Genomic DNA, 139,641 nt, shown 5'->3' on the forward strand with positions numbered 1-139,641 from the left:
GTACTGTTCAGAGAAAAGAAGTTTCTCTCTGAAGAAAAGCTGATTCCCTCAAGCTTCCTTTTTGCAACAGTGTAATAAAATTTCGAGCAATATTTACAGAGCTCAGTGGAAACAGATTGTAACTCAAGTGGGACTCAAAAACTACATCTGGTCTAACATTCACAAACAAGGGTGAAAAATAAGGCATTTTTAAACATGCAATGAACTGAAAAGGTTTATCAGCCACCCATTCTCTAAAAAAATTATTTTTCCCAAGAGAAATAATAATCAAAATAAAGAACAAGAGAGAAGCTTTTCTATAGGATCTTGGGGTAGGGAAGGATTCCTTAAACATGATACCAAAAATTCTCACCTTAAAGGAAATCATTATAAATCATATTACTTAACAATAAAAGACTTTGGTTTATGAGATAATATCATTAAGAGAATAAAAAAACAATCCTTAGAGTGGGAGAAGTTACTTGCAAAAACCACATAATAGTCAAAGACTCAACTCCAGATTATGTAAAGAGTTCTTCAATACAAGAGGAAAAAGGCAAGAAACTTAAAGGAAAAATGGGCAGGGGACCTGAACAGTCACCTTACCACAGATAGGAATCCAAATGGCCAAGGAAATATGAAAAGTTGCTGAACCTATTAGTTATCCAATCTGTGCCAGGCAATTTTACAGGGAATACCAAAACACATCCACAGCATGGCTAAAACTGAAAAAGACGGGCAAAACCAAGTGTTGGTGGGGACGTAGCTCAGCCAAAGCTCATCTATTTTGATGGGAGGGGGATGCGGACAAGCCCCTCAGAAAGCTGTTTTTACATCATTGGCTACAACTTAACGGCAGGCAAACACCATGACTCAACAATTTCACGTGTTCAACAAAAATGTAAGGAGACTTCCCTGGTGGTTCAGTGTTTAAGACTCTGTGCTTCTACTGCAAGGAGCATGGGTTCAATCCCTGGTTGGGGAATTAAGATTCCACATGATGCAAAACTCAGCCAAAAAATAAATTAAAAAAAAAATTTGGTAATGTGTGTACCAAAATGAATGTGCTAGGATGTTTGTATCAGCAACATTTCCAATCGTCAAAAATTGGAAACAACTGAAGTGTCCATCAACAATAGAGTGGATAAATTAAAGGTGATACAGATGTGCATGGATCCCTACCACTTTCTCTTGTGTGTACTAGCTAATTCTCATTCTTTTTTTTAATTACCTCAAATATCTCTCCTCTTGAAAAATCAGTCCTTTAAATTTCTGTCTGCTCTGGTCTTGTGCATCTTCTTCCTCACGTGGCCATGCCCCTTGAAAGGCGATGCCTGGATTCAGTCTCCATTTTCTCATTCCCCCCACCTTTTTCTCTTTTTCTGGCCACGCTGCACATGACCTGTGGGGTCATGTTCCCCGACCACAGCAGTGAAAGCCCGGAATCATAACCACTAGGCCACCAGGGAACGGCCTCTTCATTGCCTTCCAATTCCTTGGTCCACATCCACTTGGCTTTACCACTGCACCATGATGCTCTCACCTTGGTTACTGACCAACCACCTCCTTATTATTAAATCAAACAGTACTCTTTGTTCCTTACCTTACAGAAACAGCAGCACTAGACAGGATTGATGGAGAAGGCAATGGCACCCCACTCCAGTACTCTTGCCTGGAAAATCCCATGGATGGAGGAGCATGGTGGGCTGCAGTCCATGGGGTCGCTAAGAGTCGGATACAACTGAGCGACTTCACTTTCACTTTTCACTTTCATGCATTGGAGAAGGAAATGGCAACCCACTCCAGTGTTCTTGCCTGGAGAATCCCAGGGATGGGGGAGCCTGGTGGGCTGCCGTCTATGGGGTCACACAGAGTCGGACACGACTGAAGTGACTTAGCAGACGGGATTGAAGATTCCCTCTTTCTCATACCCTGGAGCCTGGGATACTTCCTTCTTCCAGTCTTCTTTCTGGTTTCCTAGTCCCGCCCCTTTCTCCCCTCTGCCAATAGTGAACCGTGTTGGTGGTCCTCAGCATCCCCTTTTCTTATCACTCCACAGGTTGTGTAGGTCACGGCCATCCTCATGATTTCCGTGATCTTCTGAATGCTGGTATCTGCCACCTCTAAATCTATGTGCAAAGGACTCTGAGTTCCAGACCTCTCTAGTGAATGCTTTTGACTTGAGTGTCCTACAGGCAACAGGCACTCAGATTTCCAATTTTTCATATTAAGGTTACTCACTCTGGCCTTTTGCCTCTGTTAATGGAATTAACATACACTGGACATTCACCTGGGCTTCCCAGGTGGTGCTAGTGATAAATAACCCACCTGCCAATGCAGGAGACATAAGAGATAAAGATTCCATCCTGGGTGGGGAAGATCCCCTGGAAGAGGGCTTGGCAATCCACACCAGTATTCTTGCCTGGAGAACTCCAGAACAGAGGAGCCTAGTGGGTTACAGTCCATGGAGCCACAAAGAGTCAGACATTACTGAAGCAATTTAGCATGCCCGCACGTACATCCACCTCTCGCTCCTTTGCCATTCCCATCCCATGGTCAAGTCCCATACTTTCCATTCTATTAACGTGTTTCAAAACCACCTTAGTCTCTATTCCTACAGCTGTTTTTCTTAGTCAAGTCACCATCTACTTGGCTGGTTTATTAAAGAATCTTAAGTTACTACTTTCACTCCAACCCTTACCGTTACCTCATCGTTTCTTCTGTACTGAATACAGTATGTTGAATTCCCCTTGAAGTTCTTACATCTGTAGACTAAGGAGGGCACCAGTGATTTATCAAACTAATTCACAATTTACTGCGTGTATTTTAATAGCATATATGTAACTGTAGGCTCACTAATGTCCTCATTTGATTAGTGTGGGTGAGATGTACAGTGTGTGAGATCAGAAGCACTGCAGATAAGTGTGATCGCTGGTTCTGCCAGGTTGCAGATGTGTAACTTTAAGTGATTAACTCAGCCTTTGCAGACTCAGTTTCTTCATCTGTAAACTGGGGGTGATCGTAATACTACTGTTTCATGGTACCATTGCGGGGATTTGACAAAATAACAGCACAATGCCTGGTACATTGCACAGTCAAGAAAAAAGCTTTCATCTCTCTCTAAAATAAACATTTTATTTAAAAATATACATATATTTTTTTAAAAAGAACACATGCCAACTTTGGTATTTAGCCATTGCTTCTTTTCTCTTCCTGGTCACCCACATTTCTTCCTAGTTATGTATAGTTGAGTGAAGGAGCCAACGTGAAAGCTCCACCACACGGGGTCCCTGCAGAGAACATATGCTGGCTCTTTGGATTTCTTTGCAAAGTGCCTCTTTGTGTTTCCAGGAGGCAGGATTTCAAGCACCCAGCTGTGCACTGCCCTCTTTCCTCACTGCAGGCACGTTGGAGAGAACTCTGGGGAGCAGCGTGGGTTCCCTTCCTTTGGAAAACGTTACAGCAGCCTCCAGGATCGCCATCATTCTATGACCTTCTCCCAAAACCCCTCTGGAGCTGTTAAAGCACACACAAGGAGCTCACAAGGCTGAAGGTGATTAAAGTAAGCGCAAGAGACCACCATGAGTTTGTCTTAACCCATAGAATTCTAGAAACTTAGATTCCACCAACTCCTACCATCAAAAGAGAACTTCTTCATGTTACCAAACCCAATGAGTCTACAGCAATTTCCCTGGGAGGTAATAGAGAAATTTTTCTTGGATCTCTTGCGGTCTTAAAGTCATTTCCTAATGCATAGTCTCACCCTGGCCAGGGCTCCCCTGAAAATGTGGATTCCAGATTCAAACCCAGCTCCTCACCACGCTGAGCAGCTCTCTAGCTTATAGGACTGTCTTGTTGTATGTCTAGTAATATCACCTAATGCTAGTTGAGTTTCCACATCTCAATTGCCCTGCTGGTTTCTACTGGATTTGTAAGAAAACTTAAGACTCCAGACTCTTTCACTCTGAGTTTGCTTACAGCTGACAGCAAACTTGGTGCATCTGTGGACCACAGCCAAGCCCTGAAGGGGGGACAAGCTGCCCTCACAATCCTGAAGCTTTTTTTCCTAAAAGATAGAGGCTCTCCATGGACACCCTAGCCTGTAAGTGTCCCTTTTGTCCAGAGAGCTTGTTCTGAAGATCAAGATGAAGGCATGGGACAAAATAATAATAATGTTTCCTTTGTCCTTCTCTGATTTTCCAAATGTTTCTGTATCTGGCAATGAAGATAAACCCTAAAAGCTCAAACAGATGTTTTAAGTGGTAGAAAGACATCTATGTCCTATGTTGCTGCCATTTGATCACAGAAGAAAAAAATGTCAGCATGAGTGTAGGTTTTAGCTAAAAATCCCCTCTCCTTTGGGAAAACGAAGACACCGCCCCCTCCTTGTCATCATAGGTAAAGGGATTCTGGTTAGAAGACTTGGAAATTACCAGGCTTCTTGCAACCTCCCAGTCCCTCAAGATCGGAACCATCTGTGCAGAGTCTACGTGGTACTGGACATCTGGGACAGGGGATGTGCTCTGCACAGGCGAGACATCAAGTTATTATCTCCCGGATGGGTAAATCTGATGCAGGAGTTTTCAGCCAAACCAGCATTGGTTTCTAGAAAAGGTGATAGAAACCTCTTCAACAGGTCTTTAGAAAAGACTGTCTTAAATGCTTGGGGTAGGTTTTTGATCCGCCCCACCTCCTTTTTTTCAGATGGGAAATAAATGTTTCTGGATGGCAAAGGCCACCTGTTCACAGAACTGAAGACCCTCCTGCTTTCCTTATCTGTCAGGGCGATCACTTCATGGAGAGAATGGTTTCTCATCCCAAGCTTTTCGATTTCCTTTTCGTAATGTAATGTCTCAGCTGAACCAAGGGGCTGTGACCTGACCTTCCTGCCTTTCCTCCCTCTTTCCTTCCTTCCTTCTTTCCTTTCCCCCTTCCTCTCCCTTTCCTTATGGTAGAATGTGTGCCTTCTCAGTAACAGTGTTAGAAGCAGGGCTTCTACTGAGCACAGGCTTAATGTAGTATTTGCGCAAAGGAACTTCCTGAATCCATTGGATAAGGGTGAACCCACAGGACTGCACCAGAGTTGGGAGCACCTGCAAATGTCTGCAGGTCAGCTTAACCACAGGGTGCTCCTGGGGGTCTTGAGAGGACCACATGTGGTTAGTTTCAGGCTCTAAAAGCCTGAAGAAACTTGACCGTAGCCATCTTCTTAAGTCTCTGTACATCTTTTAGTCATGCCCAATTTGTCACCAGAGTAGAAGACACAATTAAGAATTTAAAAGAACTTAAAAAAAATCTCCCTTATAGGAAACATAAATTAACACAGATGATCAGGGAGCAACCAGCTTCATCAACCTTTTCCCAATTATCCTCAGTTTCATCTTTCAAATCTCACTTCGGATCTACAGGAAGAGAGCGTGAATATGGTGGGTGGGGGTTGTGGGTGGAGGTTGAAAGCAATGATCCAGGAGTCTGCTCTGGGTTGTGTGCTGGTTTGTAGCAGCAAATATCTTTCGTTAACTGTGAGGCGTATATGTCAGTGCCAGATAATAGCCTAAAAATATCCCAATGAAAATGCATAGCCTTACAAAGACAGAGGCCTCCTAGCCAAGTCTAGCCCTTCAGACAGAAATACCCAAAGGAAAAAAAAATAATTGACACTCAGACCAGAGTCTCAGAGATTGCTGTGAGGTTGTTTTCCAAAGGAAGGGGGATAAAAATAACATTAAAAAATTCACACAACTTGGCACATGAGAAATGGACTGACCAGCGAGCTTTGTCAAGATCCCCCCAAAATGTCAACGTCTGAGGAACACACAAAGGTGAGGAATGTGTCAGGAAGGTTTTCTTCCCCATAGCTTCATCATCAAAGAAGAGATGGCAATTTTCCCCTCAGAATCTTTGGTTTTGATGACAGACATCAAAGCAAAGTGGAAAATGTACCGTGTGGCTCTTTTAAAGCACAAGGCAGATGAAGGAATGTAAAACGACTGTCGTCTTCCACCGCTGCTCTCTGTGAGAGGAGGCAGTACCTTTCCAGTGACCACAGGTGAACGCTCCCTGTCTCTTCACATCACAGTCACTGTCGAGACGGGCTTGTTCATCCTGAGCAGGTGGCTGTGCGTCACTGGGTTGGAGCCATGAGTCATACATAGAAGCAACTTGTAGTCTGGGTGATGAATCGGGAACTCGCAGTGAGAAAGGCCAAGATCATTTCACAGCAGATGGAGGCTTAAAGGCTTTTGGTATAGAACTCTGTTGCACTGCCTTGAAGATACACACACATACACACATGTGTATGTATATGTACATATGGATGTGTATATATGGATACACATATCCACACATACCTATAGACACACATACATATACATATGTATATATCTATACACACATGCATATGTGTGTGTGTGTGTATATATATATATACACATATATAATATATATATATTCTCCTCCTGCTCTCCCCACCCCCTCAGTAAGATGCGGCAGCTTTCAGAGTAGTAATCACCAAAAACACTCTGTGTTCACACATGTTAACAGGTTAACAATGGAATGACTTCTAAATCTTTTTTTTTTTTTTCAAAAAGAGAACTTCTAAAATCACAACATGTTTGGTTATTTTCTCCATAAGTGCACAGTGAACGTGTTTTTTTTTTTACAAAAGAAGAAAACAGTGCCTTAGTGATTTAAATAAAAAATAAAAACAGCAAGAGCTACCTTCTACAGCATGCAACACTATGAATCCGTGTGTTAGAACCACAGTGAGCCTTAGAGACTATCCTGCAATTTAAGTTTTCAACTCCCAGCAAAAGCAGGGGAAGTGGTGAGGAATGCACAGGAGACCATCGTCTTTTTTCCCTTCCGTCCTTTTCGACATGCAATTGTGTTTTCTTTCAGAAACCCAGACCTAAAATACTCTTTCCTTGGAACTATACTATATATAGTATAGTTACTATATATACAACGTAACGATTTCCGGTTTTCCCCAGAGCAACCCAAATCAGTGATTGCCAACCAAATGAGGATAGGGAGAGCTTCACGAATGATGGACGGAATCATTGGTTTCTTTCCTTTGATTTCTTTCTTTTGACTTCCTTTTACAGCAAGTTACTATGCAGATGGAGAATCGGTTACCCGGGAGAACCTTGACTTTCAGCTTTTTAACATATGGTTTTATTAGCAGTAGGACAGCTGATAAATGGATGAAATCCTCTTCTCCAAACGTTGGGGCAGAGAAAGGGAGATCTTCAAAAGAAGGGAGAAAATGGATGGAGAATTTGAAAGAAAAGTAGAGTGGGAGAAAGATAATGGAGGTGAACCCCTCCTTCCAATAAGAAAATAAAAAGAGAAGCCGAACGTCCATAAATAATCACCCTGTTATATGAATAGTAACCCACTGTGTTTATTCCCATCATACGTGAAATGATGTTCTTTAGTGCTGTCTGCATTATTCCTGATAACAGTTTCTTGAGACCAGAGAGATACTCTGATTTGCTTACATGGTCATCTCTAGTCTTTGACACTAAAGGAGGTTGTGCTGGAGAATGGCAGGAGGTTTTGTCTCTCTTCTTGCTTTAGGGTTCTCTCCTGTTTCACAATGCTTAACACCATGGCGGGGATTCCCAGGTGGCTCAGTGGTAAAGAATCCACCTGCCAATGCAGGAGACCGGAATTTGATCCCTGGGTTGGGAAGATCCCCCGGAGGAGGACATGGCAACCCACTCCAGTATTCTTGCCTGGGAAACCATGGACAGAGGAGCCTGGCAGGCTACAGCCCAGGGGGTAGCAAAGAGTCGGACTCAACTGAGCAACTGAGCATACACATCACCATGGAGACAGTGACAGTGATCCGGCCACTGGTTAAGAAAGGGAAATTTCAGGTGTGCTTCTTTGGGCCAAAGGTAGGTCGGTTGTTATCAGTGACAACATGGAGTCCTGGGTACAGGGTTGGGGGTCACTGTAGCGGGGGTGGCTTTGTGGCCAAGGGATACTGAGTTCACTTCACTTCCCTGGGAATGGATTGGTCCTGTCCCTCTGTTCTGCCTTAAGAACCTGACACTGGGCCTGACCTCTGTTTTGAAAGGCGAGTGATGGAGACATGAGAAGCAGCCTTCAGGGGTACAACTTCCATCTACTTTGAAGGACTGGCTTCTGTGTGTTCCCCAGAGAGCTTACAACTTCTTTCCATGGTAAGAGTAACAAATTCATGAGAAAATCTTACAAAGTGAGATTATACCCCAACAGTGCCTGAAAAAAATACAAGCTAGAAAAAAAGATTAGTGTTTGAAAGGCATTGGAAGAAAAAAAAATTTTTTTTGCATTCTTGATCTGAAAAAACATAATTTTGAAACCATTGCTGAAATCAATAATAGTCACTGAACGTTGGCAAATATTACACTATCCATCTATTAAAAAAAAGACTCCTGTTTGTTCTTGCTGGTTGTCACAGAAGTCTCCATGCTTGTTTTTCATTCTCTCCAGCTCCTCCTCCCCTTCTTCCTCCTCCTTCTTCTTCCTCTCCTTCTCCTCTTCCAGCTCCTTCTTCTTTGGGAGAATGTAAATATTTGTGGTCATGTGCTTTCCCCGATGGGATTCCTCTTGGCCTTCCTTAGCACTTCATCAGGTGTTTACCACTGCTGTAAGTGGAGGTCCATGGGGGAATTCAGATTGAGATCCGTGACATCCAGGAAATCAATGTTGAAGATGCTGGGGCCCCCGGTAGACAGGGAGCTGAAGCTTGGGGTGGAGCTGGGTGGCGTGAGGTCCAGCCATTCCATGCTTTCCCAAGGAGATTCTGTGAAGCTTAAGGGCAGCCCACTGCTGTCCACAGAGGAGGGTGAAAACTGGGTCTGCATAGGGGACAGGGGGCCCGGCAGGATCTCGTGTGCGTTGAAGAGGTCTTCTGCAGCCTTCCCTGAGAATCCATCCATCATCCCATCGAAAGGAGGCTCCTCACTCCCGATTTTCAGAAGGGTGGTGTCATTCACCTTCCCCAAGGGACTCTGAGAATTTAATAAGACTTCCAGGTGCTCGTCGCTCTCAGCACCGAAGTGATCAAAGGAGAGCTGGCCTCCTGCGGACGCTGGTTCAAAGGCTGCTGAGGACTTGGGGAGGGCACCAGTGGGGCTTCGAGAAGACCCGGGTATCTTTGGGACTCTGTGAAGACATGAATGATCCTCTCTGGCGTCAGCGGGCATTTCTGTTGGTAAAACACAACGGGAATTGTTCAATCACTTCCGATCGATTGTGATCATTCAAAGACTGATCACTCAAAGATTAATTCATTCACTTGAATGAATCTTTGGAATGAATGAATGACTTCCAAGAAGGAGATGGCCATGCTTCTTGGGTCATGGCTCTTCACCCGGTCTCACCCCTAAACCACTCTGTATATTGCAAGTTCTTCCCTTGGGTCTCTTCCCAAACCCTCTCTTGCTGGAAATTCCACTCTGCGATTATCAGACGCTCAAAGCAGGTGCTTTTACCTGCTCCTTCACTGACACCTGGCTGCCCCTGAAGACACTGCATCCTCACCATCCCCTCACTGGGGGCTCTTTGCTACCCAACCAGAAGATAAGTCATCAGGTCCTTTCCTGCCACCACTGTCTGATCGTTACTCCTCCTCCTTATTATAACTCCTCAGTGGTTTTGAAGGTCATCCTGCTCTCAAAGTCCACCCCCTGCCCTCCGTCTCCTGGTCCTTCTTCCTCATCCACAAAAAACTACTCCCTGTTCACTGCCTTTCTTCCACTTCAACTCTCGTCATTCTCCGTGACTTCAGCATCCCGGAAGTGACTTGTTGTCCAGGGGGCCTCTCCGTTCCCTGACACCCCATCCCCCTCAGTGCAAGTGATGCTGCCATTGCCACTCTGCTGGACACACCCCGGACCTTGTGGCCCCAAACATTGCACCCTCTCAAAGTTCCGTTTCAATCACCATTTCCAACTCCCTGTCCATTGCCTCCCATTCCTCAAGTTCACTTCATAAGGACCCTCTGATGACAAATTCTCAGTCATTTTGAGTCACCCCAGTCTAGTGACTCCACGATTTTCTCATCATCCATCAGCTTCTTCTGGTTTTTATTTATTTTGGCCATTACATGCGGCATGCAGCATCTTAGTTCCCTGAACCAGAGATCAAACCTGCCTTCCCTGTAGTGGAAGCATGGCATCACAAGCACTGGACCACCAGGCAATTTCCTGGCTTTTACTCCTTTTCTTGTGCAGTCTGTACTCTTGATCCACCACTCTAATTACTCTTACATATATCCTCAATGCCCCTGCCCTTTCCTTCCATCACCGTACTCCCTTGGCAAAACCTCACACCTGGATGAATCTAACCGTCTGCTTTCTCCGAATCCTTCCAGGATTGGTTGGACTTTTAAGGAAAAAATTGCACAATGAAGTTGCCCAGTTCATTTTTAAATTCATGATGTTAAGTCGGCACTTAATACTGCCCAGTAGGGGGCTTCCCAGGTGGCGCTAATGGTAAAGAACCTGCTAGTGGTGAAGAACCGGCCATCTCCATTGTAAGATGTGAAAGACGCAGGAGACGTAACAGACGCAGGTTGAATCCCTAGGTTGGGAAGGTCCACTGGAGGAGCCTGGCGGGCTACAGTCCATAGGGTTGCAGAGTCAGACACGACTGAAGTGACTTAGCATGCATGCACTCAGGCACGGAGAGAGGGTGATCCTGCTGTTGTTTCTTGTGATCGATTCATCACTGTTCTTCTTTCCTGGAATTTCCCAGGCTCCACTCCCACACCCTGTTTGCAGACCTTGCCACATACTTCATTAAAAACATAAGGGTATCTTCACCGCTATATTTAAACTGGATAATCAACAAGGACCTACTGAATAGCACAGGGAACTCTGATCAGTGTTATCATGTGGCAGCCAGGATGGGAGGGGAGTTTGGGGGAGAATGGATACGTGTCTATCCATGGCTGAGTCCCTTTGCTGTTCACCTGAAACTTTCACAATGTTGTTAATTGGCTATACCCCAATACAAAATAAAAAGTTTAAATACAAAATATAATGGTGTCTGATAGGAACCTGCTCATCTTTCCATCATGAAACTTAACAACGATACAGACATCTGTGCCCATGTTTTTCTTCTTCCCTCTTGTTACAAGGGAGGAACTGCCTGTTTCCTTGCATGATGCCCATCTCTCTTGCCAGACAGCAAACCCCCTAAAGGTGGAGGCTTTGCCTGGTTCAGCGATGGACCTAGTCTGATGCCTGGCCACTTTCTCTCTGAAACTTTCAATGCTGTCACTTAAGTGCTCAGCACTGAAGAATTGATGCTTTCAAACTATGGTGTTGGAGAAAACTCTTGAGAGTCCCCTGAACAGCAAGGAGAGCAAACCAATCCTAAAGGAAATCAACCCTGAATCCTCATTGGAAGGACTGATGCCGAAGCTCTAGTACTTCAGTCACCTGATGCAAAGAGCTGACTCATTGGAAAAGACCTTGATGCTGTGAAAGACTGAAGGTAGGAAGAGAAGGGAATGATAGAGGATGAGATGATTGGATGGCATCACTGACTCTATGGTCATGAGTTTGAGCAAACTCAGGGAGATTGTGAAGGACAAGGAAGCCTGGCATGCAGTAGTCCATGGGGTGGCAAAGAGTTGGACTTAGGGACTGAAAAACAGCAACAACTTGAGGGCTCCAATATGGGGTCTTTTCTTTTTATCCACACATTCTCCTTACATGGTCATAGTCACTTGTGTGCTTTCAAATTTTAGGCACAACTATGCAACTGTTTAAAAAGAAATAAACGGATGACTTACAAGGAGGCAAAAAAGAACACAGTGATCACTGTCACTGCTTGAATGACGTGTGAACATGAAGGGCCCATCGGTGGGAGATTCATTTTGAGCAGACTTGCTTTACCTGCTTCCTTCTTCTCATAATAAGAAGAGAGGGACGTTGGGATTAGAACAGTAGGGGAAAATGGTTTAGCAGGAAAAACATTTAGGAAAACAAGGACCAAGCTGAAAGACGAAAACTGTTAAAACGATTGCTGAAAAGTTTTCTGAGGAAAATGGGACAAAGGTGATGAGGGGTCACACTCTAGGACTTCTTTTATCTGCTGCAAACATGGACAGGAGGCTCAGAGGCAGGCACGCTCCACCCCGACATGGCTCTTTAGTCCAACTCACAGTGAGCATCTGACCTTGGCCCTAAGACTCCACACCCTAGAGTGCACACAGGGGCAGAGCATCCTGATATCTTACCTCCACTTTCAATGAGGACATCCAGGAGTTCGTCCATCTGCTGGCTCCGGGTCATTTGCTGTTGCCAATTAACCAAAGGAGAACAGAGAAATTAAAACGTAGCGACTGCTTCTGTAGGAAATCATCAGAAGCAGTATGACAGGTTCTTGAATTAGGTTTGCTTAGTAGTGTTGTTTTTTTTTTAAATTGTGGTAAACTATAAACAACATAAAAATTTACCATCTTAACCATTTCAGAGTACAGTGTGCATATCCACTAGGGTCATTCACGTGGTTGTCCAACTGGCACCACCGTTCAGCTCTGGAGCTTTTTCATCTTGCAAAACTGCAACTCTGACCCCACTGAACACTAACTCCCCACCCCCTCCTCCCTACAGCTCCTGGACACCACTGTTCTGTTCTCTGCTGCTGTGGATTTGATGACTCTAGGTATCGCATATAAGTGGACTGATACAGTATCTTTGGGGCTTTCCTAATAGCTCAGTTGGTAAAGAATCTGCCTGCAATGCAGGACAGCCCGGTTTGATTCCTGGGTAGGGAAGATCCGCTGGAGAAGGGATAGGCTACCCACTCTAGTATTCTGATCTGGAAAATTCCATGGACTGTATAGACCATGATGGGCTCACAAAGCAGACACAACTGAGCCACTTTCACAGTGTCTTTCCCTTTGTGGCTGGCTTATTTAGCTTAGTATAACTCCAGTACTTTGGCCACCTCATGCGAAGAGTTGACTCATTGGAAAAGACTCTGATGCTGGGAGGGATTGGGGGCAGTAGGAGTAGGGGACGACAGAGGATGAGATGGCTGGATGGCATCACCGACTCAATGGACGTGAGTTTGAGTGAACTCCGGGAGTTGGGATGGACAGGGAGGCCTGACGTGCTGCCATTCGTGGGGTCGCAAAGAGTCGGACACGACTGAGCAACTGAACTGAACTGAACTGAACTGAATGTCTTCAAGGTTTTGCAGCAGGGGTCAGAATCTCCTTCCTTATTAACTCTGAGTAATATTCATTGTGGGGCTTCCCAGGTGGCCCTAGTGATAAAGAACACCTGGCAATGCAGAAGACTATAAGAGACTTGGGTTCAGTCCCCGGATGGGGAAGATCCCCTGGAGGAGGGCATGGCAACCCACTCTAGTGTTCTTGCCTGGAGAATCCCATGGACAGAGGAGGCTGGCGGGGTATAGTCTATGAGGTTGCACAGAGTCAGATGTGACTGAAGCAACTTAGCATGCAGGCATAATATTCATTGTATAAAATATGTATTTCATTTATCCATTCATCCTTCAATGAACACTTGGGTTGGTTCCACCTTTGGCCTTCATGAATACGGACGTTAACTGGCTAAAGGTTTTGGTAGCATGCGGTTTTGGACAGGAAAACTACTAAATAAGACAATCTGACACAACAAGAGAAGAGGGGAAAGGAGGCAGAATGATCTCTAGCCCAGAGTCGTTCAGAGTAAATTCAGTTGTTTGAGAAGTTTCCATTCTAGGAGATGGGCACCTTAATATATAAATAGTATGGCCATTTTTATCACTTTGAAGTGACTTGGCTAGGACACAAAATATGCCTCAACAATCAAGCATCTTTTCTGATCACAATGTCATGAAACTAGAAATTAATCAGAGAAAAAACAATGGAAAAAAATGCTTATTTGGAGGCTAAACAACATGCTACTAAAACATGAATTGGTCAGTGATGAAATCAAAGAGGAAATTAAAAGATACCTAGAGACAAAGAAAAGTTGGACTTAGTCTAAAAGTTGGATTATAAAGAAAGCTGAGCACTGAAGAATTGATGCTTTTGAACTGTGGTGTTGGAGAAGACTCTTGAGAGTCCCTTGGACAGCAAGGAGATCCAACCAGTCCATCCTAAAGGAAATCAGTCCTGAATATTCATTGGAAGGACTGATGCTGAAGATTAAACTCTAATACTTTGGCCACCTGATGAAAAGACCTAACTCATTGGAAAAGACCCTGATGCTGGGAAAGATTGAAGGCGGAAGGAAAAGAGGGCAACACAGGGTGACATGGTTGGATGGCATCACCGACTTGATGACATGAGTTTGAGCAAGCTCTGAGAGTTGATGATGGACAGGGAAGCCTGGCGTGTTGCAGTCTGTGGGGTCGAAAAGAGTCAGATGCGACTGAGAGACTGAACTGAACTGAGAGACAAACGTCAATAAAAACACAAGCATGCAAAATCTATGGGATGCAGCGAAAACAGTTCTTAAGAGGTAGTTCATAGGGATACCGAAATTCCTTAATAAAATAAGAAGAATCTCAAATGAACAACCTAACCTACCATCTAAAACAGTTAGAGGGACTTCCCTGGTGGTCCAGTGGTTAAGACTCTGCACTCCCAATACAGAGGGTGTGGGTCCTATCTCTGGTTGGGGAATCAGATCTCTCATGCCGTGCAGCGTGGCCAATACAAAAAAAAAAGCAACTAAGGAAGGGGGCTGGGAAAAAAAAATTAGAAAACGAGCAAACAAAACCTACAGCAGAAGGAAGGACATTAAAGATCAGAGAGGAATTACATAAGATAGAGATGAAATAAGAATAGAAAAAAAAAATCAATAAATCCAAGACCTGGTTCTCTCAAACAGCGAACAAAATAGACAAACCTTAGGCTCACCAAGAAGGATGGACCCAAATAAAAAAACTAAGAAGTGAAGTGACTTGGATCTGCCTCCCGTCTGGGTGCTGGGGATGTGGCTCCCGTTTCTCTGGCTCCCCACTGCACTTAGAGTGAACACACCTTCCCCTCTGGCTCATCTGAGTTAAGTAAGCTCTGTCTGTGGAAGTCCACTTTGTCTGGCCCTCTTTTCTTTTGAAACCACAAAGGATCCATTTGATGTTTACAGATACCAGGGGATGGGAATGAGGAGGACAAAGGCATACATGGATCTCAGTCCCTGGGATCACTGAGTTTGGAAGCTAGGAAGAACCTTAGAAAACAGTTGCCCCAGCAATTACTCTCATGTGTTAATATTTGAGTATGTATCTTGTGTCAGGACAATGCAATCAATGCTATGTCATCTAGCACCCTTATCCAGTAGATATCGTCTTCATTTCACAGAAGAGAAGTTGAATTCTTGACCAGTGTTTGTGGCAGTGGCAGCTGGCACCAAGTCTGGACATTTGGGTGCTAAGTCAGCCTCTTCTCTCTCTGCCTCACACAGCATGTCTACACACACCACGCTTCTTCACAGTGAGCATCTGGACAGTCTGCTTGTTCCGGCGGGGGAGGCCACAGAATCTACACGCATGAAGCCACATCATATAAAACAACATGCACTGAGTCAGCCTGTTCTTCCATGAAGATCAAATCGTGCGCTTACCTGCTTCACTGCATCTTCGTAGGATGGCGGCTGGGTTATTTCTGAAACTGCGGAAGTGGACTTGGAAAAAGATGGGGATGGAATTGGAAACTTTGGCCCTGCCTTATCAGAAGAGTGCAGACCCGCCATCTGCGTGAGTAAAATTCAAAGAAAGACGATCAATCCATGCATCGACATTGTATATAGCTCCTGTTTTAGAAACTATAGACTGAACTGTAGAAAAAATTGATTAAAGGGGAAAAAGATCTGGGGCTTAAATATATATCACAGATATGTAACAGATGTATATGAACAACAGGACACATCACTGTGGATGCGATGCTGGAGGCATCTCAGGATGGGAACCTCAGAAATTCATTCCCCTCCTCTAAGGGGCACCCTGTCTGTTGGGAGAAAGCGAGATGAGAAAGAAGCAAAGTGTCTGTCCAGTCCAACACAAAGAGCTCCATCAACCCAGGCATTTCCAGAGTAATTTATCTCTCAGCCTGTGTTGTTCCTAAGTGAAAGTATTAGTTGTGCAATCATATCCAACTCTTTGCACCCCATGGACGGTTGCCCTCCAGGCTCTTCCGTCCATGAGATTTCCCAGGCAAGAATACTGGAGTGGGTAGCCATTCCCTTCTCCAGGGGATCTTGCTAAACTAGGGGTTGAACCCAGGTCTCTCGGATTGACAGCAGATTCTTTACCATCTGAGCCACCAGGGAAGCCCGTTTCATTCCTAAGTGAGTGTATATGCAGGTATTGCTGGAGTGTCTCTTCATAAGCCAGCCCCGTGTGCTGTAAGTGAGTTCTGTGGGGGTACCCAGGACATTACAGAGTCTCCATCCCCAAATGATGCCCTGCCCTGTGGCATGCAGCGCTTTTGTGTCATGGTCAACTCATGTCTGCCACCTTTTTTTTTTTTTTTTTAAGACTAATTTTATATATTTTTTTGAACTTTTAATTTTGTATTGGGGTATTATAGCTCATTAACGGACAATGCTGTGATAGTTTCAGGTGAAGAGTGAAGGAACTCAGCCATACATATACACGCATCCATTCTCTCCCAAGCCCCCTTCCCATCCAGGCTGCTACATAAAAGTCTGCCTCCTTTTTGACTACCTTCCCACTGCTCCTTGCATTCCCCATATCCTGCATCTTTTACCTCTCTGATTCTCCCGCCTGCTGACATGTGTCATCTCCTCCCTTTTACATGGAGACTCCAACTTCTGGCACCTCTCCATTCATTTCCGAGGATCCACTATTTCTCTCATTCTCCACATTTTCTTCCCCCATGCTCCCTGACTCCTATCTTCAACTTCACTGAACTTGGTCTGTTCGCCACACTCTTTTGCAAACCTGCCAAGGCCATTTTACTTGTCATATTTTCTGGGATGAACCCAGGAAATGATGCCTTGGAATACTCTGACCTATATCCATATATCCATTTCTGTCCTTTTCAAGTAAACTTGTTTCTATCCAAAATGTCATTTCTTTCTGTTTGAACCTCAACACGGGGAGGAGAGGGGCCACAGAGAGAGATGAGGTCAAGTTGGCTCCCAGCTTAAACCTTTCTCCAGGTGCCTACCTTTTGCTGCACACCTGGGCTTTTGGGAGAAGGTCTGCCCCCGGCAGCATGACTGCTGTCTGCTGCAGCTCCAGAGAAAGGGGGGTGAAGGCTGGGAGGCTGGGAAGAGAAGCTTGGAGGGTGGCCCTCGTGTGCCCCTGAGTTCTGTGGAGAGGAAGAAGGACAAATGAAATGGCTGATCCCTGCCCTGGTGTCTTATCTTTCCAAACCTCCCTAAATTCCATCACCAAGGCCTCAAATCCAGCTTTGGACATTTCACCTTCTGCTCACAAACTCTCCATGGTTTCCACACATCTACAATGGAGGGTCTCCACATCTAACCAGGGTGAGTCTTCAAAATGCTCCATGGTCAAGCATTATTCATTTCCCTCTGTGAGATTGCGTGTGGGTATGTTCAGTTGCTTTGCCACGTCTCATTCTTTATGACCCCATGGACTGTGGCCCACCAGACTCCTCTGTGCGTGGGATTCTCCAGGCAAGAATACTAGAGTGGGTTGCCATGGCCTTCTCCAGGGGATCTTTCCAACCCAAGGATCAAACCCATGTCTCCTGTATTATAGGTGGATTCTCTACCACTGGGCCACCAGGGAAGCCCTCTGAGAGCTTAAATTCTGCTAATTCAGCCACAACTTGTACATTTTGCTTATGCTTTTTTCACATGGAATGACCTTTTCCCGATTCTCCTCTTCCAACTCCTCAAGTCCAATCCCTTTGCAAGTCCTCCCACTCTGCTAGCCCTTCATGGTTGACACCCACTCCCCTAAGGCTCTGTGTAGCATTTAACATCATGCTGCTCAGTGATGTTATCCTATATTGCTCTTTGTCTTTTTATTTATTCATTTTTTATCATGGAATCATTCATGTCTTCAAAGAGTGCTTTGTAAGCCATCAATTACTGTGCAAGTGGTGGTTCTTCTTGATAGCATCCATATCATTCACTTCAGCATCTTCTGGTCCAGAGGTATTTCAAGAGCTACTTGTACTTTTGATTCCGAGAACACCACATTGACATCTGTTGTCAACGAGGATGAGAATCCATGTTAAATTTCAGCTCCTCCCAGAGTGCTGACTCAGGAGTGAGCATCCTTCATGTGAATGTGTTGCTCTAGTGGGTTCATAAAAATGTATCTGCATTACCCCACCTCATACTCCCAGGGTAGAGAATATTCAACGTGAAAGAGGCATACATTTTATTAATAGTATCAGATAATCCTTGGTTCCATGACCCTGGGCAACTGGCTTCACCTCCCTGGGCCTTATTTTCCTCAATAGTGAAGAATAACAAATTGTAATTCGTAAGGCTGTTTTGGAATCCGTAAGGACTTCCCTGGTGGTAAGCCTCGGTAAAGCGTCTGCCCACAATGTGGGAGACCCGGGTTTGATCCCTGGGTCAGGAAGATCCTCTGGAGAAGGAAATGGCAACCCACTCCAGTACTCTTGCCTGGAGAATCCCATGGATGGAAGAACGTGATAGGCTACAGTCCATGGGGTTGCAAGGAGTCAAGACACGACTGAGCGACTTCATTCACTCACTCACTCAAGGCTGTTTTGACAATTAATGAGTTGCTCACATACATATCTCTTTTGAAAAAAAAAAACAATGTGATTTTTTTTTAAAGATCATCTTATTGTTATTTTTTGACTTATTGATAGACTGATTTTGTTGCTCTGGGTCTTAGTTTCAGCACATGAGATCTTCAACGTTCGTTGTGGCATAGGGGATTTGTAGCTGCCACTCGTGGGATCTAGTTCGCTGACCAGGGATCAAACCCAGGCCCCCTGCATCGGCAGCATGGAGTCTTAGCCCCTGGACCACAAGGGAAGTCCTGTACATTGCCCCTTAATACCTGGCACATGGCAGGGATCCAATTAACTTTTTTTCCTATTCCCTTCCTAATAACATAGATCTCAGAACCTTTGTAATTTTCTTTCTCAAAGAGACTTAGACTTTTCTAATAATTCTTCGGTTTCATGGACAGAGGAAGTCTTGGATGCTCCCCTTGGTCTAGTCTTTGAACCGGATGTTCTTCTGAGCCATCCCTATGACACCCTTCATTCTGCTCCCGTCCACACTTCTTTCTGGTCCTGGACTATCCCACCCAGGCTCCTGGAACAAGGCCCTTGCACTTGCTGTTCCTCCTTTGCTTATAATGCCTTCACCCTAAACACTTACAAGGTTTTCTCTTTTATCCCCTTCAGATGTTCCTGGCCCTTCCATTTATTTATTTATTTATTTTTTGGCCCTTCCATTTAAACTTTCAAACTTCTCATCTCCCTTGTCTGCTTTTTCTCTGTAAGATGTTTCATCTTCTAATATATTAAATACTTTACTTAGACCTTTTGCTCACTGTCTGTCTCTCCATGAGAATAGGAATTTTGGTCTGGCTAGCTCAACACTAATCCCCAGATACTAGAACAGAGCCTGGCACACAGTAGGTAAATATTTGCACTTTACAGACCATTACTCAGAGAGAACAGTAAGGTCTGATAACTTTCCCTTTGGCCCTCTTGATGGGTTAGTTTGGCCTACAATGAAGTTTGACACCAAGGGGTCCTGGGAACAGCCCCATGAGCCAAATCCAGACCCCAGCTTGTTTTGTAAATAAAGTTTTATTGGAATGGCCATGTGCATTCATTTACCATGTTGTCTATGGCTGCTTTGGGGTTCCAGAGGTAGAGCTGAGTGGCTGTGACAAAGACTGTACATTCCACAAAGAAAAAACATTTATCATCTAGCTCTTTACAGAATAAGTTTGCCATCCTTGTCTCGTAAGTGAGTTTGTCTGACTGTAAAGGTTTGTGGATCGTGGTGCCCGGGAGTTACTATCAGACTTTTAGCAAACCCTCCCCATGCAAAGTTCCAAGGTCAGCTCCTTAGCAGTTGTAAATTCACATCACACTTTCAGGAAGAGCACGGGGCCAGTTCTTACCTGTGCAGTGCACACCTGGCTGCTGACAGGTGAGGAGACCCTGTGTTCTTCTCCTTGGGCGCCTGATGATGGGGGAAGGAAGTAATGATTGTTTGGCGATGGGGGCAAACTGATGTGCTGTGGGCTTTTCACAGCCCCGAGGGGCGAATGCTGCGGTGAGCACTGCGGGCTGAGGAATGTGGAAGACAGTACGTTGGTCTGACCCGAGGGCTCTGCACAGTGAGTGCTCCCCAGGGGCAGGAGCTGAGCGTCTTCGCGAGGCGGTGGCGGCTGGCCCTCCGAGCCGGTGCTCTGTCTTTTCACGGCTGTTTGCCGGGATGAGAAAGGACAGCTGGACACGGCATCTTCCTGCTTGATGGGGGCGGCTGGGAAGAGGGGCGGCTTCTTGTCGGGACAGCCGCTCCTCTTGTGCTTCTGCAGCTGCAGCCTCAGCTCCTCCACCTGCCTCTGTTCTTGCTGCAGCTTCCAGGTGAGCTCGTTGATCACCTTCTGCTTCTCCACCAGCATCTTGTCCTTCTCCGAGTCCAGCCCGTCCAGCTCCGGAAGCATGGAGCCGCCATTCAGACTGCCCATGAGGGTTTCCTCGGCGCACGTGGGGACCGGGGAGGGATGCAGGCCAAAGGATGGGGAGGCGTCGTTGAAGGTGTCCGGCAGGGACCCCGCCACAGACAGGTCAGACGAGGCGGGTGAGATTGGGGGGCTGGAGCTAGTGCTGCCGAAGTGGTAGAAGCCATTGGACAGGGCGCCGGTGGAGGGGGAGGACTGGTAACTGGGCAGCGCATTGCTGGGTGTCACCGGAAAGGTGACAGTCGTGATGTCACCGAAGTTGGGCACAGGGTTCCCAGAGCAGTCCTGGAAGGGCCGGAGTCGGTCCATGAGGGCCGTCTTGGTACCGGACACAGGCAAACCTCGTATTCGAAGCTGTTGTCTTAACTCAGAGACCTGAAGGAACCAGGCTGGTGTTAATGCTGCTTAGTGACAAACTTTTTTTTTTTTAAGTATTGTTACGGCAGCTTTAAGATGTCACAAATGGAATCTAACATGTCCTCTTATTTGTTAACGATTTTGATATCATCTTGCATATTTTTAATGATTTGTAAAAAAAAAAATCATACACCATGTTTTCATGGTCTCACATTATAGAAATGTCCAGCTTAGATGAACCACGGGGGTTATCTGGTCTATTGCCTTGCAATCCCCATCCTGGTCCTTGCCCCCACTTAACAGGTGAGAAAGCTGGTACCTGCCTGGGTTTAGACATCAACCCTTAATCAGCAACACAGGGCAGCCTGACATGCTAAGACCTCTGTGCCCTTGGTGAACATCCTGCTCACCCCATTTTCCCCACACCTGGCAAGAGCATTAGAGCAGAGCCATGCCCGACATGGGGTTCCTGATTCAGCAGGTCTGGGTTGGGCACTGAGAAGCCGGGTCTCAAACAAGTTCCTGGAGGATGCTGTTGGTGCCAGGACCAAGTTTTGAGCATCACGGTTCTGCATTGCCATGAATGTCCTAATTTTAGTGACTGCCTGGATAACAGTCATATACTGAGAGAAGTGTGTGCAGAGATGAGACCATCAGTTCAAATCCTGGCCCTGCCTCCTCCCAACTCAGTGATCGCTCTGTGAAATTGGGTGACAGTACCTCTCTTACACAGTTTTGTGGGAATGAAAATGGCTTAGGATTTGCAAAGGGCTTGGAGTAGTGCCTCACAATTGTTGGTGCAAGGTTCTTGCTTTATTGTTATGTGGACTCACAAGGAATTATTTTAACCCCACATTTATATCCATAAATGTCTGTTGCTGTTGTGTTAGCCACCTCAGTCGTGTCCGATTCTTTTCGACCCCATGGACTGTAGCCCACCAGGCTCCTCTGTCCATGGGATTTCCCAGGCAAGAATACTGGAGTGGGTTGCCATTTCCTTCTCCAGGGGATCCTCCTATCCCAGGGATCAAACCCATGTTTCATGCATTGGCAGGTGGATTCTTTACCACGGGAAGCCTATAAATACATGTACGTGTATATATATCTAAACCTCTGCTTGCAGATGAAAATGTCTGGATAAAAATAGGCTAAAATTCTAACAACAGTTCTCTTTGTCTGCATTTCTAAAATAGCCCTCATCAGCATATTACTTTTGTAATCAAAATGGAAAATGTATCAAATACCTAAGTATCAATAATTCAATATAAAAGCCAGAAATCAATAGGGAGATATTCTTGTGATGTTTTGTACAAAAAGGTCTTTTTGAACCTCAAAGCTAAGAGACTAATAATAAAAATACTGGCCACAAAACTGAAAACTATAGGTCAAAAATACTGGGAGAAAATACAAATAGCCATCTTATTAAAAAAAAAAAAAAGAAAAAAAAGCAGGGAAAATAATAGTAAGCTCAGCATATCCACAGGAAAATATTGACACCCAAACTAAAACTGGGTAATGGACATGATCTAACCCTTCACAAACAAAAGATAAAATTAAAAGAAAAATGGGGACTTCCCTAGCAATACATTGGTTAAAACTTCGCCTTCCAATGCAAGTTTGATCCCTGGTTGGGGAGCTAAGATTCCACATGCCTCGTGGCCAAAACACCAAAAGATAAAACAGAAGCAATATTGTAACAAATCCAATAAAGACCTGAAAAATGGTCTACATCAAAAAAAAATTATTTTTTAAGAAAATTAAAAGAAAAATGACCTATAACATCTGAGTACCAGCTAATATTCCAAGAAATAAATATGTACATAGCTTTGCGTTTACCAGATGGACAAAGAAATAAATAATAGCACTTAGTGTCAGTGAAGTAGCAGCAAAAATAATTGTATAAAAATGTTGCTGCTGCTGCTGCTAAGTCGCTTCAGTCGTGTCCAACTCTGTGTGACCCCATAGACAGCAGCCCACCAGGCTACCCTGTCCCTGGGATACTCCAGGCAAGAACACAGGAGTGGGTTGCCATTTCCTTCTCCAATGCATGAAAGTGAAAAGTGAAAGTGAAGTTGCTCAGTCATGTCCGACTCTCAGCGACCCCATGGACTGCAGCCTACCAGGCCCCTCCGTCCGTGGGATTTTCCAGGCAAGAGTACTGGAGTGGGGTGCCATTGCCTTCTCCGATAAAAATGTTAAGGAAAAAAAAAAGCTTTTTAAACCTTGCTATTCTGAGTGTGACCATGGGCCCAGCAGCATCAGACAGCATCCGGGAGCTTATGATAGAAATGCAGACTCTCAGGGCCCTCCCCACACCTATCGAATCAGAATCTGCATTTGACCGCGAGCCCCAGGTGGACTACTGGGCACGTGCCGGCTTGAGGGGTGTTGCCCTAACACACTCCTTCTGGGAACAGATTGGCACAGACATTCAGGACAGGAATGTGACAACACGGACAAAGAGCTTTCAAAAACAGTCATGCGTTTAGGTTCAGGAGTTCCACTCCTGTGTATTCAGCCTGGGGAGATAACTAGAGAAATTAAATGTGTATGTGAATTATACATTTCATAGCAAAAATTTGGAAGCAAAAGTCCAATAGACGGAGGTCAATGAGGTGGAGAAATGATATGCCAGTACTAAAAAGAAAAACCTTACTGAAATATTAAAAGTTATGAAAAAGTCCATGATAAATAAAATAGAAAAGCATGCCAGAAGTATATACTCAGTAATTATTTTAAAACCAAACATATTCACAAATATTTTAAGTCTAAAAGGAAATACTATAGAATCTGTGAGTCAATTGTCTTTTAAAATACTTTTTTTATACACTATCATATTTCAGTAGTGAATATATATTACCTTAAGAGTTACTTAAAAAATTATCTTCAAAAAGATTGCAATTACTGACTATATCACAAGCAATAAGATATGCTCTCAGCCCCCTAGCCTGGCTAGCCTTGTCTTGCCATTTTCTTCTATATTCACTGGTTTGAAAAAGTGAAAAATGGCAACTCGTTATTGTTTTAATTTAGAATTACTTAAAATTAATGAGTTCTATATTCATTTTTAGAATCTGCTCTGGCACTGAATAATTTAAACTACATTATTAAATAATGCAGCTCATATTCTAAAATAAAATGAATACTTGTTCAGTCCAGTTTACTTTAAATTTCAGACTGTTATGCTGTGTAGGCTTGCTTGGCACAAAGATTTGTATTCACCTCTTTTATACATTCACTGGTGTTTTAATTGTTGATGAATTTTTAAGTCAAATCAGCCAATCCTAAAGGAAATCAACTCTGAATATTCACTGGAAGGACTGACGCTGAAGATGAAACTCTAACCCTTTTGGCCACCTGATGTGAAGAGCCAACTTATTGGAAAAGACCCTGATGCTGGGAAAGGTTGAGGGCAGGAGAAGGGGGCAGCAGAGGATGAGATGGTTGGATGGCATCACTGACTGGATAGGCATGAGTTTGGGCAAACTCTGGGAGCTGGTGAAGGACAGGGAACCCTGGAGTGCTACAGTTCATGGGGTCACAAAGGGTCACACACAACTGAGCGACTGAACACCAGGGCCTTCTCTGGTGGCCCAGTGGCTAAGACTGTGCTCCCAATGCAGGGGACCTGGGCTCCATCCCTGGTCAGGGAACTAGATCCCACACTCTGCAACTGAAGATTCTGCATGCCGCAACCAAGACCCAGCACCGCCAAATTAATACATAAATAATTTAAAAATATTTGTTTTAAAAAAACAAAATAATGCCAAACCCTATACCTTCAGATCATCTAGGTTGGATGGGAGTGGGCCTGGCTTGAGAGAGGAGACACCAGTTTGTCCAGAAAAGCTGTTTTTGGCAGGAGACAAAGGGGTATTGCTCAATGGTGCTGAAGAAGCATTTGGATTTCTGGCCATCTGCTCATTTGGTTCCCTGTAAAACAAACACAGAAGAGGTACTGAAAATACAGTCAGATTTATGTACGGGGATATGACATTGTGATTTATAATAGGAAATGTATATATTTGGTCTTCATCCTGGTTTCTGGCACAGCTCCTAAAACCCTGGGGGTTTCCTAAGTCTTGAAAACAAAAGCTGTCTTTTGTTATCCTAATGAGGTGACTTTAGGAAGCCACTTAAGCTTGGAGGCTGGTGGCCTGGAGACTGAATCATGTGATTAGAGAGTTGGAGTTTTCAGTCCCACCCCTGACCTCTAGGGGAGAGAAATAGCTGGAGGTTGAATTGATTCACAAAGGCCAATGATCTACTCAATAACATAATGAAGCCTCTATAAAAACCCCAAAGAATGGGATTTGGAGAGCTTCCGGGTTGTGTAGCAGGTGGAGATTTGGGGAGAGTGCTGTATCTGGAGGGACATGGATGCTCTGCCTGACTCCCATGTACCCTGCCCCAGGCCTCTCTTCCATCTGGCTGCTCCCATGAGGACCTACATGCTTTTACAACAGACTGGTAGTCTAATAAGTAAAATGTTTCTCTGAGTTCTGTGAGCAACTCTAGGAAATTAATTGGAACCCAAAGAAGAGGTTATTGGAAAGTCCAGTCAATAGCTGGTCTGTCAGAAGGACAGGTGACAACTTGGACTTGTGACTGGTGTCTGGAGGGCGAGGGGCCAGTCCTGGGGGACTAAGCCCTCAAGCTGTGAGACTGAGATCCAACACCATCTCTGGGTAGAGGGCATCAGAACTGAGTTGAACTGCGGGACCCGCCCCCCGACCCAGCTGGTGTCTGGTGGTGCGGGGAAGACTGGGCGACCCTACCACAGGACGTGGTGCGGTGTGGGACTTGCTGGGTCCTCTGATGGAGAAGCCACAGTCAGCCTCCATCCCCAGGTGCCCCCACCCCCGCCCCGGGCTTGGCTGACTTACTTGGGTGGAGCTGCATGCAGCCCGGGGTAGCTGAAGCGGTGCTGCTGCTGCTGGCTGAGGATCTGCAGCTGCAGGAAGAGCTGCTGCTGCTGGAGCAGCCGGGCGTAGGCAGAGTCCATGGGCGGAGGGGACTTCTCCGCCTTCTGGTCCGGGGGGATATACTGGTGGTACTTGAGCTTCTTCACCTTTGGCTTGGGGTCCTTGGGCTTTTTGTGGCGGTTCTTGCTGTCACTCAAGGACTTGGACTGCAAAGCGGATGGAGAGACGGCATGTGCTTTTAGATGGTGGATGGGAACAGCTTGGCATCAGGAATATTACCTCTAGATTTTATCTGATGGGTGTCCTTGAACCCCGACACACAATATAGCAAAGACAGGAGGCACAATGAGATCCTGGAAGTTAAGGTACCTAACAAACAAATCTATGCAAATACATCGCAAAGGATGGACACTCCTTAGGCAGGAAGTCTTGAGTCTTAAAAGTGGCTTCGGGGAACTTCCTTCCCAGAACAGAGGTAAGTCTATGTTTCACTGAGGCCAGCTTCCTAACCTAAAACCTAAACTTGACGACTAATGAAGACGACATTCTGTTCTTGGGTTAGGTTCATAAGAAGGTTCTTTTTTTTTGGAAAAAAAAAAAAAGTTCACTGTGGACCATTTTTAAAGCCTTTATTGAATCTGTTGCACTGCTGTTTCTGTTTTGGTTTTTTGGTCGTGAGACATGTGGGATCTTTGCTGCCTGACCAGGGATTGAACCCACACTCCCCGCATTGAAAGGGCAAGTCCTAACCGTTGCACCGCCAGGGCGGTCCCAAGAAGGTTCTTTCGTCTGTATACGTGACATCATCTTTAGTGAAGCTCCTCGTGAGCTGACTTATTAACAACATAAAAGGAGATAAAATTAAGGCTGTCTCTAAAAACCCAAAAGGTAGATTCTTATTGCTTCTAAATCAATTCCCCTTCCCACCAAATACTGATATAAGATCAGGAAGTGACACCCTCTGAACTAAAGATTCTTCGCTGACTACAGGAAGGACAAGTCACCCACTGAGACCTTTCCAGAAGTTACCAATCATGGTGTACGGTTTGGATCCTTGAAAAAAGTTAAGGACAGAGGCCTGGAACTGAAGACACATTTTTGAACGTGGTATAGTTATCCAACTTTACCATATCTCAATGACCCCGACCTGCAAGTTGGGTAAAATATTCTCTACTTTTGATTTCAGTAACCAATGGCAGGATGGTAAAATATATTGTTGAAACAATAAGATTTCAAAGGACAGTGTGATTATATTTATAACCTGTCCCTGAAATCCAAAGACCTCCAGAGACTGAGAAACAATAGGTCTGTACTTCATTCAGTTAAAAAAAAAATACATTTCCAATCCCTGACTGTATTACAGAAGATTGAAATGAACAGGGATGTGATGATGGAAGGGTCTTAATCTGAGAACAAGCCGGCAGGGGAAGGTGTGGTACCAGCAGTGTCCAGAAGAGGGAGCTCCTGAATAGCCAGCAGGCAGGTTGTCACAGGGAAGCTTTCCCATTTTAACCACGAAACACACATCTGAAGGTGACCTATTGGATTTGCTTTTCTCTGATTCAGCGTGCCCGTCCACCAAAGCCTTTTTTTGTGTGTGTGTTCTCAGGAAGGCTTCTTGTACACTTAGCTCAAGGATTCCTATGGGCCAGGGGCCCTCCTCCCTGCTCAGTCATCAATGGGTTAGTGCTCCAGGTAATGAGTCAGCCTTCTGTTCTTGGGAGAGTTTCCCCCAGCTCCTGCAGTCAGCTCTGCCCTGCTCCCACTCCTCCTAGGACCTGCTTGTCTGGGGAAGCTGCAGCCTTGCGTCTAAAGCAACTAAATCAGGGGCTCAGCCATCTTCTCTATTTGTTGCCTTATTATCACAGAGACTCTGAGCATTCAGAAGGTATTGTAAATCAAACCGTTTCCTCCAGATAGTGAGCACAGACCACGGAACCCATGGAACTCTGAATCACTGGAACTTTATGTGTGCTGCTCTCATTTGCTCCGTCATGTCTGACTCCATACAACCCCGTGGGCTGGAGCCTGCCAGGCTTTCTGTCCATGGGATTCTCCAGGCAAGAATACTGGAGTGGCTTGCCATGCCCTCTTCCAGGGGATCTTCCCAACCCAGGAATCAAATCCGCATCCCTTATGTCTCCTTCATTGGCAGGCGGTTTTTTTTTGTTTTTTGTTTTTTTTTTTACCACTAGCGTCACATGGGAAGCACACCTGGAACTGTATAGCTGCATATTTTTGACATGACTCTTCATTGAAATTGATTGTCCTTTCTCAGGACAATTACTACACTTTCTTAGTACGAAGAGGCTGAAGGCTCTGCTCATTTGCATTCAGTTCAGTTCAGTTGCTCAGTTGACTCTTTGCAACCCCATGGACTACAGCACGCCAGGCTTCCCTGTCCGTCACCAACTCCCGGAGCTTGCTCAAACTCATGTCTATGGAGTCGGTGATGCCATCCAACTATCTCATCCTCTTTGTCCGCTTCTCCTCCTGCCTTCAATCTTTCCCAACTTCAGGGTCTTTTCCAACTCTTTTGCATTAGGCAAAATTTAAACACTTCAGTAGAAATATTAATACAATTTCTCTTTGCTCCCAATGGTGGAAATCACTGAATCATATTAATATTAAAATATAAATATTCTCCCAAGTCAATATGTCTCTTCCCTCTACCTGTAATGAACAAAATTCACCAGTAGCCACATAATTTCAAAGCTGTTGAGCTGAGTGGATTGTGAAGTGAAAGTCGTTCTTTGCAACTCCATGGACAAGTCCATGAAATTCTCCAGGTCAGAATACTGGAGTGGGTTCCCTTCTGCAGGGGATCTTCCCAACCCAGGGATCGAACTTAGATTTCCTGTGTCTCCTGCATTGGCAGGTGGATTCTTTACCAGCTGAGCCACCAGGGAAGAGTGGATTGTAGGCTGGGTTTAAGCCACTGCAGTCTGGAGAGCTTTCCTGGGAATCAGAAATGCCTGTCATCCATTCAGAACATGAAAACTAGTTTTGTGGGCTTCCCTGGTGGCTCCGTGGTAAATAATCTGCCTGCCAGTGCAGGAAACACGGGTTCGATCCCTGATCCAGGAAGATCCCACAGCAACTAAGCCCAAGGGCCACAACTGCTGAGCCCATGTGCTGCACCTGCTGCAGCCCGAGCACCCTAGAGCCTGTGCTCTGCAACAGGAGAAGCCACCGCAAGGAGAAGCCCGAGCACCCTAGAGTCTGTGCTCTGCAACAGGAGAAGCCACCGCAAGGAGAAGCCCGAGCACCGCAACTAGAGAGCAGTTCCCACTCTCCGCAACTAGAGAAAAGCCCATGCAGCAGTGATGACCAGCACAGATAAAGAAACAAACAGAACTAAAAAAGAGAAGACCACTTTAGTGTATATGCAGTGGAGGGGGTGGCAGGGCCATTACTTTAACACTGATTCTTACTCAGCTTACAAGCTTTTAAGAGTATTTCTTAAGAATCATCTCAGCATTAAGTGCCAGCTTTAGAGCTGAGAAAATATTAATATGCCCCCAAGTCAATGAGAAGTTATTTGGGATAAAATATTATGAAAAAAGTCAAATGACTACCAGTTAACTGAGGAGAAAGTACCCTGTGAATTGTTAGATATAGTGCTGAGAAAATTAAACCCAAGCTACGCGATCCTGCTTATTCTGTGCCTCCTGCGAATGTGAGGCCTCTGTTCAGGCTGGCCTCCCTTGTGGAAAAGCCACTGCCCTATCTATACCTGTGTTACTGCGCGTGCAAATCCTGTGTGCACTGCAGTCAGTGTCTGTCTCTAGGCTAAGCTACCAAAGGTATTCAAGTCAGGAACGTGCTGGCTGAACTGTGAGCCCAAAGAAAGGAGCCACAGACGCTTCTCTTCTGTGGGGAAGACCCCTGATGGGCAAGAGCGTCTTGGTCCACGTACATTGATAGCCCACTTCTCCACCCCTGTCTAGCGATGCTCCCAGTGGACTGAATCCATCCGTTGGTCCACATGACTCTCCCCGTTGCCAGACCTAACTCAGCACACTCTGCCCCGCAATGGCCCTGTGAGCTGCATGCTCGGGCAGGCGTGGAGGCTGGCCCATCCTACCTTTACGGCTGTGTGCGCAGTGATGGGGGTACCCAGGGAGCCAAGGCCCTGCTTGCCCGGGTCTGGCTGGTTGCCGGGGTGTGGGGCTGGGTCACTCCTCTCATCTTCTGGATCCTGAAAATCCAAATTTGAGCCTGATTAGGATGCAGGAGCAGAAACTGTGACATGGGGATGCTGCAGTGGAGGCGCCCACCCTTGTCCCCCAGCTCTGCTGCATCAATCCCAGCTTCTTATCTGAGGAGAACCTCAGACTATGTCCCCAGGGGTGGAGAGTCAAGTACATGATCTGTCAACCAACTGAGGACTCTTTTTAAGAGAGAAAGCAGGCATGGTAAATAATCATTCCATCCAACAGGTGTAGAACTGGCTTGGGCTAGGCGAACTGGGACATCTGGTCACCCTGTGGGCGGGATCCACCTACTTGCAGTGAGGTCTACATGTTGGAATTGACAGTGGGATTGAAAAAGAGAAGAAGCGAGAGGAATGAGTGGAGGGACTTTGGGGGAAAGTTAGGACAATGAAAAAGTTAGATGAGAAGGGGGTTGGCAGATGGAAGGAAAGTGTGTAGGTATGTGTGTGTATGTGTGTATCTGTGTCTGCATATATGTCTCTGTGTATGCCTCTGTAATGTATGTGTGCATATGTGTATGTATATACATTCCTTTGCATGTGTGTCTGTGTGTGCATACCTGTGTGTCTGTGTGTATGTCTGTGTATATAAATATGTGTGTGTAGGGGTGCAGCATCAGGAAAACCTTAATGAGAGGCACGTTCCTACACACAGAGGATGCAGAAATGAATGCAGCATCCTCTTCTTGCCCCACAGTCCTATGCCACGACTTTGAGAAAAGGCCCCTGAGCTGCCCAATCTTTGCCTGAGCACGTGTCAAAGGTCTGTAGCATCCTTTTCTCTCAGAGCCCATGCCCTCCTCTCTCACTTGAGGCTGCTGGATTAACTGATGCAAAATGATTTTTGCATTTTGCCTGACATTGCTCAGTGCTCATTCCCTTCTTCCCCACTTCAAGGGTGAAAAAGAAAAGCGTGTGTCTTCTGCCCAAACCATCTTTAAATCAGAAGCTGAGGAATTTACTATCAGAGCAATAAGAATACAAATGGCCTGATGTACTGTTTGATGTTATCAAAGACGCTGGGCTGCAAAGAAGCTCAGGATGCAGGGAAGAAAGAATGCTTTGATTATAAACTCTTGCACAACAAACATGCAGCTCTTTTGGCTCTGCTTTTTCTGTCTTCTGTCTCCCTCTTGTTCCACATTTCCTCCTGGCAGCCTTGAATTTGCTCTGATGGAGTGAAGAAGGGCCTGACGATGACCGGTAACAGTACAGCTTCAGGAAAGAGGGTCATGGTAAGTAACTCCTGAAACTGTCTGTGATCCCTGCATGCTTTACAGTATAAAAATGTTTTCAACTAATATGGGTTTAAAAAGTACAAACATCCAGCTATACAATAAATTGGGCTTCCTTGGTGGCTCAGCAGTAAAGAATCTGTCTGCAATGTAGGAGACCCAGGTTCAATCTCTGGGTAGGGAACACCGTCTGGAAAAGGAAATGGCAACTCACTCCAGTATTCTTGCCTGGAGCATTCCATGGACTGAGGAGCCTGGCAGGCTACAGTCCATGGGGTTACAAAGAGTTGGACAGATTGAGCTACTAACACACACACACATCCAATAAATAAATCCTGGGGGTGTTGTGTTCAGCATGGTGACCATAGTTAACAAGACTGCATGGTCTCTTTGAAAGTTCCTAAGAGAGTAGATCTTAAAGACTCTCATCACTAGAAAGAAAATTTGTGACTATATATGAAGATGGATGCTAACTAGAATTATCCTGGTGATCATTTCACAATATACATGATGATATATTGTATCTATCATATATATTGTGAAATACACACATAATTCACACATGTATCACATGTATATGTTACATCAGATGTAACATATACACACACACATCACATGTATGTTATATTTCACAATATATACAGTAGATATAATATCCAACAATTATGTCCTACAGTTGATATTGTATATACTGTATATATTTGCATTTTGCCTGACATTGCTCAGTGTATTTCATGACATATACGGTATCAAACAGTTGTGGTGAACACCTGAAATTAATACAGTGTTATATGTCAATTATATACCTCAATTTAAAAATTAAAAGTGCACACAGATATAAAATATCTATATATAATAAAAATAAGATATAAGATATCTATATATAATTAAAATATATAAAATAACGTATGCTCAGTTGTTAAGCTGTGTCTGACTCTTTTTCAACCTCATGGACTGTAGCCCACCAGGCTCCTCTGTCCATGATATTTCCCAGCCAAGAATACTGGAATGGGTTACTATTTCCTTCTCCAGGGGATTTTCCTGACCCAGGGATTAGACCCATATCACTTATGTCTTCTACATTGGCAGGCAGGTTCTTTACCACTGAGCTACCAGGGAAGGCCCATGTAAAATAATATAAAAAGTGATAAAAATAGTCAATATGTGTGTGTGTGTGTGTGTGTGTATATATATATATATAGTATCTGATTTCAAGTCATTGAACAATTCCTGTGAGGCCAAGAGGAGTGAGGTCTTCCTGAAAGGAAGGGGCTGAGGGTGGAGGGTTCTCTCCAGAGTCGGAATGTGGTGGAAGATTCACATCTTGCTGTCACACGAGTGTGACCCCTCCTCTCCCTCCTCCTGTGCGGACGCTCACACTCATCTTCTCTGGGGGCTCCAGGAATACCATCCTGCCAGGCAGAGGGGAGTGCCATCAAGGCTGGATGTGGCTTCTAGAGGGGATGCTCCAGAGTTGGGGGAGTGGTCTGTGGTGCTCCCAGGGCCACACAGCTACCCAGCCTCACCAACTCATTTCCTTCTCTGTAACATCTGATAGAAAACTCCCACAAGGTGCCTAGCACTGGTCCTGGTACGCAGCTGGTGCTTAATCATGGCAGTAGCTGTTGACAGCTATCATCCTGCTCTTTATAAATGTGCTTTTAATAGTATTTGCAACATATATTTATCATGTCTGGACAGTCTGTAGATTTGTCCAGAAAGAGGGGAGTGCTATGTTTGGGCTGGGGCTGGAGGCAGCCCTTGCAGAATTTGGCGTGTGGACAACTGCTAAAGGCAGGAGCAGCTTGGGCTCCTGCTTTTTAGCCAATCAGTTTTTCCAGTAGTGAAGTACGGATGTGAGACTTGGACCATAAAGAAGACTGAGCACCAAAGAATCAATGCTTTCCCATTGTGGTGCTAGAGAAGACTCTTAAGAGTCCCTTGGACAGCAAGGAGGTCAAACCAGTCAATCGTAAAGGAAATCAACCCTGAATATTACTGGAAGGACTGATGCTAAAGATGAAGCTCTAATACTTGGTCACCTGATGTGAAGAGCCAACTCATTGGAAAAGATTCCAATGGGAAAGATTGAGGGCAGGAGGACAAGTAGGCAGCAGAGGATGAGATGAATTAAATAGTGTCACTGACTCAATGGACATGAATTTGAGCAAACTCCTGGAGATAGTGAAGGACAGAGGAGTCTGGTGTGCTGCAGTCCTTGGGGTCGCAAAGAGTTGGACATGACTTAGTGACTGAACAACAACCACCAGCACCTCCAGCTCCTGCTCCCCAGATCCTACAGTGGCAACTCAATCACAGGAAGGACCGTGAGCTTTGAAACCAGTCCTGCAGTGGCCCTTTCTTTCCAGGAGACTGTCGACTGACTGTCAAATCTTCGGGAGCCTCATTTCTACCTTGTCTGCAAAAACGGAGATAAAAGAGATCTACTTGGCTGAGCAGATACTGAAAATTTAAGTCAAAGGACATATTTCTGGGGACTCTCTCTCTTGGTGTTTTCTGGAAGCTCCTGCCCTCACACACAGAACCCTGAACTGAACACTGTGAGAGTTAGCAACAGGACGATGTGTTGTGAAGAGACATCTCTCAGGTCTCTATGCTAAACCCGCTGCGGCAGCCGTGATTTCAGGACTGAAGAGATGAGCAGGCTGGAAGGGGGTTTGTTTACCTGGACTGTCCCACGAGGACCAGCCAAAGGGGTCTCCGTAGCTTTCGTGTCCAGGGGGGATCCTGCTGAGCCCTGGAGGTCTTCCCCTCGAGTCTGATCTGGAGAAAGCCCATCACTGCTGCTGTCCTCCTCAAAGGCGAACGCATCCGCCGACTTGGAGAAAGTCACCTGGTTCCCTGAGGGAGGGGAAGCCAAGAACTGGGTCAGCAGACAAGCTTCCAGATGTCGCCCCCATTCGGAGCACTACCTGCTGCTTCAGAGTTCCCAGTTCAAGGAACCCAGCTTCCCTGCACTGCAGGTAGATTCTTTACTGTCCGAGCCACCAGGGAAGCCCAAGGTAAGAGTGAAGGTAGATTTAAAATGATTTGGTCTCTCCTCTATTTACTCCGTAGAGGGGGACTTGCATTTATAAAAGTGGCATGTTTGGCAGGGAGGAATGAGTGACATACTAGAGGTCTATCATCACCTGTCAACCTTTACTTAGTGTTGATCCATTCCTGCACATTTTGTTATGTGAACCCCTATCTTTCTGGAGCTAAATCAGGGAAGATGAAGGAAAGAATGTGGGCCACTGGGGGAGAAGGCCCCCTGTCTCCCTCGGGCTTTACAAGAGGTGAAGTTGATGTGACGGCGTGCCATTTGCATCGTGTTCACATACAAAGCAGGCACCCAGCACGAAATGTTTTGCAAACTTTGCTATTAAGGATAAGCCAGGGGAGCTCCTAAATTTAAATTTCTAAATGTCAGAAGAGGCCTAATGTCACCAGAGTGTTCTGAAGCCCCATTCAACAAACGCATATCTGTTTATAAAAAGCCATAAATGTGTCTCAGAAACTGGAGCGTGATCTTTATTATTTTTTTTTAATTCTTTGGATTTTGTTGTTATTCCTCTTATCTTTGTGTCTATTTTGGAAATCCCCAGCGACTCGCACATGTTCAAATTCTTCCCCAGCAGCCTGCATGGTTTTGGGAGGGGAACCCAGGCCTGGGCTTGGGAAGTGGGGTTACCAGACCAGGTGGGACTGTGGTCACATCCTTGAATGTCCCTCCCATTTCTTAGTTACCAGATCTCCTCTCTTATTATCCAAGTGCAGAGTACAAAATGTACCGAGGCCACAGAGTCCTCCTGACCCGCTTGCAGGCACAGCTCTTGGAAAGGAATTTATGTATTATCAGCAAGTTTTCCAGCCCGGTGTTCCGCAATCACACTGACAAGAACTTTTGACTCAAGCTCTGGGCAGATAAGAGAGAGGAGCTCTCACCGGGGAGATTGGAAAGGAGCTGGAAGTAATGGAACAAACGTGGTTGGGGCTTGTCACCGCCACCGCTGCTGGCATGTGTCCCGGACCCCCACTCAGACACGCAAGCGTCAAGTCAGGAGGGAGGCCGGGCAAGCACAGAGCCGCTGAGAACTCCAGTCGCTGGGCAGCCTGCTAATCTGGAAAGGCTAGGGGACCGGCCCTGCTGCTTCTCGGCTTCCAGGATTCCTTATAAAACTCAATGTCACTTTTCTATGATTATAAAAGTAATTTTTACTTATAAAAATTCATTTGCACCATATGAAATGAACATAACAAGGTATATAATAATCCCACTTGCATTAATGATTTATTTCTTCTTCCGGATTTAATTCTATCCATATAGCAAGACACACACGGATTTAAAAAGCATTTCATTCAGTTAGGACTGGGTGAAATAGACCATTCTGAAACTTGCTTTAAAAAAAAATTTTTTTTTTTTAACTCCACAGTGCTTCTTGGAGATCTTTGCATGTGAACACATAGAGATGGGCCTCAATTTTTTGGTAACAGCTACACCGTATTCGACTGTCTTAATAGGAACTTTTAGTTTTCAACTTTTATTTCCCAAAGGGCCCTTATTTGTATCTATAAAAATTTGAAATAATAGAAAAGTGCAGAGAAGAATATAAAACATCTGTTCATGTATCATCTGAAATAAATACATGCCAGTATTTTTTATGTGTGTGTCAGAAACCGATTCATTTTCTAACAGAGGGTTATTTGACAAATGTCTGCTTTTTCTTTGCAATTATGGGTCACTTTTCTCTCCCATCTGGTCTCAGACCACTGCACCCCTGCCCCCACCCTCTATTTTAAGGGTCCAGAGTTAGCTCACTCTCTTCCTTCTTTTCTCATGGCAAACCCTGGACTCTGCAAAGAAGCTCAATTTGTTGTTTTCACACAACGTGAAGGAATTTTTATACTGTTTTCCCTTTCTCCAGGGGATTGTGTGATCTTCCCCGGCAGGTCCTTCTGGAAGCCTCTATGAATATGCTTCCATTGTAACTCAACCTGTTAATTTCTTTACTTAAGAAAACACGTTTTCACTGGCATTTCAACTCCTACTTCTGTTTGTGGAATTAAATAAAGGCTTTGTCCCGGGACTTCCCTTGTGGTCCCATATGGCTAAGACTCTGCACTCCCGATGCAGGGGAACTGGGTTCGATCCCTGGTTTAGGAACTAGATCCCATGTGCCACAGCTAAAAAACCTGCAACAAAGATGGAAGATCTCATGTCCCACAACCAAGACCTGACACAGCCAAGGAAGTAAATAGATACATACATCATTGTTAAAGAAGGCTTTGTCCCTGTTTAAAAGATGACATGTGTTATTCAGGGCCAGCTGGGCATAGGAATTGGGGTTGAGTGGGTATTAAGTCTTCCTCACTGGCTTAAAACTCAACATTCAAAAAACGAAGATCATGGTATCTGGTCCCATCACTTCATGGCAAATAGATGAATAAACAAAGGAAACAGGGACAGACTTTATTTTTTTGGGCTCCAAAATCACTGCAGATGGTGACTGCAGCCATAAAATTAAAAGATGCTTGCTCCTTGGAAGAAAAGCTATGACCAACCTAGATAGTGAATTAAAAAGCAGAGACGTTATTTTGCAACAAAGGTCCATCTATTCAAAACTATGGTCTTTTCAGTAGTCATGTACAGATGTGAGTTGGACCATAAAGAAGGCTGAGTGCTGAAGAATTGATACTTTGAACAGTTGGAGAAGACTCTTGAGAGTCCCTTGGACAGCAAGGAAATCAAACCAGTCAATCCTAAAGGAAATAAGTCCTGAATATTCATTGGAAGAGCTGATGCTGAAGTTGAAGCTCCAATACTTTGGCTACCTGATGTGAAGAACTGACTCATTAGAAAAGACCCTGATACTGGGAAAGATTGAAGGCAGGAGGAGAAGGGGACAACAGAGGATGAGATGGTTGGATGGCATCATCAACTTGATGGATATGAGTTTGAGCAAGCTCTGGCAGTTGGTGATAGACCGGGGAGCCTAGTGTGCTGCAGTCCACGGGGTCACAAACAGCTGGACATGACTGAGCGACTGAACTGAACTGATCCCCAGAAATTGCAGCATTTTGTTGGGATTTACTTGGTACAGGGCCTGAGCGCACACCGACTCAGAGAGCCCAGCACTGACCGTGCCAGCCCCCAGCGGCTGTCAGCCTCCTCTGCCCAACAGAACCCTTGGTGGCCGAGCTTTAGCATCTTATATTCCCTCCCCACTTCCTTCAGTCTGAACAGGTATGGATCTTCTCTGTGTGATCTGACCCTTCATGTGACAAAGAATTCACCCCCTGCCTCCCTGCCCCCCAACCCCCACTCCCCACTCCATACAAGAGTATTACATCTGAAACTCATACAAATGAGAGTGAATTAATTAAACCACAAAGTTGTCCAAGGGTTCTAACTCATGTAGAAATATCATAAGAAGGGTGGGGATGGAAAAAGAGAGAAAATTTCTCTTACTCCCTGACTACTCCCCTTCAATGATTTTAAGTGGAAAGATAACGAATGATGAAAACAGTAGTTTGTGTGACTTCCCTGGGTGGGCCAGTGGCTAAGACTCCATGCTCCCAGTGCGGGGGGCCTGGGCTTGATCCCTGGTCAGGGAACTAGATCTCACATGTCACAACAAAAAAGATCCCTTGTGCCGCAACGAAGATCAAAGATCCTGTGTGCAACTAAGGCCCAGTGCAGCCAAATAAATAAACAAACACTAAAAAACAAACAACTCCCCCCACCCCAGCCCCACACACACAAAAGATAGTAGTTCAAATCAGCAGTCCATTTAGCAGTAGCAGCAGTAACAGAAACAGTCAACTTATGTTTGGCTTCAGAATGGCCCAGGAAGTCAGAGTAAGGACTGCAATCTCTCATCCCTGTTTTGTAGAGGAGGTCATCACAAGGTCCAGGCTGGTCCCAGTTCTCTAGAGATTGAGCTAAGACTGAAGGTCCAGCCTTCAGATGCTCAGAGTCCCAGCAGAGGGGGTGGCAAAATGGATTTTCCTCCAGCGAGGTTGTCAGATGTGTGTTGTTTCGGGAACATGTTAAGACCTGCTGGGCTGGTGGGTGAGGTGGGGCTGATGACATAGAAATCAGCCATGTCCCTTTTTCTGCACATGTGTGCTAAGGACAGATCCATCCTTCACGACATCTTTTACTTGAGTTTTTGAGATCTGAGGGAATGAACGTGACACCCTGACCGTGAGAATAAAGGAGGCAGGGGATCACGACAGTCTTGTTGCCGTTGTCTCAGAGAAGGCGTGGGAGGACCGTGGAGCCCTGCTGTCGCGGTCATAAATCAGCATGTCCTTTCCACTCTGACACTGTAAGTGCATGCTCACTCAGTCATGTCTGACTCTTCGTGACCCCATAGACTGTAGCTCGCCAGGCTCTTCTGTCCATGGGATTCTCCAGGCAAGAATACTGGAGTGGGTTGCCAAGCCCTCCTCCAGGGGACCTTCCCGACCCAGGGATCGAACACGTCTGTTACGTCTCCTGCGTTGCAGGCAAATTCTTTACCACTAGTGCCACCTGGGAAGCCCAGCACACAACAACTAATATGCAGGGCAGCCAAATTAATAAATAGGTATTTAAAAAAAATCAATGAGATAGCTTTCTTAAAATAAAAAAGCATTGAGGTTGACATATGTTATATGTTATTCACAAGGTTCCTGACACACAAGCGTCCAATCATTTCTAGCTGTTGTTGTTATTATTGGTTTTGGTAGGAGTGTCTGCTTGTCTCAAGTTCACCATGATCAAAAATTTTAAAAAAGACCACCCAAGAGGCAGTTGATCCTGTGGTTAGCTGTGCAAAAGTCAGCACAACTCTGGAGCCAGAAACACCAAGAGGTTCATTCTGGGAAAGTGAAGCAGACCTTCCCCAGAGCACAAGGGACATCGCAGGAAAGGCTGTGCACTCCCCCTTCTCCTGCCTGGTTCAGGCCAGGCTCGGTGAAGAGGGACAGAGGTCACCTTATCTGGCTGCCGCAGGAACAAGCAGAGTCTATCGGCTCTGTGTTGTGACCCAGGGCCCCTGCTCCAATCTCCCAGGGCTCGCTGGGAGCTGCTGGAGTGTAGGGCGCTGGCTATTGTCCTTGGAGACACGTCGGGCCATGTGATGACAAGGACCCGCTTCGGGAAGTCCTGACATCACCCCGCAGCTATGCCCACAGGGCTGACTCCGGGCCTGGCCTCTTGGGGATCTCAGTCTGGCCCCTTGGCGTACCCCCACTCCTCTTTCTCTCTCTCTCGGAAGTGATTAGATGAATGAGTCAGTTGGACTTTCCTCTGTATAAACATTTAAAATTCCGAGATTACAGTAAGATAGCCAGGGTCCTGGTTACCTTGCCTCTGGATCCACACCACGGGCTGGAATGCAGGGGGTGGAACACGAGAACGAACTTCACTCGCTTATCTGTATGCAAGCCTGAGCGGGGCACATATGACGGCTATTTTAATTCTCGGTCAGCCCTTCTCCTAACATCCTCCTGGAAGAGGCGGAAGCCAAATCCACTTCCTGAGGGAGGAGGTGGTCGGGTGCCAGGAGCTAGTTTAAATGCAGCTCCCGCCTAAAGAGGTTCCTATACACTGAGGATACTACAGTCTGGAGGAGACTGAATGAACTGTCCAACAAAGGCTGTGGAGCCCACGGCTCTTGAAGGGGATCAGATGGCTTCAGGAAGAGAATAGGTGGACATGGGACTTTGGAGAAATAAGCATTCCTTTACCTCAAATTCCTGGCACTTTAGAAATTGACTTTATTAGGGGAGAATATATATACATGAAAATAAAAGTGTTAGTTGCTCAGTTGTGTCTGACTCCTTGTGACCCCATGGACTGTAGTCCATCAGGCTGCTCTATCCATGGGATTCTTCAGGCAAGAATACTGGAGTGCGTTGCCATGCCCTTCTCTAGGGAATCTTCCTGGCCCAGGGACTTCTCTGGTGACCCAGATGGTAAAGAATCTGCCTGCAATGTGGGCGAGTCAGGTTCCATCCCTACATCAGGAAGATTCTTGCCTAGGAAAACCCATGGAGAGAGGACCCTGGCAGCCGACAGTGCATGGGGTTGCAAGGAGTAGGATGAGGCTGAGCGACTAACACCGTCCTTTCTATGTGCTGTGCTGTGCCTAGTCACTCAGTTGTGTCTGACTGTTTACGTATATACATATTACAGTGTACATATTCATTCATTTATATGTATTGCTGAATCCCTTTGCTGTCTACCTGAAACTATTATAACATTGTTAATTGGCTATATTCCAATACAAAATAAAAAGTTTAAAAAGAAAAAAAAAGGAAACTGACTTTAAGTCTCTAGACAGACCCTGATGCTAAGGACTACAGGAGTTGGGAAAAACAGTTAAGCTGCATCAGCGCTTGTCCTGTATTGACCATTGAAACCAATTCTCCAGGAACAAAGAATATTGTTAGGTGGGTAAAGATACATTAGCGTCATCTTAGAGCACCTGAACTTTCCTCCTTGACATTCCCGACCCCCAAAGCTACTGGCTTCCTGGTTCTCTTTTCCCACCACCTTTTCTAGAATCTTCCTCAGAAAAGTATTTATTACATGTTTCTTTCCCTCAAGGATCATTTGCACTTTGGAAATCCTTTCTCATTATGGAATGATAGATTCTGGTCATGAGAAAGTTATGCCAAAGCAAATGACCCCGCCATCTGGTTTAAGGGCCATGGTTGGTGTCTATTTGCCTTCAAAATGGACGATTAGAGAGTGTTGAGACTTCTAGAGAGGCTGAAGGATGGCTGGATTCCTAGTAAACAAGAATTTTTGTTTTGTTTTAGTATAAAGTCTTAGCCTTGGGGTTATAAGTGAGCTAAGACTATCGTAGGGTCTTTTAGAAAAATGTACATGACACTTGTAAGTGGATGGTTTCTGGGCCATCCCCCAGGGACAGAAATGTTGCTTCCTGTGTTGAAAGGTTACAGTGATAGAAAGAATGACTTCATCTTTGAAAACGGGGCTGTATATTCTGAATCAGGCTTCACTGGTGGCTCCAATCAGGAAAGAATCCACCTGCAATACAGGAGACCCAGGTTCAATCCCTGGGTCAGGAAAATCCCCTGGAGAAAAGAATGGCTACCCACTCCAGTATTCGTGCCTGGAGAATCCCATGGACAGAGGAGCCTGGGGGGCTACAGTCCATGCATGGGGTCGCAAAGAGTCAGGCACAACTGCCTGAGTGACTTTCACTTTCTTTTCATTCTGAATTGTGGGTTCACTTTTTTTAAAAGGAGCTGAAAAAACAAATTCAGGCATTCAGGTAGGAAGCCTGGCTCAATCCGAGGAAAAGAGAAGGACACTTTAGGGTGCAGGAGCTTGCCCCCTGGAGCAGGACACCAGGACCCTTTTATTGTCTAAATAGCTGGGAAAGCCAGCCGGGGTTCTCCTTTCCTCAAGCAGAAGCCAGGCCTCTGGACAATAACAGCTTCCTTGGTAGCTAAGGGATGCTCCTGGCAGTGAAGGAGATACTCGGATGACCAAAGAGAGGATTAACCAGCTCGGAGGAGAGCTCTCCAAACTGAGAGTGTGAAGTGCCGATGACCACACACAAGCAGAACAAAGCCAGGCTCAACTCCAATGCACAGCTTCTGGTCTCGCACGGTATCCCTCTCTCATGGCATTTGTTACATTCAGTGTTCTGGCCTGAGAGAGAGAGAGGCTGTTGGTGGTTTTCTAAGTAGGAGAAACAGGAAAACAGGTGTAGGCTGTGAGATGTAGCCACAAGGCACCCCCGAGTCAGTAAAACCAGAAAACCTGGTATTTACCATAGCTAGGACATGGAAGCAGCCTAGATGTCCATCAACAGATGAATGGATAAAGAAGCTGTAGTGCATATATACAATGGAATATTACTGCACCATACAAAAGGAACACATTTGAGTCAGTTCTAATGAGGTAGATGAACCTAGAACCAATTGCATACAGTGAAGTAAGTCAGAAAGAGAAAAACAAATATTGTATACTAATGCATATATGTGGATCTAGAAGGATGGTACTGATGAACTTATCTGCAGGGCAGCAAAGGAGACATAGACATAGAAAACAGACTTGTGGACACAGTGGGGGAAGGAGAGGGAGGGACGAATTGAGAGAGCAGCACGGAAACATACACATTACCATATGTAAAATAGACAGCCAGTGGGAATTTGCTGTGTGATGCAGGGAGCCCAAAGCTGGTGCTCTGTGACAACCTAGAGGGGTGGGATAGGGAAGGAGGTGGGAGGAGGGTTCAAGGATCGGGGGACATAGGTGTACCTTTGGCTGATTCACATTGATGCATGGCAGACAACAATACAGTATTGTAAAGCAATTATCCTCCAACTAAAAATAAATGAAAACCAAAACAAAAAAGAACCTAAAAAACAAGCCCCCTTTTCTTTCACATCATATCACTGTAGCCCACACAAGCCTAAGTTTCCTCCAGCTGGAATCTGTAAACTTCTACCTGACTCAGAGAATAAACCTGCAGGCTGGAAGAGTGAAGGTTGGCTGGCACCCCGAAGGAGAGGCAGGTGTGGGGGAAAGATTTGCTACAGTCACTCAGCTGAGGGTAAGGGTGGGGACATCTGCCAAGGAGAAGAAAAACCCCGCAGTGGGGGCTGGTTCTCTGTCAACAGCCTCCTTGCGAGATGTTCTAGTTTATTTCATCTTCGTGTTGAAGAAAAATTGGTCTTGAATAAAACCTGGGCGGGGGGACGGGGAGGAAGACAGTGAGAGTTTCGCTCTGGGATTGGCAGAAACACAGACGCACAGCTGCGGAGGGTGCTGGAAAATGTAAACACATCTGGAACGGCGCGTGGACCAAGGAGGGAATATACACAGAGGCCAGGAGAACAATACACAGAAAACCACCACCCTGAGTTGCTGCTTTGCTGAGGGTGGAAGATGAGATCCAGAGAAGTGACAGCCAGGAGAGGGGTGGGGATCACCAGTGCCATTGGAAGGGTTACTCAGAGGGCTATTTCTACAGCTGGTCTCTGAGAAGCTTCCTCTGTCTCTATGACATGTCATAAGATAGATGACATGTCATAAGATGCCACTCATTTGAAAAGACCCTGATGCTGGGAAAGATTGAAGGTGGGAGGAGAAGGGGATGACAGAGGATGAGATGGTTGGATGGCGTCACCAACTCAATGGACATGAGTTTGAGTAAGCTCCGGGAGTTGGTGATGGATAGGGAAGCCTGGCATGCTGCAGTCCATGGGGTTGCAAAGAGTTGGACGTGACTGAGAGACTGAACTGAAGATGCCACTACCTTGCTGGTAGAAATTCACGCACGTTGAAAGATTGCTGCTAAACAGGCTGACGCATGGGGGTTCCCTGGATGAGGTCAACCTCCGCCAACCTTTTCTCTAGCTTTTCCTTCTCTTTATTCTTCACAGATCCCTACCTCTGTTTATACATTATTCTCTTTGCTTTTTATACTTCCTTCCATCCCCCCAACCACCCTCTACTGGGCACTCTGTACCCTGCACAACTTCTATTTTCACACCATTTATCACTTTTTATTAGGATATATAATCATTCACGGGTTTTGCTGATCATCTGTGTCTCCTGTGCTAGAATATAAGCTCTGCTAGAGCAGACATTTTTGTAGGTTTTGTTCATTGATATGTCACAGATGCTTGAACAGTGCCTGCCACACAGAAGATGCTCCATAAACATTAAATGAAGAAATGAATATGTGAAAGGGATCTCTTAGCAAGTCCATCGGTTTAAGTTTCCATAGTCTTCTAAGTCTGTAGCTCTAGACCAAGACTTTCTTCTGCAGTCTAGTTTGGTTGAAAGCCCTGCTTACTGAACCCCTGCCTCTGGAGTTCCTGTGGACCCCTCAGCTCTAACATGAAACAGGAATTCATCATCTCTCCCCTGATCTGCCCCTCTGCTCACAGTCCACATCTTGATACATGGCTGCCATTTAACTAGCTGACCAGCAGGGGAACCAAGGTTGGTCATCTGTGACTCTTCCTTTTATCCACACTGACACATTCTACCACTATCTAATAATGCATATCAAGTACTTCTCAGATGCTCTTTTTTTCTGTGCCCACAGCATGGCTCTTGTTCAGGCTCTTGACCAAAAGCTAGTCATTAAAATTTATACCCCCCTCCCTCTTCCACAGTATAGAGATATTCCTGTGAAATTGCTGTTCCTTCCTTTCCTCTTCCCTGGCTAGATTTTGGAGGATGATAAGGCTGCAGGGCACAGGTTGGCAAATTTATAGCTGGTGAGCCTGCTGTCTGTTTTTGTAAATAAAGTTTTATTGGAACACAGCCATGCCCATTTGTTTCTGTATCGCCTGTGGCTCCTCTTCCACGATGATGGCTGAGCTGAGTCGTTGTGACAGCTTGGAGAGCTTGCTTACTCTCTAGCTCTTTAAGTTTGCCGCCTTTGTGCTAGGGGATGATGGAGCAGCAAGACCAAAGGAGTCTGTGTGCCTGAAACGTTTGCCATAGAATAAAACCCTCTCTGGACCATTTATAAATAAGAAATAAATGTCTGTTAAGCAGCTGAAATTTTGTGGTTTGGTTAGCAGCTTCTGTTATCCCAACTAATAACAAAAGAGATGTAAAATTCTCAAAATTTCTAGGGGGGAAATATCCATGTAGGATTTATTTCCAGAAATACAAGGATGATTAAGAAAGACAGTAGTACCACATTCCTAGGAGACAGAAAGAAACTCAAATGGTCATCTTTTCATGAACGTGGAAAGCATTTTAAAAACTAAGCATCCATCTTGCAAGCTACTCTTAATAATGGAATAGAACAAACACTTCCTTAGAATACCTGTTTATAGCAAAAGGCAGTATCATATTTAGAGGTGAATGACTAGAGAAATTCCCAAGGAAGACTGAATCAAACAAAATTGTTATCACCAACATCACAAATAAAACTGGACTAACTTTTTGGCCAGTCCAATATATAACATTATAATACTGTTTTTGAACCACCGGCAATATAGCAATAATAATAATTTTCTTCTATGTAATATATCAATAGTTATTAAATTATATAATAAAGCCACATAATGTAAATATATAAATTATATGTGCTTTATATAATTCATACATATAATTTTATAGGTTAGATACACACCTGTATATTTTATGTATAATAAAATATATATATTATTAGACTTGTATAATATAGTCTATTGTTATCATTTATATATAATTTACAAATACAAACAGGTAATTTATAAATAAAATACACAAAATTACATATAATTTGTGCTATGAATATACTGCATGTAACTTAAAATGATATTTTGCAATTTACTAATAATTCCATGATGTTTCTTTTCAACAACCAGCCAGTGTTTCCAGACAGAAAGGAGAAACAAACCAGAAGGCACATCTTCATTATTTGCAGATGATGTGATTATATATCCAAACAATTTAAGATAAAAATGAGAAACTACTGGAACTATTAAGAAAATCTTCAAAGTGCCCCAGTTACAGAATAAATGTGCAAAATTAATAGGTTTCCCATACGCAAGCAATAACTGATATGAATTTATTTTTGAAAACCTTACCAAGGGAAATTTTTAAAAGAGGCTTGTGTAGGTGAAAAAAGATACTTTTTGCCACAGAAGAATTCATATAATTTAAACATATGAATTCACCATAACTTAACCCATAAATTCACTGCAATCCCGAACAACATTCTAACAGGATCGAAGTTGGCATGTAACAAACTGATCCTAAATTTCACCAACCAGAAACTAACAGAATAGCCAAGAAACATGAGAAAAATCAGGCCAATGTAAAAAACCTTGTGAAGACAGAGATCAAGACACATTATAAAACAAACCACTAAAATTGTGGAAAAAAGAAAACTAAACCTTGTCTCTTAAACCATGCACTCTCATATATAAAAGTGTAATTACTTTTATATTTCAGCATAAAGACTGAAATATAAAAATGAAGTATAAACATGTTAGAAAACAGAATAGGTGAATAACTCCATTCTTGAGGTAAGAAGTGTTTTCAGTAAGCAGTAACATCCAAAAACTCAAAGAAAAAGATTAAGAGATTGAACTATACAGAAATTAAAAAGTGCTACAGGTAAAATACACTACACAGAAAATCAAAAGACAAAGGACAGAAACAAAACAAACAAAAAGGTAAAGGACATGTTGTTGACAAAAGGATGTGTAATATTTGTGACAGAGGATCAGCTTTTTAAAGATATATTTTGTGTATATATATATATATATATTTTGGTGGTGGTGGGGGGCTTCCCTGGTAGCACAGACAGTAAAGAATCTGTTTGCAATGTAGGAGACCTGGGTTTGATCTGTGGGTTGGGAAGATTCCCCTGGAGAAGGAAATGGCTATCCACTCCAGTATTCTTGTCTGGACAATTCTCTAGACAGAGGAGCCTGGCGGGCTACAGTCCATGGGCCCGCAAAGAGTCAGACACAACTGAGTGACTAACACTTTTCAACCCACAGAGCCCAAACTGGGCTTAGCGCCCAGTTCTTCCCACTCAGGTCCAGTGCTCTTTCAGTTCTGCCAGTCTGCACCCCTTTAAAAGAGGGAACCAAGGAGCACCATGACTCCGGAGTGATGGATCCCCACGGGAGAGATGTTCTGACCCGCTTGACCAGAACCACCCTGGTCTATGTCAACCTGACGTTGGAGGCGGGTGGCTGGGAATTTCTTCCTTGTTCCTGGGATTTCTGGGAACATTTTGGGACAGTAACCCCTGGATAGACTCTTGTTTAGTGAGATGCCTTCACCCCCAGGACCCCAGCACTTCAGAGCCACGGCTGCCTTCAGATCCCAGCATGGAGGAAGCCTGCCATTGGAGCTAATTACCTTTAATGGCCTCTTTCACAGCAGAGTCCACAGGGAGTATGTTCTTCTCCACCAGCTCCAGCGGCCCCGGCCGGAGAGCAATCTTTTCGTTGAGGTCATCTGCGAGACGGGCTCTTTTCAGCTTCATCTGGGCAGTTGGAACCGATCTCTCTGCAGTGGAAGCTGAGGGGTTAAAATCAAGAAGATTGGCTCTAGAATTTAATATCATTTTTGTGGTTTTATTTTTATTCTGTTTCTTGCTTCTGTAACCCAAACACTCTGACACATTGTACGCAGCCATCCTAATAATTTTTCGATGCAATCATCCTCCTTTCACATGGATTAGCAGCAAAGACTAGACAGTTCCAAATAAAGGCAAATTGAAGAGCATAGAAGCGTTAGACAAACTGGCTTTGTGAGGATTTCGGGAGAAATATGTGTGATTTGTCGATTCTGTAAGCAAACAGTCCACAGGGCCTGCCTCGTTTACTGACTTTAAATGACAGCATTTGCATGCCCATCCAGTCTGTATGCGCTTCCCTGGTGGCTCAGCTGGTAAAGAATCTGCCTGAAATGCTGGAGACCTGGGTACTACCTGGCCCATGATGAGCTGGCAGTAAATATTATCTATTGTTATAATTGGGGCTTCCCTGTGGCTCAGCGGTAAAAAATTTGCCTGCAATATAGGAGATGCAGGAGACGCAGGTTTGATCCCTGGGTCGGGAAGCCCCTGGAGAAGGAAATGGCAACCCATTCCAGTATTCTTGCCTGGGAAATCCCATGGATAGACAGCCTGGCGGGCTACAGTCCTTGGGGTTGCAAAAGAGTCAGACACAACTGAAGGGACCTAACAATCCGATTCAATTGTAATAATTGTGATAGCATGACTTCTTAAGGGTTTCAGACCTGTTGAGGTTGTGATACTAACTGATTCAAATGTCCTGATCTGGTTGTAAAAGAGAAACAATTTTGGAGGGAAATGGTTATTTAATTAAACAGGGATTTAAAAAAAGAATATATCCAACAGGCAGCTCAGCTTCTCACCACTGGGAGGGTGAGAACGGTTACTGACAAGCTCTAAATCACTCTTTATTCCTCTCTGGGCGAGGCCCTGACTTATTTCTGTGCAAGAACATGGAAGAGAGTCTTGAAAGCCAGTTGTTGCAATAAGGCAGAACCGGAAGTTAGGGTTCCATGAGAGTTTGCCGCTTTCTGCTCAACTCTGAAAATTTAGAAGGTGAGATCTTTCCAGACCTCATAGTACCACTGTTCTATTCATGTGTGTGTGTGTGCTCGGTTGCTCAGTTGCGTCTGATTCTCGGGGTTTACAGCCTGATATTTTAATTCAAGATGGTAATGATGTAACAGATAACATTCCTTTTTTGATTATGTATTCTTATACATATATATTGCTGTAAGTGTAGAAAATGTTAAAAAAATTATGCAAAAGAAATGAAAGCATTGGGAAACCTCCTCCACTTAGAATCTACTGTTTTTAATAATTGGGTGTATTTCTTAATTACTTACACAGTATTTATTGTTAGGTCTTTGTCTTTTCATCATAGAATCTGACTATAAATACAATTTATGTATATACTTTGCTTTCCTGAATTCAACTGTGAATATAGTTTTGTTTTCTGGTCTCCTCAGTAAACATCATTTTGTAAGCCTTGCATGCTCAGTTGCTTCAGTTGTGTCCAACTCTTTTGTGACCCCGTGGACTGTAGCCTGCCAGACTCCTCTATCCATGGGATTCTCCAAGCACGAATACTGGAGTGGGTTGCCATGCCCTCCTCCAGGGGATCTTCCCAACCCAGGGATCGAACCTGAGACTCCTGCTTTGCAGGCAGATTCTTTACTGCTGAGCCACCAGGGAAACCCTTTCGAAACTAAACATTTATTACTGGTATGAAGGATGGACATTTTAAAGGAAGTTGATATATGTTGGACATGCCCTGTGTGCTCAGAGAAAGCTGAGCAGTGGTGCAGCTCAGATTGGACCCCAAGTGTGGTACCTTCTGGGCCACCATATGGCTTCTCGATTTGACCATCAACATGGCCTCAGATGACTAGGTGACAGCTCAAAAACCACTTGGGAATGGAAGTGGCTCCTTTCTAAGTGGACTCAGCCACTGTGCAGAGACAAAGAACCTTGATGGTTCTTTGGAGTGATGGTCCGTGTTCCCTCTCACTGACGGTACTGCTTTAATGATCTCGAGCAGCCTTACCTTGGAGTATGTGCATTTTCACCACGGCTGCACGGTCGGACCTGCTTCTTGCCTTGCGCTTCAGGGTGTCTTCAGCCTGTTGGACACAAACATGGAATCAATTCCACTCTCAGTATCATACAGCTGAATCATCTAATTTTAACTTTAAAAGAAATCCCTTTTCTCTCAAAAGGAAAAAAGCATTACTTTCTTACAAATGAAACATGCAAATATCCCTGTTCTACATTCTGATGAAGGAGGACTCATCTAGTAAAACCTCTCTAGTAATTTCAGGATGGAGAAATAAGATAAAGAGGTCAAAAGCTTTGGTCCATCTCAGCGCTCCAAACTTAAAGGGCAGACAGGTACCTATTCATAAAATACTAATAAAACTGATATCATCATGCTGCTTATATAATAGCCGATCTTATTTTGTAAAGGAGTCACAAATTAACTAGAGTCAGGGATGAAATGTAACCTCATTCCATCCAGGATAACATGACAACACATGCCCTCCTCCTGTTTTTCCCTTGAGTTTTCTCTCAGGATGTGAAAATGAGAATCCTGCAGATTGAGACCCACATCAACGCTGCAAGGACACTTACAGACGTAGTATTTATTGAGTCTTAAAGGCAAAGGCACCCCACTCCAGTACTCTTGCCTGGAGAATCCCATGGACGCAGGAGCCTGGTAGGCTGCAGTCCATGGGGTCGCTAAGAGTCGGACATGACTGAGTGATTTCACTTTCACTCTTCACTTTCATGCATTGGAGAAAGAAATGGCAACCCACTTCAGTGTTCTTGCCTGGAGAATCCCAGGGACGGGGAAACCTGGTTGGGCTGCTGTCTGTGGGGTCGCACAGAGTCGGACACGACTGAAGCGACTTCGCAGCAGCAGCAAAGTTTTTTTGATGGTGGAGTTGTCTGCAGAGACGGTGTGGGCTGTGGAAGAGCCATAACCGAACTTCAGGGCCCTCATTTCTGGGTTCTGATCTCAGTGTATTGGCCCCCTGAAGAGGGGTCTGGGGCTCACTCCAGTTCTGATGAAAGGCAGTTATTCTCCAGGCAGCAGGAAGCACAGCCTCCCATGAGCAGCCCTAGGGAGTCCTGGAGCTCCGCCCCTCTTCCCTGCTCCCCTACCCTCTCGCTAGCGGCTAGGATTCTCTAGCAGTGGCCTCCCAGGAGAAGGAACTTGCTGGCCTTCCTTCTAGGTGCGCTGCTGATGCTCCCTAATTAGCACTTACGGTATTGATAAATTCAATTGCAGAGGCTTGCTCTGAAGGTAGAGAATACATGCTAATTTCCCCCCTCAAATGCTAAAAGAAAGAGAAATAAACAGAATTCCTTCAGCCTTCCATTTTTGTTTAGTCACTCAGTCGTGTCCAACTTATTCGACCCCACGGACTGTAGCCCGCCAGGCTCCTCTGACCATGGGATTCTCCAGGCAAGAATGCTGGAGTGGGTTGCCATTTCCTTCTCCAGGGGATCTTCCCAACCCAAGGATTGAGCCTGCATCTCCTGCATTGGCAGGCGGATTCTTTGTTACTGAGCCACCAGGGAAACCTCTTCACCTTTAAATAGCATTAAATAAGCCACGTATCTGCAGGTCTTACCCTACCACTGAATTGGATTTAAAATCATCTGTTCATCACTGAGAAACGCCTGTCATGAAAGAGAGGCCAGCTTGCCAACCCACCTTATCTACCTCATTTCATGTCTCTGAAAACTCCTTGTAGGGATGCCTCTACTGACATCAGAAAGACTGGGGACAACTTTTTTTTTAAAGCTCACCAATAGCAGTTTCAAATCCAACATCATTGATCCTATTTCCACAGTTTTCAGAGCCTAGGAGGAAGATGCCACACAGTGTGGGGGGAGGGGACCAGCCAATTGTAGGAGAAATTTGCCCAAACTTAGCACCTGGAGCGGAGAAGGCAATGGCACCCCACTCCAGTACTCTTGCCTGGAAAATCCCATGGACGGAGGAGCCTGGTAGGCTGCAGTCCATGGGATCGCTAAGAGTCGGACAGGACCGAGCGACTTCACTTTCACTTTTCACTTTCATGCATTGGAGAAGGAAATGGCAACCCACTCCAGTGTTCTTGCCTGGAGAATCCCAGGGATGGGGGAGCCTGGTGGGCCACCGTCTATGGGGTCGCACAGAGTTGGACACGACTGAAGTGACTTAGCAGCAGCAGCAGCAGCAGCACCTGGAGATCCATAGCCTGGAGTCTGAGATCAGAAAGATGGGAGGTTTGCAGAAAGTTACCTTGTCACTATCCAAACGTTTTCTTTGTTCATGGAATTCAGGTGGGCTTTTCAGGGCTGAAACAGAAAGATACAGACGTGAGCAGGGGACCTTGGGGCCTGGAGCAGCGCGGCGGCGTTTGCCGGTGTGCTTGCTGAGCTGTGCACGGGGGCGGAGGGGAGGTGATCGCCTTCTTCAGGCCACAAGCAGTTGAAGAAGGAAGGCCTGGAGGTCACCAGCTTCCCCGAGGCCGGAGGACACAGAGAAAGGTGGACGTCAGCCTCAAACAGGAGGAGCAGCGGGGGCAGAATACGCGATAGGAAAAGGAGTGGCAGAGACGGGGCATTCCAAGATTCCGAAGAGGGGCAGGCCCAGGGGCGGGGACAGGCGATGCTCTAGTTTTAGGGAGATGGGGAGACTGGGGTGACCACCACTCTCTTTGACTTTGCCCTGCCCTTGAGTGCAGAAGTCTGGGTGGAGGTCAAGGTCAGTGGAAGGGCTGTGATCCATGTTGTGGGAGGCGACTTGTCGTTTTGGGTCAGGGAGGTGGCTGGTCGGGCAAGAACATGCAACCAAAGGGTGTTGAGAGAGAAGCACGGAATGAGACTTTGAGGGCTGGAAGGGACCTTGGAGATGGTAAAATAATGGGGAAACTTAAGGCCCCTGGAATGGGATTGACTTGCCCAGGGTCACACTGGTAGGGCTAGGAGCCGAGGTCCTCTGACCATCTAACTTCTCTTCAGCTGTGATGCTCAAAACACTGAGGCCCAGGAGACACGGGCACTGGGCCATCACAGTCCACAGCAGCCAGGAACGACCTGGACCGGACGCCAGCCTCCTTCTCTCCACGACCCCACGGCTTCTCCTCCTACCAATTCCCAGCAATGCCTCACGGGGATGAACTTTTGGCTTTGCTTTTGCAAAAATCTGCCTTTTCATTGCCTTTCCTGATCCCCTGGAACAATCACAACCCAGAGCCATAAACAGTAACTTTTCATCAGAAGTGATGAGGTTGATCAGCGGTTGCAGAATTGCATCAAATATCCTCCTGGACTGGAGGTCTGAACAAGTGGGTGGATCACGTGATCCAGAATTCTAATATTACTTCAACAGATGTCAACTTACAAGCTGCAGTCAAGGAAACAGTCCTCCAAACTGACTGGCATAAACAACAACAACAACAAAATTGGATATCTAACCAGATGGGCACTTGTGTGTGAATGTGTGAGCACGTGCATGCGTGTGAGTGTGTGTGTCTCATTCAGCCTCAAATCCATGCCTCATGTGAGCCCAGCTCTTGGACGGGCTTGTTGGAGAGAAGGGAGACTCCACTCTGGGTCCTGGCAGCTGGTCAAGCCCATTATCCTTGGATATTGCTTGGGGAGCTTGAGGAGCTACTGAGGCATCTCTCTCTAGACTTTCCTGTCTCACCCAAACTACTGCAGAGTTGACCAAAGGAACAGGCAGACTGGTCCCAGCTGGCTGCCTTGTGCCAAGGAGACTGGACAAGTCCTTTTCTCCTCAATTTGACCAGAGACTAAGGGGCTTCCTTTTTATAGGAGAAAAAAAAATAAATTGTTGCTTGACCACCACATCTCCCATCAATCTAACACCTCCAGTTTCTCTTTGCTGCTTTTCACTCTTAAAAGGAACCTCTCTGCCAACTCTGCCCTTTTCAATGGCCTCTTTCCCCTCCCCTGTCCCCTGACTCAGTGGCTCTGGAAAAATGTGCCAGTCTGCTGCATTGCTCATAGTTTCTCTGACTTGGGTCTGACCCCCATCCTGAGTCAGGAGGCTTGTCTTTATTTGCCTTTGATCACAGCTGCAATTTACACTGGTGGAGTTCCAAAACCATCTGCTATTTCCCCAGGCAACCAGATCCTACAAATCTGCTTGAGGGCCACTGGGTCCTGGTGAGTCTGTACCATCTGAACCCATGGGGCTTCACCTCTGTCCAACAGTCTGGTGGTCACCTAGGTATTATATACTGATGTGGCTTAATCCCTTCCATAATCCAGAAAAGGAATTGATTTTAGTGTGGCCTTCCTTACTAAGTCATTAAAAAGAGTGACATAACTTTTTCCTTAAGAAGCAACCCTAAGGGGACAGCATGAATCTATCTTGAGATGGCTCTTACATTCCAAACTCAATTGGTTTTAATTGGGCTTAGGGTTTAGGGGGAATTTATCTGCTTCTCTTATCCCTGAGGCTTTTCAATTCTTATTAGTGGAGCTTATTAACTCTTCCACAAAATGCTGTATTTCCTGTATCTTAGCCTGCAGAGTTACAATTCATCACTCTTTGGAGGTAACAATTCCCCTGTGAAATGACTGAATAGTCCAGTTCTCTGATGCCAGGCCCACAGTGGTCTTCTGGAACCTTCTGCCACAGGGTGGGAGAGGCTATGACCATTCAGCAAGGACTTGGGAAGGAAGCTAAAAAGATTCACACACTGGGTTGTACCCCACGCTCTTCTTTCCAGGACTTAAAGGATGTTACATGGGGCACTGGGTTGGCCTGCCATGGCCTCTGTGACATGTATCTTTTCTGGGATTCCAGAGAAAAGAGGGTTTCAGCCCCTCCCCCCAAGGGCCAAAGAAAGTGAAACTGCATTCCTGCGTACCACATTGACTTTTTGGAAAATCCACGAAGGACCCCCTCTGCTGACAGCCCTGGGAGTATCAAATGGCAACATTTTGTATTTAAGGGACATTGACATTTAGGATTGAAAAAGGAATTTGGATTGCTAAATAAAAAAAAAAAATAAGTCAATGTGATTCCAAATTAAAATACGGTTGTAAATTCAGTCAGCCACACGTCTCGCTCATCCCCTGGGAAGAAGATGAATCGCTTCTCACAGGGGAATTCATGTTCTCGATGAGGAGTTTAGTCAGGGGCTATTCCTATTTCTGTCTGTGCAGCTCCAGCTAATTTGGGTCAGCTGTGTGTATAAACATTTGCTTACTTAGAGCTCAGGAAAAGATCCCAAGATAAGAACAGACCTCCTGCGGTGGCCCCCTGCTTCTAACCTCCTGCCTCCAACAGGGACCCAGAAAAAAGAGAAAACACTCTGGAGGGCCGTTGTCAATCTGTTAGGGAAAGAAGCCTGGGGCTGGTGGCAGTTCTGATGGTGGAGGCGGAGCCTGCCTTCTCCCCTCCCGCTTGGAGGGGAGAACACAGCTCCTCCTCTGGTGTACAGGTCAGGACCAAGAGGCTGCATCCAAGAGCCGGTGTTCTGGGGCAGCAGCTGGGACAGTGGTTCCCAAAGTGTGGCCCTGGACCAGCATCTTTGGCATCATCTGGAAACCTGCCAACAGTACCAATTTTCAGGCCCCACCCAGACATACAGAATCCAAAGCTTGGGTGAGAGGCGGAGGGACAGAGGGTCTGTGTTTGGACAAGCCCCCAGGGGGATTCTGGTTCTCTGGCATTTCCATGGCAAGTAGGTCCTGATCTGTAGATGGGAATCAGAGGTACTTGGGAATCAGAGACTTCAAAAAGGGGTGCCTGATGTCTATGACTGATTTCTCAGTATTTCAAAGAGCTGAAGAAACAGGGTGTGTTTGTCCAGAGAAAGGCTGCTTAGTTTCATGAAACTGCCACTTTTCATAGTTGCTGCCTAGAAGCAGAACAACTTGGTTTAGAACTGTTTGTTCTCATCAAAAAGCACTGGCTGGTAAGTTTATATGCCATTAATTAATCAAAGACAGATATATGGATAATAATTCATATATATAGGGGTTTGGGGGGAGGAAGACACAGCTGATTTAAATACAAGCTCTACAATAGTCATGGGTATAATTAAAGAAGTCTTGGATGACTAAAGTTTTGGGAACCATCCCTCTGGGTTCTGTCCTTGCTTTGCCATCTACTTCTGGTGCAGCCTTGAACAAGTCTGAGAGTCTTCCCATGTTCTCAGTTTCCCACTTACAAACAGGTTTAGCAATGCTTGTCCTCTTGACTTTGCTTTTTTTTTTTTTGGTCATGCTGTATGGCATGGGGGATCTTAGCTCACCAACCAGGGATCGAACCTGCACCCTCCTGCATTGGAAGTGCAGAGTCTTAACCACTGGACCACCAGGGAAGTCCACTGGCTTTGCTTTTAAAGACAAATTGGACCAGGAGTATTTTTCTTCCAAACAAATGGGATCCATGGTATGCATGTGTGGTTAATACTTTGGAAACTGTCTCATCTCTTTAGGGTGGCAACAAATGGCCCATTCAGGACCCAAAGGATAGTCTCAGGGGGCCTGAAAAGATTGCCTTTTCCCAATGGACCTTTATAATATTACAGCCTGGCTTGCATGCTCAGGGAATTCAATGCCTTCTACACGAATACTCCGGAATTTCTCAGAAGGGTCCACAGATACATTCACATGATGCCTGCATTGCTAGATCACTAATTTCTAAGGAGCAAGGAACTAGAGATGAAGGAAAGAGTTGGGGGAAATAGAGAAGTCAGGATTTTGGACCCAAATGGGCTTGGTATGAAAACCGAGGAGGCTTTTTTCTCACTCCACATTTGAGATGTTAGGAGGGAGCGAAGGGGGACAGATGAAACCCTTGTGCGTGTTCTGCTCAAACAGCCAACAGTGGGGGGGGGGGGGGGGGCGTGGTGCTGTGGGGAGAAGCCAAGTCAGATGAAGGCATTGAAGACAGGAAGGAAGGCTCTGCCCCGCCAGCTTCTCAAAACTATCAAGACGCTGCGTGTGCTGTGGGTGCAGGGACCGGCCCGTGACGCCTCTCGCTATTCAGGAGGAGGACCAGAGAATCCAGGGATTTACCAAGGCTTTGCCATAAGTATGCGGCTGCGGAGGCCTGGATTAGTCTGCAAAACAAATAAAGGCAGCACCATTCACACACAGCTCATTGTATCTTTCCATTCATCGACATCCATCAGACCACGGAACCAAGCTGCCCAGACGCTTCTTTCTGGCCAGCGGGGCTTTCTTTGAGTCTTGGCGGAGAAGTCGCAGCCTCTTGGGCGCCCCCTGGGCTTCTGTAATCGACTTCAGTTCTCTAATGCCGTTTTCTGGATTCCAGGAGAATCAACTCAATGTTCCTGCTTCTCTCCCCTGGATTCATAGAGATCAGCCCCAGTGTACTAGCAGAAGGAGAGAGAAAGTCATTTCTTTCCTTCAGGTCTCCCAGAAATCTACTCCATGTAGTGGTGAGATGTTGTCCAATATTATTAACAGGCATAACTAAGCAGGAGAATTGGGAGAACATTCTAGACGGTAAGCTCTTTGAAACAGAATTCATGTCTAATTCCTCTGTGTTCCATGGGGCTTTTCTCCCAACAGACGGTCAAAATATCTACTGAACTGCTCTATGACTTTTTTGTTTCATCGAAAACTCAGAGCTGAATCTCTTTCTGCACTAAGAATTCTGAAGGGGTTGGAATAAAATAGTATTTAAGATTCAACTCAGGAGATATGTGTTAGTCACTCAGTCATGTCTAACTCTTTTGTGACCCCATGGACTGTAGCCCGCCATGCTCCTCTGTCCATGGGATTCTCCAGGCAAGAATACTGGAGTGGGTTGCCATTTCCTTCTCCAGGGAATCTTTCCCACCCAGGGATCGAACCCACGACTCCTGCTTTGCAGGCAGATTCTTTACCATCTGAGCCACAGCATTTACCCTCCAACCCAGGAGACTGGTGCCCAAAGAGAAGAATGTAGTGGAGAAAACCTGCATGAGAAATGATGACCAGACCTGAGCCTGCCCACAGGAGGTTGGGCTGTGTCCCAAAATAAGAAAAAATAAGAGAACCCTGATGTCCTCTTGCAGCCTTGAGCCTGATGGGGACGGTGGCAGAGCCATGCTTCTGAATTCCAGTTGATGGTGACAAGTAGGCAATTTGAAACTTTCCTCTTGAGATTCAGAGGTGGGATTCTGGAAGGGAGTCTGAACCATAAATTCTTAAAGTAATATTTCTACACTAATGTTGAAAGGCTAGTTCATCAGCTTTCCCAACTCTTTTGAAAATGTGAACTCCACCATTGATACTATAAATGTGAAAGCAGTCTTAGAAGCCAGCCTGGGGGTGTACTTCTGGCTGAGAGCACTTTCGTACTGTTTAAAGGGGCTCTGTGATGGCTGCTACTCCAGGATCAAGAGATGCAGGTTTTGGCCTCAGCTGCTGCAACAGGAGGGGACTGCAATTTCTTCTTTTTGCAATGGGCAATGGCCTTGGGTCAAAATAATGCACAACTCAAGACTAATTCTGTCCAAGGAGAGCAGGTGTTTCTGTGAACAAACTAAACCAGCAGGGCTACCTGGTAGTAATGGAAGGACAATGAACAATTCACCTGGCCAGCAGCTCTCCACTTGAGCAATTTATAACAAGTTTGAAAACTCAGGGGGAGGACTGCAGTTATTTCCGGTGTTATGGACAAGGTGAGGCTGTGTTATCATTTTACTGTGCGTGCATTTAAAGTCTTGCGGTTCCAGTTTGTAAATAGGACCGCTCTGGGCTCTGGCTTTGGGATGTTTGATGCATGTCTGAGGCCTCTCCAATCTCAGCTTCAAGAAAGGTTAAAGACAGTGAGACGGGGACTAGGGCAGGGTTTTCAAACTCTGTTTGAAGAGGACCCTGGGGAAGAGAAATAGGGTTATCTAAGAGGGGTGAGGGGGGCCGAGTGAGTGGGGCAGAGGCCCCTGACCCTGTTGCAGCCAGTATGTGTGTGTGTGTATATATATATACACACATAACACACAACATATTTAACTATTAAAAAACACCCCAAATCATCAAATTAGGTGATCTCCAATGACTACCGGCTTTGTTCCCTCTGTTCTACTCACTTTCTTCCTCCTTTCCTCTTTTCTTCTGCTTCAGAAAATTCAAATGATAGAAGGAAGACATAAAAAGCCCTCTTGGGAAATATAACTGGTCCCACTTTCTGTGTTTCTTTTCACCTTTTCCCCTAAAATCTTGAGCCTCTACAAAGTACAGTTGTGCTCACGGTGGTCCCCACAGCGCCCAGCATACCACCGTGCACAGAGTCTGGATCATCATGAAATATGTTGAATCTGATTGAGTAGAAAAGACCCAGAGACTGTGAGTTCCTGCTTCCTTCTGTGGAGCAACTGCCTTTACACACGTATGCCTGGTGGTGGTGGGATGGCTGAGTAAAGAGACTAGTGTTTAAGCTCTGGGTCAGTGGGGCTACCATCTGGGCTCCCCATCTCAGCAGGTGCAGAGGCTTGTCTGGGTCTGGCTTCCCCAGAAGTGCTAAGTCCCCGAGATCCAGGGGCCGGGCCTGCACTGGGCTGGGTGCACCTGCTGTAGCTTTGACAATTTTCTACAGCAGAAGTGACACCCTTGGAGAGGAGGTGGCTGAAGACGATGGGAAACTGATGCTGCTCAATCTACCTTTCTCATTTTGCTGAATTAAAAAGGAAATATCACTGCATGACTCATAGGACTTTCCCCAGCAACTGTCTTCAAAACACAATGGGCTATGCGTGCAAAATTTCTGTTAAGCAGTGTTTCATTAATATATACACTATCTGATTCTGGAAATCCTGGAGAAAAGTGAAAAAAAGTGAAAGTGTTAGTCACTTAGTCATGTCCAACTCTTTGCAATCCCATGGACTGTAGCCCATCAAGCTGCTCTGTCCATGGAGATTCTCCAGGCAAGAATACTGAAGTGAGTTGCCATTCCCTTCTCCAGGGGATCTTCCTGACCCAGGGATTGAACCTGTGTCCCCTGATCTGCAGGTAGATTCTTTACCATTTGAACCACTGGGGAAGCCCCACACTATCTGATTCTGGAAATCCTGGATAACAAAAGATTCTATTTCCTTTGGACCCTACTCTGCAAATGGACATTTAATTTGCATACCTTACATAGGGGTGTTATGTAAAAATGTGCCATTGGATTCATTCCTGTTTTTATTAGGTATCTTATTTCTGAAATTTAACTCCAGAAACTTCAAAAAAAATTTTTATTCTCCTCCAAATGGCAGCTGCAAGACCCAGGTTTGGATTATTTAAACATGTAGGTTAAACTTTAAATCAGTTGTGAACAGCTTGAGCAGATGTAAAGATACTGGGTCTCTCTACTTCAATTTCCTTTCCAGAATTAAGGAAAGAAATGCCCATGAAGGATTGCTGTTGTTATTGTTTAGTTGCCAAGTTGTGTCCAACTCTGTGGGACCCTGTGGACTATAGCCAGCCAGGCTTCTCTGTCCTTGGGGTCTCCTAGGCAAGAACACTGGAGAGGCTTGCCATTTCCTTTCCAGAGGATCTTCCTGACCTGGGAATTGAACCCAAGTCTCCTGCATTGGTAGGTGTGTTCTTTACCTGTAAGCCACCAGGGAAGCCCCCACGAAAGAACTGAGTATTTTAATCCCACTGAAACTGACGTATTCATCTTATATTTGAGGGCATGTGGTAGAGACTGTGATCTGCTGAGAGGATCCTGGTGGATCTACACTCGTCTACACTTCACTGTTAGTGAATCGTTCAGTTCTAGATGGTGGTTAAACAAATTCAATTCTACACATATGCAACAGGGTTCAGAAATGACTGGCCTGCTCGGCTTTGAGCGCCAATGTATTTATCTGACATGAAGCCTGTAGACTGTGGGTCTCTCCTGTGTTTTAACACCTGCCTTTCTGGGCTGGCTAAGATGAAACAGGCCACACAGCCTTGTGCCTTTGGTTTCTCATTCTAACTGTACGTTTGATCAAAGCAACCTTTCAGTTGCAGGGTGAGATCTTTCTTTTGCGCTTAGCAAATCGCTAAAAAAGTTGTTCTGCCATAGGTCACCTGCTGTTTATTCTTTGCAGGGCTGAGCCATGAACAAAGAACTTCATCTGAACTCCCAAAGGAAAGAGCTTGAAATATTCTTAGTTCTTTTCTGGTTCTGAAGCACCGACTATACTTAAAATGTTTAGACTTTGGATCACAGGGCACCAAGGTTACTAACTGTAGGACATTCAATCAAGGGCAAATGCTTGCTTGTTGCATGCTTAACTATGAAGTCACAGTCTGGACAAGGACCTGGATTTCTGCAGGAGTCATTATGGATTTTTACTTTTAAAATTTTAATTAAAAAATTAAAAATTTTAACTTCTGTGGGAAGAAGTAAAAAAGTGTAACCTAAAGGAGCTTACATGGTGATTCCATTTATTTGGTACTTTTCCTGTTTTTATAGCTCACCAGAAGGTAGCTTCAACTGCTAAACTTGAAGTTTTCAAGTTTCAAGGTAGGAAATTTCAAATATACCTTCCAAAAGATAGGATAATCCTTCTTTGACCCAAATGATGGGCAGTAATTCAATGTTATACCATTTATACTAGAATGGTATTGCTGCTCATTATTCCAGAAAGGAAGTAATTGACAATATTCAATTAACTGGGGACTCAAGTACTCAAATAGAAGTGAAACCAAGGAGGTGAGAGAAAGATGATACAATTGATGCTTCCAGGAAGAACAGTGATTATGCCCAATTCTAAAAATAGAGGGGGATGGAGGCCCATAGAATTGTGTTTGTCTTGTAATCAAATCCACTACATTAGAATTTTAGGTACAACCTCTATGAGTAAAGGGAAGCCCTGGCAGGTGAGTAGCATTTGGGACAAAGCCTCTAAGGTCTGGGATTTCTGCTGACCCAGAGTCCGTGAGGATCTGGGGAGACTGATCCATGAAATTGGATTATGACCTCGGAGGTGCTTTCCAGCTCCCAAATTGCACGCCCCCCTGCCACCCCCATATAGACCAGTCCATAAGAAACAGAGCTACTCACGTGGTACGATGCCTTGGTTAGCCAGTTGTTCTTGGGTCCTTCTCTGTTGGAGTCGTAACTGTAAAACTTAGAAAAGGAAGTGTTAGTATGTGAGCTAGGCTAAGACTGATTGCGATCACTTCTATTTGCCCCATATCTTTTTTTGCCTGATCACTCTTCTCATATTATTTCTAGAACAGTTCTGAAAGTCTGAAGTGTGAGAAGGACACTTGCATTTTTTTGTAGACATGGACAAGAAAGGATGAGAGAAGCTGAGGGGTTGCAGGGTTTTCCAGCAAGTGAGTGACCACCGGAGACTAGAAGTCCAGTCTCCTCTTTGAAGTGAACATTATTTTCAGTGTCACACTCTGTCTCCCCCTGCTATGCTACCTGGGAGATGAATACCATCAAATGCTGCCACGAGTTCAAAACAGGAGACAGAATAAAGAAAGTTTGGTCTCAGAAGTGTCACCTGGGTTCAAATCCCACCTGGGATTGCCCTTCCTGGGTGGATAACTCTGGGCAAGCTGTTCAACCTCTTTGACCCTCAGCTTTTTCATTTGTAAATGGGAACCATGCCCTGTGGGATTGCTATACTTTGATTAAAACATGTATGCAGGTTGCTTAGCAGAGTGCCTGGTACCATAAGTCATCAATAAGTGGTAGTATTGGGACTTCCCTGGAAGCCCAGTGGCTAAGACTCCATACTTCCAATGCGGGTGGCCCAGGTTTGATCCCTGCTCAGGGAACTAGATCCCTCAGGCTGCAACTAAGAGTTCATATGCCACAACAAAGCTGGAAGATCCTGTGTGCCACAACTAAGACCTGGCACAGCCAAATAAATGAATGAAATAAATATTAAAATAATAATGGTACTATCATGAGCGTCTGGAATTCACCTGGAAATTCAGAGAAGGGCCAATGGAGTCATGCTTTGGTTAGAAAATGCAAAACACTATAAATTGTACAAACTGTAAATTATGGAACTTTCTGTTACTATCTGTAGCACAAGTAGATTACATATATATCACATATATTTATATATGTAAGTAAGTTACATATATGATATATACTATGAGTGTAATATTTATGATTTCCTTCTCACTTAACCCCCTAAAAGAATCTATCTTTGGACGTATACATTTTCTCAGGGAGATTCAGAGTTTGCGCTCTTGATTCCTGGGTTTAAGCTGCTCAGGATGAGAATAGAAAGAGCAGAAATTTTCGAAGAGAGGAACTGGTTTGATCACCTTATAATGAAAAGAGAGAACAAGCATTGCTTTTATGAAGAGAAAATTAGAATGGAGAGAAGAAAAATGAAAGGGCTATACAGCTGTCTTTCAAGTTCATTTACTATTCCACAGTGAGGCTTCAGAGCAAATGCAGTCATAAGATATACTGAGACGAGCTTCTCTGGTGGCTCAGTGGTAAAGAACCCACCTGCCAATGCAGGAGACACGGGTTCGATCTCTGATCTGCTAAGATCCCATATGCTATGGAGCAACTAAGCCTGGGCCACAGTTATTGAACCTGTGCTGTAGAGCCTGGGAGTTGCAGCTACTGAGCCCTAGAGCCCGTGCTCCACAACAAGAGAAGCCACTGCGATTAGGAACCTGCACACCACAAGGAATAGTAGTCCCTGCTTGCCACAACCAGAGAAAAAGCCCATGTGATAAGGAAGACCCAGCACAAAAATATATAAATAAATAAACATAAAAAAACCCAAGATATTCTGAAAGAGTAATGAAGACGAGTAATTTTTAAAGATGTTGCTATGGGTTTTGAACTGGCTTCTCGCCAACCTTCATGGGAGAGACCAATGTTGCTGAATTGCTATCAATTCTTTTTGGAGGCTAGACTGTGCTTCGCTAAACAGTCTCATGTGACTCCATCTTAGGACTGAACACACAAAACAGAATCAAATGGAAATATAAGATTTATAGTAGAATATCTGAAGTAAAAAAATTCACCAAAAGGCCTAAAAAAAGAATGAGTATCAAGTCAGTACACTTGAACACAGAGCAAACTGAAGAAGAGAGATAAAATGATTAAAAAAGTGGTCAGACCCTCAGGTTCCTGCGCCCCAGTATCAAAAAGTCTGTTAACAACATCAGCTCATTCAGTTTAGTTCAGTTCAGTTCAGTTGCTCAGTTGTGTCCGACTCTCTGAGACCAAATGGACTGCAGCATGCCAGGGTTCCCTGTCCATCATCAACTGCCAGAGCTTGCTCAAACTCACATCCTTTGAGTCAGTGATGCCATGCAACCATCTCATCTTCTGTCATCTCCTTCTTCTCCTGCTTTCAATCTTTCCCAGCATCAGGGTCTTTTCTAATGAGTCAGCTCCTTACATCAGGTGGCAAAGTACTGGAGCTTCAGCTTCAGCATCAGTCCTTCTGATGAATATTCAGGATTGATTTCCTTTAAGATTGACTGATTTGATCTCCTTGCAGTCCAAGGGACTCTCAAGAGTCTTCTCCAACACCACAGTTCAAAGGCATCAATTAGATCATTAGATCTACCTGATGTATGTATAATAATCGGCTCACTAGAGCCCCAGAAAGAGAGCAGAAAAATAAATAATTGCCACAACTCCCCAAATTTGGTGAAAAACAGAAATTTACAGATTCAGAAAGTCCAACAAGCCCCAAACCAGATATAGTCACAGAAAAACCACACTTAGATTCATCATAATCCAATGGCTGAAAACCAAAGAGAAGGAGAAAATCTTGAAAGTAGCCAGGAAAAACAAAACATTACATAAAGGAAAACATTGATTTAAATAACCACAGACTTCTCAGCAGAAATCACAGTTCAGAAAATAAAACAAAATGAAAACCAAACAAAAACTATCAACCCAGAACACAGAATATCCTCTAGGAATGAAGGTGAAATAAAGATAATTCAGGTAAAGGAGAAAATCAGATAATTTGTTTGCTAGCAGACTTGACTACAATAAATACTTAGGGAAATCCTTCAGGTTGAACGGAAATGGTATCAGAAGGAAATCAGGGTATTCAAGAATGACTAGAGTATATCAGAAATGGTAAATCTCTGGGTAAACTGTAAAGATTGTGTTCTTCTCACTAGCTAAGTGAAGCATGGTTGGTTGCCCAGCGCCCTTGGCGTTGCCCCTCTTGTCACCTGGGAGTTTCTGTAGTCCTTCTCTCCAGGGAAGGACTGGTGGGCAGGCTGTCAGTTCAGCGCTCCAAGCCTAGAGGGAAAAGCCAGACAGCCAAGGGCAGGATGATCCTGGCAGTGGCATTTGTCCCTGGGAGGCTTCTTCTCCAGGTCTGGCAAAGCTCTAAGGCTAGAGGTGGAGATTGAATGACCACATCCCTTTCTACGCCTGCCTCCTGCTGCACCTGGGAGAGTCCTGACACTGGGCCAAAACCGTACCACCAGTGGCCTGCACCTTTGGACGCAGCCGTCCTTAGCTACTGCCTGGCCTCCATCCCCGATGGTCTCTTTGTGCTTTACTGCCCTCCCCGCTTTCAGCTTGCTGTGGTCATCTGTGTCCCCAGAGCCCTTGGCAACACTCCACTGCTCCACTGTAGCTAAAAATACTCTGAGCAGAGGGTTGCTTTCCAGTCCAAGCCTAACGCCTGCTTCCAGGTCCAACCAGCTACACACTACAGGTGTCCATGAAGCTCTCTCTTCACTTCATTTGAGGCCATATGGTTTTCTTTGGGAGGTGAAAGGGAGGGAGTTCTTGATATCTTTTCCACATCATCCCAACGTATTCTCGTATGGTTCTGGCATTCAGGTGTCAATCTGTTTTAGCTTTCAGAAACAAAACAATTTTTTTTCTCTACTTTTACATTCTTCTAGTCATCGCTATCAGAATTGAGAGTCCTGTGTTTATACTCAAGTTGCTTCTTTTTTTTTTTAAAGTAAGTTTCTTTATTAAAAAAATTAAAATCACTACAATGTTATATTTAAGGACAAAATGAGATAATAAAAAACAATGTGATATGTCCCCTGAATGTTAAAATAAAGCATGGTGATTACTGTGACCAAGTTGAGTTAGGCAATATTTATGTCATTCTAGAAATTTCCATAAATTGCCTAGGAACCAATAAGTAGATCTGAGAAGATATTAAGTTTAGAACAAGAAGGAATCCTCAGTACATGTTGTTCTTTTCTACACAATACTGAGATTAGTGATTTTTATCTAATCATAAAAATATCAGCTCTACTATATTAAATTCTCTTCAAGACTCATATTAGCCCAACTTAGTTTTCTTGGTGGAGAAGGAAATGGCAACCCACTCCGGTTTTCTTGCCTAGAGAATCCCGTGGACAGACGAGCCTGGTGGGCTGCTGTCTGTGGGGTCGCACAGAGTCAGACACGACTGAAGCAACTTAGCAGCAGCAGCAGAAGTTTTCTTGGTACAAACACAGATGTTTGTACTAATCAAGTTGCTTCTTTATTCAGAAGTTCTGGGATCTCAATTCTGATTTTCTCATCTGTCTGCCTTTTCCTGTCCCAGTTCTACACTATTTGAATTATTCTAGACTTAAGCATAGATGTTCATGCCTGGTAGTGAGGATCTTATACCAACCTTCTTTTATAAACATGTCTTGACTACTCTAGCCTGCTTTCCCACCCGCCCCCTCAAATGAATTTTAGGATGTGAGTAGCAAGTTCTGCCACCACCTCAAGAACCTACCTCTCTGGAAGCAAATGGGATACATCCCTGTAATATTCTATAAGTGTGAACCCTAACCAGCCAGGGAAGCATTATCCTGTTTAAGATTATTAAAGAATATACAGAAACTTCAGGGTCAAGGATTGTGCAAGACCAGGAATAGGTTCTCTGAATGCAGCTGGGACTGAGACTGGGTTCCCAACTCAAGAATGGGAGCTAGAAGTACTATTCACAGTAGCCAAGATATGAAGATAACCTAAATGACCATCTACAGATAAATGGATAAATAAATCTGTGTTATACACACACAACGGAATATTACTAAGCCATGAAAAAGAACCAAAGACTGCTATTTGCAGCAACATGGGTGGACCTAGAGATTATCACACTAAGAGAAGTAAGTCAGATAAAGGCAAATAGCATATGATATCACTTATATGTGGAATCTAAAATACAACACAAATGAGCACATCTATGTGTTGGGGAAACATGTAGGACTCCCAAACACAGAGGACAGTTGCCAAAGGGTGATGAGGAAAGGGATGGATTGGGAGTTTAGGCTTAGTAGATGCAAAGTAGTATATAAAGAATGGATAAACAACAAGGTCCTGCTGTAGAGCACAGGGAACTATATTCAACATCCTGTGATAAACCATTGTGGGAAACTATGAAAAAGAAGATTAGATATATCTATATCTGAGTCTACTTTGCTGGAGAGCAGAAATCAACACATTATAAATCAACTATACCTCAATAAAATACATTTTTTAAAGATGGTAGCTAGAGATGTCTACACACCACTGGCTTGCTACCAGAACACGACAGTGGCCTGTGCCCAGCAGAGCAGAGCCAGCCAGGATGGGAAGGACCAGGTCTAGCTGGGCACGTCTCTCAAGAGTTTCAGGTAGAAGAGGAAGGGAATATAGGAATTGATGGATATAGTGACATTCCTCTTGTCGCATAGACTTTGGACTCTAAAGTTTAGCCTCATGGGTACAAATTTCAAATGAAACAATTTGGATGATAAAATGGTAACTTCTGCCACACTAAACCCTATGTTTTAATGTATTTCTTCCATTGGAAGGTATCCTTTCAAATGAAGAATCAGAAGCCACTAAAACAGGAAGCATGTTTCATTTTCACTGCTTCCTTGGTAACTAAGCACAAGGGACCTTCAGCTCAGTATCACTGTCCGTAGTGTTTCCATAGCAACAGTCATGTAGGGTACCATTCTCACCAACACAGGTGAATGGCTCAGCCGTGTCTCTGGTTAGGATGAGGCTCCTGAATGATCCCAGGCTCTGACGGCATCACACAGAGTTGTTGCCATGGTTTTGGTGAGAAGTATTGCTTTTCTGAGGATTACAAAACACTTTATGTTCCAACTCCATGCTGGCTCATTCCTGACAGAGTGGAAAATGCGTCTCCTTGGCTGAAATGTTCCTCTTGAGTCCAGCCCAAAGATGACATTTTTAGGAAAGTTTGAGAAGAATCCTGGGGCTGTTACTGAGTCACGATAGAGTAGAAATGGATCTTTTCTATTTAAAGAGTTTTGTGCTACTGTTTGAAAATGTCACATTGCTAGGGAACAGTGGAAATGGAAAACTTTCCATTTGCCATCAACAAAGGAAGATCGTTACTGAATGTGAAGCAGAGGAGCTGAAGAGAAGTTCTGTTACCTGTCTGACCAAAATAGAAGGAGGCTGATGGGAATTTGATTTAATAATATTGGTCTGAACAAGCTTGAAGCTCTAAAACGGGATCACTCATCTGGAATGTAGCACACATAATTTTAACTCCCACCCCCATCCCCCACTCCTATGAAGCTGTAGTTTAGACTGGTTCCAGAATCTCTCTGGATTGCAGTTTAATACAAAGCAAAAGAAGAGATTAGCTTAGCTTAGATCAAGGATTTCCCCAATTTATCTTATACCAAGAGTCACCTGGGACCTGGGGGAAAAAAAAAACTATCTCTTTGGTACCTTTCCTGGAGACTATGGTCCAATAGTCCTGTGGTATATTGGAAATATATTTTAACAAACACTCCAGGAAATTCTGAGGAAAAAAAGTAGGTTTGAGAAATAGAAATAAGCAAATATACTATGTGAAAAAATGAGACCACGTTTTTACACTGTTTTGTGACTTTTCTTTTTCATTGGTAATATACTGTCATTTTTTGGGGTCAGGGGTATATATGTACACCATCATTTTTAATGACTGCACAGTATCTGGTCATGCACCAATAACTGTTAAACAAATCTCATTTTATTTTACATTTAATTTTTCTTCCTGCATAAGTGATGTATTTGTACTCCTACTGGGACTATTGGAGGGTTTCCCTTTCACTACACCCTTATTATCAATGCTATTAAAGAAGAAAAAAGCCCTACTAATTTGATTGGTATCCATTATACTTTCTAATAAGTCAGACACATTTTCATAGATTTGTTGATTATTAGTATCTTTTCTTTTGTGAATGACTTGATAACAGTCTTTGCAAAGTTTTCCATTGGCATTACATTTTCCTATAGGTTTTGGGAGAGCTATTTTTATCTGAAGCACATTAAACATAGTCATATGTTGTGAATTCCCCCTGGGTTTTAGTTTCCACTCAGTTTTGAGTGCAACGGTTTTTGGCATTTAACATTTCTATATGCAATCCTTTTAAAAGCTCTTTTATGATTTCTATCTTTGGTGTATACTTTGGAAAATCCTTTTCATGTCCAGATTATATATTCATTTAAATGTTCTTATATCTTTAAGATTTGGGGTTTTGTATCTGACTTTGGAATGCATCTGGAGTTATATTTGGTATATAGTATTTAAAAAGGTTTTCATTATTTTTACAAATTGTTAACTAATTATTCTAACATGATTTCTAATCAAATGGATTTTAGATGTTAATTTTGTTATATACTACATATATAACCCTTGAATCTGTTTCTACTCTTTACATTCTGACCTCAATATTTTGTTTTGTTTGCTTACAGGCTGGATTTATTCCTGACTTAAATATACATTTTGTATGGCATGGGAGTCTGATTTGGGAAACCCTCAGCTCTCCAGTTGCATAATATTTGTGTAGATGACCCAGTCCAAGCCTTTAGAATGATTCCTAAGTAATTACAAGGGTCCAGAGTTCCAAACAATAAAATTATCTTCTAAAAGTATACATTTTCTAGACTTTTAGCAGTAATAATAGATGCCAAAATACATGGAACTGTATCAAAGTTTTGCATGAACATAAATTAGAATCTAGCATTCTGACCATACTAAATCAAACAAGTGGAATCAGAATGTTATAAATATTTTAGCTAGACAAAAATTCATAAAATTTCTATATATATACACACAAAAGCTTCTCTTCACAGGGCTTTTCAGGTCTATTATATTCTTCTGGGCTTCCCACGTGGTGTTAGTGGTAAAGAATCCACCTGCCAATGCAGGAGATGTCAGAAATGTGAGTTCGATCCCTGGGTTGGGAAGATTCCCCTGGAGGAAGGCATGGCAACCCACGCCAGTGTTCTTGCCTGGACAATCCCATGGACAGAGGAGCCTGGCAGGCTACAGTGCATGGGGTCACAAAGAGCTGGACAGTACTATGCAAGCATCTGCATGCATATCCTTCCACTTCTCTGTATATTCATTCTATTAATTTTTGAGAGCTTGATATTGAAATTCCACCTGAAAATCTCATTTTGTCTACTTATAAATAATTGTAATATATAGTAAAACTATATATAACCTTGTTCTGTATTTTCTAAGTCTCCTGTAAATGTGTCCTCATGCTTTCATAGTTAAAAAAAATTGAAAAATAAAACAGTAGCTTCTATCAGCAGCAGAGGTGACGCATCAAGTCAGGACAGTGCCGTGTGTCCACAAGCATGTTTACATATGGCAGGTGTGTGTGTGTGTGTGAAGTCACTCAGTCGTGTCCGACTCTTTGTGACCCCATGGACTGCAGCCTACCAGGTTCCGCCATCCACGGGATTTTCCCAGCAAGAATACTGGAGTGGGGTGCAATTTCCTTCTCCAGGAGATCTTCCCGACCCAGGGATTGAACCCCGGTCTCCCGCATTGTAGGCAGACGCTTTACCGTCTCAGCCATGGCAGGTAGGGAAAGCTTAATCTAGTGAAGTCTGAGTCTGAATCAATCCTGAACTACTCATTCTATCAGAAAAGGGAGAAGACAAAAGAAGAGAAAGCAAAGATGGGCTAAAGGTAGAAAGAGGAAGTAAAGAAGAAAGAGAGTAGGACAGAGGGTTAATTTTTTATTGTAAGAAGAGTGTTTGTGTTTGTGTGAGTACTCAAGTGATGGCTGTCAGTTCATATGTATCTAACAGAATGTAAAAGATGGGTCAGATTAGGGGCATATGAGGTCCTGCTCCAGAAAGGAAGCAGGAGATGGGCCCAGTGTCTTAGTGTTTCCCAGCTCTTTGGCAATTGTGAATTCTTGTTTATTACTTTCCGTCTAGAATGTGACATGGGCCCATGCAGTTGTATCACACAAAGAATCCCAAAGAAATTGCTGGGATCTGTGCATTAAAGTTTTATTTGGTCCATCTAAAAAAATTATTACAAAGAGCATCATCTTTATCCTTACCCACCACTTCCTCCCATGCTGCCATGGAAACAATGGCTTCCTAAGACTATCATATTATTGGTATTTGATTGATTTTCTGTTCCATCCTTCTGCCACTCAACTTTTTTTTCTTTCCCTACCAAATTCTCCATTTTTCTTAAGTGAATCTTTCTTAGCCTCGTCTCACCCATGGTCTCTGTGCAGCTAACTTGCCATCACCTCTACAGCCTCTAAGAATGGTCATATTTTCTAAAAGAACACCAGAATGCATGGACTAACAAGATTTTTTCCCCAATTTTTAAATTAATTTGTATTTAAACATAACAAACATCATAACCTAACTTTTATTTATTTTGCATTTAGTAAGTCATTTTTGGGTGGGAGGAGAAATAAATTAAAAAAAAAAAACCTCAAAGAAGGTGAATGATAAACAGAAGACATGTACTCACTAAACCAATCATATACTCATCATCTATATGAATATATATATTCATATGGATATATATGAATATATATATGATGAATCATATATTCATCATCATCATCTTTCTTCTAATGTTCCACAAAATCCAGCCCAACAATGGCACTGCCATGATTACCAGAGAAGGTGAAAGCAATTCCCTAATTTTGATGAGTGAACCCAAGAGTCTTCTTCCAACAACATTTCAAAATAATAACACAAAGAGGTCCTCTCTGGACCCCAGTCTCCCTTCCCATGAAGGACAGGACAGACAAAGTCAGCAATAGGTGTTCTCAAACTTAAAAAAAATGACTGAAAACCTTTTTTTTTTCCCCAAGCTGAAATCCTACATGGAAGGAAAAGCAAAAACAAAACAATACCCAGGACCAGGGTGCACAATAAAAGCAGAATCTCTTGTGAAATGTCAGAGTTCTATGAATCAGAGTTTGAAAAATTATTGGATTGGATCGTCTCTAAATCTCTTCCAACTTAAATATGTTACTTTCGTGATTTTGATCTGAAAAAGTCTCAACCCGCCAAGGAGACATTGCTCAGGAACAGATGGATTGATTTTATCCACGGAGTGAGGGCTGAGGGGTGGATTACGATGCCACCTTCGCCTCAGCAGAACCCTGTTTCTCCAGCCCTTCTCCGTCCTTTGAATGTCCTTATGTGCTCAGTAGCTTCAGTCGTGTCTGACCCTTTGCGACCCCATGGACTGTAGCCCACCAGGCTCCTCTGTCCATGGGATTCTCCAGGCAAGAATACTGGAGTGGGTTGCCATTTCCTTCTCCATTGAACCTCCTTGCAGGGGTATAAAGCCTCACGAGATGCAGGAAAGCTTCAGATTCAGAGGACCACACCCAGGTTCCTTAGCAACAGCAGCAGAGGGAAGCCTTTCTCACCAGCAGATGGTGGTGGGCTGTTGCTCTGTTTCTGCATCACCTTCTTACAGTGGGCTCTTGGCTCCCAGTAGAATCCTCTGAACCCTACTTAGCAATCAGCATCCCTTGGTAACCCTGAGAGCCATCTTTCCATCAGACCTATAGCGCTGCTTTTACTCTCGTTGCTCTATACTTTCTTCAAGTCCTGCATATGCAACATGCCCTCTGTCTAAATACAATTTCTTTTAATCATTTGAATATTGGATAATGGAGGTCAAAGTCCAGAATCCCAGAGAAAACCAAAGTGAACTGCATTCAAAAATTAACCTGCATCTATACAGAATTCCTACTTTGCACACAGGCAAAATACTTATGAGTTGCAGTTAGAAGATCACCAGAACTCTGTCTGCTGAAATATATCAGTGGATGTCCTCTGCAAGTCAGACGAGAGTTCAGGGGACCAGGCCCTGCTCTTCCCATGAAATAGCTGTGTGACCTTGGTCAAAGATACGTCACCTCTCCACAACTCAGCTCTCTCCTACTAAAACAAGAAAGATGAGCTGGTGATCCCGGAGGTCCCTTGGAGTGTTAATATTTCATGACCCTTGGCTTCATCTTTGACCAGGGTCTTTCTTTGTATGTCTCCAAATTCAAGCTGCTGAGATGTTTCTTAATCTCAAGAGTTTTCCCCATGAGATGATGCGACATGTCTTGGAATAGTTCTAAGCATTACGTTCAAACTGCAGGAAAAAGGCTGCAAGATAGAAAGCCGTCCCTCACCGATGGTTCTAAGAAGTCAGATGTGAAATGCTGGGTCTTGAAATGAGCCTCCAGAAGGAAACGTGACCCCAAATACTATCACTTTTACAAAGACTCCAGAAATCTTTAGGGACCCCAGGCCAATTTGATGATCACGCAATTTTGCATGAATCTACCAACTCAGTCTCTCAAAAAGGATTCAGTCGTTCCTTGCTATAGGCTGAGGCATCTCCAGACACTGACCATGATATACAGTAATTTAAGGTGTGAATAATCTAGTGAGGAAGAAAAGACACCCGCACATGAGTCAGAGAAATAAAGTGTTAGGCAACACATGATTAAAGCATCCATATTCATAGGAGGCTACCAAGGATAAAAGAACAGAACCTTTACTTTTTCAAGGGAGAATCTTATTAGAAAGAGGGCTGATAAAGGGAATTGCTGATCAAGGGAAGAAGCACTCATTAAAAACTAGAATATGGAATCAACATGGCACCTCCTGTCCAGTGCCAGCTTTGTGAGCGTATCACCTGCCACCAGCACCCTACCAAGGGCCCCGTGCTTAGTCTAACGCTGTGTTGTCAGCACCTGAAACTGTAACCATTTACAGGGCCTCACATTATAATCCTGCATCGGGCCCCAACCACTATGGAGTGTGCCCCAGAATATCACCTTGTTCCAGGAGAGGGATCCTACTGTAGGGTGGGAAGAGATGGGACTGGAAAAGGAAGTGGGGTTCATGGACAGAGGGCCTTGAATTCTAGGCTGTACTGCTCAGACATTATCCTGTAGAAAGGTAGGAGGTTATTTTTTCAAATTTTTAACTTTTTTAAGAGTTTAAATTTTAAACTTTTTTGTATTAGGGCACAGCCGATCAACAATGGTGTGGTAGTTCCAGGTGAACAGCTAAGGGTCTCAGCCATGTCTGTACACGTATCCATTCTTCCCCAAACCCTCCTCCCATCCAGGCTAACATAACACTAAGTAAAGTCCCATGTGCTATACAGTAGCACTTTGTTGATTTTTCATTTTAAATGGAGCAGTGTATACATGACCTTTCCAAACCCCCTAGCTATTCCTTCCCCTCCCCACCTAGGCAACCGTAAGTCTGTGAGTCTCTTTCTGTTTTGTAAGTTAAGTTCATTTGTATCATTTCTTTTTAGATTCTACCTATGAGGGATGTCATATCATACTTCTAGAAGGTATTTTTTTGAGCAGCAGAGTTATATGGTAACATTGAGATTTTAGGACAAATAATCTTGTGATAACATGAATGGGGGAGACAGGGCTGGTGTGAAGACCCTTATCAGGATCCATTAGCAAAGTAAGAAAGTTCACTTGGACGTGGTGAGAGCAGAGAGAAGAGGTGAAATTTGAGAAACAAATGGAAAAGAGGAATCACTGTGTCTTGATAATAAATCAAAGACGGAGAGACAGAGACAGTTGAATCAAATTTACATGACAATTTCTTTCCCCAGTCTTTTGCAAAAAAAAGATAAAAATAAAATGACCCACACTAAAGCACGGTGACTGTAATTATTGGTGGCAAAATTGGTAAGTCTGTCAGGGGCCTCTGAGGCAAGGCTTTCATTGGCAGTAAGGTGAGAGGGTTAACATTGTTCAATCTTTCATTTTATCCACTCAGTATTTACTGATCTCTTCCTAAACATCTAAATACCACTTTAGATATTAAAGATCTGGCTGCAAATAAAGCAGTCACAGGCTCTGCCTATGAAAATTTTACAGCCTAGGAGGGAAAAGATGTTAAGCAATTACAATTGTGGGTATATGGCGAACGGGAAGCAGCACATCATTTTGAATCAGAGAGACTTTTCTGGTCTTTTCTCCCAGGAAATTTAAACAAATAAATAAATGGAGTTGTTAAGCCCATGACACTTAATTTGCTACCTTTCCATTTCACTAAACTACAGCCTACTTTGTGTGTGTGTGTGTGTGTGTCTCTGTGTGTGTGTGTCTGTGTGTGTGTCTGTGTCTGTGTGTGTGGGTGTGTGTGTGTCTGCATGTGAGCAAGGGTAATTTCCGTTTCCAAAAGACTTGGCTTCCCTGATGAGAAGGGGAGATTTTGACAGAGTAAAAGATAAAAGAGAAAATGAGAAGCAAGTGATACTTGCCTTCTGTTCCCTTCTGAATGGTTTTTCACTGAATTACCAGGCAATGCTCTTTTGACCTACTACAGAGGTGGGTTTTGTGTAGCCAAGATGTTCCCACTGGATGGCCTCTCACCCAGCCAGGCTGGGATTTTCCCTAGAAATTTTGGAAATAGGACTGGGAGACAGATGTCTATTTTGGAGCTGTGAGGAGTGGCCATTTTCAACCACATGAACTGGACAGATGGTGAACCTGGCTGACAGGGATGCAAAGAGCCAGTGAGAGTGTGGCTGGAGGGTGTTCCAGTCCCCAATTCCAGCCCATCCTCCTCTATGGATCAATCACGTTCCTGTTGCTGAGTTCCATGAGACATCCCCGTATGCTTATAAGCTTTTCTGTTTAAGCTCGTTCAAGAATTCTATTTAATTCTCTACTGTTTGCAAACCAAGATGCTCCCTACTGATTAGCATTGAACAGGGACAGCCGGTGGTGGTGGAAAGTTACCAGGACAAGCAAGCAAAGCTCTGAGACCTATTTTTAAATCCTGGTTCACTAATCAAAATCCCTAAGGTATGGACCCAGGGTTTGTAAAGGTGGCCAAAACATATACTGCAAAGTGTGACATTGGCAGAGCCTGGAAGCTGGGATAGGCATGTTGCAGGAAACGTCTCTGAGTGGTTGTTAACGCTGCATCTTCCCTCTGTGGGGCCAGGTAAGCACCACAAGCCCTAGACAGAGCAGAGCATCAGCCAGCTGAAGGTTCTCCCCTCAGAAGGGGCAGTCATATCTGTCCATAACGTAGGCCTTGAACTTCTTTTGTTGACCTCCATCCTGGGTTTTGGGCTTCCTGGGTGGCTCAGCAGTAAAGAATTCACCCACAATGCATGGGACATGAGTTCGATCCCTGGGTCAGGAAGATCTGCTGGAGGGGAAATGGCTTCCCACTCCAGTATTCTTGCCTGGGAAATCCCATGGACAGAGGAGCCTGGGGGGCTACAGTCCATGGGGTTGAAACGAGTCAGACATGACTCAGCAAGTAAAAAACAACCCCACCCTGGGTTTAGCTGAATCGACCTTCAGGTACAACCCCTGACTTTGACATCACTGTCTTCAAGGACACAGGCCAGTGGAGGGTTTTGTGAAAGGTAACAAGCAAGGGACTTCTCTGGTGGTCCAGTGGCTAAGATTCCAGGCTCCCAATGCAGGGAGCCCAGGTTTGATCCCTGGGCAGGGAACTAGATACCACATGCCTCAATTAAGAATTAGCATACTGCAACTAAAGATTCCCACATACTACAACTAAGACCTGGCTCAGTCAAATAAATAAATATTTAATTTAAAAAATAAGATGTTTAAAAAAAGGAAAGAAAGTAACAAGCAGGACCACCCCTGGAAGTTTCAGTGATGTTCAGGGCTGGAAGCTGATACTGTTGGACACAGACTGTTGAAATAACTGCTCTCTTCTTGTCCAACGGGTGGCCTGCCACAGAATCCTTTCCTCTACCTGCCACTCCATGGCAAATAGATGGGAAAACAATGGAAACAGTGACAAAAAAATTTTTTTTGAGCTGAAAAACCACTGCAGATGGTGACTGCAGCCATAAAATTAAGAGACGCTTGCTCCTTGGAAGAAAAGTTATGACCAACCTAGACAGCATATTAAAAAGCAGAGACATTATTTTGCCAACAAAGGTCTGTCTAGTCAAGGCTATGGTTTTACAGTAATCATGTATGGATGTGACAGTTGGACTGTAAAGAAAGCTGAGCACCGAAGACTTGATGCTTTTGAACTGTCATGTTGGAGAAGACTCTTGAGAGTCCCTTGGACTGCAAGGAGATCCAACCAGTCCATCCTAAAGGTAATCAGTCCTGAATATTTATTGGAAGGACTAATGCTGAAGTTGAAGCTCTAATACTTTGGCCACCTGATGCGAAGAGCTGACTCATTGGAAAAGACCCTGATGCTAGGAAAGATTGAAGGCAGGAGGACAGGGGGACAACAGAGGACGAGATGGTTGGATGACATCACTGACTCGACCAACATGAGTTTGAGTAAGCTCTGGCAGTTGGTGATGGACAGGAAAGCCTGGCGTGCTGCAGTTCATGGGGCTGCAAAGAGTTGGACACCAGTGAGCGACTGAACTGACTGACCTGGTATTTTCCAACTCTGGGACAAACCGCCCTCCCAGGAGCAGCCTGCATCACTCGTGGGTCTGATGTTGTCTCAGTTTGGGTACACAGGCATCAGCCCACCTGGTACAGAGGACACAAGCCGATGAGAGCTGAGAGAAGGTGGCTTTTTAGGCCAGGTTGTCTAGACTGCTCTTGCCCCAATCCTGGCTGTGTTTTTCAAAGAAGGCTGAAAGCCATGGATTATTTTCGTGTGTCCTGTTGACATCTGAGCATACCCTGCTCCTCACCTTCAGAGTCCAGGTACCAACAATAACTGTTCCCTTGGCCACTGTTACCCTGTGCACTGACATGCAGCCAAGGGGTCACAGTGACCAAGAAGGACAGAAGTGGACCGTCCACCCACCCATGTCTGGGGACACCCAGAAAGAGGAGGAGAAAATGACCATTGGGTGACGGAAGTAACCCTTTGTGGTCAGACGGAGAAGGGGAGCCTGGGGGCTGCTGGACTGGCCTGAGTGGTCCTCATGGATGAGCATGGGAAAGAGGCTGGGGCCAGGCACCACAGTTCTTTCTTCACTTCACAAGACGTCCTGACTCTACTTCCTTCGAGACACACGAAGGAGACACACGAATTCAGGTCAGCTTCCAGCGCTGGACACATGTCGGGCAGAAAACCATGGGCATGTTCACATGCCAAGAGCCCCAGCTCGGGCTGACCATGCGGTTGTTTCAATGATTAAGCCTCACGCACAGAGTCGAGTTGTTTGAGAACGACGTCTGCTCACACAAACACTGCAAAGCGACCCTTTCCCTAAGCACCATGCTCTCAGTTTGTCAAAACATTTGAAGAAGACTAATTCAGGCCTCAAAAGGAATTCTCTCTCATGCAGCCAGCTGCCAGGTCTGTGAGCCGAAGGCTTTATGTTACAATATTTCAAGACACTAGAGACAGGAGGAACGCGGGCCTCGAGTGGACGTCCCGTGGGGCTGACGACGTCAACAAGGGGACAGAAGGCGCTCTTCACCTGCTCTCTGGCAGAGGGGATGGGATGAGGAAGCCAGCTCTGGCCAGTCTAGATGCCTGTGAAGAGCAGTACAGGGCAGGAGTCACAGACGTGGGCTCTGAAGCCAGGGGTGGGTGCATTCAAGTCCCAGCTTTTCCATTTACTACTCGTGGAGTTTTATGAGATGTCCTTTGGGGCTGGGTGCTCCAATTTCTCCATCCGTGAATGTGGGGGAACAGACAGGGGGCCAACATACCACCCCCTAGGACTGTTGTGAGGAGTCAGTTAGTATAACATATATGCTATATGATGTGCTAATAGCCGTACCCAGTAAGCAGTGAGCACGCGATCATTCTTGAGGTGCTCTAATGGACTGTGGTGCGTGTCCCCAAAGTCCTCCCTGTGTGGGGAGGACCAGCCAGCCTCGGGCCACACTGTCATCAGAACTGCCCACTGAGCCCTGCCCGCTCAGCCGTGGGGAAATTTTTTCCTCCATCGCAAACAGGTCCCTGGAGCGCAGAACAGCAACTCAGCAACTGACATAAACAATTTCAAACAATCATTTCAGAAGACAAATGGCTCCATTTGGGCATCAAGATTCCTCCCAGAGGCTTTCCCTGCCTGTTTATGTGTTCCGTGGCCTCCAGCCACAAGTGAATTAGGCGGACCGCGCGCTCACACCCGGGGAGGCGGGAGGGGCCTGTGCGGACCAGCACCTGCTGTTTGACCTGCTTTCCTTGAAAGCTGATGCTGGGGGTGGGGGGATTCTGGAGGAAAGAAACTCCCATTTCCGCCTGCCAGTGCCCACCTGTCATGGGACACATTGTGAGATACAGGGAAAATAGAAAGTGTAGGTATATTACAATTTTTTTACACGTTAGAAAATAATCTTGGCCCTGCTTTTTTTTTTTAACAAGGTTTTGAAACAATCAAAAATAATATTTCAGGACTTCCCTGGTGGCTGCTACTGCTAAGTCGCTTCAGTTGTGTCCGACTCTGTGTGACCCCAGAGATGGCAGCCCACCAGGCTCCCCCATCCCTGGGATTCTCCAGGCAAGAACACTGGAGTGGGTTGCCATTTCCTTCCTTGGTGGCACAAGTGGTTAAAGAAGATGCCTGCCAATGCAGGAGATGTAAGAGAGGCAGGTTCGATCCCTGGATTGGGAAGATACCCTGGGGGAGGAAATGGCAACCCACTCCAGTATTCTAGCTGGAACATTTCCTGTCTCTGGGACGTTCCATGGTGCTGGGTTCTAGTCTATGTGCTAAGACCAGAAATTTCTGCAGAGGGTGGTGCTTTACCGAAGCCAAAGGCTCCTTTGGCTTCCTATTCAGGAACTCCTGAACTCCTATTCAGTTCTCTCAGTAGAACTTGCTGAATTCCACCTCTCCTAATTCAGTCCTTTCTGTCTTGAAGCCAGAGGAGATGGCTGCTTCGTGCTAAAACAGCTCTAAGCAGAAGGACCATTTATTTTGTTGAGAGTGACTGGCTTTGAAAAAGCCAGGCGTCCACCCATCTCTGCACCATCCCCGTGGTTTCCCCGTGGCTGTGTGGTCCTCAGAGGATCACGTGGCCAACTTGGTTCTGGGAGCCCAGAGCCCAGGCTCTGCTTCTAAATCTACTAAGTGACCTTGGGCAAATTTCTTAACATCCCTGACCCTCAGGTCTCCTCATCCGCACGACCAATTTTGCAATCTCACAGAGTTGTTAGGAAAATATAGGCGCAACGACTTGAGAGTTTAATTCACCATAAAAATAAAAGATGTTATAATTTAGCAGACTGCTGTCTGAACCCCAGGCACTGCTCCCTGTAGTCAGAGCTCTCCACCTTGGTTTCAGCTTTAGATGGAATGACATTTTCAGTTGTCAAGGTGGAGGATCTGGGATATCAGGGGAGCTGGAAGAACAGTCATGAGCCATGCTCATCCTTAGAGCTGACTGGTAACCTTGCAAGATCCGGCTCTCACTGGAAAGACCTGAGCTGAACAACCACCACCTCTGTCTGGAGAATGAAAATGATAACAATATCTTCCTCAAAAAGTTTTTTTTGAAAGAGAGGGAAAGTGATAGTATGTATATAAAACATTTATAGAATATATTGTAAATGCTGCAGTGATAATGATTATCTGTATTACTTGCAAACACCACCTGGGGTTGAAAAGAAATGAGGGACTTCCTTGGTCGTCCAGTGGTTAAGACTTCATTTTCCAATGCAGAGGGTGCAGGTTAGATTCCCAGCTGGGGTGCATGACTCAGGGCCAAAAAACCAAAACATAAGACAGAAACAATATTGTAACAAATTCAGTAAAGATATTAAAATGGTCCAAGGACTTTCTTGTTGATCCAGTGGCTAAAAGTCCACACTCCCAATATGGGGGCCTGGGTTCGATCCCTGGTCAGGGAACTAGATCCCACATGCTGTAACTAAGATGCGGCACAGACAAATAAATAAACAAATAAAAATAAATATTTTAAAAATGGTCCACATTAAAAGATATCTTAAAAAAGAAAGCAATGAGGAGAGTTAGCAGCAAATCTTATGACATAATCATCAGAGGCTAGTGGTTGGTAATTTACAAACAATATGATATTTTATAATAATATTAAAGGTATTTAAAAATACTGTACAACAGCCTATAGTATATGGATGTAGGTAAGGAGAAGGCAATGGCAACCCACTCCAGTACTCTTGCCTGGAAAATCCCATGGACGGAGGAGCCTGGAAGGCTGCAGTCCATGGGGTCACTAAGAGTCGGCACGACTGAGCAGCTTCACTTTCACTTTTCACTTTCATGCATTGGAGAAGGCAATGGCAACCCACTCCAGTGTTCTTGCCTGGAGAATCCCAGGGATGGGGGAGCCTGGTGGGCTGCCGTCTATGGGGTCGCACAGAGTCGGACATGACTGAAGCGACTTAGCAGCAGCAGCAGCAGCAGCAGCAGCAAGGATAAAATCATGAATACTAATCTGTGAATAAAAGTGCTAGCTTTGTTGAAGTCTATAGACACATGAAGGCAAAAGGAGAAGGGGGCAGCAGAAGAAGGGATGGTTGAATGGCATCACTGATTCAATGGACATGAGTTTGACAAACTCTGGGAGAGAGTGAAGGGTAGGGGAGCCTGGAGTGCTGCAGTCCGTGGGGTCACATTCATGGACACAACTTAGCAACTGAACAACAGCAAGCACATCCCTGTACTAGATCAAGTACTTTTTATTTGCCTTTTCACTACAGCCACACAAAATTTCCACGGAGCAGGCAGTTTTTGGTCCCATGTTCTCAGATGGATAAGAGGAGAACTTGAAGAACATGCTCAAGTTCACACGATCAGGAATGGAGGAGCCACAATCTGAACCCAGGTCAGCGAGACAGCAGGGTCTGTATCACAACATACATATTGGAATTTTCCGACATAAATTAACCAGAGGGATTGTCAGTGCTCAGTCTCAGCTGGGGACCAGGTTTTCTCTGTTGTAGTTTGAATGTGAACATGCTCTTGGATTAGTGGGAATTTATAACAACTTCAACCTCCCAGGTATTCAGCCAACTTGGCTCAGCAGCTCTTCCCATCAGGAATCTTTATCTCCTGTGACTCCATGGCTTAAACATAAACATGCAAGCAAAGCCCACTGCTAATTTATGAATTACCCAAGTTATTCTTGATGACTTCAAAAGATGCAGGAGACACTGAATAGATCTTTGAAATAAGGAATATAGGAATATAAGAAAGAATATAAGAAAAATTAAAAATTACTTATTGTCTAGATACCCGGAGATCATCACTGAGAATGGGTCTTTTTAGACTTTGTTCTATGCTTGAACACTTCTGGTAGTTTCTGGTATGTTTTGATCCCTAATTTGCTGAGTTTAAAATATTTCAACTTTCAAAGTAGTTTCTGTTTAAAGGGAACCCTCATGCACTATTGGTGGGAATATAAATTGATGCCTCCACTGTGGAAAATAGTATGGAAGTTCTTCAAAACACTAGAAATACAACAACCAAATGATTCAGCAATTCCACTCCTGGGTATACATTAAAGAAAAAAAAAAACAAAATGTTAATTTGAAAAGATACACACACCCCAACATTCACAATATTATTATCTATAAATGCCAAGATACAGAAATAACCAGAGTGTCCATCAACACCTGGATAAAGATAAATAGATGAAGAAGACATGGTATTTACACACAGTGGAATATTACTTAACCATAAAGAAGAATGAAAATTTGTCACTTGCAGCAACATGGATGGACTTGGGCATTATGTTAAGTGAAATAAGACATATAAAAAAAGATAAATATTGTATGATACCAGTGATATGTGAGATTTTAAAAATACAACAAGCTAGAATACATAAATTATAACAATGAAAGAAGCAGACTCACATAAATAGAGAACAAATTGGTGGTTTCCAGTGGAGAAGCGGGAGAGGACCAGTATAGGTGTAGGGGATTAAGAGGTACAAACTGCTGGGTATAAAATAGGCTCAAGGATGTGTTATACAACATGAGGAATATAGTCAACATTTTGTGATAACTATAAATGGAAAGTAACTTAAACATTGTATAAAAATTTTAAAAATACAAAAAATAAAAGAATGCTTTTTAATTGCCATTTGATCAAGAAATGAGATAATATATAACATTTACTGACATTTCTCTGTGTGTTTGGGGAGGGCACTAAATTTAAAACTGTCTTCTAGGGAGGTGGGAAGAAGGTTGAAGAGAGAGGGGACATAATATACCTGTGGCTGATTCATGTTGATGTTTGGCAGAAACCAACATGATTCTATAAATTCAATTAAAAATAAATAAATTTTTTTGCAAAAAAAAATAAAAATAAAAATAAATAAATTTAAAGAAAATAGTCTTCTAACATTTTATGTCTCATCAGTTACTCTCTGTAAAACTGAGTATCAAAAAGTTCCATGTGGAACTTTACCTCGGATAAGAAGCCAGACCAACCAGTCGTGAGGACAACAAAATTGAACGACTTCCTGAAAGGAGAGTTCCTGGAAATAGGAAAGTGAAAAGCTGCTTATGGGGTATTTTCCAGTCATTATCTGTGGAATAGGGACATTCCTGGGGGCTACTGGACTATATTTAATGAGAAAGACCTGATGCCTTTGTACCATTTAAGAGTCTAAGGGGAAAGAGACGCAGATTGAGGGCTGGATAATGTACTTGAGAGGCAGTTCAGATGGAGATGTTAGGCAAGACATACTGCGAATTTGAGAGGCTGTAATCACTGACCATTGCTACACATACCCAGTGATGACTGAGGTTCTAGATGGGGGACCCAATAAATACGTTTTACAATGTTACAGTGGCTTAATCCACTGCTTCTACTGCTCGAATCCTATTGCTTTCTCTAATGATCTAAGGTATCTGAATACAGCAAACATCAACTGGAGTGGCTGAAATGTAAGAGAAGTATTCTAGTAGTATCTATAGGGGAATAGAAGAATTGATCTTCCTTCAACCAACAGGAGAAAAGAAAGAAATGATTCTTTCTTCAGTGGTTCCAGGGAGCACTTTGCTATACTCTGTAAAAATTAAAGTCGGGAATCAGCTTTATTTATTCTAAATTTCTGGGAATAAATGATACATCTTATTGTAACAAAATTTGGAGATCCTTGTTTTTTACCTAAAAATATTAATTCAGAGAATTCTCTGGTGGTCCAGCAGTCAGGATTCTGCACTCTCACTGAAGGAGGTGTGGGCTCAATTCCTGGTCAAGGAACGAAGATCCCACAAGCCATGCAGTATGACAGAAAAAAAAATTTTTTTTAAGCAGTTCAAATCTAGTTAAGTAAAGCTTGACTTACCAGCTATTCTGGATGATGTCAGGATGGAAATGGCTGCAAATCACTGATTTAAACAAATGATCTCTGCTCAATAAAGCTGAAAATCTGAGTACTTAAATCATAAGACTGCAAAAATTTGTTATTTGGCTAATGGTTGTGCTGATGTCTTAAAAATCATATTTAGGACTTCTCTGGTGGTTCAGTGGTAAGAATCCACCTGCTAATGCTGGGGACATGGGTTCAATCCCTGGTCCAGGAAGATTCCACATGCCATGGCGTAGCTAAGACCATGCACCGCAACTACTGAGCCTCGCTCTAGAGCCTGTGCTCCACAACAAGAGAAGCCCCCACAAAGAGAAGCCCATCCCCACAACTTGAGAGTAGCCTCCATTCGCTGCAACGAGAGAAAGCCTGTGCATAGCAACAAAGACCCAGTGCAGCCCAAAATTAACTAATTAAAAAAAATCTTATGTATGTCTATCGAACTCACCATTCCATGCCTCTCTCTTGTGCAATTCACAAGCCACCAGATCAAGTAATCCCTTCTCACATGGGGAATGCAGAGAAAGCCTCAGTAATTCTACGAAGGTCTTTCCCTCACAAATGGTAGGAACCATTTTGCCAGCATGGAAACAGGTACCCAGTGAGCTGAGCTGACTTTCCCAAGATTGTGAGTCAGAGAGTGGGTGTGTGGGCTCCTGCATAGGTCTAAGTTCTACCCACTGGAGAGTGGGCATGAGACTTCAAAGGCTGGTACCTGGGAAACACACTTGCTGACTTCACCTTTCTGATCTAGGCAGAGATGCAAGACAGCTAGTCACTATCCGATAGAGGACCAGTGAGCTCGTGCTACATGAGAATGAAGCAGATGAAAGACCACGTTATGCTCCAACACCTCCTATTCAGGTTCGGCTTTTCTGAGGTACATGAAACCCTATCCCTCCAGTTGAGCACTTGGACATCTGCCATGCAATTCTATTAATTGTCCAGTTCAACTCAATTAGATCAGAAGCCATTAAATTTGGTTCAGTCCAATTTGACAAAATCTTACTGTGTCTATCGTGCAGTGTAGCAGATTAAAGAGGAAGGCCACTCTTTATGGTCTTAAAAAACTCACATTTTCATTTTTCCAAAGATCCCAGGTACATTAAATTGGATTCATTATTATCCTTAGTACAGGTCACATTGTCATCACTGACCCATGAATGTTGTTGTTCAGCCACAAAGTTGTGTTTGATTCTTTTCGACTCCATGGACTGCAGCATGCCAGGCTCCTCTGTCCTTCACTGTCTCCTGGAGTTTGCTCGGATTTATGTCCACTGAGTCAGTGATGCTATCTTACCATCTCATCCTCTGCAGTCCTCTTCTCCTTTGCCTCCAGTCCTTCCCAGCATCAGGGTCTTTTCCAGTGAGTTGGCTCTTCGCATCAGGTGGCCAAAGTATGGAGCTTCAGCTTTAGCATCAGTCCTTCCAATGAATATTCAAGGTTGAGGTCCTTTACTATTGACTGGTTTGATCTCCTTGCAGTCCAAGGGACTCTCAAGAGTCTTTTCCAGCACCACAATTTGAAAGCATCAATTCTTCAGCACTCAGCCTTCTTTATGGACTAATTCTCACATCTGTACATGACTACTGGAAAAACCATAGCTTTGACTATATGGACATGTGTTGGCAAAGTGATGTCTCTGCTTTTTAATATGCTGTCTAGGTTTATCATAGCTTTTCTTTCAAGAAGCAAGCATCTTTCAATTTAATTCATTTCCTTAATAATCAGCGTGCATGTCACCACCAATCAAGCTAAAACCAGCATCACGATAACCTTTCTCTTCCCTTGGACCACATGCGTATCTACTCTCCCCGTGTCTCCCACTCCAGAGGCAACTACTTTTCAGAATTCTGTATTTATATCCACTCATTCTTTTTTTTGTTGTTCTAGTTTTAAGCCCCTACCCTTGACACCAATATGCCTAAAAATATATAAAAACATACCCTGTTTACTTTTATTGTTTCTGAATAGTCTTTGGTAGGAAAATAAAATGTACTCATTCAAGGCATTTTTAACAGTGCCTAATCTATGCCCATCACCATTTTCGGTGCCAGGGAAGAAAGCAGTGAAAATGAAGGAACAAACAAAAATTCCTGCCCTCGTGGACAAATAAACAAATAACCAAGTAAAAAGTTTAGTGTCTGCTGTAGCGGTTAGAGCTATGGATAATAAAAAGGATGGTTAGGTGTGGAGGGGAATTTGGGAGTGTTGCCATGGTAATGAAGATGCTAGGGAAGCCAACCGCCCCTGAGTATATGAGGTGAAAGTAATGGTCTCAGGCAGGTGGCCTGACTGAATATTCCTCTAGCTTTTTAAAAAAATTTATTTATTTACTTATTTTTGGCTGTGTTGCACCAGCTTCACTCTGGTTGTGGTGCCCTGCAGCATGTGGGATCTTAGTTCCCTGACTTGGGATTGAACCTACGTCCCCCTGCACTGGAAGGCGAATTCTTAAACACTGGACTATCAGGGAAGTCCTCCCCCTCTAGTTTTATAAAAGATTTTAAATTCCTATTTAGGACTTGAAATACACTTGTCTTCTAGGATCCAGTTAATTGTGTTGTCACATGGGCTTTTAGACAGCACAGCTTAAAGGAATCACACACAGAGAATTAGAGGGTTGGCTCTAACATCCCATGTGAGGACATGGGCTAGGTCTTTTTTGCTCCCCAAACAGACCCCCAGCTTCTAACACAGCCTCCAGTATAAGGGCAACAGGAAAGAGGTATTCATGCATGTCTGTTGAATGAATGCATAAATATGTAACTCTCATATAGCATTTTTCAGCACTTTCCAGGTGGCCTGTAGCTCCTAGGGGACAGGGATTATATATAAGCCTCTGATGGATAGTCCTAGGATGGGGCACTGGTGACAATAAATAACCGAGGTTTGAGGAGTGAGGTGGGGGAAGGAAAAGCATCAGAGTTTACACCTGGCTGGTGCGGAGGGCCTGTCAGCGACCTATGTGTAGAGATTAACCCCGTTAGAGAAATCACGCTCGGAAACTGTGAGGCTCTCTGTCCAGAAAAAATTTTCCATGATGTGTCTGTCCAGCTAAACTTGCCCTCCGAGGTGCTGTGTGAATAAAGGTGAAACATGCCTGGGAATCACTGCCTTTTAGAAGCTCATAACTGACATTAGAAATAGTAAAGTCTTCAGAAATTCTGCAATTAAAAATCCAATTTAATTTTTCACTATACTCTGTTCCCTCTTTCCATTTTTTGGTTTTGATGTGAGCTATTTTTTTTTAGAAGCCTTTATTGAGTTTGTTACCATATTGCTTCTGTCTCATGTTTTTTTTTTTTTTCCCTGAGAGGCACGTGGGATCATAGTTCCCCAACCAGGGATCGAATCCGAACCCCCTGCATTAGAAGGTGAAGTCTTAATGCCTGGACCACCAAGGAAGTCCTTGCATCCCTCAAATTTCCTGCTGAACAACTTTAACATACTATGAAATGAGTCTTCTGGGGACTACCCTGTGGACAACAATGGGATTAAGGCTGGATAATCCATATGCAGGGAAAAGGGCTGAAGAACAGTCTGTAGGACACAGGCATGTGGAGGGGTTACAGTGAGGAATGGCATAGTGGCCGCTACTGTCATAAGGCAGAATAATGTTTCCTTCCCCAAAGATGTCCATATCCTAACCCCTGGGGCCTATGAGTATGTGACCTTAGCTGTTCTTATGGACTGAACTGTGCCCCCCATCCACCCACCACATACCAAATTCACATGCTGAAGCCCTAACCTCCGTATGTGATAGTATTTTTTTTTTTTTTTTTACAGACTTGGTTTATTTATTTTACTTATTTGGCTGGCTGGGTTTCAGTTGCAGCATGCAGGATCCAGTTTCCTGACCAGGGATCAAACCAGAATCCTCTGCATTGGGAGACTGGAGTCTTAACCCCTGGACCATCAGGGATGTCCTTGGAGATGAAGCCTTTGGGAATAATTAGGTTTAGACGAGGACTCGATAGTGGGGCCCTTGTGATGAGATCAGGGTCCTTGTGAGAAGAGATCAGAGCGCTTGCTGTCTATCCGCCTATCTTTCCCTCTGCCATGTGAGGACACAGTGAGAAAGCGACCGTCTGCAAGCCAGGGAGAGAACTCCGACCAGAAAATTACCATGATGGTGATGTTGGATTTCCAGCCCCCAGAGAAAATAAATGTCTGTTGTTTTGCTACCCAGGCTATGGTGTTTTGTTCTCGCAAAATACCAAATTATGAAAAGAACACTGAATATATGAAGCAATTGAAAAGACTGCCTTCAGAATAATCTTAGAATAATAATGGGCTAATCATAAAGTCAGGGCTTCCCTGGTGGCTCAGTGGTAAAGAACCCGCCTGCCAAAGCAGGAGACGTGGGTTCTATCCCTGAGTTGGGAAGATCCCCTGGAGAAGGAAATAGCAACCTACTCCAGTATTCTTGCCTGGGAAATCCCATAGACAGGGGAGCCTGGCGGGCTACGGCCCGTGGGGTCACAAAAGAGTCAGACACGATTTAGTGACTGAACGAAACCAGCAAATTATAAAGATGGCAGGTGTGAATTATTCATCAATCCACGCAAGAAAAACTTACTGAACATCTACCCTATGTCTGGTTCCCCAAGGATATGACAGTTAAAAAATGACATAGTGATGCTTTTATGAAGATTATAGTCACCAAAACTTTACAAAAGTACTCAGGCTATTCATTCGGGAAATTTTAAAAACTAACTGCAAAGATGAACCACTCAAATCCTCTATTTTGTAGATTAAAAAAAAAGAGAGAGATCTGAAGAGACCAATTAAATTTGGTGATATACATAGTTTTATAGCCCAGCTACCACAGAAAATGCAGAATGTCTAGTGTAGGTGAAAGTATGCTCCTAATATTGCAACAGGCTAAAAAATTAATCACTGCTTATCTCAAATTCAACTAGGCATCTTGCATTTTGATTTGCTAAATCTTGACAACCCTAAATTTCTGGGGGATAGAGTCAAGGTCATGGCAGAAACCAGAGTCCACCTTGGTATGAGCTGTTTGGGAAGAAGAGAAAAAGAGAACAAAGCAAAAGAAACACAATAGTTCTTTAAAAGGGAAACCCACGAATGGACCTCTCTCTCCTTTTAATCCTTTGTGCATGGTGTGTGTGTGTGTGTGTGTGTGTATGCATGTGTGCACACATATGGGTCCTTGTGTCTTACTGGCAGAGGATTATGGTAATGAGGAAAATTATCAACAGTGATACCGACTACAGATATCGACATAACTAGAAGATGGAATACAATAAAATGTGGTTAATTCAAAAACACTAAAATGACTGCACGTAAGTAAACTGCCTATGATGTATGCCCAACTGACACACAGCCCAATCACAGTTTTACTTATTCCAAATCTTCGCATTTTCACAGAACCATAAAATGTTTCTCAAGGGTGGGAGAAATCACCGAGCCTAGCCTAGACATTTACAGATGAAGCAACCAAGAGTCACAGGGAAGAAATGTCAAACCAAGGACCACCCTGTAAATGAATATGAATAATAGAACAGTATTTTTTTGTGTGGGCTTACTAAGTGCCAGGCATTTTTTTTTTAATGCTCTACTTGTATTACCACATTTGTCACAACAATCTTATGATTCTTCTCATTATTCAAATAAAACAAATTGAGACAGAGAAAATTATGTAATTTATCTAAGGTTTCAGGTTACACAACTGATAAGAACAGGTACCTGCTAAAAACCCAGGGAGTCTGGCATTCCAGTAGGATGAATTTAGATCACTAAACATGTTTGTCCATGTAAACTTTCATGCGTATTGCTCCGGTAGCAGACTTTGTAGTTCAATAACAAGGTCACTCAAATACAGTTTATAGAAAGTCAGTTGGAAACGGTTACCATAATGTTAGTTTCAGAGTGGAAACAGTTATCTGCTCCCTTATAAACCAGTCCTACCAGCTTACTATGATCAGAGAACAATTTTGTTTCCTGCTTTTTGAAACATTTTAAATGAAATACACCAGAATCTACTATCAAAGCAAACATTAGCAGTGAGATAGAGTTTTATGAGTTTACATTTTGAGCAGTTTGTGAAAGAAAAGGAGAAGGAAAAAAAAAAAGAAAACAAGAGAGAAAGAGAGAGAAATCAAAACAGAGAAGAGGCTTCTTGATCCATTGTTAGCCATAAAGTAAACCGAGGACTCTTGAAGAGGCCCTTGTGCTCTCAAGCTGCCAGCCAGACTTCTGTGTTCCTGCAGCTCAGCAGTAATGATCTCCAGGAAGAATAATCACATAAGAAAAATGATGTCTACTTAGTTTTACATTCAGTTTGTCTTCGTCTCTATCTTTCAAGACATCATCAACTCCTAACATCTCAGATGACCAAACCACTTTGTCCATTTTCAGACCCTCTGTTTCTGTTTATCGAAAGTAGAAGATTAAGCCTGCCTTTGTCTGCTTTGATAGCACGTTTTCCCAAAGCAACACTTTCTGTGACACAAAAGCATGTCCAAGTTAAAACAAACAAACAAACCAAGAACGACAAAAGTGAGGCTGCCATTGGAGTTCTCAGAAGCTCCAGGGTCCAGGTCTGCAAGATCTGCCTGGGAGACACAGGACTCTACCAACCCACTAAGGCAGGAATTGGGAGAACCGTCTGCCTCTCCTCTGCACTGCAGCTGAAGGAAGCATCGCTTGACAAGCCTGTTTCAAAATTCCACTATCAAGTACATCCCCAAATCCATCCAGAGACAAACCAGGCCCTCCCCCGGCCCTACAGGGAACTGGTGAGGGCGCGACGGAAATGTGTGGAGCTTCTCACAGAACAAACTCACATCCTCTGTTCTTCAGAAAGGTGGCAGTGTTGCCCTGCGGTCCCGACCAAATTGCGAAGTGGTGGCCGTGTCTCTGTGTCTCTAGTGGATTAACGGACCAAGCACCTCACCTCACCACGGAAAGGATGGATTACTTCGCTGCAGAACCTAGTGCCTCGCAGACTCGCCCCGGATCTTCAGGGCGCTGAGTCTTGTTTCAGGGCGCTTTGTCTTGAGCCCAAGTTCTCAAGTTTTTATCTCGCTTTGACAGTACAGAGCCACAGAAAATCTCCATGGGATCCCACAGACATCTAAAAGCCAGGCGCACCTAAGGAGGTCCCAGAGGGCCCTACTTTACAGCATCCACTCTTCTCCTTTTTTGTAACCTCCTTCCAAGTGACATGCTGAGTGGTCCCATGTAGAAAGGCTATGGAAAACTTAGCGAACTATGCCAGCATCCTTATAACACCTGTTATGGGAAATGTTCACATCACAGTTTAAAGTAACTCACAGCATCTTCTGGGCTTCCCAGGTGGCAGTAGTGGTAAAGAACCCGGGCCTCCCAATGCAGGAGGTGTGGGGGTCCATCCCTGGGTCAGGAAGATTCCCTGGGAGGAGGGCATGGCAACCCTCTCCAGTATTCTTGCCTGGAGAATCACATGGACAGAGGAGCCTGGCGCGATACAGTCCACAGGGTTGCAAACAGTCAGTCACGACTGCAGCGACTGAGCATGCAGACATGGCATCTTCTAGGTAGAAGCTGTACCATTTATTGAGCGGTTTGTCAGCACTTTTCTAAAACCAATATTCTACACAGAGCTGCTGAGAAAGAACTGAAGAACTGTCCCTGTCTCGGTGTACAGACCCGCACACCAATATCTTCCAGGGGCGAGTACACGCAGCGGCCTGTTTGTGGGGCGGTTAAAGGCCCCGTCTCCTCCCCCACTCACCTTCCCTTAGTGTCCGTGGAGAAGTTTCTCTATCGGGACAGAAATTTTGGGGGAAAGTCTCCATTTATAAATATCAGATGGTTTGGGAAAAAATATTTGTGGCACTAGACTTTTTTTTTTCCCTACAGTGATGTCATTTTGAATACTTGGTGCGCTCCAAATTTGCTATTTTTACTTTCCCCAAGTGACTTTTTTTGGGAAATACATTTGTTTGGATTAGCTACATTTGAAGTGGCTCCTGTATGTAATGTCCAGCGCCAGGTTCATCTTCTCACAGTTCTCAGCTCTCAAACCTGAAATCCCCATGAGCTCATTTTCAAGGTTATTCCTTTTTGGATGCACCCTCCCCCCCCCCCCCCCCCCCCAACTAATTTTTTTTTTTTTTCTAGACACAGATACAGAGACAAAAATAAAAGGATTGGCCTTCTCACAAACCAAACCACGCTCTGCGGCTCAAAGCATTGACAACAGAAGACATGAAAGCCACCCCCCTGCCCCACCACCCAGGCTCATAAAATATTTGACTTCCCAAATGTGCTTCTGGGGGACAGAGGTGCAGGAGCCAAGGCGGGCTCTGAAACGTGCACTGGAAAGCAGTGTGCAGCTGAGACGTAGAAGAGGAGGAAGAGCTGAAGAAGGAACGCTCAGTGTCTTCGCCCTACCTGATCTGAACTTGGTCCTAATCAGCAAAGAGTGCTCAGACCCCAGGAGTGTCATGTTGAGTTGATTCTCAGAGAGCCGCTGGTCCCTTAGCCAGACGCCCCCTGATGTCCACCAGGAACGGGCTCCCGGGAGCTCAGCTGACCGCAGTGAACAACCCAGAATTCATCCAACTCTCCTCGAGCTCCCCTGGGTAGGAGTACAGCGGCAGCCAGGGACCGAAACCCGTGTCCCCGGAAAGCGGCGGCCTCCCCCCTCGCCGCAGCGGGGCTACTGCGCTCTCGGCCGGCAGGACCCTGCGCCTCCTCGGGGTCTGGCCGGGCGCCGCGGGCATCCCAGGCGTGCGCGGCTGATGTCATAGGCTGCCCGCTCCTCGAGCATCCCCACCACGCCTTTATGAAGGTCCCCAGTTTGCTATCTGATCCTTTTTTACTACTGACAGGAGCTCAACCAATCAGGAGGAGCGAGCGGCGCCCGGGACTCTCAGCCGCCGGAATCCCGGGAGCCGGTCTGGACTCGGGCTGCGCGGGGGTGGGAGGCCGGGATGCGGGGGCGCGGGCGGGGGGCGGAGCCGGGGAGGAGGGGAGCGGAGGGGCGCGGCGCCCGGCGCGTAGGTGGGCGGGCCAGGTGGGAGGGTGGGGACCCCCGGAGAGGGGGCTTTCCTTGCCCGCATCCTGGGAGACGGCGGCGGGGCGGGGGTGGGGGGGGTGCTGTAGGCGGTGTGTGTGTCCCACCCCAGGGGGACACTTGCGCTCCCGCGCTCCCGGGACGCACGGAGCTCTGACAAATAACCTAGGATCCCAGCGTTCCCAGGGTCCTCACGTTCTCTCCCCGTCTGCAGAGGCAGAGACCAAACAAACATCCCGCAGTTCCCGTATCAAACCTGGACACACGTCCACGGAGAAAACGAAACGCCTTTCATTTTTCTAGGAGTCAGAATGACTGCAGATCCAGCCGGGGCTCAATGCTCTCCCTCCAGGGGGAGAGGCAAGAGTTGGAAGCCCTTTGAAGAGCTTCCTTCCCTTGGGCGGGGCTCAAGGAGGGAGAGTCTCAGGAGCAGAGGGATGTCGGACCTGGGTTTGGGTTCAGGTTGGAAAGACTGACTTTTCCCAGGAGGGAGTCCCTCCTTCCTGAGGGGCAAATCCATCTCGAATCCGACCCCGAGGGATTGCGCATCCAGAATGTGCCAGGTGTGCTAGGCGCCTCTGTAAATGAAACCTGCTCTCAAGACCTGAAGAAGTTTGCTTAATTGTTAGCAGCACAGAAAATAAAAACTAAACTATATACACATACAGCGTTGGGTTAAATTTATCTGCAACGTTCTATGCATGTGGGCCTCGAAGTAAGCATCTGTTACTTATATACATGCCTGCTTATTGTCTTAGAGCGCAAAACCCTTTCAAGATAAGTGGGTGACAGATGAAGACCTGATGCGACCATACCTCCTGGGACAACCTGTAATGTTCTGAGTTTGGGCCTTGCCCATATGCTCGGGTCCTTGGGATCCAACCAGCAGTTTGCATAACTGAGATCTTCTGGAATAAACCATCTGACTCCTGACACATCAGAGAGGCAGAGCAGTCGGGTCCTTGTTCCTCTTGGAAATAGGGTCCTGTCCCTGGAGGCCTGTTTTCCAAGGATGAGCTCACGAGCAGCTCAGGTTCTGTGCCACATGCCCCTGCAGAAGACCTCAGTCTCCTAGTCTTGCTAGAATAAATTACCCCTTGAGTAATTTAATGTAACACAGATTTATTATCTTGCAGTTCTGGTGGTGACAAGTCCACAGTGGGTGTCACCCGGCTGACCTTCCAGTCTTATCAGGACCACCTTCCCTTGTGGAAGATTTAGGGGAGAACTGTTTCCTTGCCCTTTCCAGCTTCTAGAGGGCGCCCATGTTTTATGTCTCGTGGCTTCTTCAGGTTCAAAGTCATCTTGATGGGCCCAGTTATTCTCACGTGAGATGGCTCTGCCCTCTCCCCTTTGTCCCCCTCGTCCACGTTTCAGGTCCTTGTGATTATACTGGGCCCACCTTGGATAAACCCTGTGGTAAGGTCAGCTGATTATCAATCTTAATTCCACCTGCATCTTTTTATTATATAATATTAAAAAATATTTTTAGGTTATCGTAGTGCACTGGATTTGAGCTTTCTGCATCATATAGTACATTTCCACTGGCTATCTAATTTTACCTAGAGGGTTGGGATGGGGTGGGAGGTGTCAGGCAGGTTTAGGAAGGAGGGGATATATGTATACCTATGGCTGATTCATGTTGATGTATGTTGGAAGCCAACATAATATTGTAAAGCAATCATCCTTCAATTAAAAATATTTTTTTGAAAAAAGAAAAAATAGGTAAAGAGCATGCAAATATAATTCATTTTAAAAGGAAATAAATATGGAAGCAAACAAAAAATTTATTTTTCATTTTTCTGCCATGCCATGTGGCATGTGGGAACTTAGTTCCCCAAGCAGGGATCAAACCCACACCCCCTGCATTGGAAGCACAGAGTCAACCACTGGACCGCAAGGGAGGTCCCCACATGCATTCTTTAACTCTTCTTCGCTATGTGATGGAAAATAGATTCCTGGGGTTAAGATGTGAACATAGGGGGTAGTGGCATTATGTTATTTGTGACACAAAGTGACCACTTTCCCTACCAGCATGTTCTTGTCCTTGGTTGAACCCCAGGCTCCTGATCTTCAATGAAAAGAGGTCAAGGGGAGGGAGATTTGGGAATAGAGATGCCCTGGGGCCTGGAAGAACCCTGGCCAGCTTTGAGATGCCTGTGACAGGGAGGTACTCGACAGGGGAGAGATTGGTGGAAGAAGGAATGTTGCTAAATGATCTGAGTAGAGAAAAAACTATTCTGAGCCACATAAAAAAAAAAAAAAGCCAAACAGATTTTTATCCTGAGGATTGTGGAGCTGAAGAGAGATACATGGCAACTTGGCAGAGAACTCTTCTTGCAGTGAAAGTTGGGATAAGGGTCTGCCTGACCCAGATGAGTTGGACAGGAGTAGATTGTTTTTCCTCTGCAGGCCTGAGCTAGGGCGAGAGAGACAGAGAGAAAGAGAGTGGAAAAAAAGAAAGAGAGAGAGAGTGTGTGTGTGTGTCTGGGAGTGTAGTTTCTTTTTTGAGTATGTTTAAGAAATACTAGTAACTGTAGCCTTCCTTAAGTTTCCCATCTGAGCATGGAGTTGCTGACATCTCTCTGGGATTTATACCGCCTATGGCATGGAATATCTATGGATATAAATATGCTTATATAGAAGCTCATCCATCCCCCTCTCTATGCAAGCAATTTTTCTGAAAAAAAAAAAAAAAAAAAAAAAAAAATTTTTTTTTTTTTGGTGGAATTTAAAAGAGGATATCCCGAGGGAAGCTGATCTTCCAGGCTGCTGTGTTTTGAGAGCAGCAGGCTAACATAGCACCTCAGGCCCCCAAGCCTCTTTCTTGCAAATTGATCATAGCCGCTGTACTTCTCGGGGGACTTGCTCTCCCCCTGAGGCCTGGAGAGAGCCTGGGATGGGATGTGATGTAAGGGAGAGACAGGAGCTGCCAGGGAGATCTCCATTTGAATCTAAGCTACCCTTGTGACCTGGAGTGATTCAAGTCTTCTGAGATGCGTGGTCAACTGACCAGAAATGGCAACACAGAAATGTTTCCCAGTTACAACCTGGCTTCCCTTTCCCACCTGGAACTCTGGAGAATTCCCAGCTCCTCCAGGTACCCATACTGCCAGTGCAAGATGGGGGACCCCCATTGCCTTCCCAGTAAATCTACCTCTGGGGCCGGTGAAACGTGTGTGAGCTCAGGGACACTTGTGGTTCTGCTTGGTGACCCCTGTGATGACATCTGTGCTCTGATCTCCAAGGATCTCTATCTAGATTCCAGAAGGGAGGGGTGAATCTGGACTACCAATGACCCATTTAAGGAATTCAGCCTCTGCCTATCAATTTCTCAATTTCCTATATCAGTTTCAATACCAGAAATGTGTATAAAGCACAGAATGTGTTCTAGAACTCTAGGGGTTATAAAGATGAAGGAGACATGATCTTGGATCTCTAAGGACTAGAATAGAGTGGCAGGACCCCCCAAAACTCCCAATAAACCAGAAGTCCTATGTCATCATTACACCAGCAATGAAATCTCAGATGGAACTCATATGAACCACCCTATTAACGTAGCCTGTTTTCTCTTATGAATGTGAATACAAAAGGACTTTGGCCTGATTTAAACAAAGACTTTAAGTTAAACAATTGGAGAAGGACATGGCAACCCACTCCAGTATTCTTGCCTGGAAAATCCCATGGATGGAGAAACCTGGCAGCCTATAGTCCATAGGGTTGCAAAGAGTAGGACATTACTGAATGACTTCACTCTTAAGTTAAACAAATATGAAGAAAGTAGTTTCAGTTGAGAGTTTCGGTCACAGTTCCTTCTTCTTCCTCTGCCTGCCAGCAATGCCTTTCACCTTTCCTTCTCTGTCTCACCCCTGCCCAAGACAAGGGAATCTAATTTGATAATTCAGAGTTAGAGCCACTGGGTTGGGCACTTTTGCAGAATAGGGTCACTGTGTTGAAAAGTCACGCATATGCATTTTGCCTACTTTTCTGCTTCTTCCTTGATGCTCTCACTTTAAGAGGTGGGGAGGAGTGTAGATCTGAAATAAAGAATGTGCATCTGGCTCCTATGGGCTTCCCTGGTGGCTCAGACAGTAAAGAATCAGCCTGCAATACAGGAAACACAGGTTTGATCCCTGAGTTGGGAAGATCCCCTGAAGAAGGGAATGACAACCCACTCCAGTATTCTTGCTTGGGAAATGCCATGGACAGAGAGGCCTGGTGGGCTACAGTGCATGGGATTGCAAAGAGTTGGACACAACTGAGTGCCTAACATCGTCTCATCATCATCATCATCTTCCCCTGTGTTCATAGCAGCAGGAGTTACAAGAGCGAGGACATGGAGACAACATGAATGTCCATTGACAGATGAATGGATTAAGAAGATGTGGTGCATATACACAGTGGAATATTACACAGCCACAAAAGAACACAGTAATGCCATTTGCAACAGCATGGATGCAACTAGAGATGATCACACTAAGTGAAGTAAGTCAGACAGAGAAAGACTAATCCCATATGATATCATTTATACGTGGAATCTAAAATGGGACGTAAATGGATGTATCTATGAAGTAGAAACAGACTCACAGAGAACAGACTTGTACGTGCCAAGGGGGAGGGGGTTGGGCTTAGCAGATGTTAAGTTATTATACATGGAATGGATAAACAACAAGGTTCTATTGTACAGCATGGGGAACTATATTCAATATCCTATGATAAACCATAATGAAAAAAATAAAAGGATGTATATATATATATATATACACACACACATATATATATATCTGAATCACTTTGTTGTACAGTAGAAATTAACACAACTCTGTAAATCAACTGTGTTGTGCTTAGTTGCTCAGTCGTGTCCGACTCTTTGCGATGCTATGGACTATACAGCCTGCCAGGCTCCTCTGTCCATGGGGATTCTCCAGGCAAGAATACTGGAGAGGGTTGTCATTTCCTCCTCCCGGGGATCTTCCCAACCCAGAGATCGAACCCATGTCTCCTGCATTGCAAGTGGACTCTTTACCATCTGAGTCACCAGGGAAGCCCAAGAATACTTGAGTGGGTAGCCTATACCTTCTCCAGGGGAATCTTCCCGACCCAGGAATTGAACTGGGATCTCTAGCATTGCAGATGGATTCTTTACCAGCTGACCTAACAGGGAAGCCAACAACTGTACCTCAATTCTTAAAAAAACAAACAAACAAACAAAAAACATCTAACAGTGTTTGACTCAAACTACTCCAGTCATCTCAGCTCCATTAGGCTGGTTGGTGCTGAATTTAAGCCATGGTGGTGTCCCTGGCCCAGGGTATATGCAAGAGCCTGTCACACTGCTGTGACTTGCTTGCCATGGAGGGTATGGAAGATGGAAGCGCACTGCCCACAGCTGGACTCAGGGTTGTCATTCAGTCTTGGGTGGGTGCCATTGAGGTGGTGCAAATTCTTCAACTCCCCTTTGTATTGTCTATTCTGCAGGGGCACCAAGATGACAAGTAAGGACCCACTTGTTCAATAGACACTTGTCAGTTTTTGTCTCTAGATTCTCTCGGGGATCAGGCATTGCTGGTCCTTTCTCATGTATTCCAATGCCTTCTCCACTGGGGTTTCTTTGAAAATAAGAGGTACAAAACCTATCTTGTACTCCCTCTTGCCAAGTTTCCCTATGAAACTACTCCTTTCCCAGCAGTTCCTGTCAAGTGAAGGGGAGATCCACCCCTGGGTTTCTGGCCTGGGTGATGCCTCACCATCCACACCCCTGTGTTTTCCCCACCCCCAACCTTTCACCACGCTTTTTCCATTCTCCTCCTAATACCTCCTCACCTACCCCTTAATTTGCTCCTAATGTCTCTTCCTTACTTCAAACCCCCACCCCTTGTTTTTTTCCTGGTATATTTCAAGTGTCTTTTGAGTGGTACCCCTCCTCTTTCCCTGCTCCAATGCATCTCCATGTTGTCATCAAGGTGATATTTCTAAGTCATAAGCAGGATCATCTGCTTCCTGCCTACAACCTTCTTTGGCTCCCTAGTGCCAAACGATAATGTCCACACCCTTAAGTATGACATGGAAAACCCCATATAATCTGTCCCCATTAACTCTTACTTTATTTCCTGCCTTTCTTCCTACTTCATTCTCTGTATGCTCACAGTAACAAAGGATTTTAAAAACACTGAGTCTTTTCTCTCTTCCTTTCCTGTTTCTATTACCTATAATGCCTAGAATCCTTTCTCTGTCTAGAGACATACTACATACTACTTAGCCATAAAAAGGAATGAAATTGGGTCATTTGTAGTGATGTGGATTGACCTAGAGTCTGTCATAGAGAGTGAAAGAGAAAAACAAATAACGTCTATTGATGCATATATGAGGACTCTAGAACAATGGTACTGATGAATCTATCTGCAGGGCAAGAATAGAGACGCAGGTGTAGAGAATGGACATGTGGGCAAGGCAGGGGGGAAGGAGCAGGATGGACGAATTGGGAGAGTAGCATTGATGTATATCCACTACCACATGTAAGAGAGAACTGGTGGGAAGCTGCTGTCAACCACGGAACGCTCATCCTGGTGCTCCGTGATGACCTAGCGGGCTGGGATGGGGTGGGTGAGAGGGAGATGTAAGAGGGAGGGGATATATGTATACATACAGCTGATTCACCTTGTTGCATAGCAGAAACGAATACAATATTGTAAGGCAATTATACTCCAATAAAATTAAAAAATCAATTTTTACCTTATTGAGAAAACCTCTGACAGTCCCAGGCAGAATTAATCACACCCGCTTTGCTTTGCTCTTTTCGTATCTTGCTTATACCTCTGTTATTGCATTTGTCAAGGAGTATTATCCATTATTTTTTACATGAAAATCTCTTCACTAGTTTCTCAGCTATTGGGGGTCAGAAATGTCATTTTCATTTATCTGTAACTCATTGTCTAATATTTTTCCTTTCGTTCTATTTTACTATTTTCTTATATTACTCCTGTTGTCATAAACTGCCCTTTGACATACTTTGTGTTTGAATTATTGTCTATAGAGTAGTGTTTCTGGTTTTAGATCGTCTCTTCTGCAACTATATTATGAATTTCTTGAGGGCTCTGGATACATCTGAGAGGCTTCATCTCTGCCAAGGCATCTTAAATGATGGTTTTCAAATAGTCATTGTAACAGGGGTTGGTGTAGAGACTGTTTGGTTCTGATTCACTCCATTCAGAGCCTGATACAACCTTACACGCTTTCCAGAGATGACGAAACCGCTTCTGGTTCATAAAGTGTGCTCTGATGTGGGAGTCTGCTTTCTCTTCCAAATCTTTTTTTTTTCCAACTGGTCACATTCTGTTTCCCAACTCCTCCCTTTGCATCAATTGCCTGCCATCTCCCCCGCTCCCCAGAAAACAGAATGGAGGTCCATAAATCCCTGACCCGCTTCAGATGACCTTAAGAATCATGCATGTCTACTCTCATTAACCCTGGACGCCTATTACGGCCAAGGAATGGAGACGCACCACCTGGCCAGGGCAGGGCGGGCAGGCCAGCATGGACTCCTCCTGGACCCCAATCAGTCAAGAGCTTTCCAAACCTCATCTCTGTCTCACCCCCGTTTCCAGGGCTGTGAATCAGGGAGGGGGAGCTTTTAGTTTTAGGGGAAGTAGTCTAGGGAGGACATTGCTCTTGCTTTGGAAATATTACTTGGGGAGTTGGAATAGGTGAACTGACATCTGACTGTTATAATCACTATGCTCCAAGTGAGAATGTCTGAAAAGGGGGAAACCCAAGTGCTGTGGCAATCAGCAATGACAATAGGCAAGACCGTTCATAGTGGGAGGTTCATTAACCCATAATATCCTCAGCTCCTCTCAGTAACAGGAAATTAAAAAAAGAAATCGAATCATTTCAGCAAACAGCCAAGGGACTTTCAAATCCACTAAATGCTTCTACCACAAAATTCCTCTTTATGAAGATGATTTTTAAAAGATTTATTTTTGGCTGTGCTGGGTCTTCAGGGCTGTGTGGGCTTCTCTCTAGTTGTGGTCTTGGGCTTCTCAATGCAGTGGCTTCTCTTGTTGCAGAGCACAGGCTCTAGGGCACGGGGCTTCCGTAGTTGTGGCTCTTGGGCTCTAGAGCAAAGGCTCAGTAGTGGAGGTGCACAGGCTTAGTTGCTCCAAGGCGTGTGGTATCTTCTTGAACCAGGGATTGAACCTGTGTCTTCTGCATTGGCAGATGGATTCTTATCCACTGAGCCACCAGGGAAGCCCTATGAATATGATTGGAACAGGCACACTAGCTTGATAGAAATGGATTCCTGAAACTCTCAGACTAAAACTTACACAACGTTCAGGCAGGGGCTGCGATCATCAGTGGTCTTCCTTTTGCAAGATTTGTTTTTATTAAGACTTTTAGGAGCAGTTTGAGTTTCACAGTAAAATCGAGAGGATGGCAGCGAGATTTCCTGTAAGCACCTTGCTCTACATGTGCACGGCATCCCCCTGAACATTCCACTACAGCGACGCATTTGTTACACTTTGTTACTGATGACCTTCCACTGAATCATCGTTATGACCCAGAGTCTACAGGTCACATTAAGGCTCAGCCTTGGTGTTGTACATTCTTGGGGTTTGGACACACCCCAGATGACACCGTTCTAAAGGAAATGACACAATCCTAAAGGAAATCAACCCTGAATATGCATTGGAAGGACTGATGCTGAAGCTGAAGCTCCAATACTTTGGCCACCTGATGCGAAGAGTTGACTCATTGGAAAAGACCCTGATGCTGAGAAAGATTGAAGGTGGGAGGAGAGGGAGTGACAGAGGATGAGATGGTTGGATATCATCACCGACTCAATGGACATGAATTTGAGCAAACTTCAGGTGGTAGTGAAGGGCAGGGAAGCCTGGTGTGCTGCAGTTCATGGGGTCGCAAAGAGTCAGACATAACTTGGCAACTGAACAGCCACACAATGGCATAGACCCATCGTTACAGCATCACACAGAGAAGTTTCACTGCCATGAAAAATCCTCTGTATTCCATGTTTTCATCCCTCTCTTGCCATAAGATTTTCCTGTCTTATAACTGCACTATTTTCATGCTTCTTTCCCCCTAAGGACACATATACTTTTCACTTTTTAAAGCCCTTGAGTTCAGACAGTCTGGGAGTCATTTGAGACACTTTGTGACAGCTGAAATAATTGATGCAGAAGAGAGGGTCTCTGGTCCATGAGAAATTGTCCCTCTAGATAGAAGCAAGACCAGGGCTTGGGGCTCAAGGCTTCTGCGTGTCTGTTCTCAGTGGCTGATGCAGCCTTTAATTTTTAAAAAAAATCTTTTATTTTGTATTGGGGTATAGCCCCTTAACAAACAATGTTGTGATAGTTTCACAGTGAACAGCCAAGGGACTCAGCCATACATATACATGTATCCATTCTCCCCTAAACTCCAGGCCCATCCAGGCTGCCACTTAAGAACATTGATCAGAGTTCCCTGTGCTCTACAGTAGGTCCTTGTTGGTTGGTTGTCCATTGAAATACAGTGGCAGTGTGTGCACGACCATCCCAAACTCCCTAACTACCTCTTCCCCCCACCCCACTCCACACCTCCCCCAGCAACCATAAGTTCATTCTCTAAGTCGTGTGTCTCTTTCCTCTTTCACATAGCCTCTGGTTTGACAGGTGACTCAGAAGCCTGCTTCAGTTTCAGTCTCTGGGTATACACGTGCCCGGGGCTTCAACAGGTGTTTTCTTTATTCCCCTGGGTGGTCAGTATTCATGTCAGAGAAAATTTAAACATCTCTTCATTGCTTCCTGGCTCATGCAGTATTTTCTTACAGTACGTTGCCAATTTCTGCTTTTCTTCTGGAAAATTCTTTATTACGAACTGACCTTGGTACTGACCCATTTAAAAAAAAAAAAATCCATAAAACCCAGGATTTTGTTACATTAGCCTTTAAAGCCAAAGGAGGGTAACTGTGTGTTGAAGCCTTTCGTGACATGAGGCTGGGGTATCTTCCAGTGTGTTTGAAATGAAATTTATTAAAAATGACTGAAGGCGAATCCCAGAAGAGTCAGTAAAAGTTACACGTCTGCCGAGGTTTAGGTTTGGAAAGGTTATGGAAACATGGAGCTGTTGGTGGTGTTTCCTTGTGTTTCAGGGGTGGTAGTGGCTTGAGGGCTAGTTATGGAAAAAGATGTGGGTTCTGGAGTAGGATAACTGTTATTCCTTGGCCCCACATTTTACGAGCTGTGTGATTTTGAGCAAGTTACTTAACCTCTCAGTTCTCTGTGCCTCAGTGTCCACATCTGTAAGACAGGAAGATTCAGTTTGAAAAGTTACGGAGAGGATCTGATCAGTAAATAGATACATATAAAGCACTCAGGGAGCTTCCCTGGTGGTTCAGACAATAAAGAATCCACCTGCAATGCGGGAGACCTGGGTCCCATCCCTGGGTTGGGAAGACCCCCTGGAAGAGGGGATGGCTACTCAGTCCAGTACTCTTGCCTGGAGAATGCCATGGACAGAGGAGCCTGGTGGCTGTGGTCCACAGGGTCGCAAAGAGTTGGACATGACTGAGCAACTAACACACACGCACACAAAGCACTTAGGACAGAGCCTGGTAAGTGGCAGTTTCCCAACAGAGAGTGCGAAAAAAGAGTCTCCCCATCCCATAGATGGCTGTGAAGGTGGTGGTGATGGCCGCGCTGACAATCCTGCGTTCCTTATTGACCAGCCCACTTACAGGCAAAACCAAGGTACAGAGAAGTCCCTCACACATGTCACAGTGATCTACAAAGGCTGCATATTACAGTCTGTGAATCGTGGTCACTTTGGAATAACTGTTTTCTGTGGAAAAACTAGCCGGAGCTATTCCCAAGTGGTGAAAAATTCAGCATTCTTTAAACCCCGGTTTCATTGACCACACTGTCCCTTCACAGCTGACTGTGGTCCTGCAGGTAGGGACCCGTTGCCACGGATGCTGCCATCAGACCCCTGAGTTGCAGGTTTGTCTTGGCCAGCATCTGAGTTTTTTTTCCTAAAGATTCCACTGGAAATACAAATGTGGAATGACCAATGCTTAAGTGAATTCTAATAATTGGAACAATATTCAGTTTTGAGGCATTTAGACTTTGAAAGTTTTCTTCTTACCCTATTTGAGAAGGAAAAAAAAACCCTGCAAATTAATATCTGCTTGGGTGGAAATTTGTGAAGCTAGAACTAACAACTCTAAGAGTTTTGAGTCCCCCTTATTGTTGCTGTTGCTCTGTGGGGTTTGCTGACTGGTGATTTGAAGCTGAACACACACTGCACCTGCCGGAGAATAGAGCCAAGTGCTAAATGCCGAGGGATCAACTGTCATCAGAAAGTCTTCTGAATCTGGGGTACAACATACATACTTCCGTGTACAACATACATACTTCCGTGTACAACGTACATACTTCTGTGTACAAAGTCATGTGTATGTACGTGTGAGTGTGAGAGAGAGAGAGAGTCACTCAGTTGTGTCCAACTCTTTGTGACCCCATAGACTGTAGCCTGCCAAGCTCCTCTGTCCATGAAATTCTCCAGGCAAGAATAATGGAGTGGGTTATCATTCCCTTCTCTAAGGGATCTTCTTGACCCAGGGATCAAACACGGGTACCAGCAGTCCTGCTCAGAGGTGAAGTGATTTGACTAAGACCATCCAGTTACTTAGAGGCAGGCTGTGATTTGACCTCAGTTGTGTCTTGAAGTGCTTCATACACTCTTTATTCTTAAAGCTACTACAATATATACATTTTGCAAAAAACTCGAAAAAGATCAGTTCCCTCGACTGTCCTAAGTCATTTGTTCTAAATTATTTGCAGAATGAGCCAAAAACCTTTCCACAGTTTTCTTTGATCTGTGACCACCTACATGCTAGGCCTGTCTTCCGTAAGAATATAAATTTAATAGTCTACCTAGGACTATTTATGGAACATCAGAACTTCCCGAGGAGTGAATAATGGTTTGGGATTGATACTGGGTTGGCCAAAAACTTTGTTCGGGTTTCTGTAACATCTTTCAGGAAAAACCCAAACAAACTTTTTGGCCAATACAGTCTTATGACATCAGCCTTTAAGCTGCTCATCACTGATACAGCCTGTGATTGAAATGATGTTGATGGGTTTTTAGAGACATTGATGGATTTTAGTTTTTTAGCTGGAAATGATACCCCATCTGGGAACACAGTGAAAGCATTTTCTGATATCTGACAAAACTATCAAAGAGAGAGAGAAAGAGGGGAAAAAAATTCTACAAACATTCATGACTGTGGAATTTAAAAATTACTGACGTTATTTGTTTAGTAAAGATTATAACTCACTTCAACATCACAAAGAATGAAATCCCTTTGACCAGATAATAAGCACAGCATGTTCTTTACGACAATGCCAACAATAAAACTAGAAGACTTTACAATTTGTTGTTTATCAGGTCCACCAGACACATCATTTTTCTACATGCCAGGCTTGGGAAATTCTTTATTTTCTCTCTTCTTCTTATAAATAAAGACAGCACAGAGCTGGCACGTTTCTCTCAATGCACTTTGCACTATAAAAGCCATATGGCTTGGCACTGGTGCTGAGGTCCTGGAGTTTGCAGCTCTGAGGGTGTACGTGTGTTCTTATTTCGCATCAGGGTCGGAGAAGGGTCTCCTTTATCTTACGGCAATGGCAGAACTTGCCTTTAAAATGTTTTTTTTTTTTCCATCATATTTCCTGAATCTATTTATTTTTCTTTATCTTCAGCCACCACGCTAGACCACCCCAACATAAATTTTTATTTTGATGGTGTAATAACCTCATAAATATCCTCCCAACTTCTAGTCTTGCCCATGGAAAGTCGATTCCCCTCACAGAAGCTGGATTAATCTTTTTAACATAAATCAGTTTAAAGCATCCCCTTACTGGGACTTCCCTGGCGGTCCAGTGGTCAAGACTTCACCTTCTAATGCAAGGGGTGTGGGTTCAATCCCTGGTCAGGGAGCTAAGATTCCACAGGACTCAAGGCCGCAGAACCAAAACATAAAACAGAAGCAATATTGTAATACATTCAGTAAGGATATTAAAAATGGTCCACATCAAAAAAAAATCTTACAAAAAAAATAGTATACCCTTTACTTAAAACTCCCCAGTGGCTTTCTAATGTCCTCAGAATTAAACCACACACCTGAGTGGTTCTGGGTATATTTTCTACTATCTTGTTTTTTCATCTCTGATCTTCCTCCTGCTTCCTCTGTCCAACCCCCCACTCTGGGGTGGGGTGCAGCAGGGAGGCAGTGTCCAGGAGGTGGACCAATATGGCTGGCATTAATAGATTTCCCTTGTCCTCTGACTTCTGGGTGTGTCCAGCCAATGTGGAGCTCTAGCATGGATTCCAGGGAGGTGGGAGACAGGGGTTATTGTGTTTGTTTCCCAGGGTCTCGTGACCTCAGCAGCATCCCTGTGAAGACCGCAGCTCTCAACAGGCAGTCTTGTCTATTAAGATCCCTTCCTGTGGGCCCTGCTGACCATTCCATCAGCACTAGGAGTGCCTGAGGCGTCTTTCTGGCTGCAACATCCTTCCCCAGATCTCCACGTGCCTGGACTCCACTCACACAGGAATCAGCTTCATACAAAGTCCTTCTCTGACCTTCTTCCCCTAGGTAGCCTGCTCACCCCAGCGTCTTTCTAGCAATTTCTCCGCTTTGCTTTTTTCCAGTCCCTCACCATTAACTGAAATGGTCATATTTAGTTACCCGGTTGTCCGTTTGTGCGTTTGTCTCTGCTACCAACACCTGAGCAGGAATCGTGTCTTTCTGGTGCCGCTTTGCGACCCCGGTGCCTAGAACTGCACCTTGCACGCAGCTGGTGCTCAGTATGACTGACTGACTAAGACTCATACTCGCTCAGTCATGTCTAATGCTTTGCGACCCCATGGACTGTAGCCCACCAGGCTCCTCTGTCTATGGGATTCTCCAGGCAAAAATACTAGAGTGGGTTGCCATGCCCTCCTCCAGGGGATCTTCCTAACCTAGGGATCAAACCTGCATCTCCTGTCTCCTGCATTGGCAGGCAGATTCTTTATCACTGAGCCACCTGGGAAGCTCCCAAGCTAAACGTCTATTGAATGAATGCAATGGAACCATCTTATTTTACAGTCAAGGAAGCTGAGATCTGTGGAAACAGACCCTGTCCAGCTCCTCACGTGGGAATGGAACCAAGATTTCTGTGACCCAGGCTGCCTTTCCTGTTCTCAAGTTCCTGAGTCTTTTTTTTTTTTTTAATTTTTGATGTGAAATATTTTTAAGCCTTTATTGAATTTGTTACAACATTGTTTCTGTTTTATGTTTTGGTTTTTTAGGCTGCAAGTGGGATCTTACCTCCCTGTTCAGTTCAGTCCAGTTCAGTCCCTCAGTCATGTCTGACTCTGCGACCCCATGAATTGCAGCAAGCCAGGCCTCCCTGTCCATCACCAACTCCCAGAGTTCACCCAAACTCACATCCATCGAGTCGGTGATGCCATCCAACCATCTCATCCTCTGTCATCCCCTTCTCCTCCTGCCCCCAATCCCTCCCAGCATCAGAGTCTTTTCCAATGAGTCAACTCTTCACATGAGGTGGCCAAAGTATTGGAGTTTCAGCTTTAGCATCAGTCCTTCCAAAAAACACCTAGGGCTGATCTCCTTTAGAATGGACTGGTTGGATGTCCTTGTAGTCCAAGGGACTCGCAAGAGTCTTCTCCAACATCACAGTTCAAAAGCATCAATTCTTTGGCACTCAGCCTTCTTCACAATCCAACTCTCACATCCATACATGACCACTGGAAAAACCATAGCCTTGACTAGATGGACCTTTGTTGGCAAAGTAATGTCTCTTCTTTTCAATATGCTATCTAGGTTGGTCATAACTTTCCTTCCAAGGAGTAAGTGTCTTAATTTCATGGCTGCAATCACCATCTGCAGTGATTTTGGAGCCCCCCAAAATAAAGTCTGACACTGTTTCCCCATCTATTTCCCATGAAATGATGGGACCAAATGATTACTTAAGGCTGATTCATGTTGAGACATAGCAGAAACCAACATAGTATTGCAAAGCAATTATCCTCCAGTCAAAAATAAAGTAAAAGTGTTAATCGCTCAGTCTTGTCTGACTCTTTGCAACCTCATAAAGTGTAGCTGACCAGGCTCCTCTGTCCATGGAAATCTCCAGGCAAGAATACTGGAGTGGGTAGCCATTCCCTTTTCCAGGGGATCCTACTGACCCAGGGGTTGAACCTGGGTCTCCTGCATTGCAGGCAGATTCTTTACTGTCTGAGCTACCAGAGATGCCCAATTAAAAGTACATTTAAATTTAAAAAGATACTTTATTTTTAAAAAAGAAAGGGGCCTCTCTTTTTGCCATCTCTTTACTGACTATGATTTTTTAAATAAAATGAGTAATTTCCCCTAAAGGATGGATGCTCTAACCTGCATCTCCTCCCTGCTGCTGCTAAGTCACTTCAGTCATGTCCGACTCTGTGCGACCCCATAGACGTCAGCCCACCAGGCTCTCCTACCCCTGGGATTCTCCAGGCAAGAACACTGGAGTGGGTTGCCATTTCCTTCTCCAATGCATGAAAGTAAAAAGTGAAAGTGAAGTCGCTCAGTCGTGTCTGACTCTTAGCGACCCCATGGACTGCAGCCTACCAGGGTCCTCCGTCCATGGGATTTTCCAGGCAAGAGTACTGGAGTGGGGTGCCATTGCCTTCTCCGGCATCTCCTCCCATCTTTCTTTATTCTCTTCTTTCTTTCCTATGTCCCATCTCTATGCCTTATTGTAGCTATGAGCCACTGATTAAGAGTTGATGTTTAGAACTTTAGAAAAAAGCCATGCGAGGACTGGGGAGCAACTAGGGTAATGAAGACCTGGGAGATTTTGGAGGCAGTCAGAGCCTCTGTCCCTCACACAGTGATAGTAATATAGTTACTGATACTTAATTGACGAGTGCTCAGTCTGGACCAAACATAGCATGAGGCACTTTACGTATAATCCATGTAAGTTCTTACATATTCCTAATGGCAATCCCCTGACCTATATATCTTCCTTTTCTTTCAGGAACAGAAGTCAAAATTCAAGGTTAGGAGATGGGTGAAGACATGGGTCTGCCTCACTAAACCCCATTTACTACTTTCTCCAAGTCTAATGAGGTTCCTGGTAATTCAGGATGGGGAGCTGCAGGTGACCCTTCAAAGAGAGGGAGGAGACAGAAGTAAGATGCTGAGTGGGAGGTTAGCCAGAGCTTGGAAAAGTCAGATATTAGAGGAGGAATGAAGCCCATGGAATAGAGAGCATATGCAGCCAGTTTCAAGCAAAAAGTTCAACATTAGATCTTTAAAATTTTTTTTTTCTTTTTTAAATTTGGCTGTACCGAGTCTTTGTTGCAGCAGGCGGGATTGCTAATTGCAGCATGGGGGATCTAGTTCCCTGACCAGGGATCAAACCCAGACCCCCTGCATTGGAAGCAAGGAGTCTTAGCCACTGGGCCACCAGGGAAGTCCCTTGAAATTAGATCTTAAGCCTGAAGTGAGACATGGGGATCCGAGACTCATCCCAGAGACCATGTTTCCTGGCCCTTTGATGCTCTGGTGCCTTCTTTGCATCTGTAAGACTATTTTTTTGGAAAGGACACTGATATTCAAGGAGGGCCTTTCTCTCTAACCCAGTAATGAGGAAATACTGGCTAGACTCTCTCTAGGGCAGAGAGAAGTTGCCCCTGAAACAAGGTGACTAGCTTTCAGGCCTAATAAAGCATCACTAAGGACAGAGTTAGGGAGAAGAACTCAGAAGTTAGGAGTATCTGCAAAAAAAGAGGACCAAGCTGAGGGCTGTGTGTCCTTCAGCTGTCAAACAAGACTTTGGATTATTGAGTGTCAGCTCTTCCTTGCAGCCCCAGGTTCCATATCCAGTGTATTTCGTGGATTGAAGTCACCGGCAAATGGCCACTCCCTGACCCAGAAGACTTTCTCTGCATTTTACAAAAGGAGCGAGTGGACAGAAAGGATGGTGAGGCTGCTGCATCACGGAGGCAGTGTCCGGCCATGAAACATTAATCTCCATTCTTCAAGCATCCCAAAGAAATGTCTTAATTTATTGCCATGCAGAGGCTGTTGTGCAATTGACACTGACACAAAATACTTCTGCACTTTCCTAAGTCTACTTTTGAGCCGCCCCATGTTTTCATCATAATATTTACTTCTGGGTAAATAGGCTAAATTCTCCGATTCTGATACAAAACAGAAAGATCAGAGAATGAAAATAAATAGATGACATGGCTGTTTAAAGATCATGGAAAATGTTTTTGAGCAGCATAAATATTTGATTGTAAAACTTTCAATATGTTGTGTCTATTAACTAGCAATGTACAATATTTAAATAATTCAGCCAGTTGAAATGGGCCAGGGTCATTGCGGGAGGACAGAGCGAAGGCCCAACGTGGCAAGAGGCCAACCTGCAGTCTTAACATAACCCCAAGACTGACCCCAGACACTGTCCATGCTATCTGGAGTTCTTTGGTCAGGCCGAGCCACAGACGGGAGCAGGGGGTTTGAATGAAACACCCAGGGACATTGAACATTTCCCAGTCACTTTCCATCACTACCGTGGTTTGCACAGAGCCTTCCGTGTGTCATTGCCTCTTGGACCTTCAGATGCTCAGTTCAGTTGGCACTCTTTGGTTTGACCCTCTGATTTTGTGTTTGGAGGTTGCGGGGTGGGGGTGATGTTTCTAGAATGCCATCTAGGACTTCTGTGGAATTACTCTGAGATTCCATCCATTCCCTCTGATATCCCTGACATGATAATCTGGCAGAAAGCATTTGATTTACAGTCAAGAGGCTTGAGTTTGGGAAGCCTCTGTAGCCATCTGGGTTCGGGCAGTTCTCTGAATGTCTCTGGGCCTCACCTTCCTCATCTGTGAAATGGGACTGAGATGTTCCCTGGCTGTTACCCTGGGTGGTTATGAGGGTCAAAAATCCAAGTGAGGAACTTCCCTGGTGGTCCAGTGGTTAAGAATGTGCCTATCAATGGAGGAGACATGGGTTCAATAGGTCCAGGAAGGTCCCACATACTGTGGGGCGAGAAAGCCCGTGCACTGCAGCTACTGAGCCCACATACCTGGAGCCCGTGCTCGGCAACAAGAGAAGCCACTGCGATGAGAAGCTCTCTCGTCACAGCTAGACAGTTGCCCTGTGCTCGCCGCAACTAGAGAAAGCCCGCGTGGAGCAATGAAGACCCAGCACAGCCAAAAGCAACACGTGAAAGTGAAAGTCACTCAGTTGTGTCTGACTCTTTGCGACCCCATGGACTATACAGTCTGTGGAATTCTCCAGGCCCAGAATACTGGAGTGGGTAGCCTTTCCCTTCTCCAGGGGATCTTCCCAACCTAGGGATCAGACCCAGGTCTCCCGCATGGCAGGCAGATTCTTTACCAGCTAAACAACAGAAATCAATTTTAAAAATGTAAAGTACGAAAGTTCTCTGAAGGACGGTCCTCGTTTAAGGAAGCGTCGCGCTCACATGAGAGTGTATTCATCCCTGCATGTGTTCTGCTACCTGAGACCAAGGCACACCGTAAACCTCTTTATAAATTTGTTGATCAAACAAATGAGCACTGCTGGCAGCCTACGCTATCCTCTCTTTGCTCAGTGCTGCAAGGAGTGTGCTCAGAACTCCCAAGATTGAGGATCCCCAGCTGATCGAGATTGCAGTGGGCCCTTGTTGTTCTCAAGGGGTGTATCTTGCAAACCCGAGGACCCTCAGGTTCCTGTAGAAACTTGAAAAGGAGAAGGACAAAGCTGTAATGAGAGGCTGAGATACTGGGGGACAGTCTGCACCCACCCCTGGCTTGGTGACTGCCCAGGTGACTGAATCCCCAGGACAAAGGCAAATTTCTAGACATAGTGGACTCTAGGGTGGCTCATAAACAGCGAACACCAGAAATCTGAAATTAACAAATGACAATAGCTGATTTGCTATGGTAAATAACTGGGGAGAAAGTAATTTCATAAAGCAGTGTGAATGATGCACTGATTCTAATTTTCTGGTGTTCCTCTGCCCCCTCTCCCCTTCCTGCTGCGAATCCTTGAGACAGCTCCTGGGCACATCAACACAACACAATTGCTTCCCCCAGTTTTTGAATCTTTCCCTCGTGACTGATGAAGTCCTGTAGAGATGCACATTGAGAGACCTGTAAGCTAATTAGCTTTAACAGACTGTGTATTCTCTTGTGTCTGAATTTAGAACAGACTTTATTACATTATGTACATCTATTTTTACTCCTTGTTGTTCCGTCACTAAGTCATGTCCGACTCTCTGTGACCCCATGGACTGCAGCACGCCAGGCTGCCTTGTCCTCCACTGTCCCATTTTTACTCATCACCTCACTTTAAATATTTAGAGTGCCTACTATGTGCAAAATTATGTGAAATACTACCTACCAGGGGACATAAATTGCAATCCATTAATTTCTACCTTTAGACCCTTACTGTCCTTTCTAGGGGGTAAAGGCCATAAAAAGCACGGGTACAACAAAGTATGAGCTTGAATGTAGGTGCCTTGTCTGTATTGTCTGTATTGGACATCCTTGGTACTGTGCTGAGCATATGGTAGGTGACATTTACTGAGTAAGTTTACTCAGGAAATATGTACTGCGTAAATGAACGTGTGTATGAATCTCGCACTATATTTCACTGAATCCAAGATGTACATTTTTCTATCTTTTGTTGTTGTTCAGTCGCATCCAGCTCTTTTCGACCCTATAGACTACAGCATGCCGGGCTCCCCTATCCTTCACTATCTCCCTGAGTTTGCTGGTTCATGTCTATTGAATCAGTGATGCTATGTAACCATCTCATCCTCTGCTGCCTCCTCTTCCTTTTGCCTTCAATCATTCCCAGCATCAGGGTCTTTTCCAATGAGTCGGCTCTTTGCATCAGGTGGCCAAAGTATTGGAGTTTCAGCTTCACATCACTCCCAAAAATAATACCTCTTAAAGAATCAGTGACATGCAGGAACTTCCCCAGTGGTCCAGTGGTTAAGAATCTGCCTTCCAATGCAGGGGCTGCGGGTTCGATCTCTGGTTGGGAAACTAAGATTCCCACATGCCTCAAGGCAACCACTGAGCCCACACACCATCACTAGAGAGAAGCTAGTGCCACAACAAAGGCCTGACACAGCCAAAAATAAGTAAATAAACAAATATTAGAAAAATCAATGGCATGCAAAGCGGAAAGGGGAAGGTGTAAATGAAGAGTCTGCAATTAACATAAGCACACTCTACTACCATATATAAAACAAATAACCAACAAGAATGTGCCGTAAGGCACAGGGAAAGGGAAAGTGCAAGTCGCTCAGTCCTGTTTGACTCTTTGCGACCCCATGTACTGTACAGTCCATGGAATTCTCCAGGCCAGAATACTGGAGTGGGTAGCTTTTCCCTTCTTCAGGGGATCTTCCCAATCCTGGGATGGAACCCAGGTCTCCCACACTGCAAGCAGATTCTTTACCAGCTGAGCGATCAGAGACGCCCTGATAGCACAGGGAACTGTGCTTAGGATTTTGTAATAACCTCAAAGGGAAAAGAATCTGAAAAGGAATATCTGTATCTTTATCTGAATCATTCTGCTGAACATCTGAAACCAACACAACATTTGTAAATCAACCATACTTCAACCAAGAAAAGAAAAAATACTAATGAAATGTCACACTGTACTTGGAAGGTTTTTCTCTTTCTTAGTGGTTCATATAATATTGTCTCTTACAATCAATACTTTTGAATTTGATGATGTACGATAATGACACAAGGTAGGATTTACTTAAGTATTAGAATACAGCACTTAATTCCTTGGACATTCGAAGAGGAACGTTTCTTTGTAGGAGGAGCTAGACTGCATTTGAGGAGGAAAAAGGAAGATCTAGCTGGGATGGAGGGGTGGAAGCAGGGACAGCTGACATGGAAATAGGTTACACGTGTGAACAAAGAAAGACACACAGAAAGAAGTGATTAAAGTATGTTTCAGGGCTATAGAAAACGTAAACACTCCTGGGGCGGAGAGTTCATATAGGGAAGCAGTACAGCATAAGCCTGTAAATAAAGGTGGGATCACAGAAGATTTTAAAGAGCTGTGAATAACAAGCTGGAAAGTTTGGAGTTCATCTTGTATATAAATTTTGAGCCAAAATGTGGCATACTAAAAATAGTGTTCTAAGAGGATTACTCTGTGCAGGGTGGATTGAAGTTTGTAAAACTGGAGACAAGGAGAGCAGATAGTGGATTATTTTTGTAATCCATCAGAAATTTAAGGAGAGATTATGCTAGGGTCATAGAAATGGGAATGGAGAACAAAGGTGAGATATGAGAGAAATTTTGAACGAATTGGTCAATGATGTCTCTTGTTTTACATAATCATCATTCATTTAACTCTTTTTATGAACCAGGTAGCATTATACTAACTGAGATCAAACCAGTCAATCCTAAAGGAAATCAGTCTTGAATATTCATTGGAAGGACTGATGCTGAAGCTGAAGCTCCAGTACTTTGGCCACCTGATGCAAAGAACTGACTCATTTGAAAAGACCCTGATGCTGGGAAAGACCGAAGGAAGGAGGAGAAGGGGACGACAGACAGTGAGATGCTTGGATGGCAACACCGACTTGATGGGCATGAGTTTGAGTAAGCTGTGGGAGTTGGTGATGGACAGGGAAGCCTGGCATGCTGTAGTCCATGGGGTCACAAACAGTCGGACATGACTGAACGACTGAACTGAGCATTGCACTAAATACTTTGAAGCATCATCTCAGTATTCCAATAGAATTTATTATTTTCTCCATTATTTTCTTAGTATCACTTATTATTTTCTCTGTTTTATAGCTGAGGGAATAGTAAATGGCACATAATATGTGTCACTAAACACTTCTTACCTTGGATTTGTCTTTTTTTGTTGGTAGTATTACGTCCTCTGTTTGTGTTCATCTACAACTGATATCTTTCTATATATTTTATTTTTAACCCTTTAATGTCATTTGAGTTTAGGTGTTTCTTAGTGTTCATATCCAAAATCATAGGGAAATTTCTTGATTTTGTACTATAATTAAATTATGCAGTTTTTATACAGGTTCCATTTGACATTTGCTGCCTTTATTAATTTTAAGTATCTGTCATTTTTCAATTGCTAATAAGTATTTTCTGATGTCAGTCTGCTTCCTTTTCAGGACCAGCTTCATAAGTATAAAATCTTCCCAAAGAATGTTGAAAATGCATATTAGAGATTAGGTGATCTATAATTACTTCAATGACTGCTATTGAAGGGGGTGCTTTTTTTCTGACTTAACCAATCAGTTCCCTTTTGGAGACTGTGGAATAATTTTATACCTCTGCTTTTCCTCCCTGACGATTTAGGCGATGTGTTCAGTATGGAGAATTGAAATCAGTTCTATCAAGGATTTTGTATATTAGTATTAAAATATCTGGGGTCCAGGTGAAAGGGAAAGGAAAACTTTTGATTCATAGATCTTCAGTTTGCTAGATTAGAGAACCAGTAGATTGTAGGGAGTGAGGAGGGACTTCAAACCAGAGGTAACTGTGAAAGAGGGAATCTGGCCCCAATGAGACGACATCCCTACACCATCCCAGTCTCTGCAGGTGTGCTGGAGTCAGCTCAGATTGTTCGTGATGTTTGGTTGCATGCATCTCTTCCCAACTCCATCTTCAGTGACATCACGGTGTTAACTGAAATAGATGGTAGTAGGAATATTTACACCACAGACATTGTCAAATACTACAAATCATGTCACCACAATGACAGATGGCGGTTAAACATTTACCAGCATATGGCTGCTTTTTAGAAAACACATTTAGTTTTCCATTTTCCTGGGTCCAATGTCTAACTCTGCCTTGAGAAAACTTGTAATGAAAATGAAGCTTGATTTTGGTGTTTTTACATATTCTTCTGTTATGGGCCGAATGGTATCCTCTCAAAATTCATATGTTGAATCCTTTAACAGTCCACACACCAGAATGTGATTGTCTCCAGAGACGGGGTCTTTAAAGAGGTGATTAAGTTAAAATGAGGCTGTTGTTTGTTGTTGTTGATCAGTTGTTAAGTTGTGTCCAACTCTTTGTGACCCCATGGACTGCAGCATGCCAGTCTCCTCTGTTCTTCACCGTCTCCTGGAGTTTACTCATACTCATATCCATTGAGTCCGTGACACTATCTAACCATCTCATCTTCAGCCGCCCCCTTCTCCTTCAATCTTTCCCAGTATCAGGGTCTTTTCCAATGAGTTGTCTCTTTGGATCAGGTGGCCAAGGTATTAGAGCTTCAGCTTCAGCATCAGTCATTCCAATGAATATGCAGGGTTGATTTCCTTTAGGATTGACTGGTTTGATCTCCTTGCAGTCCAAGGGACTGTCAAGAGTTTTCTCTAGCACCACAGTTCAAAAGCCTCAATTCTTTGGTGCTCAGTCTTCTTAACAGTCCAACTCTCACATTTGTATATGACTACTGGAAGCACCATAGCTTTGACTAGACAGACCTTTGTTGGCAAAGTGATGTCTCTGCTTTGAGGTTGTTGTGGGGAGCCCTAATCTAATCTGACTTGAGTCCTTATAAGAGTGGGCAAATAGAACACAGAGAGATACCAGAGAGGTGTTTGCACAGGAGAAAGACTAAGTGAAGCACAGCAAAAAGACAGCCACCTCCAAGCCAAGAAGAGCAGCCTCAAAAGAAACCAACCCCACTGACACTTTGATCCTGGGTGTTCAGCCTTCAGAACTGTGAGGACATGAATTTCTGTTGAGCCAGCCAGTCTGTGGACTTTAGTCATGGCAGCCTGAGATCACTCATACATTCCCTCTCATGAGCCCAAACCATCTCATATTCCCTCCCCACCTTTACCCCATGGGAATGTCAATCAGGCCCTTCTGGTTTTTTTGCAAATAGCAGAGAATCATGGAATGAAACTGCTTCCTACTTGCCAGCTTACTTGTTTAATCAAGTGTGTTAAAGATTCCTGCCCAAGGATCAGCTTAGCTCTCTATTACGTGAAGGTGCTGACCTCCTCCTTCCCCTTGTCGCCTCACACTTGCCCCTAGAGCTTCTGTCTACGTAGAGTCAGACAGGGGAGTGAAGGGGACAGAGAGAAGCTTGCACACGGGCGAGAGCACAACCAGAGCTCAAGATGATGAGTTCACAGATGGCTGACACAGATTAGTTATCTTGATGAAAGAAACAGAACTTTTTTTTTTTTTTTTTTGGCTGAAAAGAACTTCCTTCTTCCAAAATACACTATCTTAGAGGACTATGAAGTGGTGGACTGTTCACAGATGAAATTCGGAAACTGGCATCTTCAATTCCAAAGATGTGCCCAGCTGACCCACTTCTCATCTTATTCCCACCTAAATCTGTGTCCTTAAGCCAAAAAAGACCCCTGGGGGTGGTGTTACTTCAATATCTCACAATGAATTATGGACCTCGAGATTGTCATGCTGAGGGAAGTAAGTCAGATAGAGAAAAAAAAATATGATATCGCCTTTGTGTGAAATCTTACAAAATGGTACAGATGAACCTATTTACAAAACAGAAACAGAATCACAGATGTAGACAACAAACTACAGTTACCAAGGGGGAAAGAAGGGAGGGATAAATTGGGAGATTGGGATTGACATACACATACTACTATATATAAAATAAATAACTAATAAGAACCAGTATAGCACAGGGAACTCAACTCAATACTCTGTAATGGCCTATATGGGAAAAGAATCTAAAAAAGTGTGGATATATGTACATGTACAACTGATTCACTATGCTGTACAGCAGAAACTAATACTAATACAACAGTGTAAATCAACCAAACTCCAACATAAATTAATTAAAATAAAAAGGATTATAATTCAGTCTTCTTAATTATATTTAGAAAGTCAGAAAACAATTGATTTTGAAATGATTGATGAATTATTGTGTAGAAACATTTGTACTACAAGATTCTTTAATATAGCTAAATAAATATTTGTCTTACTAATGATGAGAAGGCATGGTGATTCACAACACTGGACTTCTTCAAATACACGCATAGTAGGCTACAGTCCATGGGGCTACAGAGTCAGACATGACTGAGAGACTGAGTCTGCGGGGGCGCACACACACACACACACACACAGAGGATAATATATAGGAAAGCCATCTCTCAACAAATCCTTACTAAAGCTGTATCATCTGCTTGACACAATGATGAGTAAGACACACAGCCTCTGTCCTCACGCAAGTACAAGGCATATGAATACACCCTTTCAATACAATAGATTCTAAGAGAGGCGCTATCGTTACACACTGTGTGTGCTTGGAAAAGTCATTTGATTCCCCTGAACCTCAAATTTTCTTATCTGTAAAATGGGATCACTGAGTCCTCTTGGACCATTGCTGAGTTATTTCTGAGCATCAGTTAGGATCAAGTAAGCGAGAAGGGAATGGCAGCCCACTCCAATATTCTTGCCTGAAGAATTCCATGGACAGAGAAGCCTGGAGGGCTTCAGTCCATGGGATTGCAGAGTCAGACATAATTGAGCGACTAACACTACTACTACTAAGTGAGAATTAGGGGCTTCCTAAGGCTATAAGTCTTCCCCTAAGGCTATATTAGGGACTTCCCTGGTGGTCCAGTGGCTAAGACTCCATGCCCCCAGTGGGGGCCCTGGTTTCACCCCTGCTCAGGGAACTAGATCCTCTATGCCACAACCACAGTGCCCACACGCCACGACTAAGACCTGGTGCAGCCAAATACATAAAATTTAAAAATAATAAAATTATGTTAATGGTAAATGCCAGGCCTTCTCAGATCTCATCTTAAAGACAGAAACATGGTACTCATTGGTTTGGCTCCTACAGGCAGAATGGCTGTCTCGTGTGCACTGGACAATTTCAGTTACCTTGGGCTGTGGAGCCTGCGCTCGCAGAAGCAGACGGTCTGGGGCCGCCTCACTTCCAGCCTCTGCCCCTCCCTGTGTTCTCTGCCCGGCTGGTCATCACTTTTGCCTCGACATCTCACAATGGGACAGAAGAGCATGGGTTTTGAGTTCGAAGGGCACGGAAGACAGATCTTGCTTTTCTTTGCATGGCAGTTTATTAATTTCTCTTTCAGCCACTGCAGATACTTGGAAGAAAGGAAAGAGACCCACCAGTCCATCACTAAATCAATAACTTAAACAATGAATCTTAAAGCCAGATTCATCCACAAGGACTATAGCAGGAGGGTCCCTCCACCTTCAAGGAGACCACTTGTTTAATCAGTTCTTCCCTACGTGCTGGCTGCCTTTGTGAGTTCCCACTGTAAATGAATTTTGCATTCGAGGAAAAGCCAAGGGAGGTTAAATGAGGTGTCCCAAATCACAGAGGTCTGCCTGATTCCTTCAGCTCTGTTCCTTCAACTCAAATTGCCTCACTATTGTCTCCAAGATCCTAATTAATTTTCAGAAGTAGCATATTCATGGAAACCCAGTTTCTAGGCTAAAATAGAACACTGCCGACCACCACTTTCTGTCCCTACTGGTTTGGGTACACACCTTGACCCATAGGCAAATATCTCATTATCTCAATTCCTGACTCTGGAATTCTGATCAGGAGGAGGGTTAACATTTAAACTAAAGGGCTCTGGATGACTAAATCCTATTCTCTCCTGACTTGCCTTGCTGCTGCTGCTGCTGCTAAGTCGCTTCAGTTGTGTCCGACTCTGTGCGACCTCTGAGACGGCAGCGCATCAGGCTCTCCCGTCCCTGGGATTCTCCAGACAAGAACACTGGAGTGGGTTGCCATTTCCTTCTCCAGTGCATGAAAGTGAAAAGTGAAAGTGAAGTCGCTCAGTCGTGTCCGACTCTTCGAGACCCCATCGACTGCAGCCTATCAGGCTCCTCCACCCATGGGATTTTCCAGGCAGGAATACTGGAGTGGGGTGCCATCGCCTTTTCTGGACTTGTCTTGGGGCTGCAGCTAAGACACTTGCTAATTGGATCAAAATAAGAAATATGTCGAAGAAACGAGAAGGGTTGAGTTGGGTTTCAAGTTCAATAGCGGCACAGACTCAGCCCAAGCCCAGGTGGCTCACGTCCACCCAGTGTCCCCCCACTGACAGTTCTGTGTCCTGGACACAGTCCTCCTGCTGGTAGGCAGGAGGAGAAAGGTCGGGCTGGCACGCTCCTCGGTCCCCTTTTGCCTGTTAGTTGGCAGATCCTCATAGAATAAAAGCGCCTTTTCGTGTAATTCTAATCAAAACACACTTTGAAAGGGGTGTCTGCTGCCAAAACGTTATATTTATCCCAAGAAAAATGAGAAACTATTTTTGGATTATCTGCCCATGGCTCACCCGCCTTACTGCAGATAAACTGGAATTACTTGCATGCAGACCCTGTGTTGCTCAGGACATGTGTTGTGCTCCCTCCCAAGACTCTGCCTGTGAAGGAGGCTCTATGCTGCTGCTCTTCCTGGGTACCTCCAAGCTGGGGTTAGATGATGGATGTGGGATCCACAGAGCAAGGTCTGAGTTCTGGCTTGGCTACTTCCCAGCTCTGTAGCTTCAAGCAAGTTTTTTTTTTTTTTTTTTTAACATCTCCGAGTCTCAGTTTCTTCATCTATAAAATGGGGACATTGTTGTTGTTCAGTTGCTCAGTCGTGTCTGACTCTTTGTGATCCCATGGTCTGCAGCATGCCAGGCTCCCCTGTCCTTCACTATATCCCGGAGTTTGCTCTAACTCATGTCCATTGAGCTGATGATGCCTTCCAACCATCTCATCCTCTGTATCCCCCTTTTCCTCCTGCCTTCAGTCTTTCCCAGCATCAGGGTCTTTTCCAATGAGTCGGCTCTTTGCATCAGGTGGCCAAAGTATTGGAGTTCCAGTTTCAGCATCAGTCCTCCCAATGAATATTCAGGGTTTATTTCTTTTAATACTGACTGGTCTGATCTCCTTGCAGTCAAAGGGACTCTCAAGAGTCTTCTCCAGCACCACAGTTTGAAAGCATCAATTCTTCAGTGCTCAGCTTTCTTTATGGTCCAACACTCACATCTATACACGACTATTAGAAAAACCATAGCTTTGTTGTCAAAGTGATGTCTCTGAAGAACACCCAATTTGAAGATGGCTGTGGGAATTAAATGCAATAAAGCCTTGTTATATTGGAGGTGGGGGCCAGGGGACTCAGTAACTGCTTTGCCTCTTCTCTTTCCAGATCTGTATTTGGCCCTGAAAGAAGAGATCTTAATTTACCTTGAAGAAAATGGCAGAGAAACTAGGGGAACCACACACTTGCCTTTATCTTCCAGGTCTTTTGGCCAGGAAGACCTAGCTCCCAAGAGGGAAGCAGTCATGAACAGGCTGCTGTAGAGCAGGAGACAAACTCTAATGGTCTTAGGAGCCAGGCAGATACCAGAGATGCAGAGAGAAGACAGGAAGTGATGGGAACTGCAGCTCAGTGGGGATACATGTACTAACCACAGGCCTTCAGATTTGAAGATTTCACAGCACCAAGCATGCTGCTCAGCAAACACATGGGTGGGCGTAATGGGCCCTTGGGGCTGCAGTTTGTAACTCCTACTCTGGAGGGACGTATTGTCTCATTCCTTCAATAACTGTCTCACAAAGCCCACCTCCCCTGGAAATCTGTCCTTCCTTCCTTTGCTTGTGGGCCTTGGTCTTTTCTAGTCCAGCCACTCATTTGCAAACATTGACTGAGCACCTATTTTGCACAAGACATTGTGGAAGAGGCAAAAAAAAAAGAAAAAAAAAAAAAGCCAGAGTGGATGCAGCATCCAAACTTAAAGCAAAGCATCTAGAAAAGAGAGGAGTGTTTCAGTGAGCTGTTACATATATGCTGTTGTGATAATGTTGTGATTTGCTAGGGAAATAGTAAAGAAATTGCTTCTGTCTAGGGCAGGAGCAGAGGGATGTTTCATTGTGAAGGTGTCTCATGAGTCCTGACGGGCTCTGACAAGGAGGGTGGCTGGCAGGGAGGGTGAGTGCAGGCCATCACAGGCCCATGGTTTGGGGTTTTGCTTGTCTCTCACGTGTATGTTTATTCCCTTTTTCCTGTTGGAATTTTGGAAGCTCCTTGAAGGAGGTGACTGCGTCCCCTATGTGGTTTTCCCGATTTCCTTGACATTCTGTAACACCTACCTTAGTTTTTCTTGCTCTTGAAGAATCTTTTTCTGGTTGTTGAGAAAAGGAGATGCAAGATTTTGTATCAGTGGGAAGCAGACAGTCCGAGGCATTTTCGGAACACAGATAAAGGTGGTGAGATTGGTGCTGGGTCTGAACGAGCCGAGGATTCCTGAGACTGCGGCTGACAGATGATGTCTTGCCCCTGATAATAGTCCATCAGGACTCCCTCCTCAGCTGAAAGGAGAGGACAGGCAGGCACATTGGTCCTTAATTGTCCCTAATCACAGATGTTCAGAGGCAACCCAGAGAGAAGACCTCCCGCATTATGGATCCTACCAGGAAGCAGCGGATCAGGTTATCAGCAGCCTGAGGATAAGGAGTGTTGATTTAGCTGTAGGAGCTTGGACCCAGGCTGATTTCACAAAACCAATGACACGAGGGCTCATCTCTTTAACCAAGGCTCCCAGTCTTGTCTGTTTCAGGAAAGGTGGAGATGAAATGGGGAAAAGATAAGAACGTTTCCCGAACACCTGCTCTTTGTTGGACTAAATTCTTTACCTATATGAGCTCATTCACTCTTCACAGTGACCCACAATCAAATCGATAACAGATGTTGTTTTTAATTTTACTTTGGAGGAAAACTGAGCTACCGGGTTGCATTGCCCACCCAGCATCAAGCTTTGAGAAAGTTGCAGGGCTGAGCTTCAGTCCCAAGCTTGCTCATCATAGAAGCTGCTATACCCTGCTGTCTCCGTGTCCTGGGGCAGCATCCTCAGGAAGCAGACTCTGGCAGTGTTAGGTTTGGGCATAGAAGGCACGTGTGTGCGCGTGTTTGCTCAATTGTGTCCGACTCTTTGAGGCCCCATGGGCTGTAGCCCGCCAGACTCCTCTGTGTGTGGGACTTCCCAGGCCAAAATATTGGGATGGGTTGCCATTTCCTTCTCCAGGAGTGTGTGTGTTAGTTGCTCAGTTGTGTCCGACTCTTTGCGACCCCATGGACTGTAGCCTGCCAGGCTCTTCTGTCCATGGGATTCTCCAGGCAAGAATACTGGAGTGGGTTGCCATTTCCTTCTCCAGGGGATCTTCCCCACCCATGGATTGAACCCATATCAGCTGCATTGGCAGGAGGGTTCTTTACAATTGAGCCACTTGGGATGCCCATGAAGAGGATGTGACCTTAGGTTATTCTCTTTGGCTGAGATCAAATCTCTGAGTGCGGTTCAGGTAAAAGGCATCAGCCCCCACCACTCCAAGTATGTGGGGGCTTTGGGATCACACTACTATGTCCACTACCCTACCCCTAAACCCCCACCCCAGAGTAACTTACCTGGAATCCAGGGCTTTCCCTACTGTGCCCTCTGAATTAGAAGGAAAGCCTATTATTAGACTAGAACTCTTAGGAGAGGAGAGTTATTTAGAGAGGATTATCTACAACATAAAACTTTTCAATATAGTATAGTCTTGTCCAGGAAGATGTTCAGGGCTGGGAATATTCATTGTCTATTCAAGGAGGTATTGTGTGCTGCTGTGTCCAACTGCAATGATGAATACTGCTAAGACTAGAACATACACTCTGCAGTTTTCTGGTGTAGCCAAAACCTTGAGTTTTCGACAGCCACAAGATCAGAAGTGTCCACGCCATTCGGCACCCACGTCCAACCCCACCATGGACATCCACACTGATAACTAACTCAATTACATTAGATTTTCCCCAGGTTCCTGCAAAGGTTAGGTCTCTATTGGACCCCGGGGTCCTCAGCTCAGAGTTCAGACACACTCATCTTCCTACATTCTTTCTGGGACTCCATTAGGTACTACACTTGATCTTAGCCAAAAGGCTGAGAAGCAATGGGCCGCCATCAGTTAACAAAAATGTGGAGGTGAGCTACTCACGCCAGGCTTGCTCTGAGTAGAAGACATGGGCAGTGGGATGGAGAATTTTGTGGCCTCAGCAGGGGCATCAGGCCCCGTGGGGACAGGATACGAGGTCACATAGGTCAGGAGACTTAGGCGGGGCTCATAGTTGGTGAGGGGTGATCAGCTGACCTGGACAATCAGAAAAGGGTTATCAAGAGACGTCAGTGTGAGAAGAGGGTGGAGAGTGCACAGCGGGGATGCGGGCGGCTGGACTCTGAATGGATTTGGGATGGATTCCATGGTGTCTCAGTCTATTTCTGCGCTGTAACAGGTCACCACAGACCAGGGGGCTCACGAACAACAGAAATTTATTTCTCCCAGTCCCGGAGGCTGGGAAGCCCAGGATGAATATGTCAGAAGATTGTATATTTGGTGAGAGCCCACTTTCTGGTTCATAAACCACTGTTCTCATGTGAGGAGTGGGGTGAAGGAGCTCCCTGGGGTCTCTTTTTATCAGGGCACTAATCCCATTTGTGAGGGCTCCACCCTCATGATCTCATCACCCCCAAGGCCCCTCCTCCAAATACCGTCACACTGGGTGTGAGGTTTTAGTACATGAATGTTGTGGGGATGTAAACAGTCAGCCTGGGGCCAGGAGAGCTCAGCTTTCCCAGCTCCTCAGCCACATGGGCAGTCACATCTTCATTAAGGCACAGACTGTGGAGTCTGACTGCTCAGGTTCAAATCCCAGCTCCTCTTCCTGCTAGCTGTGTTGAGTGGGTGAGTTACTCAACCTCTCTGTGCATCACTTCTTCACAGAGAATAATAACACGGGCCTTGAGGGTTTAGGATTAAAACAACCAATATGAGTGAAGCACCTAGAACATGGAACAGAGGAAGTGCTGGTTCTTTTGTCCATAAATTCCTTCTCTCTCCTTTATCTTCTCTTCTCTGTTTGGGGGCTTCCCTTGTAGTTCAGATGGTTGAGAATCCTCCTCCAGTGCAGGAGACCCTGGTTCCATCCCCGGATTGGGAAGATCCCCTGGAGAAGGGCATGGCAACCCATTCCAGTATTCTTGCCTGGAGAATTCCATGAACAGATGAGCCTGCCTGGCCACAGTCCATGGGGTCGTAAAGAGTTGGACACAACTGAGCGACTTTCACTTTTCTCCTCTGTTTTCCACCCTTCTTTCTGTTTATCCTTCCTTTTCTTTCTCTTTTCCTTAACTGACTCTCATGTGGAGCTGACATAATATGCTTTGATTTATGACTCAAAATGCGGTCTCCTTTGTGGTTCATTTATTTATTTATTATTATTATTATTTTTTGTGGTTCACTTAAAATCAGGTGAGGGAAAGGTCCTACATCGGAACAGCCCTTTCAGTTGTGTCAGTTTTTTGTCGTTGTTTGTTTTATTTTTTAATTAGTTTTTATTGGAGTATGACTGCTTTACAATATATTAGTTTCTACTGAACAGCTAACTGAATCAGCTATACATATACATATCTTCCCTATTTCTTTCGCATTTAGGTCACCACAGAGCACTGAGAAGAATTTCCTAGGCTATACAGTAGGTTCTCATCAGTCATCTATTTTATACAAAGCAGTGTGTATATGTTAATCCCAACCTCCCAGGTCATCCGCCTCCTTGGTATCCGTACATTAACTTCCTACCTCTGTGAGTCTATTCTGCTTTGCAAATAAGATCATCTAAACAATTTTTATGTATACCACATAGGTGCATTAATATACAGTATTTTTTTTCTCTTTCTGACTCACTGCACTCCTTTGTTTCTTTTTGGTAGTTTATGGTCTTAAGTGAGATTTTCCCATGATCATGTAGCTCCAAATAGAAGACCTGCTTCCCCGCACCCCCATCCTGCCCCGACCGCCATTTTCATTACCTCATCATTAAGCTTCCATTAGCCTTTTCTGGATCCTGATGTCACTGAGATCAGGCTTTAATGTGGCATGGCCAAGTATGCAAGGACCCACTCCGGATGTGATAAAGGTTTTTCCGTTTCATGAGAAATCTTGAATTCATTCTGAGATGACTTCAGGAGGGTACAGAGATGTTCTTTTTTTAAAAGGCTATTTTTGCCCATGGAACACACCATTTCCACAAGTAAGGCGCCTCATCCAAACACCATGCTAGACAGGCAAGCTCCCAGCTTGGGAGATGGTTAACTCTTTCCTTTCCTAATTCTTTACTCTTTCATGGCTTATCAACATGGAAGGGAAAGTACATCAACTCTTGGGAGAAAGCTTAGACATAAGCAAATTTGCAATCTGCAAGCCAGCACTGCAAAGCTTAAAAATGAACAAAACCTCAGGATGAAGACAGACAGTTTCTAAAATCCAGTTATGATGGGGAGTGAGGATCAACAGTTGATGGAGAGCCATGTAAAGTAGCCGAGACAAAAACATTTTGTGAAAAATGGTGCTAGATTCAAGTAAGCCTGAGACCGGAAGTTGTTATCTTTCTCCAAAAAGGCAGAAGGATGAAACAGCCCCAATCAAAGAGAATAACAGCACCCTTCCATTTGTTATTCAGGAACCAAATGAGGCTCATTTACAATACATAGTTACAGCTCTAGAATTTGTCCAGAGGAAACAGAAATCCAAGTTTGATTAATCAGGATTGTTTATTTTAAAGCCTGAACATTCAGCAATACTAAGCACTGCAATTAATGTTAGCCCTGAGTTAATGAAATGGCAGATCTGTTAGGGTTAGGATATGTGAATAATGCAGAATTAGCAATAAAAGGAGAGACTCATTCCATCCATCCATCTATCTATCCACTCATCCATTCATCCAGCCAGCTGCCCATCCCTCCCTGCCTCCATCCACCCATATATCCATTCCTCCATCCATTCACCCATTCATTCATTTGCCCATATGCCCACAATTCATCCATCCATGTATCCTTCATCCACCCACCCACCCACTCATTCACCATTCATCCAACCACCCACCTGCCCACCCACTGGGACCTTACTGGAATGTGCTGGTTGTCGTACTAGCTGATACATACATGAAAAGTCAATCTGAGCCTCAGAGAATTTACAGACAAATAGGAAGAAGAAACATACAAGTAATTACAATACGATATGATGAAATAGGGTTCAGGTAGCACAGCATAGCACCTCCCCCCCAAAAAATAATCTGCTTAGAGGTGTCAAAAAGTTCTACAGAGAAGACAAGTTTTGTTCTGGAATATTAAGGCTGAGCAGGAGTCCACCAGGTAGATAGTGCTGCTTTCTCTATCTGAAATACCTCCTCTTCCTGTCCCTGGCAGACTTGGAGACAGGAGACAGTCCTGCATGGTTAGCCTTGGAGGAAGTCTGCACTGTTCACCAGAGACCTCTCTGAGAGTCTGATGTGTACCCTGCTCCCAATGCAAACACACAAATACACACAACTGGACACATAATTTCACTGGGTCCCTGAACCTATTCATGGGCACCAGACCCTTCAGCAGAGGAGTGAGGAGGAGGCAGAAAAGAACACGATGGAGAGCCTTTCCTGTCAATTACATCAAAAATCTATCTGCCAGAGGGTCAATATAAGGATCCTAAAAACATAAAACAAAAACCTTGAACCCAGAAACAAAGTAGAAAAGTGGTTGCCAGGGGCTGGCGGGTGGGGGAAAGAGGGGGAAGATGGTAAAAGGTACAAACTTTTAGTTACAAGATGAACAGAGTCTGAGGATCTGATGTATAACATGGTGACTACAGTTGATAGCACTGTACTGAGTAACTGAAATGCTACAAGAGTAGAACAAGGGAACGTCCCTGGTGGTCCAGTGGTTCAGAATCCACCTGCCAATGCAGGGGACACAGGTTCGATCCCTGATCCAGGAAAGATCCCACATTCTGTGGGCAACCAAGCCCATGCACTACAACTATGATTCTGTGTTCTAGAGCCTGTGCTCTGGAATAAGAGGCCACCCGAACGAGAAGCTTGAGCACTGCAATGAAGAGTAGCCTCTGCTCTCCGCAACTAGAGAACGCCCGAACAGCAACAAAGACCCAGTGCAGCCAAAAATCAAACAATAAACAAATAAAATCTTTTACAAAATAGAACTTAAATGTAATCCCCCCACTACCACCAAAAAAAGATAAATGTATAAACCTGATGAATGGGTTAATTTACTCAATGAGGGGGATCCTTTCACAATGCATACATATATCAAATGATCACATTTACACTTTGAATGTCTTACAGTCTTGTCAGTCATATCTCAATAAAAATGGGAATATACATTAAAAAAAACCCCAATCAGAGTCAAGTTACTGGAGTTTATTGTAGATAAAGATATCAGTCAATAGTTTCAAGACCAACATGATCTTTTTTCCTTCTATAGTGTATAAGTAATGGATGCAGTTATTCTCAAATAAGTCCTTGATGTTTAGTATTACATATTTTGGTGTGAAAGAACCCTTGTATGTATCATGTGTTAAAATGGAAAGAAATATTAAAGCCAAAAGACCCACTGAGTAGTTTCAATCAAGAGTTTAGAACCTAGAGCAGACATCCAGGGAAGAAGTTACTAATGCAAAGGTGTCTGAATACAGCCTGCCTCTGGCGGTGGCACCTGCCATGTAGACATTTGTTATGTAGGAACACTGAAAAAGCTTCCAAGGCAAGACTGCCTCCAAACATGCCTTGCCATTGGAGTGGGGAAGACGCAGCTTAAAATCAATAGACTTTGTGCAAATTAGGGGCATCGCGCTTGCTAATGAAAATCACCCTCAGGACAGGCTTTACTATCTCTGTTTCCCCTTTCACTTCCACCCACACTGGCACCCCTTCAGCTATCCTGGGTAGAATCACACAGAGCTGGGTATCAGGTGATGAATGCGGCAAGCACAAAAGCTGCTTCTCTACAAGCCAGTGGGTTTCTCATTTTCCTTCAAAAGTGAATTTTGGACACCCCATCTCTGTTAGACTACAGCGCAGGCTATCTTTTCATATTCATTTCTGGAGGAAGCCCAGGAGATACTTCTTGCCTACTATTTTAAGGATTAAATATTTACCATGTATTATAGGTCATGGAAAATGGCTTTCTTTTCAAATTTCTGGATTATTTTTTCATGTCCAAGGGTGAGTCAACATTCATAAAGGCCTTTTGTAATCTACAATACTGAGTTTAGGCCATTTGGTGCCCCTGGAAGATAGGAAAGCACTCACCCCAGTTTCTATTTATGGAATAGACTACAAGGTAGAAACTCCTTTGTGGCTTCTAAAGGCCATGTGACCATACCAGCCAAGGATACACAATGGAAGCATTGCGTGGGACTCCTGGAACATCTCCTAAAAGAGACGGGATCACACTTCCCCCCAACCCTTTCCTCTCTCCTTCTATGTGGAATGCAGTCATGATGGATAGTGACTTGGCAGCCTCTGGGACCATGAGGTAAACTGGAGAATGGAAGCCATGTGTTCAACGTGGCAGAGGAAACAGTCAAGAACTTGGGACCCTGATGATACCGATATGTATGTATGTATGTGTTAGTCGCTCAGTCGTGTCTGACTCTGCGACCCCATGGACTGTAGCCTGCCAGGCTTCTCTGCCCATGGACTTCTCCAGGCAAGAATACTGGAGTGGGTTGCCATTCCCTTCTCCAGGGGATCTTCCCAGCCCAGGGATTGAACCTAGGTCTCCTGCATTGCAGGCAGATTCTTTGCCATCTGAGAAGGGAAGATGACACCAGAGTCCCACCATATTAGCCCTAAACCTCCTCTTTGAGACTTTTTATGATTAGATCACAATTATAAAGGTTTTTTTTGTTTGTTTGTTTGGTTTTAGCAGAAAAATCCAATTTTCACTGAGATGCCATTCATCTTGCTTTGCTAGCCGAGGTCTGTCTCCATGCCTAGGAGAACAATCATCTCAGCTCTCATTTTTGCTGAATTATCCATGGCTGATCTTCCTGACTGGCAGCTGTCCAAGTGTATCAGCCATTCCATAGGGCGATGGCATCAAAAGATTGTGGGTCATCAGCCTGATGGAAAGTTACAGCTGGCATGGTTGAGCAATGGTTCTGACGCTGGTCATCTAACATCTAAGAGACTCCAAAGCCCTGCCTTTGATCCACTGTTTGTCAAAATCTTCTCTTTCTACCTGGTCTACTGAATAATGGGTCCGGACAGGCTTGACTCCTCCCTCTGTTGTAAATAACCTAGATATGAGAAGCACAACCCATTTTTCTTTCAATTATTATCTGACTCTTAGGGCTATTTGACTTTCCTGCTTCAAAAAACAAACACCGAACATGAGGATGAAGCCAGGACTGCCTCAAATGCAAGGAAAAAAAAAACTCTTTCTTTCTCTTCCCCTGAATGTTTTTCTAGTGACTCCTTTTGGAATGTTATTTTGAACTTACAAAGGTTCTTTTTTTTTTTTTTTTTCTTAAAAAAAAAAAAAAAACTTTGTGTATTTCTTTTAAGCATCCCTTGAGAAAGTCAGATTTAAACTTAGCCAACGCGTTGGCTTTTTAAAAGCACTTGCTTAAAATAGACGATGTAAATCTTGGTGGGAAATCTTTAGGTGCCCCGAATGGACAGAAATAGAAATGTTAATGGAAATGCCATTTGTAAAGACACTGGTGGCGGCTCCATTCAGATGTGCCCAATCAGAAAAGACTGGAGTTTTGCAAACTATTCCAGTGTGAGTCTGAGTCTGACTTTTGGAGCTCAGGGAGGGCGTGTCGGGGTGGATACGAAGCCAGTGGAAGAAAGTAAAAGCGCAGGCCATAATAAAATTGTTGGGACCAGAGAGACTCCTGACTTGGTTCTTTTCTAACTCCTTTAAGGAGCAACCCCTCTTTCAAAGACTGCATCTTTCAAAGATTACAAACGTTAAATGAGTCACCCTGGTAAGTCTGCAGGGCTTGGCGTGATATCAGCTGGGTTGCTGTAGGTCAGTACAGAGTGAAGTCACAGAGGTTCACGCTATATGGGAACCCAGGGGCAAAGGCCTCTGGGCTGGGCTTCACGGGTGTGGACTTGACCTCCAGCTGTTCAGAAAGGTGCCCAGTCCTATGGATACTCCTTAGACCCAGGCAGTGCCAGCTCGGGGGTGTGGCTGGAGGATGGCACAATGTGGGGACAACACGGGGGGTGCTTTATCTCCCCCAGTTCTATTCCGGACATCCCCCAAAGCTCTCCAGATGAAATAAAATGGTACAATCTGAAACTTCCTTAGTCCTATTTTACGAATGTTTCAAAGTCTCTTTGGAAATGCAGTTTTGAAACACGCCTCCCTCCAGCCTTGCTTCCTCTTAATCACCTCTGATCCTCAAACCTGAGGACTCCCCTTAAACCACAAGCCCTGCAAAGTGTTCTGTACCCAGTAGCTTTCCCAGCCATCAGGTTATACACATTGTTATATTTATTGCTATGTTCACTAAGATCCTCAGGCTTTAATATCACCAGGCAGACTTTTAGCCCATTCATTAATTGGGGGCTGAGATGGTTAAGAATCCGCCTGCAATGCAGGAGACCTGAGTTCAATACCTGGGTCAGGATGATCCCCTGGAGAAGGGAATGGCAAGCGCTCCAGTATTCTTGCCTGGAGAATTCCATGGACAGAGGAGCCTGGTGGGCTACAGTCCACGAAGTTGCAAAGAGTCAGACACGACTGAGGGACTAACGCTTTCACTTTTCAGTTTCACTATATAGGTCAAAGCTACTCTCCCAATTCACTCCACCCTTTCCTTCCCCAACTCTGTCCACATTTCCATTCCCTACGTCTGCATCTCTACTCCTGCCCAGCAAATAGGTTCAGCGTACAATTTTTCTAGATCCTGTATATATATGTGTTAATATACAATATTTATTTTTCTTATTCTGACTTCACTCTGTATGACAGATTCTAGGTCCATCCACATGACTATAAATGACCCAATTTTGTTCCTTTTTCTGGCTGAGTCGTATTCCATTGTATGTATACACCACAACTTCTGTCCATTTACCTGTCGATGGACACTCAGGTTGTGTCCACATGTTGGTTATTGTGAATAGTGCGGCTGCGAACATGGGAGTGTAGCTCTCTCTTTGAGAGGATGATTTTATTTCCTTTGGACATATGCCCAGAGGTGGGATTGCTGGATCATATGGTGGTTCTAGTTTTCATTTTTTGAGAAACCTCCATTCTGGTTTCCATAGAGGCTGCACAAGTTTCCATTTCCACTGGCAGTGTTCCCAGGCTCCCCTTTTCTCCACATCCACGCCAACACTTGTTATCGCTGGTCTTCTTAATGAAAGCCATTCTAACAAGCGTGAGGCCACACCTCCTTTAGTTTTGATTTTCCTTTCCCTGACGATTAGTGATATTGAGCTTCGTTTCACTATTTTTCAACTTTTAATTAATACTAGTTACTAAATGGGGGCAATTTTGATAAAAGAAAAAAAAAACCTCTCAACCAATCACCCCCAGAAAATGTAGTTTTGCTATCTTAAACCCTTCCATCTTTCTAATCCATTTCACCAATACTGCGCAGACACTCAGGCATCTTGCTTTGTGCACAGGGATAAGGAAGTGTGGATAGAGTCTGTTCCCTGACTTTGCTCCTAAACCCTGTGTGCTGCCTGCCCTGGAGCATGGGCCCCACTTGAGAGGCCTTTCAGCTCTTGGGGTTTTGGTTCCTCTAGACTTCTTGTCCCTGGTTGAGATTATTCAGCAGCTTGTGCACCTCTGTCTAACTTGCTTAAGAAAAAGCAGAGATAAGGAGGGCTTTCATCCATTGGCTCAGATGCTCTGAGTGGATGGACCATGAATAGCGCTGTTTGGAAACCTACTTCTGATTATCACTGTCGAAGGTGTCAGCTGTCCAGAAAACTGCTGAGAGCAAAGAACACTGAGATTAGCTAAATGCAGAGAGGGCCACTGGGAGCTCTTCTCAAGGACAGTGGTGGGCTGAGAGCAAGCAGCACCTCGCTGCCAGGTGTGGCCAGAAAGTTCATTCTTTGGATTCCTCTTTAGTGGCACATGCCACAAAGCCAGAGGGAAATGACTGACTCCGTCCTGAGATCAGACACAGGGCCTTGGACTCCATTCACTTCCTTCTCATCACACAGATGAACCTGATGTTTTGTTCTAATAAGCCACAGAAAGGGAAAACAATGCATATTTCAGGAACTCTGTGCCCCAAGCACCAAAGAGGTATTGCACCATGATGGAATTCTTAGAACAAGTAGACTCCCAAGGTCATGCCCTTGGAGGTTATACATGTGTTAGGATTTACGGTTCCATTTTCAGGACCTTTGCAATTTTTATTTCTCTTTTCCTGGAATGCTGTTCTCTCTCATCTTGGCAGACTCACTCTCCCATTCCATTCATGTCTCTGCTCGAGTGTAATTGCCACACAAGATCTTCCTGCCTTCTCTATCTGAAACAGCCTCCCCGCCCCACCAGCCACCTGGTAACTTCCTCTGCTTTGCTGTCCCAAGTGGTGATCAGGAGACACATGGCTACTGGGCACTGGATGTGCAACTTTGATGTTGAGTCACTAAGTCATGTCCTACTCTTTGTGACTTCATGGACTGCAGCACACCAGGCTTCCCCATCCTTCACCATCTCCTGGAGTTTGCTCAAACCCAAGTCCATTGAGTCGGTGGTACCATCCAACCATCTAATCCTCTGTCATGCCCTTCTCCTCCTGCCATCAGTCTTTCCTGGCATCAGGGTCTTTTCCAGTGAGTTGGCTTTTTTCAGCAGGTGGCCAAAGTATTGGAGCTTCAGCTTCTAGTGCCACTCAATTTTTAATTGTCTTTAGCTTAAATTTTAAAACTGATGGTGTATAAATGATTTTCCTGTTAAACAACTTTATCATTTGGTAGAACTACCAATTTCACTTTAACCATTGAACATTTAGCATCCACACTGAATTATGCTGAAAGTGTCAAATATACTTGGGTTTCAAATAACTTTTTTAATGGCTTTATGATTTCATATGAGAAAATAATTATGTAAAATATATTGACATGTTGACCATATTTTGAATATATTTGGTCTTCTAAAATGAATTATAAAAATTAATTCCAAAGCTTTTCTCCTACTTTTTAAATATGGCTAGTAGAAATAAAAAAACTTCTATTGGACAGCATTGCTTTCTATTTTTACCTTTTTACTACCTGACTTCATATGTTTTAATGCATTTAATAAAATTAATGAATAATAAATTATATATTCTATAATATAAACATTAGGGCTTCTCTGGTGGCTCAGATGGTAAAGAATCTGTCTGCAATGCAGGAGATCTGGGTTCAATCCCTGGGTCAGGAAGATCCCCTGGGAAAGGGGAATGGCTACTCACTCCAGCATTCTTGCAGCTCCTAAATTCTATATTATATAACATAAATTAGGTATTATTTAATTGTTTGTTTCCTTTTCTAGAAACCTTACGAGGGTCTTATATTTTCTGAAGTACTGATATTGAAGTACTGGCATCACCGACTCAATGGACATGAGTTTGAGCAAACTCCAGGAGATGGTGAAGGACAGGGAGGCCTGGTGTGCTGCAGTCCATGGGATCACAATGAATCAGGCACTACTTAGAGACTGAACAAAAACAACAAATTAGTGCAAGGATGGGCAAACAAAAGGCTCTCAAGAAACGGAAATGAGGATGGTGAATCAAAAACCTCTCAGATTCTCCAAATACTTCTCAGCCTGAAACACACAGCTCTGGGCCAAAAACCCACCGAGATAAGCATCTGAAAGGTCCTGATGCCAATTTGGACTGCAAAAGAGCCTGGTTTCTCTAAGGAAACAGAATGAAACATTTCAAGGAAGTGTGTCTTTCACCTGAACTGTTCCAGGTTCAAGCCCTCAGGTGCCCTTAGTACACAATGGGACCCAGAAGCTTGGTTTTTCTTTTTTTTTTTTTCCTAAGAAGCAGAATATTATTTTTTCCCCTTGCAAAATCTTATGCAAAATCCAAATTATAAAGCAGGTAAAGTGCTGCAGTTCTCCCCCACACTGTTGGTGGAAATGTAAGTTTGTATAGCCACTACGGGGAACAGTATAGAGGTTCTTCAGAAAACTGAAAATAGAACTACCATGTGATCCAGGAATCCTGCTCCTGGGCATAAATCTGGACAAAACTGTATTAAAAAACATGCATGCACCCCTATGTTCATAGCAGCACCATTCAAAATAGCCAAGACATGGAAGCAACCTAAATGTTCATCAAAGATGAATGGATAAAGAAAATGCAGTCCATATACACAATGGAATATTACTCAGCCATAAAAAAGAATGAAACAATTCCTTTAGCAGCAACATGGATGCCACTAGAGATCGTCATACTGGGACTTCCCTGACGATCCAGTGGTTAAGACTACCTGCTTCCAATGTATGGGGTGTGGGTTCTGTTCCTGATGGGGGAACTAAGATCCCACATGCCATGCGGTGTAGCAAAACAAAACCAAACCAAGGATTAGAGATCACCATACTATGGGAAGTAACTCAGAAAAAGAAGACACATGTCATATGACATCACTTATATGTGGGATCTAAAATAGGACACAAATGAACTTATCTATGAAACAGAAACAGAATCAGGGACATAGGAGAGCAGGCTGGTGGTTGCCAAGGAGGAAGGGGTTGGGAGAGGGGAGAAGAGAAATTTTGAGGTTAGCAGATGGAAACTAGAATATAGAGAAAAGATAAACAACAAGGCCCTGCTGTACAGCACAGGGAACCATATTCAATGTCCTCTGATAAACCATTAATGGAACAGAATATTCCATTTACCTGAATCACTTTGCTGTATAGCAGAAATTTACACAACAAGGTAAATCAACTATACTTCCATTTTTTTTTTGAAGTGGTGTGGTTCTACGCTGTGGGGTCCTTTAGTTTCCCCTGCCCTTCCCCATCCTGGGAAATGTCCCTGGACCTCGAAGACCTTCAGGATGCATTTGGAGAACACAGTTAGGAGGCGAGGGAGGAGGGAAAGATACAGAGGCTGTAGCTTGGCACAAGTGATTTGAATTAGTGTCAGGGGGCTAGAGCGCAAGCGGAGGCATCGTGGTGGACACTGGTGGAGACAGAGTGGGGTGTTAGTCCCTGCCCTTGACCTGCTCTGAACTTTCAGAGACTAAGCTGGGGCCGGGGGGCAAAGCCCTCCCAGGAGCCTGAAGTAGGTTTATTAACAGGATAAACAAGAGTGCAGTTTAGGAACTGAGCTTTCGTACAATGAAATGGCAGAAGGTAGTCTTTTATTTAGATGTCGCCTGCCTTTCTCTTTTCACTTTCTAAAACCTCATGGAAGTTTCTATATTAACTTACAATTTATAAAGCCCACACTCGTTCACTGTCTTTTGCTTTTGCAGATTTGTATATATTAACTTTACGTGGCCCTGGATCATTTATACTGAATGTGAAATTTAATTCATCCTACTTCTAAATAATTATATTTCTTTATAGAATACACAAAATGATTTTTTTTAATGCCTAAAGAAAAAGGCACCCCTGGGTTTCTGCTAGTCTCTCTCTCTCTTTTTTTTAAAGGATAAAACCTTTTGGTTATGGGCAATTTCAAATATATACAAAAGCTGAGAGAATAGTGTAATGAACCCTCTTACATCCATCAGACATCTTCAGTGAGTTACTCAGAGATAACCTGTTTCATTTATATTACTACTTCTGGTCTTCTGGATGATCTTGAGGCAAATTTCAGACACATATCAGTTAATCTGTGTTGACAGCTGATTCTTGTCATTCGTGGTACTGATGTTTTTTAAAGTCTCAGTTCAGTTCAGTCGCTCAGTCGTGTCTGACTCTTTGTGACCCCATGAATCGCAGCACGCCAGGCCTCCCTGTCCATCACCAACTCCTGGAGTTCACTCAGACTCACGTCCATCAAGTCAGTGATGCCATCCAGCCACCTCATCCTCTATCATCCCCTTCTCCTCCTGCCCCCAATCCCTCCCAGCATCAGGGTCTTTTCCAATGAGTCAACTCTTCGCATGAGGTGGCCAAAGTATTGGAGTTTCAGCTTCAGCATCAGTCCTTCCAACGAACACCCAGGACTGATCTCCTTTAGGATGGACTGGTTGGATCTCCTTGCAGTCCAAGGGACTCTCAAGAGTCTTCTCCAACACCACAGTTAGGGAATGCCAAAATAGCAGATACTGAACCGTGGCTCTTGGAAATGTACAGGGTTAGGTTCCTGAAAGCCTGTGGCTGCTAACTTTTTGTCAATTAGTACATTCCCTTGTTTTAGGTGTGTGTCTGTTTAAAGACACCTTATCGAATATATATCATGGGTTCATTAACATTGAACTTTGGCCAACAGAGCTGTAACTCATGCCTGAAGGAAACTTATCTTACTTCTTCCTGTAATGCACATCGCAGCTTTCCTCTGCTTAGGGACACCAGATGGCACTTCAGCGTATGCTTGGGGACCATTTTTAGCAATGAAGTCACAAGCAAAAGGCACACAAATGCCAAACATGTGGCACTGTTGACAGAATGAGCTGAGAAAGGAGGACAGGGTGGACATTGCCCTGCTGACCTCACAAGAACATGCCTGTCAGGTGACATCTCCTCACATCTGCTCACAACCTCCAATGAGTGTAAGAGAACCTGTCTTGATTGGGGGGTCGGGGCGGGGTGCGGTGCAAATAAACTTTAGCTCCAAGGCAAATTCGTAAAGATGGAATCACCAGTAATGAGGATCAATGACATCTCAGTATGTCGGCACTACATTTAATAGAAAGTCCTCAGAGTTGTTTTTTTTTTTTCCTTCATGCTGTTAATGTCCTTCTGTATATGCTTGTTTTCTGCTAATTTTTCTTTATGGGAGAATGGCAGTTCTATGATATTTGGATGGGGAGAGGGACATATACACAATGGAATATTAGCCATAGAATGAACAAAATAATGCCATCTGCGGCAATGTGGATGGACCTAGAGATCATCAAACTCAGTGAAGTAAGCCAAAGACTAGTATCATATGATATTGCTTACATGTGAAATCTAAAAAAAATGATATCAATCAACTTATTTACAAAACAGAAATAAACTCACAGACATAGGAAACAAACATGGTTACCAAAGGGGAAGAGGGGGATGGATAAATTAGGAGTTCGGGATTACAGTGTACATGCTATTATATATAAAATAAACAATAAGGACCTACTGTATAGCACAGGGAACTATACTAAATATCTTCTAATAAGTGATAATGGAAAAGAATCTAAGAAAAGAATGTGTGTGTGTGTGTGTGTGTGTGTGTGTGTGTGTGTGTGTGTGTATTCCCTAGTGGCTCAGATGATAAAGCATTTGCTTTTTCTTGGTCAGGAATATCCCCTGGAGAAGGGAATGGCTACTTTTCTTGTCTGGAGGATCCCATGGACAGAGGAGCCTGGCAGGCTACAGTCCTTGGGGTCACAAAGAGCTGGTCACAACTGAGGCGACTGAGAACACAACATAATATATATTTGTGTGTTTGTGTGTATAACTGAATCACTTTGCTCTACAGCTGAAACTAACTCAACACTGTGAATCAACTATATTTCAATAAAAGTATATATATAATTAAATTAAATTTTAAAAAGCAACCTAGAAAAAAAATAGAACAAAACACATGCTTAACCAATCATTCTAAAGTACAAAGATTTAGTTTTAAAAGACCATGGTGCTCTTCATTTCGCAATCAGTAAATAAGCTTATACATTTCAAACAGACAGAAGACGGATCCACCACGTAGAGAAACGCTCAGTCCTCTCATTTCCAGATGCCATTGAAAATTCACTCATTAAAAACGTTTTTTTCCCCAAAGATTTCTCAAGCATATATACCAGGCTCTCCTTCAGATGCCAGAGTTAGAAAGAGGAATAAGCATAGTCCCTGTTCTCATTCTCAACACTGTCTATGCAACAAGATGGTCACACCCATGACTTTTGAGGACCTGTGAGATCTCTGCTGGGCCAACGATGGGAGCAGAGGGTTCTGGGAGTAGAGGAAGGTGATTCACTCTGCCTAGGGCTCTCATGTGTGGAAAGCATCACCAATGAGGTGGTATTGAGGGTAAATGAATGGACAGTAGGAAGAAAGCAAACGAGGCACTTGGCCACCAGTGGGTAAGCTGGTGCTTCTAGATCATAAAGACATGAGACTAAAAAAGTACGCTGGTGTGTGATGGGGAGTCTTTAAGGTGAAGACTGTGAGTTTTCCCTCTAAGGTGGTAGAAACCCCTGCGTATTCTTAAAAACAGTATCATGGCATGATTAGAAGTCTGATGAAATAAGAAACAGCAACTAACTGAATCATTCTTATATGATCATGAAAACACTAGATTCCAAAGAACTTCAAATCTAACCAAAATGTAAAAGTATTTCACATATGAAACTGATGGTATATAAGATGTAAGAAATCTGATCTTTTGAAGATAGAAAAAAAGAGCCCACAAAAGATTTTCATTCAAGTTCAGTCTTAACCCTAACTTCTTATTTGGTGATTTAACAGAGAAAAAGAAACTGGCCTCCCAGGTTTATATTTTGGTTCCCAAGGGTATATCTGACTTTGCAGGTTACTAGGGCACAAAGTTTTGAAATTTCAGGTCTGAAATTCAATGCTGAACATGGACAATTTGCCAGTAGTTGTGGACATCTGAGTAAATTCAGCCTCTCACAACAGGTTTTACAATCATGTTACAACCATTTACAACCATGTTACCTGTTATGGTTGTAAAAAAAACATGTAAAACACGGGTGACAAACAGTTGACACCAAGC

General features: G+C 44.3%; 1 protein-coding gene across 7 annotated transcripts; it reads right to left on the bottom strand.

Annotated features, from left to right (window-relative positions):
• Positions 1-3,094: 3,094 nt before the first annotated feature.
• On the bottom strand, positions 3,095-93,467 carry MYOCD (myocardin). 7 transcript variants are annotated; one of them, XM_044939246.2, is made up of 15 exons: positions 93,119-93,467; positions 61,419-61,484; positions 56,444-56,487; positions 51,681-51,736; positions 49,434-49,509; positions 47,227-47,388; positions 34,054-34,229; positions 30,004-30,117; positions 25,878-26,122; positions 24,771-24,924; positions 20,068-21,009; positions 17,138-17,281; positions 15,570-15,698; positions 12,224-12,281; positions 3,095-9,181 (listed from the first exon to the last, which is right to left on the bottom strand). In XM_044939246.2, the coding sequence occupies exons 5-15, from the start codon at positions 49,447-49,449 to the stop codon at positions 8,610-8,612; spliced, it is 2,712 nt and encodes a 903-aa protein (XP_044795181.2). In that variant the 5' UTR covers positions 49,450-49,509; positions 51,681-51,736; positions 56,444-56,487; positions 61,419-61,484; positions 93,119-93,467; the 3' UTR covers positions 3,095-8,609. The 7 variants fall into 7 exon arrangements, with proteins under 7 accessions (XP_044795181.2, XP_006054587.3, XP_044795182.2 ...); XM_006054525.4 differs by lacking the exon at positions 93,119-93,467 and adding an exon at positions 92,238-92,665; XM_044939247.2 differs by lacking the exon at positions 56,444-56,487.
• Between the last annotated feature and the right edge of the window lie 46,174 nt (positions 93,468-139,641).

This window comes from Bubalus bubalis, chromosome 3 (genome assembly GCF_019923935.1).
Source record: "Bubalus bubalis isolate 160015118507 breed Murrah chromosome 3, NDDB_SH_1, whole genome shotgun sequence".
Lineage (NCBI taxonomy): Eukaryota > Metazoa > Chordata > Mammalia > Artiodactyla > Bovidae > Bubalus > Bubalus bubalis.

Coding starts and splice junctions, on each gene's coding strand:
- MYOCD (XM_006054523.4), bottom strand. CDS start 92,292: ATGACACTCCTGGGGTCTGAGCACTCTTTGCTGATTAGGACCAAGTTC. Junction 47,389..49,433: donor GAAAATGCACATACTCCAAG/GTAAGGCTGCTC, acceptor TTAACCCCTCAG/CTTCCACTGCAGAGAGATCG. Junction 26,123..30,003: donor CTGCGCACACAGCCGTAAAG/GTAGGATGGGCC, acceptor TCCGCTTTGCAG/TCCAAGTCCTTGAGTGACAG.